The sequence below is a fragment of the Diuraphis noxia genome, unplaced genomic scaffold, assembly GCF_037042655.1.
Source record: "Diuraphis noxia isolate RWA-SAM2 unplaced genomic scaffold, SU_Dnox_SAM2 contig0001, whole genome shotgun sequence".
Taxonomy (NCBI): Eukaryota; Metazoa; Arthropoda; class Insecta; order Hemiptera; family Aphididae; genus Diuraphis; species Diuraphis noxia.
In genome coordinates this window covers 84,241,386-84,373,463 of record NW_028301711.1, presented here as the reverse complement: position 1 = coordinate 84,373,463, position 132,078 = coordinate 84,241,386, and the positions used below count along the sequence as shown (strand labels likewise).

Here is a 132,078-nt window from a genome sequence, read left to right as displayed (position 1 = left end):
CAAGTGTGTCTAAGTTCAGTCATGTTACAAGTGGTCTTTGGACATAAGTACACTATTATTATGTCCCGGAACTCTGTTATCCAGGGCATTGTCGGTGCAAAGAGGGTTAAGATGAGGTTGGTCCGAGGCACATAAGCCGGGTAAAGGTTATAAAATGGCTTACCCTAAGCAATTTGCTCATACAGTCTTATGCCAGATACCATGGTTTCTATCTAAAGATTTATAGGTGTAACACAATTCTACACCTATCATTATGTAACGTAAGTACTATCATGCGAAACGGATACTCAATTTTTATCCCATTTATATCGTTTAAAATGTACGATGAATTTTAAAAAAGGAATCAGTGGTGGGCAGTTATCTTAGCTAAAACATACCAATCTTTTGTCTACCATACTCATCGACCTAGTAATGTAATAATAGTATAATACTTATGTAAACCAATTTAAATTCTTAATTATATGTCTGCATGAATTCGGTCAGTCCACTTTTACCAATTCACGCCCCCCCCCCCCCTTACAACGGCTATAAATTTAGTTTAGAATTTAAATCAGAAATCTTAAAATGTGGACTGACTGATCTCAAGTAGACATTATAAAGAATTCACCTCATTTTGCTGAAATATTATCGCATTAATAGGTTGATTGGTAGGATTGACAAAAAGTACATACAAATGTACATACACGTAAGTTGTTTACCATTCACTCGCGCAACGCTGAGTTTGTGACGTGCAGAAGCACTACACTATTTCTTTTACTCACAGCCACACACACTAATGATTACTTACTACAACCCTACGTACACATTTACAAAACCCGGTGCGTTGAATTTGAAACTTGCCCATTTAAAACTCCTTAAAACCTGTCCACTACCGATCCCTTTAAGGTCTACCAATATAGACCCATGTTATGCCAGTCGTGCTGACTATCCTAGTCATCGGGTAAAACTTCTTTGACATTTTTATCATGAAGTTTACTCGAAAAAAACTCTTCCTTTTTTTTAAATTAAACTCCTAAAGACCTAAACCCTCTAATATTAACATGAAAATGAAAAAATTAATTTAAAATTTAATATGAGTCGTATTCGAATACATTTCATGAAAAATTCAAGCATGTTATCAAAATAATAGGTCAATTAATACGAATGACAAAAGATAGATAGGTTAGACTATTGGACTACTAGAATTTTTAATTTGAACGAAAAAAAAACAAAATAATTGTTCTTTGTTGATGGTTATTATAAAGGCGAGACGCACCGGAAACTGCAAAGTTTGAATTTGAAAGTCATGTCTGTTGGAATCATTGGGATGCATGGCAACAGTACATCTTCATCTTTAAAGTTTAAACTTTCCGTTTAAAATTGTAGCTTCGATAATGATGTTCATAAACGTTTGAACTGAAACCCCGATACCGTTTCAGAGTCGTGGTGGATTGATGTTTCATAGAAGAACTATGGACACTCCAAGTTTCAATGTTAAAACGTACAGTGGCATGCCTGGCAAATTAAGTGAATTTAAGAATTCAGTTGGATATTTGACAACTACGTTTTGATTCATTACGGTATCGATGGACAGCTACGTTGTCGTGTTAGGTGTTACCTAGAATTTAGTTTAGAATAGTGGTATTGATTGTACTTCTGTAATTTTGTGTGTGTTTTTTTTTTTAGAACTTTCAGTATATAACTATTATAGTTCGACCATTACAATATACAATAAATATATGATTTACAATATATTATAGCTTAGAAGTAAGATTATAGTATAAAATAGATAATTAGGTAATTAGATAAGAATATAAAATGAAATGATATAATAAATAATAATATAATATGTTGGACGCACAGCGGATTATGGAATTACAAATGACCTTTATTTAATAATGAAGTTAGAAGAGATAAGTGGGGTTTAATGATCGCAGTAAATTCGGTGGTTCGACATATGATAGTTTATTGGTATTAGAATTTACGGTGGATTTAGAAAAGATTATATGAGATTTGGGAGTAGAAATGTAAGGTTCACGACAAAATGGTCTATTATTAAGTTTTTTATAAGCAGAACAGCCTTTGTAATTAGACTACCTTGGCATAAAGCACACTTTGCCAGAGATTCAGGTGACATAGTACATTCATCAGATCTGTGTTCTTCGCCGCATCTAATGCATCCGTGGGACGTGATTGCAGTAACTGTAATTTTGTGTTACATTTGGGAAAACTGTCAATTAACTCTTTTGTCGTTACTGTTATTTTACAAATTGAAACGGATTTTGTGTTTTGGTGAAAAGTATCACAATTTTCCAATGGTATTCGCTAACTTATTTATTCGATACCATTTATAATTATAAATTTGTCATGAAATTTATTGGCAAATTACTTTGTTGCATTTTTAAATTAATTTTATCATTTCAATATTACCAAAAATTTTGAAATTCTTAACATTCAAAATTTAACTACCTAATATTGAAAGGTATAGAGTTTAAAGAGTTGAATTTCAAAGAAATAGAAAAGCCTTTTTCAAGTAAATAGCTTATGGAATTCAAATATGATTTAAGAAATGTTATCCGATGATTAGGATGTTGGTACAAATAGCATAATACAGGTTTATTTTGATAAATTTTCAGTAACTTTATAATTACTGATGCAGTGAAGTCCTGGCTTATAGCTTGAGTCTCATACCAATGACCCAGAAAACACTATATACTGTCAAGGGAGATCGTTGAATTTGTTGTATAAAAAAAATAGTGGAAGAAAATTAAATAAAACAAATAAAACAATTTTATTAATTTCGTATAACTGACAGGGAGGTTTATTATTTTTTGAGGAGAAAGCCAACTGGCGTTAAACTTCAATGGAAGTAAAAATGTACACAAAAAACTTAGGCTCATGAAAGCCTAGGTTACTCTGTAATTAATAACTAATAATTAATTATACATATTTACATAAAATAATTTCAAAAAGGGACATCGGCCCTGTGAACCCGATCGGACATCTGTCAAAAAACTGTGCACACACATGTTATATATTGTACTAATGTCAGGCAAGTCGTATGAATAAATAATAACATATTGTAACCAGTAAAATTCATCTTGCCACTCGACAATCATTACGATTGAAAAAAAGGGGCCCAAAAAACTATATTAGATTAATAAAAATCGAACGAAATTGAACGAATGATGGTGAAATTCGTGGGTATTGTCACAGACGTTAGCCACATACATATTATAACAATATACGGGTAGGTCGAATGGTCAACAACGACATCGGTATACGGAGTGGCCGGTGGTGGTATATTATATGATGGACTAATAATTGCACAACGTTGCTTTATAAAGAATTCATTAGAACATCTTTTTACGACAGTGGGATACCGTTTAAAAATATAATATAATTATATTTTGATGTGCTAAAAACACAATTCATGTTATGGCCCATCGCCGTCAAGGTGTCATCTCTCTTACGAGACACTAGAAAATATTGTTATTAACATTTCAAAAAGTTTTTAACGTATCCCGGGGTAGTCTATGAAAAAAATTGTATCCATAGATTATAATATTATTATAGGATCACATAATATTACAGTTTAATAAATAATATTATTCTATTTATAATATGTGGAACTCACAATTGCTATTCATTATTGACCCATATTTCGAAAACGCTCGTCTGTTTAATAAAAATGATAACATATTATATACATTTTAAACAGTCAAATCGAAATCAAAGAAGCTTACAAATCACGCACACGAGTTATGTGCGATTAATGTTATATATTATGTGCGATATCCGTAAAAATAAACAGATGCACAGTGCTGAGCAGCTAGCTATGAATCGGAAATAAATTTAATAACCGGAAGTATCATACAGCATAGGTACATAATACGACGTGTATAAACTCAACCCAAATTCTTTGTACGATAAAACCAATTAATCCGTAAATGTATTTGATTGTTTAAATTGTACACGATTAAGTATATTAACCAATTAGAACCAAACAGATCATCGGTGACATAAAAAATTCGATAATTTGTGTACGATTATTAATCGTTGATTAATAAGTGCAAGCATTTACAATTGATAAAATTTGTTTTTTGCGGTCCACCAAGGATTGTGTTTTAAATAAATAAAACGATATAGTAGGTACTTACTACTTATGATATATCCAAAAATACATTTGGAAATTATTTTTTTTGTTCTAATAACATTAAATACTACCTATTGAGGCACCTATAAATCATAAGGGAATCCAATCTACCACTTTTAGATTAAACTAGACTTTTACGCGTTCAAACGTACTAACTTGAGTTTTATTCCTATAATAATTTTGAAAACATATTTGAATTTTGAATTTATTATTATGAAGTCTATTTTGAATCCTTCGAATCAAAAAAATAAAAATAAATTTTTAAAACTATTGATGACCATTTAAATTTTTAAGAATTCAAGATTTTTTAATAAATTTCAAATGAGGTTTTTTTCTTTTTAAGAATAATAAATTAAAAATGTGGTTCGACGGATCCAAAGTTGATTGAAAAAAAAATATGTTTTTAAAATTACTATGACGGTAAACTTAAGACGGTATGTTGGAATTCGTTTAGTCTTATGCCCCATGATTTACAACATTTTTCCATTAAAAAAAATTCGTTGTTAGGCATGAATTGAAACGTGCATGCGAGTGTGCAACGTTTATCTAGCTCACCTTCAGATAATCGTATACGTTTGTACTGGGAAGTAACTCTACTAAAGATTATATTTTACTGCACGCACACATATACGCCACGCACGCACGTATTATACAAATTGTCTAAAAATTGCCTATACTCATCTCCTTAAAAACGGTCGGTATGTCCCTTAAGCAAACTTTTAAATTACAAATAAAAATTGGGATAAATTAATTTTAAAATAAAAAAATGTGGACATTTTGATGGATGTGTTAAATTTGAAACTAAAGTAAACTAACTTAAAAAGTTAAAACTAAATAGACTCGTAGCAAAAAGAAATATTCATGGTACGAGTATATGTATATCAACTGTAAAACCTATATAGGATTATCGGAATAATGTCAGTGGGTTGGTGGGTAAGCGAGATGTAATTTTTAAGCCCAACAACACCATTATTGTTAAATATAGACTCAAACCTGAAACTATAGTAGGCCAAGATTCGGGAACTATCCGAGAGCACTACGAGGTGTTGAACTTGAGAGTGTATCACGCGTGGAATTAGAAAAATTTATTAGGTAGAAAGATTTTTTATTTGTTTTCATTTCATTTTATATCAATTTATACAATTCAGTTCAATTATTGTTATACAATAATAAATATATTCTTTAAACATGAAGTCACAGTTTGAAATTAAATTTCTTTAAATCTTTTAAATGCCATACATTAATCGTTTATGGTTAACGGTTATCGGCATAAAAGAAACGAATAATTTAATTTGCAGATATATTATTACCCTAAACAATTTGACTGATAATATGTTTCGTCATAGGCAGTCGCATAAAGTTTTACAGGTATAAAATCTGGTTGAGAGAGTGTAAATTTCTAACGGTAAGTACCTAATGTGTCATGTGTGCTAAGGTAGCAGGTATTAATAAAAAGAGTGTAGTATAAAAAATATATAAAATCTGGCTTGTAGTGAAATTCAATCTACTTTTTATGTACGTATGGTATAACGTTTAAACTTCCGTTCATAAGAACAGCTGAAATTCTTATAAGTTATAACCAATTAGTGGGACAATTATTCAACAGGGCCTCATGCTTTTATGTTCATCAAAAAAATATTGAGAAATACATTTTTATTGTAAACATTTTATTGTACATCCAATAATATGTATGACCACAATTTTTTATGCATAATTTAATTTGTCAACACATGTCACATATTAATTACATAGAAGAGTTTTTTTATATTTGCAGATAAATTTTAGAATATTTATGTATATTTTTGAATTTGAAAGCTATTGAATTTTACGCAAAAACAATTTTGGGTCAAAAAAAAATTGATTTAATATAATATATTATTTATTACTTTATTTCCATATATAAATTCAACTTATTGGCTACAAGTACTGAAGTACTATTAAGTTTATTTGTGTGATTTTATTGAATTTAACCAATAATAGTATAGACACAATGTGCTTAAATAGTCGTCAAGGAATCCAAAATTTCACGCCACGCTATGTTATATTATTGAATTAATTTAAATATGTTCTATAACAATATCATGATTTTTATTCATGTGTTATTTTATCGTCTCATTTTGTAAGAACATGAATTTTAAATACGTTCACTGGCCGCAACGCTTAAAAGGAATTCTTTCTCGTTAGGTTTCAATTTAAAATGTTCAAGTTCACTATTAGCAGCGATGCGCTTATTCACTTATTTATAAGATTTTCACACGAACAATTCAGACATTTGTAATTTTTTCAATCCTCTCGCTTTTCACAATTTTTTTATTTTATTTTTTTACGTGTTCTTTCGGAATTTATTTTTGTGACGTGTTAATTTAATTATTTTTATCACGTGTCGAAACTTCTCAATATTTATGGTTTATCATAACTATTCCGGGATCAATGAAAAAAAAAATTATTTATATCAGTGATTCTACAATTTTTGTTTTATTGATTTCATGATTTTTGAAAATTCCTCAGAAATAATTACTATTACTTCATAGGCTTATTATTTATCAATGAAAAAAAGAACATAATTTCTCTTTTGATTAACTCCAGAATATAGTTTTTCATTCTAAAATAAAAATTGATATCCCATGTTTTAAATCAATTTAAGGTGACTATTCAATAAATACATTTTTGCACATTTCTACCGATTAAAAAGTCCTGATCATAATATCATATTAATATTTTATAAGCTTTGTATTATAACAGAGGTGCAAATAAAAATATTAGTTATTTTTAGGAAGTCGAAAAATTAATATTCAGGACAAGCTCACAAAAAATTGGTATGAATGAACAATAATTAAAAAACTGAATGAACCCAGATCGTCATTAGTGAAAGACGAATGTGGAAGGTCATTAAGGAGGAATTCTAGCTATCTTAAGAAACTAAGAATGAGTAAACAGAACAACACAGTGGATGAAAAAGAAGTCTTGCTCTGAGTCGAGTAGGTACTATAGAACATATTACAAAAAAACAAAATGTCTAAACAAACAAACCAAAAAGAATATATTAAGATCAGGATAGAAAGGAAGTCAAATATAAAACATTATACTTATAAGATTATGGCTACATTCTAATTAAAATATTAAAAATGTTCATATATATATAGGTAATTATCATAAACTACTAAGTAACTTAGTCTAAGTTATATAAATTATTTCTGTAAATTATTTCTGTAAACTATCTCAATATTAAGCTTTTACCATTTCGTGAATCAAATCATACACTTTTTCACGTATATAGTAATAGTATCAATCTGTCGATTGAAAAAGAAACTTGATGATTCCCGGTAATGTGCAATTATACCATTAATTTTAGACGTGTTATTACTATTAGGTATTGGTTTAGTAATACATATTAATACGTTATATATAATATTTAGTATGGTACTACGGTCAACCCAGTAAGTTTTAGTTGTAAATTAGTTATAAATCTGTTGGTAAAATATACGCTGTCCACTAACTTATTAAGACGATGTATGTTATATAACTATGATAAATTGCTATTTCGTAATTTTGCAGTCCTTTATTCGTTTACTCCTTGCCCGTTGTCCATGCTATAACCTTTGTGCATACTTATATATCCGTAAAAAGTCAAAGTGTATTAAGTAGGAATTCATCGTAAACATAACGTAACATTAGTCGAGTTATATGTTTTTTATTTTTTTATTCCGAGCTATAATAAATATAATAAATGTATTGATTTTGCAATGACGTGTATACACATGTGTGTTGTATAATATGTGTTTTTATGTATCTGTCATCACCTATTGGAGAAGTAAACATGCTTCGATTTTAAACTAACCTAAATTCTAAATTATTTAAAGGGTGTGTAGTTTAACACACACTCTCTAAAAAAAATTAAAAATTGAATTGAATCCTTTTGAACTTTATTCTGTGCCGTATTCCCAGACTCGTGATTCACTCATTTATTACTTCAGTGAGTTTTCCGTTTGGAGTGATGGTTCAATCGTTACAATTCAAAGAAACTTTAAGATCGAATCACAGTTAAATTAAATGTAAAAATGAAAAATCATATGTTTCACTAAACAAATTATTTATTTCAAGAAAATAACTGAAATTCTGATAAAGGTTGTATTATTTAGATATGTTTTTAATGTGCACCTTTTTTGGGTTTTATTTTTTATTTAAATATTTGGATTTTATACGATTGTACATGTACCTACAATTTGTACAATTCACAAAATTCAAATCACTTTATCATATTTTTTTATTAAATGCGTATTAAGTAATGAGTAAATAAATATATTATATTTATACAAAATTAAATTTATATTGGGATCTATGTACCCAAACGTGCTGCGCCCTTCTACAGCTGTGTCATATAATTGTGTGATATACACTAGTAAGATTCAGTCTGAAAGAGTTATAATAGGTAGATTTTAAATGTTTAAATACCAGCTATATCTACTAATCTTGAATTCAATTTTTATAAATTTTAATCCCCAGAAAAAAAAGGAATATAAAATCATCATTTCATCATTTAAAAAAGTGAAAAACACTCAAAAAATTATAACGATGAAAAAAATAATATTTACCTAGTAGCATATAATAATAATATACATTAAATATTAGTTTTACAATATTATAAACTCTATGCTAATGGCGACCCTCGAATTGCCTCCCATATTTAGGTAGAATAGGTAGATATCCTTTTTTCACTCGAATTGCCTCCGGGTGTTTTTGGAGGCAATTCGAGTATACCCAAACAATCAACTCGAATTGCCTCCCATAGCATACTTAGATTATCGATAGTTTTACGTGTTATCGATTATATCGATTTTTTTAATGTTCAAAAATATTATTTTAAGACATAGGTGCCTACAGTATTTCCCAGACAGATTAATTTTTCAATTGCAACAATCTTTTCGATCACTGATTATCAGTTAAAGATTAGTTCGTCACCACTGTCCAACACAGTCAGTTTTTTAAATAACAATTACATCCAGTTTTATAAAAACGATCATTATTAGTGTTATTAGCGAAAAAGTGTTTGATGGTTTTAAGTTTGGATTCAAAAGAAATCTATCCAATGACGTTAATTGATGAACGTTTAAAAAATAAATATGTTCAGCTTATTTAAAAACTAATAAATGTAATGAAATTCAGTTTAAAAATAGTAAACTTATTTACAATTCACGATTGTGTGAAAGACTCGGAGCAAAATCAATAGACAAATATTCAGTAACAATTTAAAACGAAAAGCTTTAGAACAGCTCTCTGAACGAATTGCGGAATTATTTCATGACGAGATGAAAAATTTTAATGTATAAGTACATTAACAAGCTCAAGCGTAAACTAACACTAAAAATAATATGAATCATGCTAAGAATTCTATACATCTAAAATTGCCACAAGATGTGAATGAAATCCATACAATTTTATCATCCATCGAGATTAAAACATTTATAGATGAGAACTTTTTAATCATTTAACTTTTTAAAAATCCATTCATAAAGCATTATTTGAAGTTTGGCCATAAATTGAAATTAATAGTTGTATATTTCATTTATGTCAATCTTGATGGCGTAAAATACAAAAAATTAGCTTAGCTATACAGAATATTCAAAAAACGACGAAATCGGAAAATATCTTACATATATATCTGGCCTTCCATTTCTGCAACTAGAAGAAGTAAAATTTTGAAGACATTAATTTATTCTAAAATGATTATAATTTTTAACAAACAATTTTTTATTTTCAGGTAGGTGACGTTTTTGATATAGATCTTGGTGAACTAAAACCTGATAATGACAAAATAACTTATTTTTCTGATTATTTGGTTGAAAATTATATATAGATGAAGATTCATCTTTTCTACCAAAAATATGGACTGAAGTAACATCTAGTACACTAAGGTCTTGTGAATCATTTCATAGTAAATATACTAATTTTTCATCAACTCACCTTCATATTTACAAATTATTAGATGTATCAAAATCAATGTAGTTAGATACGGTAATATTAATTAAATCATCAAAAATGAAACCAAAAATTATTAAAACAGCCACAAAAAATGAAACAAATTTTATCAATAATTTGATAAATTAAACACGAATGAAATTTAAAAATTGTAATATTTAAAAGCATTGGGAAATTAATTCAAGTCACGAAGCTAAGATATAATAATACAATATAATAAACTTAAATTTTTATTTTTATAATTTATTTTATATTGATTATTAATTATTATTTTTTGTTTTGACTTGTAATTTATTTTTTATTACTGTTAAGTCAGTCTATTTAATAAAATATTATAATTATAATCATTTATTTTATCAGTTTATTTAATATGTATTTAAGTCTATAATATTTAAGGCTATACCTAAATCGATTAATTATAGTTGTCGGAGGCGATTCCAGTACAAGAGGGTCATCACTACTTTTTCGACTACTTTTTTCTGGGGGAGGCAATTCGAGGGTTAGATGGAACTGATGGGAGGCAATTCGTGAGCGCTCGTGCTAATAGGTACCTAATTTTTTCTCTGAAATGTCTGTTAAAAGATAGACCGAAATTGCCTTGTATATTTCATAATAAATAACCATTATTAAAAAAATATGGAAACAAACTATACAATATGCAGTATATTTATTGGTGTTCAGTACAACCCTCTTCTTCCCGTCGTTCTTCTTTTTACGACCTCTGTACAAACTAACCGAACAATTTACATGCTGCGTGTAGGCATAAGTCATAACCAAATAAGCCCTATACTCGAATAGACCAAATAATATAGTAAAGTTCAATATAAACATAAATGCATAATACAATAATAATGTTATAATGTAGTCCATAGGACGCGTGTTAATGTTGTCGTGTCCTTTGCGCAGGTGAATATTCGTCAGACGACGGGTATCATCATGACAACAAACACGCGCTAGGTACGACAAGTAGCGTTGTGTACCTACCTACTTACATTTTAGTATTTCTTTCAATCCTTTTCGTAAATAATTTCTGCTCGAACACAACGTTCGTTTTAGTCGTTAGTACGTGTCTGGACTTCATATGGTAACGCACCGGTGTCGTGTCTGCAAACACTCGAAATGGCGGATTACGAGTCTGGTAATGATACATAATGACTAATATATACTGTATTAAATAATATCGTTATATCGTAAAATATGATTATGCACTACACTAGCTATACGTAATCTATTACCTACCGTTTCCAATATTAACACCATCAACGTAGTTATAGCTTATAGGTGCACACTCACACTACACAATAAAATACGATAATAATTATAAAAAAAAAAAAAAACGGAACTCGCTTCTGTTGTATTGTAGATTTTGATGATATAGGCACCTCGTTCACTGAACGAGTTGGGACATTGTAATGATAATTAATAGTTAGAATTTTCTATCCATTCAAGTCCCACTCCTTTAAAATTTCCAAAAAAAAAAAAAAAACTAAACATTCAGATTGAACACCTAACTCAGAACCATTCACAGTTTCGCTCTTAATAATGATGTAATATTATAATTATTGTAAGTTAAAAAATATTCATGAATTTTCTATTTCCATAAACGATTATAATCGGAAATCAGTTTAAAATACAACGTATTCCGGTCTCCTAAAGTACTAAATACTAGGATACTTTTTATTTTTAGTTTATCCATTTTATATCTTTAATGTAATGGCGTCAAATAAAATAAAATATTGATAATACTCTTGTACCTATATAATAATATTTGTATTTTATGTGAGCTTCATACCACATGGCACATGTTTAAACACGTAATTTTATTATAATAAATGTGATAAGATTAATTTTGATTTAAAGATAAATCATAGCTTAAGTTCGATCAATCATTGCATTTTATCTAATATTTTAATCGAAAATAAAATATTACATATAAAAAGTCATTAATAATATTAAAAAAAAATCATCTACATTACATTACATTTCATTAAATAAAGAATTAAAGTATTAATAATGTCTGTCGGTCAGCACTAATAGCACTATTATATATTATACTAATATACAGTTAATGTTGGTGATTGCAGGTACCTAACATATAGTACCTATTAAGAAAACTCATTACATAATGTCGTAGATTATTTTCTCTTCTTGTATAATATGTAGAGGTACCTGCCTATGTCTACGTGTTTGTATTTAAATTGTGTTAATTATATATAATAGACAGTGACGAAGGTGAAGCTGGACTAGGAAATGTTACAAGAGTAATCATGAGGCCGGTTGGTCATAGCGGCAAAGCAAAAAAAGGTCATTTATGTTTCGATGCGTCGTTTGAAACCGGTAAATTATTTTTATAACTAATAATATTATTAAATTTAAGCTAGATAATATACTGCAGTGGTGGCCAACATAACATACGTCCACGAGTCACTTGGATAAAATATACAATGGCATCAAGAGCCAAAATGTTTATAAATACATTATATAATTTTTATAATCTTATGGTATTTTATCTAAGTAAATATTGGTTTTTATAAGATACGAACCGCATCATACGACTATGACGCGAGCCGCAAGTTAGCCGTCCCTGATATAATGTTATATAACAATGTACCTATACACAAATAATGCTGAAATGCTTGTTTACCTAAATGTAAGTATACGCCAAGTCCTAATTAAAAATCCAGTCAACCCGACTAGGTCACACAAGTTGCAAAGCAGCAGTACTCTAAATTTCTAAATATATTACTTACTGAAATTTTACAATAATGATTATTGGATATAATATTATATTACTACAACTCAGATTTTGGTAAATAAATAATAAGAAGCCACAACACGTGGAATTGGATGATCACTTGTCGAGAGCTTTTCTAAATTTGGAAGCAGTGGAAAATTATGATACATATTTTGTAAAACTATCCTAGATTGCAGAGTTAAGTTTATCCGAAAATCCCACATCTTTTAACTAAAATTTCATATTTTTTTTTTTAAATATCCAATTAAAAATGTAATATGAATTGATTCGTGTATACCCATTCAATTTTCAAACATTTTTAGATATAACATATAAGAGATGAATATTTTATAAATTGTATACAACAAAATGATTTCCTAATGTTCTCGACTTTGGTGAATGTTATAAGAATTTTAACTTAAATATTCACATACATAAAATACAAATTTTTAATATTCTTCTGTAAGGAAAACTTATAGTCAAGATTGTAATACACTTTTAAGTGTTTTGAACAATAAACAAACATTTCATCAGCATAAAATGAAAAAATAAAATAAAAAATACACAAGTTTCAAATCTCTATAAATAGTAAAAAGAGTAAAAAGATCTCGAAAATACAAATATAAATGTTTAGTGCAAATTGTATATCTCTAGACATCATTGTAAAACGAATACATCGTTTGTTCTGTTCAAAAGATTGAAAAAAACGACACGACAACAAATTTTCGAGGACCGAAGTCTGGTACCAACATATTCCGTATATAACATAAATAAGAAGTTATGAAGAAGTGTTTGAGAAACGTTTCAATTACTAAAAAGTGAATCAAAAATTGATGGCTCTAAAAATAATGTTATCGTGTTTATTTGAACTATATCTATAAATATTATTTTTATAGACTAGACCTCATTGTGTTTGAAAGCTCTATAGGTATTTATACTCGTATAAACATATTTTTAAAACAAATTGTTTTTCTAAATTATACAAATATTTGAAATGTTCTGTTGGTATCTAAAATAGTTCTAATTCCTTACATACTAATCAAGAGATATTTAAGCTTTTTCATCTCATAATGTGGCTTCTTTGTTATTTCACAATATTTTGACGGATCCCTGCAAATTACTGATGGCTTTTTAATCAACGGTGACGGCCGACTGAAACAATACCATAATCATAACTACATTAGTACTATAGATAGAAAACTTCAAACTTTCATCATCTTTTTAATGACTAAAAATAATATTTCAATTTACATATTACATTAATTTTGGTATCCAATCCTTTGACGCATCTTTACGTGAATAGGAGATTTTAAGCACAATTTGAATACCTTTACCCAAACCACTTAACTAAATTATAAGAGGTTAATACATCAGCTGTGTATGGATCGCATGAACGATTTCCGAGAAAAAACATAACAATAGATAATATAAATATATTTTTCATTCGTTTGTGGTTTGCATGGGTGGAAATTATTCGATTTAATTCGTCATGCAGAATCGTATAATCGTTAGCCACTTCCACAAAATCCCGGTCGTGATGTTTTAATGCTAAATTAATTAACTGTTGCATCTTTTATAATTATTGTGTAGTAGATTTATATATAATTATAAAAAAAATTGCTTAATGATTTTAAGACAGACATTTAAAAAGACATAAATATCCAATACAACAGACACTTTTATAATTATTAAGATAGTCTTGGAACACTTTGTAATGCACATTTACAAGATAATAGGTATATATCCTGCTATTATACGAACTATATGCGCCATAAACATATCAAAAACGAATACTAAATTTCGTGGTAGGTACCTGTTTGATAGTACCTATTTATGTCTTCAACTAATATTTTGTTTTTGTACATTATGTCATTATGTATGGAAATAAACCAAAATAATAATATAGTAATTCCTATGAAATACTGTAAAATTGTTTGCTTTTTTTACTCCTGGCTTTCTAAATTATTGAATTCTAAAATGTGACGTACGTTACCCCAGCCCCTCACGTATAAATTTTGCGGTTTTTTTTTTCCAATAATTAGTACGTAATTTGTTTGACCCGAATCAAAAAGTTTGTTTGACATCGGATATCCCGGAAAATACGATTTTCTCATGGGTAGGCTAAGAAAGGAACTTTTCCCCAGAAAACACCCCCCCCCCCCCCCCCACTAAGAAATAATGGACTTTGGCAATTTTTTTTTGCCAATAATTGTGCGTAATTTGTTTGAATTTGTTTGACCCGAATCAGAATTTGTTCGACATCAGGCAGTTAGTTTAAATATAAAGGCAACCAAATTAAAATTTCATTTTATCAGAACTGCACTTTAAAATGTATTACTGTGAGAAGCGATGTAATTGTTTTATCACCTTGCAAATTATCTAAAAGTTGGCAAAAAATTATATTGTGAATCTGATTTATCTGCATGTTTGTTGATAACTGGTATAAATTAATTTAAATAATTAAATATGGGCAATATGGCCAATATTTATCACCATGAAACAATAAATTATAATTATAATTTTATATTATCAATGTTGATAACCATTTTACTATTTTTACTTGTATAAGTAAATATACAAAGTAATGTTAAGCACATAATTACATATTTAAATCAATATCTCTATATGCTTATTATATTATAAGTCACTTGGATTGAAAAAAAAACATTGAGCTGTAAGTGATAAATAATTTATTTGTAAGTACGCTAACCAAATTAAAAAAAAAAAAAAGGTTATCTACTGTCTTTTTTTGTATAGAATTAATCATTTTTATTTTTATTTTTTTAATAATATTGATATGAAGTCATTAGAGATGACTCTAATATCATTTATCAATATTCTGGATTATAATTTTAAATAACTAGCAATCCTAAAATGTTGACTTCTAACTTCTAATAGAAAGACATCCGTCAAAATAACATGATCAAAAAAAAAAATAATAATAATAATAATAAATAAATAAATATAAAATATAATATTATAGAAGGTAATATGCCAATACACAATTTTATTCAAACATTATACGAAACGGCAAATATCGATAATAACACGTAAGAAAAAATCAATTAGAATATGAGTAAGAAAACGGTTAAAAAATATCAAAAAATATATTTATATTAATTGGGTATACAGGAAATATGTATAATTTATAGTATATATAATATATTTATTATATTATCTCATAAGTTGATATAGAATATCAAATATATATTTATAATATTGCACTCTCTTCTATCTCCAGGTATTTGTGCAATATATCACGCACATATGGTTATTATAAATACTATTACAGATTGTATATATTCCAATAAATGTTAGTAAAAAAAATAATTTAATACTGATCTATTTATCTCATATTATATTAAATACTATTTTTTGGTATTGTATTAAAAAATTAAAATAATAATTAATTTTAGATATCTTCTAATATTTGTATTGATTGATTTATTATTATTATGTTTTTTTTACGTTCAAAACAGCCAAATCCAATCATCCAAATTCTAAGATGAGCCAACAGAATGTTGTTAAGCATGTTCTTCGTTTGCAACGAATATACAATATTTTTAATGTCGAACTGTACTCGATTGTGCCCTCTGTACCCATAAACTTATGTGTAAATAAAAAATATAAATAATTATTTTAACCAATAAACAACGTGACATTAATAAATAATTCATTATTTGTGTATCGTGTGTAATATAACTAGTATACATCTAATATTGTCTATACCTAACTGCCTACCAATACCATAATTATTTGAAGTTAAACAAACGGTATATTATATAAAACCGTCAAATATCTATCAGGATAAATATAAATAATATTATACTTATGAATACACACAATCGATAAAAAAAAAATGGTCTAAAGTCGAATTATATTCTTGCCAAATGTAACGAGCTATAATTTAACTAGCTATCGCTTAACTTAGTAGGCAGGACGCAGAAATACCGTGCAGGGTGATTATTTAAACAATGAACACAGCTCGTTATTTCAAAAAAGTAGGTAAAACTACTTATGCGTTTAAATATTTGTTTTGTGAAACAAATAAGCTGGTTCATAAAATCAAAATAATAATATCCTAATATTCCTATGACATAGGTACTAAAAAATTGTTTACTTCTTTTTTGTGTTAGCTATTTAAATTATTGTATTCTAAATTGTTTTAATCTTTGACACATAAATTATTATATTAAAACGACGCCATACCGGCATTTGTTTTCTCTGCGAACAAATAACTATAACGGCAACGTGTAACTTGGAAAATGTTACGTTTGCGATGGCCGATGAGACATTTCTCTATAATTTCTAAAGTTGAAGTTAATTTATTTCTTATACAATTTAAAAGCAAGAATATTATCTAGGCCTCTAGGGCATCTCGGAGGATTTTATTGATATTATTATTTTTAAATAAATTATGATGATTGTAATTATTATTATATGATTCACATAATTATGCGAAATGTTAAAATGTACAGTTTGAAAATGGTCATAACTTAATTAAAAATAAAAATACTAATTAAACCTGTATAACGTCCTCTTGCGAGTGCTACGCCATCATCAAAAACCTAACACTCTTTAACATTGTCCCAAACAAATATCTAATAGCATCTGACTCTATATGTCATGTCTTCAAGCCTTAAATTCCAACCCTTTATACTCTCAACTATCCCATTTGGTTCTTCGTATAAAATCACTTATTTTCAATCCTAATATTTTAAACTACACAATACACTTCATATGGATCCCCGGTCATACTGGCATTCGCGGCAATGAGTTTGTTGACAATCTTGCTAAATGAACATCTAACATTATTCTCCCATCTCTTACTCAACTACCGCACTCTGACTTTACTCCTTTTATAAAACGTTACATAATATTTAATCTATGGCCTTTGTTGGAATAATTCACCTGCAATCTTTACTTCAAGGTATAGGGACATTAAACCCCGATATTCTTAATAATATCTGGTTCAGCAAATTAGATCTGCACAGATCACATATTACACAATTTAACAGATTACGCTTAGGACACTCTAAACTCGGTTTAAACGACTCCCCTTTCTGTAGACTGCAGTATCTCCATGAATGTATTTGCGATCTATCTCATATATTATTTGATTGCCCTGCTCTGATATCCAAACGTCTTGACTTAATTAATTCTGTTAGATCTTTCAATTGTCCTTTTAATCTCCACTCCATTTTAAATTGCATCTTCACTATTAAAAGTATTATTAAGTTTATTTTGGATGCTGGCTTTATTATATAAAATCTGTATGCTTTAATTGAATTAAATTGTACTCTTCTATATTATATAATTGTTGAGCTATATTAGTTGTAACTTAAAGCTATAATAAAAAAAAAAAATAAAAAAAAACGTCCTATTGAATAAAAAAATGTGTAAAAAACAATATATCTTACAGACTTCTTTATATAATATTATGTATAGCTATTATTATATACATAAGACGCTGCACCTTTTAACCTTAAATAAAGTTTGTGAATAGTTATAAAGAAAAAAAAAACTAAAAAGATTAGCGTTTATTAAAAATATGTCTCCATAATATTATTACTATTTTTATTTTATTGATCTTAAAACCCAGCATTTGTGTACATTAGTTATAGATAAGTATTTTACAATTATTTACGAATATAACATATTATATGAATAATACCATAAATTAAAGGTAAACAGTAGGGTGATTTATTTATACGGCTAATTATACAAAACTATTAAACTGTCATATACTATAATATAACCAACTTGTAGGATAATCTTTCTGTAAACTTTGAATGTATAACATAATATTGAGTATTGAGTATTGGATAAAGTATAATATGAATTTACAGTGTCGTAATGAACGTCAATCGCTTCCGGCGTAGGTTTACGTCAAAGTAAATTAATAAACACACACAATCAAAACATCACAATTTATTACTGATTTTTTTCCAAGTGGGATAACCGCATTTTGCCCACTTCTATGTCTTATAAGTTATAATACGAGTATATTGTAACTTAACCTAGCTTATATTTTTCTACATCTTGTTTTTAGTCTCGTAAAACAAGACTCAATATTATATTTCGTTACACGAAGGTACATCAATATTTTCTTAAGTTAGTTTTGATTCTATAATAATGTTTATGCATAGCAACAGGTAACAACATTTATGTACTCAGACTTATTGTATACATGGAGTATATAAATAAATTATGTTACGCTCGATACAATAATATCTTTGATGTATAAATGGGCCATGGGCGTCACTATATGGTCAAAATTTCGGGGATAGTAAAGTTTATTTTTAGAAAGTAAAAAAATTATTTTTTACAGATTTAATTATTATTTTGTGTGATAAAAATGCACACGTATAGTTAAAATTTTAACTGAACTTATAAATATATTTATTAAGAAAACATTGATACCTATATTTATAACCTAACCTAGCCTACCCTAATTTATGAGTACTAAAATACTCATTATTTTAAATTAAGTCGGCGTTTGTTGTCAGCACAAAATTCGTCAATAACTGCATTTTTATTTACCTCTTTATCTTTGTGTAAAATATTTATCAGTTATGACCACGGACCAATATAGAATAGAAACTCGAAACCAACATGATGTCAGATCCTTGTTTACTCGTATTCGGAAAACGTTTATTGTTATTCTTACAGAATATCTTGCCATCTTGGTATGACCAATTATTGATTATACATATAGTATGGCGTATATTAATATCAATGGTATGACGTATTCATCACAAAATATAACTATTATAGTCACAAATCACAATCAAAATAATAGATAGTCTATTTTCGTACACATTTGAATAATAAAAATAAACATCAAATATATTTTTAAAATCTAAGACTTTTTTGGGGGTAGTTGAATGATACCCTTGCTACCACAAAACAATTTCTGGGGTAGCAAAAATATCCTTCGATACCCTTTAGTGACGCCTATGGATGTATGCGTGTACCTAATTGTTATCTTAACTGTCTTAGATGTCTTAGTAAACGTATTATAAACAAGTAAGCGAGTTTTATTATTATAGCTATTGTTGTTAATTATTATAATCAATAACCATACCCAAACCATTCTAAAGTAATATAAATTAAATATTTATTTTACTATAGCAACGGATTTTTTTCATAGGTTTTCTTATTTTGGTTGATGTGTAGACAGAATATCCTGGTAAATACAATAATATATTCGTTTCGCACAGACAAGAAGATCCTTACTTAAAAAGTTTTTGGGATAAATATATAATGTTGTTTTATAATTACAAAAGACATTATCGGTTTTCGGGTACAATTTTGATGCGTTTAAATGTTGAATACTTCTCTTTGAATTACAATAATCACATGTCACCAACAGCGCACAAAGTTTACAAATAAATTCAGGAATTATAAGATTGCACTATAAAAATAATGCCAATTATTCCTTAGTTATACCTTATACTACGTTTTTATCTTAGTCTTTGATCGTTAAAATAGTTAATTGTTTTCAATTTAGTAACTATTTTTCTAGTCTAATCAATAATAAATCTATTGGTAATTAATATTTTTTTATCACGTCTAATTAAATTTTCTTTAATGCGATGTATATATAGGTTATAAATGATACAACTTTATAAATAGTTACAAATTTTATCAATATGTTAACCTTTTGAAATAATCGTAATACTCTCGTTATTAACCAGTGATATTAGTGATATTAGTTAAGATAAATACAACATACGTGGGTTGAAACCTTCTTGATATATATTAGGCCAATAGGGTTTATAATAATTAATAAACCTTGCCTTGTTTTCTTTATACATTAAGTTGGTAAATAAAAAATTATAATAAAATGAGTTTTTTCTTTTTCAAAAGGACCTATAGAAATACCAAATATTAAAAAAAAAAAATTTGTTAAGACGTCTAATATTATATTATGTTTATGCTGTGTAGAATGATAATATCACCAGAAAAACAACTGTTGCTCTTTAACACAATATTTAATATTTAAATAATAAATAATAATGTGAATACTTACTCTAATAACCTACTCTTTTTTTTTTTAGTACATTAAATTATAAAAAATATAAAATACAATACAATACGAAATGTGTACCTAAGAAAAATAAATATAATGTAAAGTGTTACCACAAAACTTTAATTTAAAAAAGTAATTTTGCAACAAAGTTACAAATAACTTAGCTATATTTTATTACAAGTTACAATAGTTACATGAAAGTTCGTGGCCTGTTTCGCCCACATACCTATTACGACCAAAGCCATTATAGTCGGTTTAAAATTGAGTTGGCAATATTTTTTAAATATAATAAGTAAATTATCATTAACTTCTACTAAAATTGTTGTAAAGTATCGCAAAAGTTTTTTTTAAATTCTTATTAGATTAAAAGTCATTGCATTTATAATTAATATAAATACAAATTACAAATAAAAAATTTTATTCTTATTTTAATAAGAAATTTTAAATAAAAATTTGATATACATTTTTTTTTTTTTTGAACTCTCGCAATGGCTTTACAAAAATTGCAATAAAAAATAATGATATATATATTTTACATTATTTAAAAACCATAAAGCTAGCTTAATTTTAAAACTAAATTGGCTGTTGTCGAAACGGGTATCAGGGCACACGTAAAAAGTAATTTTGTTACCGTAACTGTTGTGGTTCGAGTCATGCAGTTAATATTATGCGTACGGACATATATTTTGAACAGACTACCGATAATTTTTCGGTAGATCACTGTCCCAATCAGGATCAGATCGTAGCAGTCAGCTTATCCGTCGTAATATTGCAATTATATATAAATTATAATATTTTTTACATGTACGTATGTCTCAGGTAATTTGGGGAGGATCGATTTGGTATGTGAATACGAATACGATCTGTTCATACGGCCGGACACTTGCAACCCGCGGCATAGACTGTGGTTCAATTTTGTCGTGGAAAACACGAGACAAGATCAAGTGCGTAACCCATATATGTATTTACCTTAACGCACCTCTCCCAAATACATAGTTATTATAATATATTGGACAATTAATCACGGATATATTTTCATTAATGCTTATTCAATTTTCATGGAAAATCAAATTGGTATTATAAGAACGAGTATGCAATAAATTGTTTTTCAAATTTGGATATTCACAATATTTCCTGATATTTTGTTAATTTATTTAAAAAAATATATATATGAAGTGTAGAAAATATATTATAATTCAAATGACAGAAAATCTGAATCGAACTAGAAATTAAATTTGTTGATTAATATACTTAATATTTTTATACGCATGTAAAATACTCGTAATATGTATAGGTATTTATTATAAGCCACTTACAAAAATATTAAATTAATAGATAAGTGTAGAGTAAATTTTGACAAACGTCACATCAATAAAGAAAAAATGAGAGAGCAAACAGCCCCTGCTCCTGAAAAAATAATTGGTTCCAGTTGCGCCTAGGGCTACATTCCGTTAGAAATTAATTCATTTAACGTCCATCTACGCTTTCAGAACGTTATATTCAACATCGTCAACATCAGCAATAAAAACAATCTTTTCAAAAACGGGATGACTCCCATAGTGAGGAGTACGAGCCGAAACACATGGTATGTACCAACATGTATGACAAGCGTCCGCAATCGGAGGGTGCGCACGTTTTATCGTCGATTATATTGACAGAGTGATTCACCAAGCTCACCCTCATTTTTTCCGTCAATACTAAATATATTTAAATTTGGATTTTTGTAATTATGTGATGTAAAAGTTCATTTTAGGACTACCTATATTTTAAAAAACTTGGATTTTTATACTATTTATGAAGTGTTTTTCATACAGTTTACTATTTTTCAAATGTGAACCACTCTTTTTGTGGTAAATTAATAAGGATACAATTACATTTTTAATTTTCATGAGCCTATTTAAATTACAAATCTAAATTTCAACTTGTGTTTTCTGGTGTTATAATCAATAGGCTTAAGTTTTGGGTTTACTTTTATATTACACCATATTTTAATCGTAGTTAATTTAAAAATAAGTGCCAGCAGAGATTGATTTTTACGTAAACAGAGACACATAGAGTTTTCCATTTTGTCTAGTTTTTACCAACTATAGGTACCTAATTTGCAAGTATAAAATATTAAAATCTTCAAAAAATGTCTGTCACAATGTATACATATACAATATCTCACATTCCCACTTCACGAAAAGGAAAATAGTCCAAATTAAAATCGAATGTTTAGGTATAATATTGTACAGAGTGATTTTTCCTCTTATAATGATATTATTCAAGTTTTGATTATTGAAACTCTCAATTGTAATATATTCAAAGGACACTACTTGAAGTTACTGAAAACAATCTCAAGAATTTTAAATGTGGTCTTTAAGAATACTTAAGAATTCCAAAAATCATATTCTGAATTACTACACTATTGATGAAAAAAGGGAAATGGCATGCTTAATAAATCATCCTGTATAGTGTGGTCTCGTAAAAATATTTAGGGACACCCAACTCTAAACTGTAACTGTATTAATGGAAAACTGTACAATATTATAATAACGATCATGGTTTGGAATATTATTTACTTGTCTTGGATTGTAATTTTAGTTTCTAATTTAATTTATTTCCACCCTACGAGGCACGATTAAATCGACAATTGTTGTATACACGTTATAATAATAATCGGAATAAACGTCGTGTGCGACGACCGCGGCTGGTTGTGAAGGAAGGACGGGGAAGGGGTTCGACTACATCTAAAATCCCGTCCGTATATAATATTATTATGATAATACCTTCGGTTTTTATTAGTTTAAAGTTTTCGTTGAAAATTTATGGACATATTTATCTACGCAGGTATACGATATTATTATACACCTAATATACAGGTATACGACTCGTACACAATAATATATTATTACATTATGTTTTGCGTTATACTGCAATTTTTCGCGTATGGGTTTCTACGTATTATGTATATATATTTCAATTATAATTTTCACGTCCGTTAGTTCGATACTACGTTGCACTATTTCATAATATATTATAATATCACAACACTGTGTTTATCGCTGAACAGCCGTCGCAAACCTTGCAGGTGGAATTACGGTGGTGGCTGAAAGTTCTAATCATTTTTTTTTTTTTTTTTTTTTTTTTTAGTGACGCACTTCAACATGAACCTCGTGACGAATATCAATTTAATATTATTATTATTATACTCGTGTACCACCGTTATTCGGGCTTAACCGGCAACGGCGTCACTGTTGCGTTACACGTGAATATTTGAGTTTAACGAACGAGTGAGTCCTGTGTCAGTCGTGGAAGAGGTGTGTGTGTGTGGGGGAGGGGGGGGTGAAAGCTATAAGAGTGATACTGTTGGAACGAGGTAGAGGGTGGAAGCTTCGTCCACTACACTTCAATTATTCGTATCCCTGCAAATTATTAATTAACAAACCATCAAATTATTATACATAGGTGTATGCACATATTATTATACTATTATATAGTTCAATTATAAATTTCACTGATAATACGGCTCCCAATTTAATATATAATAATAGCTAAACTACTTATTTATACAGTTGTACGAGTTGATAAATACAACGCTGAGCTGAATTGTGAGGTGTGTGTTCTTCACATAATATTATATGACCAAGTATCAATGTAGATACCAATCATATCGACATATAATTGCTCACCGAAGTCAAAAAGGATAATTTTTGTACATATTGTCTATACACAATATGTTGTTTTCCGAGCTACCTAAATGACAAAAAAAATTAAATGTATTTACGAAAAATTAAATATATCGATTAAATAATATCACACACATATTTGGTTATTAGGTTTTAATTTTTGATTCCTTTTAACGATCGATTCTAATCCAGTGATCACATAAGGCAGGATGGGTTAGACCAGCGGCTCGTGGTCGATTGTGATGAGGCGCTCGCTTAACTTTAAAAAATATTAATTAATTGTATATAGGTATAATATATTAATAAATAATATTACGAGAAAAAATGTGTATTTAAAAATATTTCTGCTTATTATTCGCTATTGTAAAATTATAAAAAAATGTATTGTTATATTATAGAATATAATTATTAAATTTGAATGTATTAACATTGATTAAATATACAATATTATTTTATATTTAATCAATGGTAGTATTGACAAAAAGTATGTGGCCCAAAACAACTTCTACCCATGTGTTGTGACCCAGTCTTCACAAAATGTTGGACACGCCTGGTCTAATCTTTTGCTGTCGAACAACTCACCAACTAATTTAAACATTTATTTAGACACTGAAGTCCTCGAAAAGGAAAAAAATATAGTTTTATATTTATTTTCATAGAAAACATATTTTAGCAAAGCTTTTATAATAATACACTAGTTATCACATTACAGATTAATATTAATTTATAATTACTTGAAGATAAGGTTAATTAAATATTACAATTAAAATTAATATTCTGGTGATTGGCACTGTTTTTTAAAAGCTAGTTTTTCAATATCAATAGAATATTCTGATATTCGGCAGTGATTAATCTGATGCATAATTATTATTTTTTATTAGTCGGTGATATGATCGACTGTCGCCGTCTCCTACATCCTTATTGATATTTTTTTATCACACTCATAGCACTATATACAATTTTATTATTAAATACCTATATTACTACATATCAAGTTTTCTGAGGGGTTCAAACAAAATGACTTTAGGAGCCTCATACTCCTATAAGATGGACTACCTTGACATAAGTAATCGAAACTTATTATATTTATTTTATTAACTAGCTACACGCAGACAACTATTTTTCAACGTGTGCATAGTATAGTTATAATCTTATATAACTTAAATAATTTAAATCTGTGTCTTTTAGTAATATTATTAACTATTATAAGACAAAAAATTATAATACGGATATTTTCAAGTTAACAATAGTCATAAAAACAATCATAGATAAGCATGATTTTACCCTCGCTTCCATTATAAGCACATAAATACAACAGCGTCATCACATTTAAAATAATGCTCAACTGTTCAATAAACATAATAAGAATTAAATAAATAATTTCCTAACCATCCTTAAGTAATACACATCTGAGATCTGCACCCGAACCTTAACTGCAGGAATATATAATGTTATGAATTTAGTAGTTAATTTATGCAGTTCAAAACTTTTTACTATTTACTATAATAACCGCGTGCAGCATATCTAAATAGGTATGGACTAGTACCTAGTAAAATATATTATTTCGACTTAAAACACGGGTCCAAGTTTTACTCAAATTTACAAATTAAAAATTTATGATTTATGAATGAAAATTTACTTACTTCGTTAGATTTTAAGTACATTTAATAAACTTATAAATCAACTGTCTTAATATTATTGTTGCTTATTTCAGGTATCGCATACCGGTATACAGGGTGCACTACCACAGATCGTTGTATCACGACAACAACTACGTTCTCAGCATATTATTTTCATTCGACAAGGACGACGATAGCTATCAATTTTCCTACTCGTTTCCGTACTCGTACACTCGGCAGCAAAACTATTTGTCTTTGATTGAAAAAAAAAAGCTGCCTTACTTCAAACGTGAACTACTAGGACAATCGATCGTAATACATTTTTAAAGTTTGATTTAAATTTTAAATAATAATACAATAGGTTTGTGTATGGCCTGTATGGGATATTGTAATAAACACGAGGACGACTTAAGAGAATGTCAGAGCACTATTTGTTTTCTTTATCTGACCCACGCTCAACATAGACAAACCACATTTACGCAGAAATGTTTATTCTATGTTTTAAGTAATCTTAAAGTAAAATCACCTATTAAAAAAAAAAAGATATAGAATAATAGTTTTGAGGGAATGACATATCGATATTATATTTAATATTTTTATTTTTATTCGATTTTGTATTTGACTTTCAAAATAAACAAAAAAATGTTGTAAATCTAAATGATATGTTAAAGATACTGCCTAAATAATCACAAACATTGTTTATGTGTGCAGATAGGTAAGTTTATAGGCTAGACTATAAATGTTTGGTAAGCAGGATTGGCAATTGGTTGGAGACCTGTGACGGAGAGCATTTCCGTACAGGTTGCGCTGAGGCCAGACCAAGATCTATTGAATGTATTTTTTATTATATTTGTTGTATTTAAACTCGTTGATAATAAGACCTTTTAAACATTTTGAGCGGTGAAATGTATTTATAGTATTTAGCGAGTTGCAATGCTAATTGTAGTTCCGGAGGAATTATAGTCAACAGATGTTTAAATTTTTTTGAGACAATATTTAGACAAATCGATATGTCATACACTCGAAAATAATATTCTCTATTTTTTTTGTAATGGTCAATGGGTGATTTTACTCTAAGATTACTTAAGATATAGAAAAAATAATTCTGCGTAATTGCGTTTTGTCTATGTCGAGCGTGGGCTAAAGAGAGAAAACAAATAGTGCGCTGACATTCTCTTATTCAAAATGAGTTAAATGCATTGAAAATTATATTAAAACATGATATAGGTATAATTTATAATATAGTTACGTAGTTTATTAACTAAAAGCAATCATTTTACGTTGTGTAGGTACCTACTAGTCATTTTATATCAATAATGTTATTATTTTTGGCACTATATGGCTGTGTTTTACATTAGTGCCTTAAATGTATGGTTTTAAAACTAATGTAATTATCCAATCTAAAAGCCAAGTTCAAATATTGTGTATTATAGATCACACCTTTTACACTACACTATAAATATCAAATTTAATTTCAACGAAAAGTAAATTCGTCAAAAAGTTAATACTTAGAGATTATATATATATATACAAAATCATACAAAATAATCCTACTAAAAATATACATCAAACTTAGATTTAAACTATCCTTATATTTCCCATTGAAAACTGTTATCAATAATTAGTTTTATTTGTAAATTTTTTTTATTACTTAATAGTATTTTGTCGATAATACTTTATAGTTGCAAAGAAGCTCTAATGATTACAAATTAATTAATTTTCTAGTAGTAAATATGATCATAGAAAATCAGTGGCGCGTAACCTAGGGTCCAAGTGTTGCTCAAGCAACACCTTAAATATGGGTGGGTGGATGGGTACTGGGTGGGTATTGCTAGAAGGACAATATTATTACAATAATAAACTAATTAAGTGTTTATAGAAAAATACAATATAAATATAAATTATAGTATTTTAGTAGTGAGTAGTGTCATAGTTAGTACCTACTATTATATATGGCTATAAAGGTACCTATAGTTTTATTATTAAGAGGACGTCTAACACTCTAACCCGCATGTGTTGTCTCCGTCTTACACACGTACGACATAGGAAATGTTCGTTCGCTAGTTTCAATAGGGTATTGTCAGTTTTGATATTAGAGTGAGTTATGGGTATATACTTAAATTATGAATATTTTAAAATGTTCATAACTCACTTAAAAATTAAAATATCGTAAAAAACCAACGAGAGAACACAGATAATGTTGCTACCTAAAAGTTTAATAATAGGTGGACTCACTCTAATATCAAAACTGACAATACCCTATTGAAACTAGCGAACGAACATTTCCTATGCCGTACGTGTGTAAGACGGAGACAACACATGCGGGTGCGACGTGCTCTTAAAACAAAACGATAGTAGGTAGGTATATTATAATTTATAAGTTATAACCAGGGTTCAGATTTCATAGCATTTGCTACTTATTATAGGATAGAGATAAAAATAGCAGAGTGGGCTGTAAATTTGTTTAATGCACCACGGACTCTAAATATGAAATTTTATTTTGCTATTTTTTGCATATTTGAAGAATTTTAGAATTTTAGTGCTATTTTTAGAGTTTTGGTGCTACGTTTTGCTAATATTCTTAATTCAACGCTTTATTTTATATTTTTCATAAATCTCGTGACAAATGGTAGGTAATCAATAATAATGATCATTAATGCGAATCAATAAGAATTGAAATTTTATTCTTATTTACTCAGATAATTTTGAATAGTTGCGTACAAACGATGTCATAATTCAAGGTATCAGTAGTTAATCAGTACATACACATTATTTTAAACTGCATACGGAGATTTTAGTTTTTTTGTTTTTAATAAATATATGATTTAATAAAGATATTTTGGATACACGCCACTGTAGAAAATTATTGAAAAAATCCTATACCTCTTTTTTTGATGCATCTGTTATTATTATATTATATTATACCATGATCAATAAATATTTATTCTTCCATTGACTTATTGACTATACCATTGATCATACTACATAGTACATAGCATATAGGTATAATAGAATTTTACAATCGATGGTCATACTTTAGATTCTAAAGCACAATGTCAATAAAAGCAATGACATTATAAAACAAAAATAGTGAATACGTGCATTAAAGGCACTATATACACAAATATAATCTTAAAAGCATTTGTTCAATGTTGGCACGGTTTCGACGAATGTATCACAATGTAACACGTCTGTATTATATTCTGCAGTGCGCTATGTTTTTTTTTGCAAAACAGCATGAATGGTTTAATGATGTTGCGGATTACAGTAAGTTATTGAACAGTAAAATAATACGTTTCCCGAAAAAATGAAAAATAGTTCAGACGTAAAATTGCGTCGTCAGTCGTAAAAATAATAATGCCACACAACACATTAACACGAGCGTAAAAATGTTCGATCAACCATGTATTTTGGTACATTGACTATATGTATTTATGGTATATATTATAGTGACTTTTGTATTCAATTTTCTTTACGTCAGCCTTAAATGGTGACGACGTTTTGTGTGCATTGGCGTAATCTAAAATAATATGACAAAGATGGGACAAGAAAGACACAGTTATAATGAATATAGTGATGAAAAAGTTATAGATAATTTTTCCACTCAATCCTTTGTTTTAAGTTTTAATTTATTAAACATATTACAGCATATTTTTAATCTTAATCTTTAATATTTATTTTCAATTCCATTTGTGTGCGTACGTTTTATGTAATTACTGATTTACAATTAAAATATTTATATTTTAAAAGCACTTGATGTTTTGGTAATTTTAATACGGATATAGTATAATAACTTAAATATTGTTATTAATTTTACAAGACTTCATAAACTGCTATATATAATGTTTGCATACTATAGTATATAGATTTTTCATTGAAAATATACTACATGGATTGATGGATTTATTTGAGGAGATGAAGGGTGTTACCTTTTCCACAATCATTATATTTTTAGATACAATAGATAATCATCATACTTCCCTTAACCTCCAAAAAAAAAATTAACTCCTAGTAAACCACGGGTCCAATGCGTTACTTCCCATTTCATATACGCATTTATACCAAATATATAGTTTTTGTCCATTTTCGTGACTTTGTGTGGATTTAGATATTTTTTTATCTCAAAAAACCTTATATTTTTTAAGCATGCATAGTAACTACTAACTAGTCATTATTATTTTCTACCCAGCTCATGAAGTACGACGAATATAATATAGAAGTGATTTGTCTACCCATTATGTTACTATAGGCATATCATACATATTATTGTATTACATAAATACTAAAAATAAATGTAGAGACTTGCAATTTAAAACAAACAAAAACAAAAATTGTTTTCAATTAGTTGCATGAAGTTCCCATCGTATGGTCTGTATGTCTTTGAATGGTCATATTAATATTGACAAATATTTCGAAATGTCTATAACTTCAATCTTCCGAGTATATAAACAGAAATCATATAAAAATAATTGTATTGTAACTTATAAGCCATTTTAAATCATTGTTGCATTAAAGTGTATTAAACATGTAATATAATAAGATGTATATTGTTTTAATATTAAAACTAGGTTATTTAATTTCGATGATTAAATTTATTTAATTTGTCTGTCATAATTATCTGAATGTTTGAATAATATTATTTTGCTATGTATATAATGAAGTTCTGAGTATTGGTTTTAGGGGGAGGGGGTGGAGGTGCAATGCAATGGGGCCTCAACATATGTGGATGTGTTTTAAAGCTAAAAAAAAATAATGAGACTTTGGCACGACCCTTCAATAGCGTTGGACCCTGTGAGTTTACTATCCTTATGAGTTATGATTATCAAAAAAATGTTTCTTATTCTGAGTTAAAGTAAAATTAAGTCGGTAAATACTTAATAAATTTTAACAAAATAAAAATATATTAAATAAATTGTTGAATTGAAGTTTAAAAATGAAATACCAAAGTATTTTAAATTAAATTCGAGCCGTATAATATGTAATATTAATGAACTGTATATTATTTTAATATAATATAAAATACACTGACCCTAAATGTAAAGTGTATTTTTTTTTATCTTTCATAATTAATATTCAATAAGAATACCTACTTATACAGTTTTAAATTTAAAATTTTTTTTTTCTATATTCCAGCAAAACAAAAGGTTGGACTTGGTTACTATTACTAATCCAATGAATATGAATCCAACCGAAAAAGTACATGTCGTTGTGATATTAGGAAGGGTGCACGGATGTGAGACGCCCAGTTCCTATGTCTGTCAAGGTAAAAGCTTAAAAAATAAACAACAACCAGAATGATTTAAATCATTAGTTTTATGCGACAGGGATCATTGAATTTTTGATTAGCAACCATCCAGTCGTAGTACGTCTTCGAAAAAAAGTCGTCTTTCAACTAATACCGATGATGAACCCCGATGGAGTCACTTTAGGAAATTCTAGGTAAGTAATTATTTCCCGACAACTGTATTACAATACGTTGTTCTAAATACGAACAGTTGTGGATATATTGATTTAATTGGATTTATGGATATTATGTGGAAGACGATTATTAATTCACATTTGTTTGCTATATATTATAATATAATAATTAACACAACAAACATAATAGACCATTTTATAGTCAACGATATTATGACATAATCATATGTAGTCAAAACTCAGAAGATAACATCATAGTAAAATATTAAATACTTTTTTGAGACATGTTTCATCCTTATCAGATGAAGAAGGCATAAGCGAATACTATAACTCGAGTATTGTTATTTCAGAACCAATTTGCTGGGAATCGACTTGAACAGAGCTTGGCACAAGATATCGCAATGGGTTCATCCGATATTGTACGCCGTTCAAAATCACTTGATAGAAATTGAAAAGCACGAGGTAAGCTACTCAGTGGCATACATAGCTAAACACACTAGTAGGTATGTCCACAACTTGGTACGTGTGCATTTATGCTATGTCAGGCTATCTGCTTTTTGGTATCGTCCATCGAAAAACACAGACATGCTTACGTAATCATTAAACATAGTATTATAGTAATAATAACAATTTGTTTCCGCCTGCTGTATAATATTTTGTCCAAGTTGAGATTATACCAGATTATTATGCCATGAGTAGTAATAGTAGTATAGTAACGTGGTAGAGGAGTGCTAAGATGGTGCATTAAATAATAAACTCAAATTTTGAATTCAAAATCCTATCAATTTATACATGAAAAGTTTAAACCATAAAACTATTTTAAATTTTTGCTATACAATAATAATCAATAAAATATTAAATCATTTAAGTTTAATATTTCCCACAATGGCAACAATCAAATATTCAAGTTTTATTTAAGTACAGATACTATTTATTCATTTATTCTTCAAGTAGATAATACAATATGGACTCCACTGAATAAATTCATGTGGGGTTACGTGAGTTAACAATTTTCAGTAAAATATTTAAAGTATATTTCATACGAATTATGAATTATTGAAAAAGTTTTTTGATATACAAACATAAAAATATGCACACATATACAGTGTATATTGTTAATTTCAACAACGTTTTTTTTTATATAGAAATATATAGCTGTAGGACTGAGTATGGGATGTCTTTTGAGCTCAATAAACCTTCAGTTTGTCTAAAGTTCAAAAATATTCTTAATATCATCTATATAAAATATATTCATTTTTTTTGTAATCTAAAAAGTTTGTGAAGGTGTGTTTGAAAATCTGAAAAATGTCTTACAATTTGTTTTAAATATCTATTTGGAATTGTATGACTTGAATTAGTTACAACGTTTGAAATTTCGAATTTTACCGAAGATATTCGATTTAATACTTATTTTTATTCTTATCTTAAATTTTCTATTGATATATAACTTAGGTATAAAATATAAATCAATAAAATAAAAATAATTTTTCCTACAATCATGATCTTTTGAGTGGCATTTTTCGTGTCAATTTATGTGGCACATAGTAAAATGCCATAAAAAGAATAAAAGTCAATGATATGCGAAACGCATCTGTTACAAAAAGAGCAAACATAATATTATGTTGCTTTAAAAACATAGTAAAGTCTTAAGTAGTTAAGTGCAATGAAATCCTTACCTTAAATATTATATTATAATAAACAAATTTAAAAAAATTGTTCTCCAGTACAACACATAGGATTTCTTGCACTATTAAATACATCCTTAGTAAATACACGGACAGTATGTATTACCTATGGGTATATTAATTTAATTAATAATATACTTGTTATGATGTGGCAAATTTTCGTTTATAATATTAATGTAGGTAATTACAAATATAATAATTTTTACACACATATTTTTATTTTATTGTTTATTTCAGAACATGGAACTTGACTTGGTAATCGACATGCATGCTCATTCGTCTCTTCACGGTGTGTTTACTTACGGGAACGCTTACGACGATGTGTACAGGTTAGATGGGGTCTTCTCTAAATTAAATTACACGCCCCGTAGGCCATAAGCTGTTTTAAAAACTTTCATCATGACAGTATATAAACTTTCGTGAATGTGGGTAAACCCGTATAGTTGAAGTTTTAAATTTATACAGGGTGCATTTTTAATGAATCCCCGAAACAACAAAGTTTAACGGGCGTTCTTTGGGCTCAAAGGCAAAACTTTATACCTATATACCGGAAAAATTTCGTTTTGCATCCATATAATGTTATCCCGACCTCGTGGAACTGTATAAGGCGATGATATGTATTGTTATACTTAAGCCTTAATGCAATAATTTCTCCTGAAAATCTCGTTGAATCCAAAAATCGTGCACTTTAGAGTTTAGATAAACTACATGACAATACCGCTCATTATTACACTTCTTTGTAAGGTAGTTGGTGTTTCAAATTTAAAATATATTATTTACCATTAAGGTACTCATATATTTATTTAAATAGAAAATATTTATGAAATTGCCGTCAGTTAAGTTCTGAACACAATAATTATATTAGAATTCAATATTTTTTATGTGTAACAATAAACATTTCTCCCCGTATGAACTTGCTTGTAAAGAAAAGTCATTTTTTGATAATTTTGAGTAGTTATAGATTATCATAGTAAGTTGCGTCCCATTGTATATTTTTGATGTAAATTGTGTCTTGAATGTTTTTTGGATATATGTACACGTGTATTTTTTATGCATTTGTAAATTGCGTCCTAGGTATATTTTTCCATTAAAATATATATTACCAATTTAAAGCCCATATTTTTCTCACCATTTTATCATACTTAGGAAGTCAGGACTGTCAATATTACTGTTATAATATTGATATGATTCAAAATATTGGTTTTATTTTTTTAATACTTTTGATTTAAACTATAAACAATAATAGGCAGTAAGAAATGTCTTTTGTATACGACACACGTTATGTTATTTTCTTCAGGCATATTTTTATTAACGTGTACACGAAAGAAACACTAGCCTCAACTTGCGTATGTATAGCTGAGAAATAGTGCGGGCCACAATTTACGTATGTTGTCATTGGGATGGAACTTACATTTACCGTTTAAAACGAATAATAAAGTGCTCCTAATAATCCTCTTGATAAACTTGGTAAATGGTTTCAACGTTTAGAATACATCATCAGGATCGGGTCAGTAGATCCTAAATAGAGTGCGTCATTTTGCTATATAATATAATTCGGTTTAAAGTATTTGGGTTCTATATCTATCAACCTTTTTGGTAAAAAAAATCATAAATATCCAATTATTTGAATACAACCGGAAATTTTTACCTGACAAGTCCGGTGGACGGAGAACACTACGATTGGGGCTTTTTACCATTTTAGGTAGGTAGTACACGGAGTCGAAATAACAGATAATATGATTTTGATCTTTCAAAGAAGTATATACCTACGCCTAAATGCAAAATTGTATGTGATGGTGTCAAATTTATTTTTATAAATATTTTATATTTTAAACAGTAAATGGTAAACAATTATTAACTGTACAATAATTTTCAATGTTATGCATTTCTAATAATATAATTTTATATTCAATTAATTTTTACTTGTTTAATCTAATAAAGACATCCCAAGAAAAGTAAATAATATAAAAAGTTAAGTTACATTTTAAACCTTGTACTGTAAAAATTGTTATTAGTTAAAACAATATACCAATTATTATTATTATTATTATTATTATTATTATTGATGTATATAGATTAACTCTGACTTCTACAGTCAGTCATAAAAAATGATAAAAATTATTGTAACTGTTGCATATAACTAGCCATATAATATATAAATAAATGAAGAGTAAATAATTCAAAAAAGTTATTTGATTTTAAAGCCCGTTACCTATATTTTTAATTATGGCTAAATACTTAAATATATGAGTACATTTACAAATATGATATAAAATAAAACAAATTATTTTTATTAATAGGAAGTTTGTTTGATATTGGCAATTATAACAATAATAATAAATAATATCTAATATTATAAACTATATAACAACGCATAGGTCGCAAAAGACGGATCCCACCACTAATACCCAAGATATCAATGATAGTTCGTAAAAATAAAAATTACAATGTATCATACAATATTTTATACTAATTATTGTTTTTAACACACATTTTTACTTTGAATTAATAACCACATATGTATACAACGAATTGTACAACCGTTAATGTTATAATATAGATAATATTCATAGGCAAATAGGGTGGACTTAGGAGATATTAGCATCCCCAATTTTAAAATAAGCACCTTCAAATAATGTTCGTATGTATGTCTCAAAAACTTCTTCTTCCAAAAGAAAAAACTAAATTAATTTAAATTACTAACTCAACTAAAAGCATTATACTGTGCGAGTGTTATGTCTATTTTAGAGTTTGCTATTGTTATTTTTGAGGCTCAGACCACAAGAGATATGCGCCAACTTAAACGGGTTCAGAAAAAGTTTTTGAGTTTTGCTGTCTATTTATTGAAAATTTTACATATAACTCATGATTATGAAACAGTATCAAATAGATTATGTTTACAGCACTTAGTTGATGATAGATCGCTAACTCGAGTTATCTAAACAGGGTTTCCTACGCAAACTTATCGATGGGTCGATTGATGGTCCAGAGTACGTTCCATATAGTTAACTTAGAATCTCCTATTGTGTTGAGGTCGGTTCTCATTAACCTTTCACTTAGCCACTTTGTACGACAAACTATTCTTGTAATCAGTCAATTTCTATAGGATGATACGTATTGCCGATGAAAATACATCTTTTAATATTTAATTATTTTAATTAAATATAGATAATGTGTTTTATATTTGCTTATAATATCTACTTTATTGTGTTAACTTAAATACGTTTTTGAATTCAGATTTTTTGTCTAATTTTTCTATCTTGAGATCGCAGTCTGTTTTGGCGTTTTGAAATTAAAATTAATTAAATTAGATTAAATAAACATTTAATATATTTTTATAAAAATAGGTATCATCTACAAAATATTTCTGGTAGTTTGGTGTATTTACTCGTATGTTACTAATAAATTCAATGTTTCGTTTAGTTAATGAATTTTGTTAATACAACAGAATGTACTCGATTTAAATGAGCAAACTGCACTTCGATAAAACTGTCGCGGTGCCAGAAATTTTTTTTCTCCATCTTTCTCCATGACTTTGTAGAAGCTGGATTAAAAAAATATAATAAATTATCCTTAAAAATATTGGCTGACAGGCTGGCTTCGATCCGAATAATTTTTCGTATGCAATGATTGTTATCATTTAAATAAAATTTAATAGATCCTTTATTACTTAAAATCAATATTACAAAGTAGGTAGGTACACTTAACACCTAATATAAAGCTGAGCGGCTACCCTGGTTTCTTAATACATTTATTATCCATTATTCAAAAGATGCTAAACACTTATTATTAATGTTCAATATTCGATTATAATTTTTTAAGTTATTTGATATTTATATATATATATATATTTGTTCAGTCGTTATTTAACATAAATTTTATCCCAGGAAACCTTTTAGAATTTTTTTTATACCAAAAATGACCTATAGGTACGCTAAAAAACCTTTCCATTCTTGGTTCCTAAAAAAAAATAATTTTTATAATAACTGATGAGGGTTCGGTTCCATTCCTTGAAGTTCACATACCATTATACTAGTCTAATTTTGAAGGATGTGTACAGATTTTCCTTGGACTTTATTGCTATGGTTAAAAATACGACTATCATCTCTATAGACGTCATGCAGGATGGGTAAAGCGCTCCTAGCGGACTATGAGTGAACTTTTATCGGGTCACACTTCAAGTACATTGTACATAAACCATAGTAGTATATTGTAGTATAACACACATGAATTCAGTGAAATTTATTTACAATTTGTTTTATTTTATTTCAATTTTCAATTATAATAATTAAAATGGCTCAGTCAAAATCAAAAAACATGTGCTGTGTAGTGAACTGTTCCAACACATACAAAACTTCAAAACACCTCAAATTCTTTTCATTTCCCAATAGACAGTATGAACAGGAATTGAAAAAAAAATGGATTAGAGCTGTAAACCGTTTAGAGTAAGTTACCAAATTTTTAGATAATAAGATAATAAGATAATAAATCATTAAACAAAATACAATTGTCATAACTCACACACTCATTCTTAAGTAGGTACAAAAATATAATCTATTTAAGCAACTAGGTATAGATAATAATTTATATTATTTATAATTTAAGATTTATACAATGTCTAATGTTTGTATAAAATCTAAAATTAAATTTGAATGATGAGAAATGACAAATATGTGTTGTGTATGTGGGTATCTACTCACAAATCTATTCATTAAAATTATTCTTAATTTAACAGGGAAAATGGAAAATTATGGATGCCGACTACTCGAAGTTTGATATGTTCAGATCATTTTGTAGGAAACATACGATCTAAAGATCCACAAAGTCCATCTTATATTCCATCTATTTTTCCAAAAATGTACAATAAACCTAAACCCAATACTGATCAACAAATTAATAGATACAACCGTTCTAGAAATCGGTCAGAATTAAGAAATAGTAAAGCTATGAATGATTCTACCATCAACACATTTGATGTTGATATTACTGATATTAATGTAAACCAACATTCTAATTTAAACACTAAATGTGATGTTAGTACCCAAGTTAGTTTAAATATTTCTGGTAATGATAACTTTATTTTTGAATGCATACAAAATAAAAACAATGTAAACACACAAGTTTCAGTTCCCAAAAGTTTTGATAATAATTTTTCTAAACCATGTTTACTTGACAAAATGTGTGGGCCAGATTCAAGTGAAATCTCATATTTATCACGTGAATCATTTAAAGGGTTTGAATCAATAACAAATGAAAAACGCCTAATAAGTTTAACTGGGACTTCATTTTGTGTATTTAATCTTTTACTTTCTTTTTTAAAACCTACTTTAAACATAAATTCTGTTAAAAAAGAGAATAGATTACTTATTTTCTTAATAAAAATAAAACTGGGTATTAGCTATTCAGCAATCAGTGTGTTATTTGGAATCAATCCTTCTACAGTTTCAAGAATATTTACTGAATGTCTTCATTTTTTAAGTTCAAAGACTAAAGACTTTATTTTTTGGCCCGATAAATATTCAGTAAAACAATGTTTACCTGAAGCTTTTAAAATAAATTATCCAGATTGCAGATGTATTATTGATTGTACTGAAGTTAAGGTCGAGCAACCAAATACTGTAGAACAACGGGTTTATTTATATTCAAGATATAAAAGTAGTTATACAATAAAATTTCTTGTGGCAATCAACCCAAATGGAATGATTTGTTTTGTTTCAAAATGTTATGGTGGTAGGTCAAGTGACTCATATATTACAAACGATTCAGGATTTTTAAAAAAATTAGAACCCGGTGATCAGGTACTTGCTGACAAAGGGTTTCCTGGCATACAAACTGAAATTGAAAATAGTAACAGTATTTTAATTATGCCCCCAATATTGCATAATGGCCGTTTTTCCGAGACAGAAATACTGGAAACATATAGTATAGCTAGTGTTCGTATACACATTGAAAGGGTCTTTGCACGAATGAAAATGTATGGTATCCTTAATAAATTAAAAATTAACCTTCTTCCCCATGTTGATGATATTGTACATATATGTTGCGTTTTAACCAATCTGCAATTACCTATAATTAAGTCTTAAGGTGTATTTTTTTTTGTTTAATAGTTAAAAATAAGTTATGATTTGTGTACCTACCTAATTAATACTTATAAACTGTATTAACACTGTATACTGTATATTAATAATTATTATGCCTAAAAATGTAATTTTATATTTATATAAACTTTATATAAATATAATAAATATTATATAAAAAAATATTAAAATTATTATAAACTAACATTGATTTATAAAATAAACTTTATTTCACAAATATGCATTACATGTTTATTTATAAAAATTATCAATTAGTATTGCACATTATAACAATTGCCTGGAAGCTAATTCTGGCAAGTAATAATTAAAAAAAAATGTTTCTATTTTTTTTACAGTATTTGTTAAAAATAATTCATCTCTTTGTATAGTCAATGCCACTGGTTCAATATTATTATAAATAAAAAATTCACATGTTAATAAACCAGTACAGTACATTAATATTTGACATTGTGTAAAATACATTGATGATTTTTTTAACTTGAGTATCCCATTTTCAACTAATAAATATTTTAAATTTGGAATTCCATTTTCTACTATGGGTTTGCTTCGGCAAGAAATTGGGCATTTTATCTCAAGAACTGCATCAATTTTACCGTTTTTTAAAACTAATCCATCTGGACTAGCACATAACCAAGGAATAAATTGACAAATAACTAATCCACTTTTAATAACTTCTTTGTCAAACATTTGCTTATAAGCATCAATTGCAACTCCTTCAGTATTTTTCCCATAAGTAACATTTATAGAACCTTTTTTCCCTAAATTTGTTTCTTTAAGAAAAGTATTAACTAAATGTAATTGCCCAACAGAAGTTAAATTCCTGCAAACTCTAATTTTATGTGCCTTGGTGCTAGCAGATATACGGTTTTTTCTATTTTCAAACCAAAGATCACTGTCAGACTGATTTAATGTTTCAATAAAAATGTTAAAACATGCATTTTGATTAACTTTTATATACCTATTATAAAAAATATGTTCATTCATTTTTAAGGGAAACATAGAAGCTAAAAACAAATTAATATCATTATATTTTTGATAAAATAAAATTAAGGAGAAATGTTTTTTATAGGAGCTAATTAAAAACTGATTTTCTAAACTGTCTAGAATATCATTTAAACATAGTTTACATTCCCTTTCAACTTCACTAAGTGATGTAACTTTCAACATATTGCTAAAACTACAGGGTATATCAAAAATATCATAACTATCAACAAGAGTTGAGTGACAAACAGGAGTAGTTACTATAGTGTTTGCTTTTAATTTTTTTCTTGGAAACAAATCTTCTATTCTTTTACCCTTCTTATATTTGTTTTGAGCAGAATTTGTAGGTGTACCCCACTCTTGTGGTAAACTTGTTTTTGATGTTCCATCTTCATTGTTTATGTACCAAATTACAGCAGCAATGTGCTTACATTTAGCACCCGCGCCAGCAGGACAACCACAAGAAGCACAAAATACCAACCTGGTTTCATCAATCTGTTTATAAATAACATTTAACTAGTAAAGTACTTAGATAATAATCAGGTAGTTGAAACGTTTTTAAATATTTCAATTTGGAATATACCTACATATTAAATACTATCTACAACACAGTTTTTGTTTGGGAACCGATGTTATAGAGTGTTTTATTTATTTTAATATTTGACATAATTATATTATAGCAAAAAATTAAATTTTCTTAAAAATGTATGAAGGAAAAATGAAATATATAAATATAAATTATTTACTTCAAGAGTTACTTTCCATGGTTCTAAAGTAACTGATGTTTGTCTTATAACTGAGCCTTTAATATAAGACCATCCATTGCTGCATTTTATCTCTACTACATTTTTTACATGATTGCTGTCATACAATTTCTTCCCTTTATTATTTGTGAATTCAACATTGTACGAAATTGACTGAAATCCGTGGCTCAAAGTTAAATCAGTCATATTGATTTATTTTAATTAATATGGATAAAAAAAAAAAATATAGTAGACAAACTTGCTAAATAGACGACAACTATCTACACAAGTCAGAACAACCAGGAACATTAGAATAATAATTAATAATATAATATAAAAATATAATAGATAATAGATCATAATAGATGATAGATGCATAATAGTAAATAGATCCCCGAAATTAGTTCATACTTTCACTACTACGGCGCGCTGCTATCAATCCTGTCCATACCGTCTATAGCTAAATTATATTGTGCTCATTGGTTTTTAATGTCTATAGCCAACTCGATTTAACTATACACCAAACACTAAAGAATCTGATAATAGTAACGTACCTACTAACTTCGTCATTTCGTCAACTTTGAAATACCCATTACCCACCTTTCATTATCAAACACTTACGTACAGTAACTTTATATATATATATATATATATATATATATATATGTTACGGTGAATGATGTAAACGCGGTAAATGTTGTGAACGTAGACATTCCCCGGTTATTGATGTCAATCCCCAGTTTAGTTGGAGATTGATGTTCGATACTATCATTTCGGTTTCGCAAACGATCAGTGATAAGTATATATAGGTATGCGACAAAGCGTCGCTAGTTAAAAATATCATAGCGATAAATTAGCGAAAACCCGACTAGCAATAACACCGATAACCAATAATAATATGAAATGGTCTCTTAGTTTATTAGTTAGTATCAACGCGTAGGTACCTATATTGTAGCGAGTTGTATTTTAAAGTATGGAGAATCAAAATAAGTTTAAAGCAGCAATTGAAAAAATTATCGACGGTAAAAAGAGAGATGGTAGTATATTTTATTTTAGTTCTGAAGAATACAATAACAAGATTCAAAAAGTAAAAGAATTGACAATTGGAACATAAAAATAAAATGGTAACATATAATAGAATTATGCATAAATATGATGTTGTAACAATTGGCAGAAAAGAAAAATTAATTAAACTTATAGTTGAAAATGACTCTGGCGTTTTATTTTACGTCACAATAGACGAGTTGTTCGAAGTAATTCACACGGCAAATTTGGCAGTAGGCTATGGTGGTAGAAATAGGATGATGGCCATGTTAAAAACAAAATATTGTAATGTGACAACGGAGGCAGTTATGGCATATTTAAGCTTATGTTGTTATTTTCAAGTAAAACAATCGAATCCAAAAAGAGGACAAAACCAATTCTACATTCCGCATTCAATTCATAGTTTATCATCATTTACCACCAGCTTTAGTAAATGAGGTCAATGATCGGTGAAAGATGTAAATATTAGTTTAAAATGTGTTTTTTTACATTTACCGACATAATCGAATCATTTTGGTAAATTACGTCATTTATCAATTTTCGACATTCACCGTATCATATATATACATATTATGGTAAAATAAACATATTATTTATAATCAATTGTAATATCTGTATAACATTATACTCAAACTCAAACAATTATCAACGCAAATATAGATTTACTGAACTCTGTTCAATTATTCATGCCATGGTACATATAATTCTATAGAATATGCGTATATTATGTAATACATATTAACTAAATTTTGATTTTTCGATGTATTTGTAGATAGATACCTAGAAACCTCGTTAGAATGTGCACAGTTTTCAGACAATCGTTTGTTAATTAGATTTAAAATATTTATTTTTTTATTTAAATAATATCATCTAATTAAAATATGCAATGACTAATGATATAATATTATAATAATTAATTAACTTCAAAGTTTTAACCTTAGTTTAATTATTATTCACACAAATTGTTAGATAACGTTAATTAAAAACGTTGTTCCCAATTAGGGAGAATAATTGACCCTATGCTATAACTTATATAGTTTATAGCCTATAAGTAATTAATGTTTGTTTTTATTTTTGATACCTAGTTTCGTTTATTCGCGATGAGATTTGAAATGTATTACAAGTTGAAACTGCTCGAAATCAAAATAAAGAATTATAAAAAATCAGGAAAAATCTCAACAAACTGTTATATATTTTCACCTATTACCTTATTGGCTAACTTTCATTCTGCTTCTGTATTATATGGTTCATTAATTTAGTACCTATAAAATTAGGTTCAATTTAAACTATATAATACTTAGGTTTTGTGTGGGATTAAGAAATTATTTAATTTACAATTATCATAGCGGTGTGTAGTGTGTTATCTGTTGTTATCATTATTTTTCTCGAGGAAAATGGTTCAATTTTTCATAGAATATATTCAAATATTCAAATATATCCTACTTATTTTTTATTAATCTCGCTTTCATCGTAAATATATGGTATAGATAGGTATTAACTATTGTATTAGCTGCGCATTTTCAGACGGGTCGTTTCCGCATATTTAGATTCATTTTAAATCAAAAACTTCTGTTGAAATCGGCGAGGTAAATAATTTATACTATTAATTTATAAACAAAGTATAAATTGTATTAATTGAATATTCAGAGAACAGTTAAGTTATATTGTCGTATTTTTCTTTAGTCCATTAATGAGAAAACTTTATAATAAGATTTTTTGGACGTACGCGTTAATTGGTTAATTACGAATTAATAATTTAATACCTACTCGATTTTAAAACAGTAAGTACTGAAAGACAGAATAATCGTTCGCATCAGCGCAAATTAGCATTTGATATAATACAATTATTTATTTAAAAGTTTGACTTGCTTGAAGTCCATTTTTAATCAACAAATGGTATTTATAGTTAAGTATTTTTGTTATAATTTCTCAAAGAATTGTAGAAAATTATAAAAAAAATGTTATCTTTACAATCTATTAGGGGAACCCGGAGCAGAATGTGGATGAGAGGTACAACGGGGTATCAGCTATTTTTAATACTTAACGTTTCGTATATCCCTCAGTCTCGCCTAAAATAATAATGTTATACCTACATGTTATTATAGATAACGTTATCACGATCAAAACGCGTATACTTTTTCAGTAATTGACAATTCATTGTTTTGTGTTGAATGCTTATAACGTTCTTCGATTTTTAACTGTAGGTAAGTGGCATTTAATATCATTGAATAACTTGAGTATTATTATAAACATACCACATAACACACTAATGTTATTCTTGTTTAAGTAAAATAATTGCATTTTTGGGAAAAACTCGTAGATAAGATATAATTAGCATATCGGGGCACAATGAAACGGGACAGAATGTATCCATATGTAATATCCCATTTCACATCCCATTTCACATCCCATTTTTTTACGGTTTTATATTATTTAAAGCAATAATTGTTGTACCAACCGAAAGTATGGATAAAGCCATTTCTGTTGTACACTTGTACTTAAAAAGAAATGGGTTTCAAAAAAGCTGCTCAGCAATTTGCAGTTCCAAAGACAACATTGGAGAGATATGTAAAATAGAAAAAAGAAAATCCCGATTTTGTAATTGATAAAACCAGCGGAAAATATAAATGTATTTTTAATGAACAGCAGGAACTAGAATATTTAGTTGATTATTTGAAATCTATGGAAAAAAGACTTTTGGGTTTACGATGTTAGATTTTCGTAAATTGGCTTTTCAGTTTGCCGAAATAATTGGTTGCTCTCACCGTTTTAATCAGGCTGATAGAATGGCTGGTCAGGATTGGATGAATAGTTTTTTATTAAGACACACCTGAAACCACATCTGGTGCTCGCGCTATACGTTTTAATAAAGTAGCTTATACTCAGTTCTTCAATTTATAAACTGGTTGCATTGATAGATATAAGCTGAATGCGAATAGAATATACAATTGCGATGGAACTGGTATCACAGTAAATCCAAAAGGACAGTCAAAATTATTAGCTACTAAAAGTAAACGACAGGTTGGCATTTCAACATCTGCTAAACGTGGAGAAACGGTTACTGCAGTAATATGCTTTTCAGCTAGTGGTGCATATGTCCCTCCAATGTTAATTTCAATTTTAATTTTCCTGAGAAAAAGAAATCAATCACATTTTTCTACGGGACTACCATCTGAATCGCCCACCTTCGAACAATAATGTTTTTAGTGATGAAGATTTTTCCTATCTACCGCCTTAGAGCCAAAATGTCTGAATTCATAAATATGATAGGTTCCTAATCTTTATACAGTGCAATATTTAAATATGAAAACAATAATAATATGATGTATGGTAACTTCTTAGTAAAACCAATACTTTTAATACTACAGTACTATTGATTAGCTCAAATCTATAAATTGCCAGTTAATACAGACAATTAATATAAAATATAAACATAAACATTCTTAGCTCTATGATTTATTACCTATATTTGAATTTAAAGCTCTTAGTTTATTTCCTTTTTTAAATCATGTCTAGCTTACGATGTCTTATACTCAGTGTGGCTTATATTTTTCCATATCATAATTAAATGTCAAGCTACCCATAGTTAAAGTACTCATAGGTATTTATGATTTTTGATTCAATTATTTCATCCAAAACATAAATATTATATGTGTCGGAATGTTGATTATTTGAAATACTTTTTTTGTTCAGTTGAAAAAAATAAAATATCTATACAATATAATTAACAAAGAGAACAGTATATTTACCGGTTCACGATTTGTCTTGAACACGAATAAAAAAATAATAATACAATTATGTTCATTAAAACTATAATGGCATTGTGATTTTTTTTCAGATACGAAAAACACATACTGTTTCCAAAACTGTTGTCCCAACACATTGAAGGTTATGAACAAACGCACTCGCTCTGTAACAGAGATTTTAAAAAATGTGGAACGTCACGAAGGTAAATATATTAAATACAATATAAGTATGGTTGTCTCAGTCAAACTGAAAGATAGGTGGTAATGAATTGTACAAATATTTGTTTTATATTTAAATATTTTTTTTTATTATTCCATTAGTTAAGTTAAACACAAAGTAAGTAATTACAGTCCTAGTTTGCATTACAAATAAATAAATTGCGGTAGTTGATATACTCAATGCTTTTTTAAAAATAAATTAACTTGTCTTTTTACTAACCAATACCAGAGTTAAGTAATTACGTTTTAAATATATGCTTACAACAATAAAGTAGGTATTGTTTGTTTAAAAGTATAAAGCAAATTTCGATAAACGTTTTTTCAAAATCACAGAAATTATAAAATAAAGTCATATCGTTATTGTTATATTGTGTTTAATATGATAGGTATAGTTATGCATCACAACAATATCGGTACACAGTGAAAAGAATCAGAGCTCTCGAATTTGTCAGCAGTACAGATTTTAAGTTAAAGTTTAATAACATAATTATTATTGTGATTGTTATTCCGGTCGTCTGTAATATTATCAAAACGATAATTTATTGTTCGGGACACTTTGAGTGTAACTTGAGAGCATTGATACGAATAGGTTTTGTGCAATAGAATGTATCATAATAATATTATGTGGCTTGGTGAGTCGCGCTGGTACGTTCAATCTGCGGAAACGTACTGAGCATACTGGTCGCAGTTGCAAGCTGCCGAATGGGTGACCACCTGGGATTTTTAGAAACATATCCTTGCCACACATCCACAAATACGTGTTACAAACTACTAAATACCGAACCATCTTACACCCAATGGTCTGTGTTGCCACGGGTTCCTCCCAGAAAAAAAAAATATATTTTATATTGCAATGGCCGCAGACATTCGATATGAGTAAAAATAGCTGAACATTTACATGCGATGTGATGAAAATTCGGGCTGAAAATTTATAAAAAAAAATTACCAGCGAGGTCACTCTGCTGTAATATATGTAGGTATCCCTTAATTGAGTAGGTCATTGTCAATTGTAACACATGCGATAAATTTAAATTCAACGATAAATAATAATTGTATACTTACAATGAAAAACAATACTACCTAATTGAAAGTGGAAACTAATGACTATACTACATTTATCATCTTATACTTCTATGGATATTTTATATTATTTTTATTTTTATTTTTAATTTATATTACTTAATTATAGAATTTTCTTTTCAATAAGTAATATACAGTAAGTTGAACTTATTTTAAGCAAAAAAAAAGAAAAGAATTTCGTACATTATTATAATGTAACGATTTTATTATTTTAACTTATGAGTGAATTGACACTTTACAAACGTTTTGGTTAGATTTGGTTTAGTACAAATATAACTTTAAATAAATCTAAATATTTAATTCTATTTTTTGGAAAATTTTAACATGTATATTAAATAACAATTTATTTAATAGTGGAATGTTTTAAGTTTGTCCGTTTATGAATTAATCATCATGAACAATAATATTGCCTTCAAACGCTGGTTAAGTTATGGCTATTATATATCTCTATAGAGAGTCTTCGAGTCGTGGAGTCAGACACCGATACAACGAATACTCATATTACAGATGTACCTAGGTATTTGCATAATTGTGCCCTAATTAATATCAGGTTCCTATATATATATATATATGTATGTGACCACTATTTGCCCATTTTCAGTACATAAAAGGAGCTTTAGTTTATCTAACCTCACCTGTTCAAATATATGTACTTGGGTATGTTTGTGTATGTGATGGCATGAATATTATTATGTCAATCTCATCATCGTTCACAGGACGCTGTACATATCTGTGGACTCTGAGCCGTGTGAAAGCAAAATTGTCGTCTCAATTTTACATATTAGGTAGGTATATATCTTACACCACGTGGAGTTTACTTGGCAAATACGGGTGAATAGTACATATTATATACTTTGTATTATAAAGGAAAAACACTTACGGTGGTCCATAATAATATGCATAGTTTGATGTTTTAAAAAAATCTCATTCTGTAAGTTTTAAAATAGTCTTACACATTATACTCACATTAAGTATCGTGTTATAAGAAGGGGATAGGCAAATTGAAAGTGGCAAGCTTAACCAACTTTTGAATGTAGAGACCTTGAAAATGAATCTTAGGATGTAGATATAGATATAATTCATATGTACATAGATACATATAAAATATAGGTAAGTTACCTATTTTGAAGTATTTTGTAATATTTCTGAAAAATATGATTTGAATTGGAAAGAACAATTACGAGATATGCTCAATCATATGACGGAGCAGCATCGATGCAAGGCGAATATTCAGGCCTCCGCACATTGATTCAACAAGAAAATCCAAGGGCTAAATACATATGGTGTTTTGCACACCGCTTAAATTTAGTTATCGTAGATACAGCTGATTCTAGTGTACACACTAGACAATTTCTTGGTGATCTTCAAGCATTAATTGGATTTATGAGAGCTAGAAAGAGAACATCTGAGTTTGTTAAGTACCAAAAACTCATTTATCCTACTGAAAGAATCCGTAGAATAAGATAATTTTCCACATCGAGTGGACTTCTCATGACCGTGTTATCATTGTTATTTTTGAAAAATATAAAGCATTATATGAAACTTTAGAATGTTTACTTAAGTCAACTGACAGAGTTACATCATCTGGTGCAAAAAATTTTTTGAATGTAATATCATCGTTTGATTTTGTTATAACAATGATATTATTAAGAAAAATATTTTCAGTTACAACACCACTATCAAACTACTTACAATCTAAATCAGTAGAAAGTGAAAGTTCTGAAGAAGAAGAAAAAAAATATAACTGAAGATGAACAAATTAATATGACAAAAATTGGTGTTAGTACTATTCTTTATACATATTTCTCGTACATTATCCAAGTATGATTTGTCAGCAGCGTTTCCCAATTTGTATATAGCATACAAAGTCTTAGGGACTATACCATTTACATCAGCATCTGCAGAAAGATCATTTTCCAAAGTAAGTTTGATTGTTGATTCTTATGCTTCTAAAATATACATTTTCTCAATCCCTAAGATTTTAATTAAAATCTATATATTTAATTGCCTTGCTTGGTATTATAAAGGTTTGGATTTTAGATTTTATTTTTTACTTCTATGGGGTGAAAGTTTAAAATTGAATATAGAGTCTAAGATTTTTGTGAAGGTCTCATAGTATTTATAATAACTTACCTTTTCAGAAATTTACAATTATATTATTTTAAACAGTAAATTTATCACTAATTACACTTATTATTATTTTCAGGTTAAACTTATTAAAACACGTTTACGTTCTACAATGGATCAGGGACGTTTGGAAAGCTTAATGTTTTTGAGCTGTGAAAGAGACATCAAAATTGATTATGAAGAGACTATAACATTATGGGGAAAATCATCCTATATGTTAAAAAAAATCATTATTATTTAAATAAATAAATATATTTTATCATTAAAATTTTTTTTATGTTTTTTGTGATGGGTGGTGGGTCTGACAATATAACTTGTGCCTCATAACTTAATGAAGTTCGCCACGCCACTGTAGGTAACCAATACACTGTCTATTGTAAACGCGTATATTATACGTATAAATATATAATACATATTTTATGCTGATGTAGGTAATGATTATAATATTAATCAACAGTATGATCATGATAAGCTAACAGATAACCATACAAGTATAAAATGGCACCTTATTACTTACAAGTGCTCATTTACTCTCTTGACAGTGTTCGTGTTCAATTTTAATGTAGGTAAGTTAGTATGTATTGTTAGTTATTACTTATTAATATAAATTTTATATTTTATACTTAGTATTTACGCTCTCGTTATTGTGCATCTATAACTTATGCATATATACTCATATTCGAAGTTAATTATTAATTTTTAACAATAATAATAATTATTATTACTATATCAACTTGGGTATTTTTTGATTCTTTGTTCGTTCATTACACGTTTTCTCGTCTCCAAAATATTTTATAAATGTTAATTACCTCAGTTTTAAACTTTTTGACAGATATAAGAGGGTATAATAAAGAGCTGCATCATGTAATTTGCTGTCGGGTGGAAAATTTCTCAACACAGCACTAGACTCTTACGCATAATAATTATTACGCTGGGATTTGCTGGAATATAAAAGTAACATCGCCGCAAGACTATCATAATTTATATTCTATGGGTTCTTATTATAGCAGTCTATTCTACAGTAGGTATTTTATTTTTCATATCTCAGGTAGAAACAGTGGCATAGCTAGAAGGGTATTTTGGGTATCCCTCTCTTCACCATATTTATATGCAAGAAATTACATGCGTTTCAGCCTTTCATAAAATATGTTGTCGTATGGTACCTACTATTTCATATTTGATATGGTTGATATGAAGATTAATGACTAAAAAAGTTGTGTAGAACTCCCACACATGGTTTGTATGTATACATTTTTTTAATCTACCCTCAGACGTATGGTGTCTTTATTTAAAGAATTAGAGGTCTTTATAAATATAATACATACATAACAAGTATATACTTGATAATCAGTATAGTATAGTATAGTATCAATATATTGTTAAAATAGTAGATAGTTATAAATATAAACATACAGTGTAATTCACCAAGCATGCTCAGTCCCATTTTCTTTAATAATCAAGTTTCAAAATCTGATTTTTGGAATCTTTAAATAAACTCAATAAAGACTTTATTTTCAAATTCTTGAGATTTAGTGATACAAACTTTTATTTTTCAAATGAGAACCCCCCTCCTCGTTTACTGTAAATTATTAAGAGGATAATTTTTTTGAAAATTTGTATGTGTAGAAATCAAAATTTCAGCGAGTTATTTTCTAGTTACTATATATTTTGTGAGAAGGATAATAGTTTATAATCTATAATAGGGAATAAAAATATGGGTATACAGTTATATACATAACATACAATATTATAAATTTTCATTAATAATCATTATTCATTATAATATTATTATAATAAATATAAATTATTACTGCCAAAATACTAATTAGTATTATCAATAAGATAAGAGTTTTAAAATATTGTAACCAAATTCAAAACTTGTTATTTTGTTTAAATAGTAGCAAATCCCAAATCGTAAGTGGAAAGTACATGTAGCTGGTAGGCACACACTCAGGTATACTTATAACGCAATATATTATTATAATTATTATTATTGAATGATTCAATTATTGTGATATATTATAAATTATAATAGTTAACAAATAAAAATAAAAGATATTAAATTGTGATTTTAATTATATAGGGTGTGATCATATTGAATACTAGATATTGTGAACTAAGGTAAATATTTTATCATTGCGATGCCAATGTAATAAAAACTTGTGCATCATAGGTACATTTACGAATTGCATATTACCAAATACCATTAGTATCTTACTATCTACTTTCAAGTTTCAACTTGAGTACTAAACTTACTGTTTTAGTATTTTATATTTATTATACTTAACATTCAACTAGTATTTTTTACTTATTGGGTTTTTCAAATTTAAAAAATTGGTTATTAAATATTCATTATTGATTTTCATTTTTTTTATATTATTAATTATTGGTGTTCTATATTCAATTTACTGTTATATAGTGTCTAATATGTATGCAGTATTCTTATTATTTTAGTAATTAAATAGATCTCAATCTACAATGATTATAAACACATTCTTGCTTGATAATTATTATATTAATTGTTGAGATGCAGTGTCGTAGCCAGGATTTCTAAAGGGGAGAGGGGGCAAACAAAAAAATATTATAAAAATTAAATTTGTACTGTTTTCATTGTAAAAAAAAAAAAAATAGAGATAATTCGTATACCTACTTATTATGTGACCACATATAATACTAAATACATCCAGCTAAAATGGATAAAATATCTACAAAATTTTTATTTATAATAATTTATTGCAAACCACAGCAAATATCAGATAAATATTTCTTATTATTTCTAATCTACAACTTTCATCTTCCTAGGAGATTTATTTATAAATGCAGTAATTATATATTTTTCTACGTTTTCATAATCTAATTCATCTTTATTTATTGTAGCTAAGGCTAAACCATTCAACCTTTCTCCGTTCATTGTAGCTCTTAAATTTTTCAGTTTTTTAAGAACCGAAAATTTAAGTTCTAAAGTAGCGGATGTTACTAGCAAAAATAGCGAATAATTGAAGAATCTTCTTTAAATTTTCTCTCAATTGCCATTGATTTCTTCATATGAATAACTTGGCTTTCAACATATATTCATACTAACTAAAAAGTAATCCTTGTAAATAGAAGCAGCAGCTAAGATTGCTTACTTATTATAATGTGACAAATTAGATGGTATGAGTCCTTCTAGTGAAATAATATTGTTTCTAGTCATTTATCAAATCTTGAATGCAACTGCGAGATTAAATTATTAAGAAATTGTATAAATATTACTATTTTATAATATTCCTCCTCTGCATCTTTGGCATTAACATTGTTTCGGGCAGTTTGTCTCCCACAGATTCGAGGCATGCGTATTTCAATTTCAAATTCAGAAGCTATAGATAATAAATAACATTTCTATTATTATTTTTTTTATTTTCTATGAACGTACTAGGTAATATATAAAAACACTACTGCTGATGGAGGAACATGGTCTCTGGCTGTTGAGTGTTGAGATATTATTATTATTATTCATAAACAAAATGGACGCACAGTTTTTTAAACATTCAATAGGTAGGTGTATTGTTATTCCATTGAATAAAATCGTCAAACATGTATTTGGTAAGTCAGTATTTTCATTAATTAATGTACATGAATATTTTTAATTAATATAAATGGTTTTAGAAAAGTTATAATTTTTGATGATTTTTCAATTATCAAAACATAATATGTGATGATTTCATAATATTTAAATTCGTATGTAAAATTAAATTCCAAACATCAAACCTTTTGATTTGAGAAATGCGTTAAAAGTACACGAATATATACAGGGTGATTTTATCAAACAACACTCATTATTTAAAAAAGTATTGGCTTTTTTCAAAATATTTTTTTACATAGTTTCAAGTTGTTAGAAAACCAACGCTTTTATTAAAAAATTATATTTTTAAATATTTTTATCTTTATCATTTTTTAAGTTTTTTACTTTTTTGAATGGCAACATAGTTTTTTAATTTCATATTCCAAAGCAGAATATTTTTCTAAAAATTTTGATACATAAAAATCGAATTTAGTATGAGTAGTTTATAAGTTATAAGTATTTAAAGTTTAGACAAGCGGAGTAGTGGACAAACATTTTGCGGGGTAACCCCGTACCACTCCACTCTGCCAATCTAAACTTTAAATACCTATAACTCATAAACTACTAGCGCTAAATTCGAAATTTTAACGTAATAATTAATTAAAAAAAATAGCTTTATTAATTTATGAAATTTTAAGTATAGGTTACCATTTGAAAATCAAAAGTTGATAGTGATTTATCTAATAAATATAAGGATGAAAAATAAAAAAAAATAATCAATTCAAGAAGAGTTGAAATCTACAATTTTGAAAATAAAAAAATTTGAAAAAAGTCAATACTTTTTAAATAATAAGTGTTGTTTGATAAAAGAATCACCCTGTATAATGTTCCTACAATAATAATTTACATGGCTAATTGTGATGGTTCTGGATGCTCTGGTACTATAATACCTTCTACCAGTTCCACTTGTATAAGTTACATCATTGATTTAAAGACTAGAAAAGAATTAATATAATGCAAAGCAATGTCACAAATCTTTTATGAAGATTAAATTATTATACTAAGGTAGTTTATAAACACAATTTAATTTAGATATTAAAATTATCATTTATTCTAATTGCTTATTGCAGGGTTTTATAAAATATATGTGAATCATTTAATGTTTATTGCATAAAGCCGTAAAATAATATTTTACTTCATTAAATATTATAGTACTACATTTTAAACATGCATAAATATTTTCAATTATATTGATTAATATTACAAATATTTTTATTGTAAATAAATAATAATTATTATTAATAATACATTTCAAAAATTCAAAATATCCTCCTTATTATAAGTTATTTAAAAAAAATAAGTTATGTCAATCATGAATACCACCTACTATATTCTTTAGTTATTTAATCAAATTATATCATCATACTTATATTCATTTTGTCATTACTTATGTTTATTAATACATTTTGTGGAATATTTTAAATAGGTAACTGCTTTCTGCCTTTCTAGTAAGATTTTTATTTAGATTATATTATTAAATTTTAAAAATATATATAAAAACATAATTTAATTTACCTAGTGATTTTATATGTAAATTCAAGTCCTGAAGTCAAACATCAAGCATTTCCATTTACTTACAAATAGTATCAAGTCAACCATTTATTTTGTTGATATTTGATATAATAGTGACTACCCCTATAATCTTTGAGAGATTTCTTAGTAGGTAATACATAAATACTTACTGTGGCTAATTTTGTGAGACTTTTACAATTCAATTTTAGTACATTTTATAACAGAATACCCAAATTCCTATTTTTTTTAAAATTGGTAATTTCAATTCTGACCATAATGCAACTTATCCCGACCGCAACCAGAAATTGTCTTACCACCAAAAACCAGCACAAGCTTCATTGTGCATGTCAAAGGCCGTTAGAACTTAGATCGTTTTGGAAGGTGTATTTAGGCCCAACATAATATTAAGGTATTCCAGGATAACTAAGTGATTAAATTTCTACTTTTTGTTTTATATAATACACAGTATAACATTACCATGTATAATATCCGAGTAAAATAACATGAAAATATAGCCTTCTAAAATAGACGTATATAGAAATTATTACTCTATTAGATAGCTAAATTTATCAATTCGTAAATTCTATTTTCGAAGATTTATCATCATACAAATTTAATAATATAAAATTGCAGACCTGTGCGCAGTATTAAATAATGGGGGATGTTTTGAAAAAAAAATTAATTAAAAAATTAGCAAATAGTATTATAACATATTTATATTTATTATTAATTTTGCAAGTACCTGTATTAAAACTATTTTAAGAATGTTTTTTAACAATACTACATTTTTTAAATAAATTTACTCGATGACGGACAGAAAAGAATTGATTCAATGCTTGATTGGCACTTTTGACAAAATGTATTTTATATAATATTTCGATAACAATATATTTCAAATCACGAACGAGACGACTATAATATTATGTTCTATAGCACACGTTCGCGCATGCACAAGTAGTCGAAAGCACGTTCGAAAATATTTTTGTACATACGTGACAATGAATAATGCTAAAAAGCCTGCGAAAAATTATCATACCTCTAACTCTATAATAGTAGTCCAATTTAATTTTGAAAAATGATTTGAATTATAATTATCAAATTAATATAGTAATTATAATTAATTTTAATGTACAAACTACCTTATCATTTTCTAGCCGTGGTTTTTTGAAAAACTTTCGAATGTTCATTTTAATGTTAATTCTAACGGTGTTTTTATAACGAACGTCTCGTGAACTTAAAATCGTGTATGATTATTAGGGTTATGATGTTTATGACTTTTGCATATTTTTTCTTTTAGTCGTGCACATTACAGACCAAGTTATAAATTCGTTTTGTGTGACATAGAATCAGATGTTCCTATTCAATTTTACTTTGCATATTTTTGCATATTTAGGGATTTTTATGAATAAATGCATATTGGTTCTCCAGGGATGGATAGTAACTTTTTAACATGAGGGTTAGTTTGATTATGAAGGCGATTTCTGAATTTTGAGTAAAATAGCTTGGCTGTTTCAGTGACTTTAAGAATATGGAGATCAGTATGAAGGGTTTGATTGGAGATGTAAGGAGAAGCATTAGTTATGAGTCTGAGGATTTTAGATTGGAACACTTGTATTTTTGGAATATTCGATTTTTTGGCAGTACCCCAGACATGAATACCGTATAACCATATTGGCTTAAGGAGGAGATTGTAGATATGAATTTTGGTTGTGAGAGATAGTTTTGAGAACTTACCAAGGATAGGTCTGAGAGAGTAGAGTTGTTTATTTAATTTTATTTTTGTTGTGTGAATGTGTTTAGTCCACGTTAGACGTTTGTCGAAAATTAGACCTAGATATTTGGCTGTGTCAGAATTTGGTATAGGTTTGTTGTTTATATGTACTGGGGGAGGTCGTCTGTGGTGGAGAGCAAAGGTAGTGTGTACAGATTTGCTTTCGTTTATTTTGACGTGCCAGAGAGAGTACCAGTGTTATAGGTCTTTCAGTTGATTTTGGAGAGAGGTTGAAACTAAGCCCGATCGGTGTGGGAGGAGTATATTATTACTCTGTCGTCAGCGTATTCGGCAATTTGAGTATTCGGATTTGTGGGCTGAGTACAAGTTAAATAGGGTTGGAGATGCAACTGCGCCTTGAGGAATGCCAGCTAAAATTGGAAAAATTCTGGATAATTTCAAATAATAAATAAATGCATATTTCAACAAAAAATAACTTAAATAGGTACAATATAAACCTCAATAAAAACCCATAGGTACCTAGGCACAGTCGATTTCACATTTAACGAAAATGAGAAAATATGAAATCCATAATATATAGGTAATTTACTTATCTTTATTACATACTTATCTTAACTTTGACTCTACGTTTATTAATCAAGTTTACGATCGATGATTGCGATAGTGTGTCGAATTTACTGTAAGTACCTATGTTTTTAATTTCAAAATATCATATTTTTATATATGTGTATTTAAGTTTAAAGTTATAAAAAAAGTATTATTGTCATTATATATTGTTAATTGTCATGCCAATGACCATTGACGCCGAGGCTTATCTATTAAAATATAGGTAATAGATCAAAAATGAATAACACGATTTTTTTGGTCATGGGGGATGGGGGTGAAATGGATGAAAAGATTTTTCAATGTTTCATAAGCAATAGAAATATAATTTACATGTGATAAAATAATGGTATATCGCATAAGTTTAAATAATAGATTTATCATATCGTATGAATAAAATGCACATTATAATATGAATATAAATAATAATTATTCGAAAACGAATTCACTTTACATCATCCACAAGAAGAATAATTAATTGTTTCGCACTAAACCGAAAACTAAACCTAATCCTATCAGAAAGCCTTATTGACACCTCTCTTGCTCCGAACCCGACAGACAACAAAACAATAGCGCTTACAATCTCTAAAAATTACAAAATTTAACTTCAAAAATATACAGGATGATTTACCAAGCATGTTAAACCTCTTTTTTCTTTAATAATGAAATTATTCAAAATTTGAAAATATGGTCATTGAGTATATTTAAAGATTCCAAAAGTCAGATTTTGAATAGCTTCATTATTAAAGGAAATAGGTGTGAGCATGTTTGGTGAATCACCCTATATATGTAAGTATGCATGAACATTTTAGAGGTTTACCTGTAATGAGGTAGTCCCTTACCTTGGACTAAGTCATCGTATGGTTCCAAGTGTTTCACCTATTCGTTCAAAACTAAAAACTTAAAATACTAACTAACATCAAACTTAAACTTAATTAGTAATTAATAATTACTTTTACAATAATTATTATTATAAAATACTCTTAGACCAAGGACTTGTAGCATTTTATATTTTTTTTCCTAATTAATAAAGTATTCTTTTGTGTATACAATTAACTCTAGCTTAGTTTTTATTGTTTGGGAATTAAATGATCTTATCATCATTATGAACAATGAAGTATAAATAGGTACTGTATGGATTTTTAGAGAGCATCAAAGTTCGATCTTTCTATAATATTTTAATATTTGAGACATTTTTATGACTTCAAAACTAACAAAATAAAAATATTTATTAATATTAAATTTATTAAAAATATATCAATATCAGAAAATAGGAAATTTGGAAAAATCCGAAGTAGGATATATACACCTCCACATTATTGTGTTACTTAGTTTATTATTACTCTTATAATTATTTACATTGCTGCCAACACGAAGAAATTGTTTGACTGTTGGCTATATTACTCAAACACGTGTTAATATTATATTTCCCATGGACAGAGACATCTCCGTGCAATTTACCATCGTTGGTACTCACTATTTCCTTCACTCGGTAATAATTGTGTTTATGACATCTTACATTGTAGGATTATTGTTCACAGAATTCTGTTCCCACTTATCGTTATTACACAGTTGAATCGATCATTCTAACCTATTTAATTTAATTTACTGACAGAACTCAGAAGTGTTCACTTACCTCACAGTCTATAAACTATAAAGGTGTCATAGGCATCCCAAAGCGTGCACAACGGGGCAATTTTCCTCTCCTTGGATTTTAAATGTGTTTTCCCAGAAATTGTTTAATGTTTATGTTATATTAACATAATAACGTAATAATTTAAAATAATTTGTACACTTTAAACCTATTATATTATATGATATAATACATTTCTTTATAAAAATCTCGTAATTAATTTATAAGCCACTATTTATTCCCTACCTGCGGACGTCCAGGATAGGTGTACCAGTTTATCAAATTGTCCGATTACCTACTTGTGATTTATCTACATAGTTATAAGACGCATTCGCTTTAATTCTATGACTATTATATATAACCATATAGGTACTTATTAAATATATTGATTATATTGTTGTAACCACTTGCTTCGAAGTAATTACCAGATCTTTGAACTATGTTAGCTTCAAAGCAATGGAACTTTTGGAGTACTCATAAAAATGTCCATGTAGATACTTACATATTTTTTTTAATGAATATAATACCTGCTGACTGCTGTAATATATATTTATACAATTTTAAATAAATCTGCAATGGTCCAAATAATCATTTTGTTTAAACTCCCGATACATTATTTAGTCATCTGCATATGAATATATGAGAATATAATATGTCTATGTGGTTATTACTGTATTTATGATACTATATTTTGATATCCAGTAATATCGGTGGCTCCTGCAGAGCTTGCACTGATGATTTATCCGGCACTGCTCGACGTTTGTTTCCACCATAAATCACTGAGAAATACATAAAACATTGCGCACAATATTATATTATATATAATATGCACATTCCATGACCTTGATCCTTTCTGCGACTATTATAAACAATCAATAATGTGATGACATGAACTGCAGGATTCCAACTCAAAGATTATATGTCGGCGTTACCGAAAAATATATTTTCGACATTCCGTTATTTTGACTGGATTAGACAGAAGGAACATAATATTTTCGTGGTTTTAGACGGTTTCTAATCATGATTACGCTTCTAGGCCGTAGTGATAATGAAATAAGTGGTGGATCGATCCTCAAGCGAATAGATAAGAGATTTTCCCTCGCTTGCTCATAAATTATATTATAAATCACGATTCGCCGACTATATTGCTATCAGTCATAGATTAGTATTCAATTTACAGTAACTCCGCAGTCTTGAGTGTAATCGAAAACCTCTCTATATTATTTTCGCCAGACTTAAATTGGTGTTTAAGCTTATAGAAAAATATTTTTATTTATATTTCCACCAATTTGAGCAAATAATAAATACGACCCATACGACAGTATAATACCTATTAGTTATAGCTTATAGACAGGTATTAGATATTGTTGTATTTATTACAAATTACAATACAACCAATTTTATTGTACGAAATAATATTATCGTATTTACAGGTATTATTATGATCAGTATAACTATTTATTTTTTATAGTGTTATTGTTATTGTGATCTTGATAATATGAATCTATCAGAATAGTTATTAAGATGACAACTTTACTCCCTCTGTCTATGTTGTAGGATTACCAAATTTACACGACGCATAGGGAAAAACTTTGTTCTCATTCTGTGTCATAGCGTTTTTATTATTTGGATAACATTAATAAAATGTAAGTTATCAGTTTAAGAAAATAAGATTTTTTTTTTTAATATCAAAAAAAATAAAAATACTACGACACAGATTAAGTCTTACATAGATAAAATTAACAATACATTAGTATAGCATAGGCTCATTTATAATATTATTAATCATAATTTATGAGTCAATGAACTTCCAAATAACGAACTTCCATTTAAAATTACGACACAAGCGCATTTGTTTTCTCCGTCTTACAATACATAATAGATACATTGAAGATACATTGAAGATACATATTAATATATTATGTATTTTTTATTTGTTTTATAACTTGAAAAACTTGAACACTAGTGCACTTTTCGCTTAACTTAATTTAAATTGAACTCAAATAAATAAGCACCTTATTTTCAAACTCTGAAACCTCTGTGACTAATTATATAATAAACTATATTCTTCACTGGTGTAGGCCGTAGGGTGACATTCGTGCGGTATAACATTTATCATTTTCAATTAAGGGAATCCAATCTACCACTTTTAGATTAAACTAGACTTTTACGCGTTCAAACGTACTAACTTGAGTTTTATTCCTATAATAATTTTGAAAACATATTTGAATTTTGAATTTATTATGAAGTCTATTTTGAATCCTTCGAATCAAAAAAATAAAAATAAATTTTTAAAACTATTAATGACCATTTAAATTTTTAAGAATTCAAGAATTTTTAATAAATTTCAAATGAGGTTTTTTCTTTTTTAGAATAATAAATTAAAAATGTGGCTCAAAGGATCCAAAGTTGATAGAACAACAAAACAAAACATGTTTGCAAAATTATTATGTGTGTAAAACTCAAGTCGGTATGTTGGAATTCGTTTAGGCCTATACTATATGATTTACAACATTTTGCCATTAAATAAATTCGTTGTTAAGCATGAAGTGAAACGTGAATGCGAGTGCGCAACGCTTATCTAGCTTCTAGCTCGCCGTCAGATAATGCCATACGTCGGTTCTGGGAAATCACTCACACTAACGATATTTACCTACTACACGCTCACATCACGCCAAGCGGCAAGCACTCAAGTATTATACAGATTGTCTAAAAATAGCCTATAATCAACTCTTTAAAAACGGTCGGTATGGAATTCGTTTTAAATAATAGTAACTTAATAGATTATTGGGCCTTCCTCGAGGGTATTCATTATACCCGACCAGTTGAAACATTGTCCGTGTACTTAACTTTGATATGTTATTTTATTTATTGTGATTATTTATAGTTTATACTGTCTAATATTACTTGCAAATCAATTTTAGTTAACACTTTAAATAAAAAAGAAGCTAATTTTATGAAAGTATGATTTACATATTATATTCTACTACACAAAATTATTTATTTTCTTCTACTTCTTTTAGATATCTTCTTTAAAAGATAACAGACATTTAAACATCTTTTATGACAAAGGTTAAACTATAGGTTCTCTAATAAAATATTACTTTTGTATGTACTCTATACAGCGCAACAACAGTTCTATACAATTAATTTTTAATTTTACGTACTTTTAAGTCAGACGACATAATTTTTGACTAAAAATGCATGCCTTCTCCCTGAATTTTCAATCTCTTTGGGGTAAAACGGACAAGTAGGTCGCATCGTATTGAAAACCAAAATCTCATTAAATTCATTACTATGATAATATGCATTATGCAACATGAAAATGATGTCAATGCCGTAGCAGGGGTCAAATCCCAAAGGGCGTTAATCGTTTCCGCTAAAAATCTTTTCGTTTGCGTCAAGTATCGTTTTCACCAAACAGAATAAGGTACGATTTTTGTTTCCGTCAAATTTGTCTCTACCTACCTGTATTGAATTATAGTTTGGAACCATTTAGATATCCTGGATCCACTACGAGGTGGTGGGTCTCATTGATCCCCAAAATATTTTTTGACTTAATTTTATGTTAAAATTTTCAAAAATTTTAATTTGTGTTAAATTGAGTTGATTATAATCAAATTAATGTACTTAATGATAGGTATCATTGTATACAAAAAACGATTCTGAACGGAGAAGATTTGTCAGTCTAGGATAATATTTAATTTAAATATTGTCATACATTCTATTTTGAAACAAATATTTTATTTTTCAATTAGGACGCATTTTGCATAAAGCATCATGGTTAATCAATTTTTCCAAAAACATTGCATGTAGTTATCATCATTCATAATACCTTATATTATCATGCATATTAAACATATATGTACATATACCTGGTTTGAGGATAAATCGTTTTTCATAATCGCGATTTCATAAAAATTTAAACTCAAATGCTCAAAACATTTTTCCTATAATAACAATTCAAATTTTCTCTATAGCTATTTGAAGCAAAACTTATGGAAAACTTAGTGTTGAATTTTATAACCTTAAATATAAATACAAACAATATTATGAATTTTGAACTACAAAATAATTCGCTAATATTCATGGTTTTGACGAATTTTTGTCAATATTTGAAATTCAAATGCTAATAAAAATTTAATTTGAATTTCCGGTGGACATTTTTTTGTGATAAAGATTGACAAATTTGTAAGGAATCTTGTATTACATTTTCAAATCTTAGATTTAAAAAGAAAATTTTTCATTAATTTCTAGCTTAAAACAATTTGCGAATTTTTGTGTATCACTAACGTGATGGCAGACACAAAAAAAAATATTCATGGTTTTGACGAATTTTTGTCAATATTTGAACTTCAAATAAAAATTTAAAACAATTGTATCTATGTATTCTTATAAATTTTCAATCATTATAAGAATAACTTATGAGGAACTCTGTATTAAATTTTTAAGTTTTTTGATAGGACCAAAACAATTTTATTGACACTTCAAAAAAAAAATTTCAGAAAAATTGAAAATTTCAGTTGTCATTAAATATCTAAAAAAATTCAAAATATTTCCAAATTTAAATCATGTAAAGAAAATGCTAATCTAAATAACTGGTGAAATTTTCAAGTATCTACGACTTATACTTTTTGAATAATAATAAATATTTAAAATCGTTTGAGGATAAATCGTTATCATTACGCTATTTCGTAAAAATTTAAAATTCAAACTCACTTAAAATGTTTCCTATAATGATGCTTCGAGTTTTCTCTAGAGCTACTTGAAGGAAAACTAATGGAAAACTTTGTGTTGTATTCTTAATCCTTAGTTATAAACACAAAAAATGTTATGATTTTTCAGCTTCAAAATTACTTGCAAATTTTCGCATTTTCGACAGATTTCGTAAAAATTTGAACTATAAACGCTTATAAAAATTTTTTAGCTACAATAAGAACAACTCATAAGGTATCTTATTTTAAATTTTCAAATTTTTTTACCGGCACTTCAAAAAAATTTCAGTGGTCTATAAATAACTCAAAAAAGTAAAAAATTAAACTGTATATAGATATCACTAACATAAACATTTGATGAAAATGTCAAGTATTTATAGTGATTAGTTTTTGAATTACAACTATATAAAAAAAATCGATTTGGTTGAAAATTGGTTTTGCCATTTTTTTTTTGTTTTTCTCGATTTTTTTGAAAACTGTTGGAAAATGTTTACTTTTGACCTCTATAATGCACCAAGGATATTCACTTTTACATCGGAAACCACCCCCAAAGTTTGAAATTGAAGCATTATTTCAACTAGTTATGCTGTACACAGACACAAAAACAAAAAAAAAAACACACATCATTGTAAAATCAATACATTCATCACTTCGTTCAGAATCTAAAAATAAAAATAAATATTATATTGATTTGATTGAAGCAAGCGTGGTGATACGACACACATACATATTTGAATAATATCACATATTTGAAAACTGTCAAATTTATTATAATATCAAAGTTATCACGTCAGGAAGTATTTTATATGCGCTGGACTAAATTATTGTATTGAATTGTTATTGTGTTAAGCATTCATTGTAACACATAATAATTTGTTTTTAAAACATTATTGCGGATGGAATGTAGTTATAATATTGAAAACAATCAATTTATATGCGGTTTAGTTCAATACTTGCAAAATAAATATAAATTTGAGTATATTGAACTCATAGCGTGTGGTACATAATATGTATATATCAAATTGTATGAACTAATTAACTAGGTATAGAGTTAGGAACGCAGATTTTTAGCGTACATAATTACTTTATCTCCGGTATACACATAAAATTTTTAAACAATATCCTGTTATCCAAAATTAATCATTATCAATTTAAAAAACGTGCTCTTATGGGATATAATACAGGAAAAAAAAATTGTATTATAATATCGATTCTTATTACTTAGTATAATATAATAATATTGTAGTGCTGCAACAACAGAATAAAACATTTTAGGCACTACGACAGACAACATCAGTACAATAGATCAGTGGTGGGTAGAACCGGTGGGTCGCGACCCATTTTTGGGTCGCGTAAGCTTTAAAATTGGGTCGCGATAAGTCTTCTTTTTAAAATAAAAATAAAATTTTTAATATTATAAAAGGTAAAAAAATAATTTTTTAATAATTAAATTTAGAAATTTAATAAATGAAAATATATTTTAAAAATAGTAGTGTATGTTGTGTATTATATTGTATCAACAATATTTTATAATTTATTGTTATTCTATATTCTATTCTATAATATTATAATGAATATTAAATCACGGTATAATGTTTCATATTAGACTGGTATGATTGTACGTAGTAAGATAGTAATTTATTGAGATAAGAATTAACGAATAAACTGTGTTATTAATAGAATTAATATACATTGTTATCGTTAGAGTCCCGTAATCTACGAATATCATCGATGTTGTTGCTGTGTTTAAGAACGAAGTATAATAAATGTTAATACATTTTTTGTATCATATTTTCATTTTATTTTATATTTTCATATGAAATCTATACATTTTCAATTAATAATAATATTCTACCTATTAAAATGTTATTTTTATTCATTCAAATTTAATAGTACTATTGCAAAGTATTAAGCAATTTTCGATTTTTTATAAAGCTTACGTGGGTCGCGAGTCCAAAAAGGTTGAAGACCACTGCAATAGATAATAACATTATTACGTATAAGCCACAGATCGACGGCTGTATAATTATATTAAATTATATCAAACACGTAGTAAGACCGTAAACTTTTTGTTGCAGGTTTCTGTGTCAATCGTTGAAGGAAAAAGTCAATTGTTATACGTTGTTCGTATCGCAGTACGGCTTCAGAGTTTCGCCAAATACGATGATTCCGTTCACGGAAGATTCTTGTATCCTTTGTATTTGTTTTGGGATGTGTTTCGATAATAACGATTATAATGATAATAATATCAGCACCTTGTGCCGTTTCCGGGAAAATTCTCGACACATGTTATTATTATATGCACGCTCTGTACATTATGATACCTAAATCACAATATTATATATTATTATTATGTTTAAACGTATCACCAAGTTTATATGTTTCCGTCAGTTAGGTTATTGCAAAACGTGACAATTTTAACACAAAGTCTGTACTAGGTACCGATTAATTCAATTTTGATTCTTTTAATTAGCATTTTTCAGCATTTTAAGACATTTTTCAAGTTGAAGGTCATTTTAATATGTATATTTTTCATTTTTCATTAGATCATTTTTTCGATGGAATTTTCTAAACAATTTCCATTGATTAAAACTTTTACACGTATTTATGAATTATTATTTATTTTTAATTTTCGTCTCGTGCAAAACAAATGAAAATTATTAAAAATTAAGTTTTTTTCTAATTAATAATTGAATTTGAAAGATTTATATAAGGTACGTATCATATTTTTTAAATGCATCTTTAAATGATTTTTAGCGTATTTTATATTGGACTTTTTGAGATTTTTAAATGCATTTTTTAAGGTCTTTGTTATATTAAATTCACTGCCATAATTATCGTTATGTCAAACATAGAATCACCAGCGATGTATCTGAGACGAAACATGAATACCATTTGGAATTTAGTTTTATTCTTGTTTTCGGCCATATCAGGTGACAAAATTAATGCCAAATTAGCATTAAATAAAATACAAACTACAAAGTTAATATAACTGAAAAATCTTCCAATCAATTAATTAATGTGTATCAGTATCAATATTATAGTTGTATTAAAAAATGTTCATTGTTAAAAAATGTATTATGTAAGTTTCTGTACGACATTCTTGGGTAGAAAAACAAAAACATTCGTATTATAACAAAACATTATGTTATGTACTTGAGTGGATTGGCAAAAAAATGTGATTGCATATTACTCTTACAATCTTACAAATTTATTTTTAGAGTAATTTTTTTATCAGTTTCTTTTTTTTACTTTTGTATTTCTGAAAATACTTCAAAAAATAATATAAAAATGTTAGACAATTAAATAATAATAACAAATCACTGGGAAATGTCTAAGATAATAATATTATTACCTTGGCCTAATATTAGTAACCTGCTATTCTTTGATAATTGATAGATGCTTTTAGTCTAAAGTAGTTAACTAACATCAACACTATAAGTTGATTCTATATAGTTAATATTTATATATAAGTATACTCAAGTAGTAAGTATTTTTTTGTTTATTTCAAATCAATTAATTAATATTTTGTATGTTTAAACATAGGTACAAAATATTTTATACCATACTAAATCCCAGTATTGACATTTTTATTATATTTGTAAACTATGAAATTAAATTAATTACAAGCATTAATCAGTGATTAAACGTACTAATATACACAATGGTGTAAGCAACTACAGCCAAAATACGATTTTTGAAGAAGTTACTCAAATTTTACAAAAAATTTGTTTTACCAATGATTTTGATATTTTAAATTATGTAAATTAGATAAAACAATTTGTACGATAAACCCTAATACCTACTATACATTAATATGACATTGATAGAATCCATAAATTTGATAAAATACGAAGGTTACAATTTAAATAATTTTAAAATACTAACATATCGTAGTTAAAAAAAACCTAATTCTATAACTATTATCAAGTTTCAAGTTTTTTAAACTTTTAACTGATTTATATTATAACAAGTTCTTTTTTTTTAAATTAGTAGTAAATTATATTTAATTACATTTTTCCATGATAATTATTAACAATCAATTGATTAATTTTTTAGTCTCGTTAAATTTATTTGTTTCCTTGTATAAAAATAAGAACTTAAATTTAAAACAAAATGGCTATATTCATTATAAATTATATTGTATCCATAGTCCATTGAGATAAAATATATTTTGTTTAATACAAGTACATATTTTATAGAAAAATGGGAAATAGGTATAATTTATAAATTTTAGTGTTATACCAATGTATTGTAAATACTAAATTATAGTCTCTCGAACTGTTGAATGCACTTTTCTGGATTTCAATAGGGATCAAAATAACGTTGCATAAAAATACATATATTTTCATAAAAAACTGCAATCTCTTATAAACATTTCAAATTTCACAACAACACTACCTACCAGATATCCCACTTCGATATTTAAATAGACGTAATTTGGTAATTGTGTTTTGGAGTATTATATTATATTATAAGTATTCAGTTTAAAAAATGTTTCAGATTATTAATAAAAATAAGTTAGTTTTTTAAATTTAATTAGTAAAAGTTAAAAGTTAAAAAACTTACTTTTAACCTACATTTTTTCTATATTATTTTATTTTAACGAGTGGTCCCTTGAAGTAGATACTGCATTAATGTATCATAGCGATCATTGTCGTCCCTTACAATAATTATACATACACCTATTTATTCTATATATTCAATTTTGTCAAGACAAAGAGAAATCATAACCGTTTTGATAGTTATTGATATAATTCCTTAATCAAGTAGTGATAGTTTAGGTATAATATATATGTAATTAGTTCGATTTACAAGGATCGGTTAGTGGTTGTTTGAATACGTAAATTATCTCAATAGGCCAGATTGTGATTGCACAAGAGTTAATACCTACCAGAAGTTGCGCTATAAACACCTCGTTCGTTTTGTAAAGTTTCGGAAATTTCAACAAATACCGCCACTTATGCTGTGTGAGCGGGATGGTATGGGAAGAAGGGTATACCCTACCTGAACGCGCTATTGAGCAGTATATCCATATTTCATTGTTATTCGTTTCGCTGCGAGGACGTGTGTAATTTGTGCCAAATACAAACCCCCCAAAAAATATATATATATTGCGCCACATTTAAAAATTAATTTTGGTAATTTGCGCCACTTTTTAATTTTATAATTTGTGCCACATAAAACAAAATAAAAGGATATTATGTAATCTGCACCATTTTATACCTTCAAAAATTGTAATTTTCACTACTTTAAAATAACTAAACAATTTTTTTTAAAAAATTAACATATTGTATTTTTATTCATTGATCAATCAAGTTCATTTTAATAGTTATATTAATAGAAAATTATCAAAAATATTAAATAGGTACAATTCTAGTTATTAAAAACATATAAAAATCAATCATATTACAACTATTACAAATACAAATATATCAGCATTATAGTACGTATACCTACTTTATGTAATTTATAAGTATAATTCCGGATATTAAAAACGCGATTATAGTATGGAACTAACTGTAAATATTACGTAAATGCTGTTGGCTGTTCAATATTATTCGATTTTTTTATATATCTAATATTAGACTTGGATTAGACGTGATCGATCCCATCTCTACTTATTAGTAGTAGAACATACCAATATTATATAGGCCATATAGGGTATGAGTTTGTATTATCGTATAGATAATGAGATGTCAATAAATTTACCAACAATTATCGAAGTTAAAGGTGTGATTATACACATTCCATTTCATTTTCTGTCGTGTTGCAAATTATTAAAATTAATTTTTATATTTTTGGGAAAATTACATACGCACGTCATACACATGAACTTATTGGTGGTGGTCGAAAATTATCTGTTAACAGCAATCCGAGCGTCATATAATATAATATTATAATGATGATGGATCGCAGTAATGCAGATGTTATGTTACTCGTATTAGGTACTATAATCAATAGTCGCACAAGAGACATAAGATGTGATTTACAAGATATTTAGATATTTATATAAATGTCACTCATATACATTTCAGACTCGTTTAATATTTTCGGTATTATATTTATGGTCGAAATGTGTATTATATGTGTTATAGCTATAGGAATCTCTAATATGAAACTTTCGTTTTACCGTGATTTCAAATCAACAAAAAAATCACAGTAGACAAGTTATCGATCGTAGGCGGCATGTTATATAATAAATTCTTTAAGACGCTTCACCCGCATGTGTTATCTTCATCTAAAAATGTACACCATATGAAAAACATTGTTTTGCGCGGGATAGAAGCACTCGGGCTGTAATGATAGCTAAGACTCCAAATTTATATACGATATGTTTGAGAACATTATCTATGAAATATCGTTTTCATTTTTTATGATATCACTTATACAAAAAAAGTTCTTATTGTTTCAAAATCCATTATTTTTTCGTTTTTCAAACTTGTAAAATTTTTTTTTGTGGCTCCGTTATAGAAAAAATAAAAACGATATTTCACAGCCAAAATTCTCATTTTTATATGATGGAAATTTCGTTTCTTATAGTTATGTCTGTAGCTTACTTGATTCTTCCCCGCACAAAACAGTTTTTGTTATGTTTTACGTTTATTAGACGAAGACAAAACGTGCGGGTGTAGCATTCTCTATAGTTTATACTAATAAGAATAATAATATGTTTTTTATATAATATTTTTTAAGTACCTGCACACTAAATTATTGAGCTTAACGCGACTAACAATCATTGTGAACGAATTAATCAATATAATATAATACACATAAAAAAGTTTATTTTGCTTATCAAATCATTTTATTTGGTGGTTAAGGGAATTTTACTCACATGATGCATACTTATTTTCCATGTCTGAGAAAATTTTGAAAAATCTACATAGATATAATACCATTTCAGCTATTTTTATTTTTGTTTGATGTTATCAGAGTAATGTTACTATCGTAAAAAAAACACCTTCTTATGGTATAAATACATATTTATCCATTGTTTTATTAAACTAATTGAGTACCTACCTATTCAATGGAATGTTCTATAGAGCTTATGATAAAACTCTTTAAATATTATATAATGATATTTTATAGGAGAAAATTGGAATATATTGATAAAAAAAAAAAAATAAATAAATAAAAAATGCGAAACAATTCTAACCAGTTATTTACAAGTACCTACTTTGCCCAATAAGTACCTTCCTTGCTATAATTTTTTCTATAGTTTATGAATTTTCAAAAGCATATTTAGTAAGTTATTTAAATATGGTATTTTAAGATAATTTAAGACGATCAAACAAATGGTTTTCGTAGACTTTCCTTACATACGAGTCCCACAGTTTATACCATCGGCCGGTGCGTGGTGCTTGCGTGTTTCGACTACTTCAAATCGACCGGCGTGCTGACGCCGCAAGACGCCGCCACCAAGTGCGTCAAGAAACGAGACAGAAAACGGAAAACTGTGTTGTGCCGACAACGTGAGACTCACCCGTTGTTTAAGAGGAAAATCAAAAAGAAATCGCTCGCGTTGAAACTGGTGGACATCAAAGACTCGTTTCGCAGCGCTCTGAAGGCTTCGTGGCCCCCATCCGACGACCCGAACAGGGCAAACGCCAACAAGCGTCACATGCGCTTCGTGGACCTGTCGAAGACCGTCGATAATCGGAGGTCGTCAATCCCTGCAGACCGAGAGAACGCCACCGCTCCACATTCGTTTTCGATTATAAACGTCAATGACATCATACGAGACACAGACGCGTTGCTCAAGTTCTGACGTGCTGGCCACTCGTGATAGAGTTGTATAATAGTCATAGACTTGTATAGAAATAAACAAAACATTTACCCAGAGAACTGCTGGGAGTCGTTGTCGTGCCAAACGTAGGTAGTAAGAAAGATTGCTGGAAATCATCATAAAAGTGATGAGAGAAATGGAAGTATATATTGTTTCGAAGATAGAAGATCAGATGTTCTATCAGATGTGATGGTCCTCGTCACAAGCTCCAAGATAGTAAAACGTGCACGCTTTTTCAAACCTAATCTTCCATCTATTTCTATAAGTCTATGATTATAATATGAGTACAGCCTGATGTAGTCAACATATATTATTGTTAAACAACATGTTATATAGGTACCTAAATCTGCGGTGTAGAAACTGTAGGAGGGTGTTGAGAGGGGTAGGAACTTATTTTAAATGTCCTTACCAAATTAATTTTCACTGACGTGAGCATTTTTCTTTTTTTTAAGAACACTTCAACGTTTTTTTTTTTTGTAATATCTCTGCATGATACCTGCGGCGACGTCGGTACATGTCTGAAGGGGTGTCGACGGGGTCTCTTTCGAAGTTTTTAAATAAATATTTAGTTTTAGATGGTTTGTAATAAATTAAACTGTTTCTTTTTTCAATATTTTCAGCATTTTCTCACATAAGAGTTGATTAATTTTGTCGTATATGTTAGGTAAATAATTAATGAAACAATTAAAAATAAATCATGTAATACTAAATACTTGTGCCTTGTACAACCTATAAAATCTACAAATACAAGTTAATTTGCAAATAATTATTAAACGTTATCACTATTTTATATTTTAACACATAACTTTTTCATAACTCGCCTCAATCAGGAACATTGATCCACCACTGACCTTAGGGCCAGTTGTACCGTCTACGGTTAAACTTCGATTACGCTTAATCAGCTGATAACAGATATTTAACCGTGCAAATTCAGCCGATTAAACTCCGGTTAACTTTAATCAGAGACGGTACAACTAGCCCTTAATGTAATAATATATCTATTTTGTACTATGATTATAATAACAATTTAAATTTGTAATTTGTAATGATTCTCCCTCCAACATCTCAACCCTTGTGGTCCTCTAGAGTCTTGATTAGGTATAATTTATAATTTATAGTATATGACATACACAAACACAAACACACACACACACACGTACTTAATGAAATCGATATTTTCAAGAAGTAGATATCCACTTGGTGAGATAGTCCCTACGTTTTAACTGGGAGTTGCAATTTTTTTTTATATAGGTAACTAGATATAATTAAATATTAAGCATTTTTTTTTTTACAAAATATACATACAAATTTTATCTGATTATAGTTTAATATTTATAATTTAATGTTTTACCTACATATTATTCATAGTTAGCTTAAACAAAAATTAAAATTAAATGTTTTCACAAGATACAATTTTCAATACTTTGTTAATTTTATAATAAAATATACATTATTAATTATTTTTTTATTTCTTCTTAACCTTTTCTCGGTGATCTCAGATTTGATTTGTGGCTTACATCCTTTAATTGATATCATGTATTGATATTATGTAAGTGTAATAGTTTTTAGGAAAAATATATTAGTAAATAAGATATCTGATAGATATGAAAAGAAAAAAATCAACGAAAAATTATTAATATATTTTATATTTTATAACGAGTGATGAAAACGTAACACCATACTAGTCAAACAACAATATAATGGTCACGTCGGTAGGACCCAAAATCTAGATGGTTTTTCGTGTTCTTGAAAGTCTTATATAACGAGTTATCACAACATACACTATTAATACTTTTTAGTTGTTATTAATTTACTTCACACATTAATATTTGATTAATAAGCTCACAAAGAAAAATGCATTTTCAGTTCCAAATCTTAGTGGAGGCATTAAGACCAATCATAAAAATATAAATTAATATTTAATTATAGTTTTATCGTTGTTTGATAAATTAATAATGTATTTAATGTGGTATTTATAGCCTATAGGACACAATTTATAGAATACTTACATAATTATTCATTTTTTAATTTAATTAGGAAGGTGTACACTTATTTACACATATGATATGAAAACAGTTATATTTTACGTTAAATATAACAAAATGTATAATTTTTTCTTTGTCTGAACATCTTAATACCCTCGGAAGTTAAATTTTTGTTTTTCTACTTGATTCTTATACTAGTCCCGAGGATTATAAATGGAAGAAGAGTGATAAAAGTCCACGTGAGTCTGTGAACTATGAGTGGAATCAAGATACGTAGACCAAAAAATATCGGCCCTCTTGGGAATACTTTCAAGATACGTGCTTGTGCTTTTAAATAAGTAAGGAACTGCAAGACCACAATTGTGGATATCAAAAATTCCACTTGTGATTCCTCGTGGTATAAAAATATAAAATAAAACAATAAAGGTTAGATACTTTCTTCTTGGCAAAAAAGTAGTGCTTTGTCTTTGAAATGTATATAAATCTAATCACCATCATAAAAAATATTATATAGGTACATCAATTATAGTATCAGTAGCCTGTACCAGTACATATAATGGTGCCTAAGTGAAATGGTTCCTAAAATTTAAGTAGGTACCTAATCAATATTTTACTCATAAAATATTACATAGAATTGGCTCTACTAATAATTTTATAATTAATTAAATAATACTATTAACCAAAACATTAAGAGGACGCTACACCCGCATACGTTGTCTCCGTCTTACAAGTGCGTAACATAGCAAATTTTATGCTCAGCAAATCACGTTTAGCTCCGTTAGTTTAAAATTTAGAGTAAATTGACCTCTTACAAAAATTAAAGGTAACATTATTATCGAGGGCATGACGTAGGCTTTTTATTATATTTTAATTTTAAAGTGAGTTATGTGTATTTTAAAATTTAAAATTGTTTGTATATCTTAAAATACACATAACTCACTTTAAAATTAAAATATAATAAAAAGCCTACGTCATGCCCTCGATAATAATGTTACCTTTAATTTTTGTAAGAAGTCAATTTACTCTAAATTTTAAACTAACGGAGCTAAACGTGATCTGCTGAGCATACAATTTGCTATGTTACGCACTTGTAAGACGGAGACAACATATGCGGGTGTAGCGTCCTCTTAATATTGTGAAATAAACAAAAATAATGTAGATAAAAGAAGTAATTCAAATTATCCTCGATAGTTAATGTGTTGATAAACGTCTTAATACATTTGAAACACATAACAATTGTGAAAATAATTCTAGATTTGAATAATTGATTTTATAAAAAAAGTGTTTTCTGATAAATCATATTAAAATAAATGTATAATATACAATTTCTTACAATCTACAATAATTGTAATATCGGTTTGAACATTATGTGATAAATAATAAAATAGGTATTTAAGACTAATATTTTTACCATTTTAAATCATTAATATTATTGGCAATTGATTGTACCGTGCTTTGATAATTAGTTATAAAATAATATTATATTATTGTTTTGGAATGAATAATGTGTGTATGCTTTTTTTTGGGGGGTGGGGGGGGGGGGGATTAAAAGTGACGCTGGTGCTGGTCTGGCACGAGTAGCGGATGACATCTCTATTTTAAACACGTATAGGAAATAGTTAGATAGCGTTCGAGATTTATTGCATATAGGTACAAACGGGTAGGTAGCTATAGTATATAATAGGTAATAGGTATACCAAATACCAATAGATAAAATGTTTTTGTCATCTAAACTAAGACGTGTTATAATATATTATACAAGTTATATTATCGTGTACCTATGCTTTAAAGTAGGTACATAGTATAATCATAGAAGTTACTGAAGTGAAACTAATAGCTAAATCGCCTAAATCCATACATCATAGTTCATATACTATAAGCGTCCTATTCTTATAAAATACTTGCGACCCTCAGGCCTCAAGTATAAAAGTCATTAACTATAAAGACCACTAATAGTTTACAGGCTTAATCCTAACTTATATTCTTCGTATTATCAACTAATTGAATACAGGTAATACAAAATGCAAATGACAATATTAATATTTAATAAAATTAGCGTTTATGTGGTGGGGGTTTCATCCTTTAAGCGGTTTCCATACTGAGTACTTACCGTTTTTAAGGAATTTTTAGACAATCTGTATAATACTAGAGTGCTTGGCATGATGTGTGCGTGGTAGTAAATGATCATTAGTGTGAGTGATTTCCCAGAACCGACGTATGGCATTATCTGACGGCGAGCTAGAAGCTAGATAAGCGTTGCGCACTCGCATTCACGTTTCACTTCATGCTTAACAACGAATTTATTTAATGGCAAAATGTTGTAAATCATATAGCATAGGCCTAAACGAATTCCAACATACCGACTTGAGTTTTACACACACAATAATTTTGCAAACATGTTTTGTTTTGTTGTTCTATCAACTTTGGATCCTTAGAGCCACATTTTTAATTTATTGTTCTGAAAAAGAAAAAACCTCATTTGAAATTTATAAAAAAAATTAAATGGACATCACTAATTTTAAAAATTTATTTTTATTGTTTTGATTCGAAGGATTCAAAATAGACTTCATAATAAATTCAAATATGTTTTCAAAATTATTATAGGAGTAAAACTCAAGTTAGTACGTTGGAACGCGTATATTGTCTATATAGTTTAATCTAAAAGTGGTAGTGTGGATTCCTCTTTAACTGAATATTAAGATAAACAATAGAATATAATATATTATATGTAAAATACAAATTATTTAAAAATAATATTAAACTTATGTAGGTACTATAAATACATTTGTCATAAGACGCACATATAATAACAACCAAAAAATAAATTAATTGATTACCTAGTAACCTACTGATTTAAATTAAATTTGCTATAATTAGGGGAGTATATATAGGTACATCGTACACTATAAATTAATACAATCAAGGTCTTCCTTGTTTACAATCATAATTAATTGTATACACTATCGTCTATCCTTTAATATTAGATTAATAAAAATCTAATAAATCACAATTTTCTGCATTTGGTATATGTCTAGGCAATTTGTTTTGTTTTTGTAATGGTTTTTTTATTTTTATAAATTTACAGATCCATTATTGAACATGATTAATAAAATTGACTACTGTACCTATATGCGTGTATATGTATAATTCAGCTCCCTGGCCAAAACAAAAAAAAATAATTAAATAAGTTTCAACTGTGTCTAACATACCTACTGGCTACTATAGGCCAGTAGGCCATATAACTACATAGGTACTATTTTTATTCTATTCGGTAATTTTATCGATTTAAATTTATAATAATAATACACCACTATATTTCTTATGGATACTTTTAGAAGCATTTTACTGTGGAAAAATATATCTTTACAAGCAGCTGACTCCCCAAGTATACCTACAATAATATTTCTATAAATCAAAACTGTTAATATTTCAATACTATTTTTAAAAAACTAATGTTAACCTTAACACTAAAACTATATGCAGTACAACGATTAATTTTTTTAATTGACAATTGATGATAACAGTATAATAGTTCTAGGTCTAGTACTTACTAAAAAAATATTATATTTTAGTAAATAAATATTTAAGTTTTTAAATCAATGGAAATAAGTGATAATGCTTTGAAAACAATTCAAGATATTAAAAATAGCCACATAGGTACCTAACATTTTTTTTTCTGTTCAAAAACCAGGAACGGCTGGGAACTGTTCAACACAATACTGCCACCTACATAGGTAGGTAGTAGGTACCTACTAACAATACTAAAACATAACAAAATTATTTATTAAATTAGTGTTATATGCATTTTCCTATAATTAAAAAACTTATTGTAAGCTTACGTCATAGTCTAGCTGTATTCAATCTTCATCCCTGTAATTATCCGCTCACTAACCAGGGTTGTCCTACATACCCGCTATAGCCTGCTGTTAGCAAAATACTTTAAGACTTATATAACTATTTGAATATTTAACAGAACTTAATAATTATTCAACTTTTAAATTATTAACATAAATTAGTCCTATAAGCCCTCAGATTTATAAGTCACACGAAATCAACGGTTTTATAATATTTTAATTTTTAATTTTTTCACTGAAAAATATTTTTAGTTACATAATACCCATATAAATAAAAGGAAGCGTTGCAGAGCGGTTTCGCTTCTAAAGTAATTTAAGCCAATGTCCTAGTTACGTTCATTCATTTTATTTACTTATGATGCTCATTTGTATACATTGTAAATTTACCAATTTACCAATAAAATAATAATAAAAAAAGCGGGTAAGTCGTGGATGTCGCTTTGCTGTACAGTAGGTTACAAGTGAGTTACTGACTTACTGTAATGGATGGAATTAAATTTGAATCCAATGATATTATATCATTGTATACGAAAAACGATTCTGAGCGGAGACGGTTTATCTGTCTAGGATATATAAGGTATAGATTATTAAAAATTTTCAAATCTTAGATTTAAAAAGAAAATTTTTTACGAATTTCTAGCTTAAAATAATTAGCGAATTTTCGTGATTTTTACGTATGTTGTCAAAATTTAAATTTGAATGCTTGCAAAAAAAAAATTGTGACTGTGCATTTATTTTATTTTTCAACTGCTATTGTAAAACTATTTTAGGAGCCTTGTATTAAATTTTCAAATTTTCAATATAAAATGAAAATTTTTTATGAATTTCTACCGTAAAATAATTTACAAATTTTCGTGATTTTTACGTATTTTGACAAAATTCAAACTTTGTATGCTTATAAAAAATTCTGACCATGAATTTCTTTTATTTTGCAACTGCTATTGTAACAATGTATTAAGAGCCTTGTATTACATTCTCAAGCTTTTCTGCCCAACAAATACATTTTTATCGATATTAATTTTAAAAAAAACTAATAATGATCGAAAATTGCATATACTTATGAATAGTTCAACTTAAGTCGACATTTTTTGAAAATTGCATAGTGGATAGAATATACTTATATAAACATTCGGTGAAAATTTCATGTATCTATGGTAATTTGTTTTAAAGTTACATCAAAAACCAAAATCGATTTTGTCGAAAACTGATTGTGCGTAAAATTTCCTGTTTTTCTCTTAATTTTTAGTTTGTTTATCCCGATTATTTAGAAAAATATTAAAATATTTTTTACTCTTGACCCCCAAAAGTACCAACTAGATTCACTTTCTGATCGAACGAGGTACTGAAGTCGAAAATCGAAGCACTTTTACTGCCCCAAAATGTGATGACAGACACAAAAAATAAAAACACACATCATGGTAAAATCAATAAATTCATCGCTCCGCTCAGAATCTAAAATATTAAATATTAAAATATACATATAGTATATTCTAGAAATTTTAAGTACCCGCGAATAATACTTTTAGATAACATCAATATCACTAAATTTGTTATTCATAGTTATTTAACATGCAATGACATTCAAATTTGAACTTAAAATAACTATAAAACAAATACTGGGTTTGTAGTATAGTTTTTAGATTTTTTTACCGCTAAATTATCTATTTATATTGAATCTTGTTCTAAAAATGTTCATCCTTAGCTATAAAAAGAATTTGTAAATTTTCAATTGAATAAATGTTGTCAAAATTTTAACTTTGAACAGCTATAAAAAAACGTGCTTATGTATTTTTAATATTTTTCCTACTGCTATTAGATCAATTTTTGAGAACCTTGCGATAAATTTTCAAATTGTCTTACCCAACGGATACAATTTTATTGACATTTATAGAATAAAAAACTAAAAAACGGAAAATTTCAAATGTCTATAAATACCTAACTTGAAATTGTTGAAATATTTTCAAAAATTTTCAAGTATTGAAATTAATAAAATAAACATTTGGTGTAAATTGAAGTTTCTACTATTATTTATTTCTGAATAACAACAAAATAAGAATATTGGTACAAGAGAAATTGAGTGAATAACGAATGTTGGAATTTAAATGCTCAGGTAGGTTACCCTGCCACCCTAATGTTCGAATTTTTTACCATTAATTGTACTATAATTTGTACTAATTTATACCAACAATTATAAAATGTATTCCTAAATATTTCCACAGAAATAAAAATTTTTTTCTATGGGGTACCAGGATAACGTTACCGTCGTTACCCCAGCACCACCAAAACTGAATAAAACATTTTCTTAAAAATTTTTTTGTTCAAATGCAAAATGTAATTTGACTTTCTGGTAGAAATTTTTTATTTGATAAACGTAGACCAACCCATCAAAATCTTGTATTCAAATCTTAGATTTATAAAGTTAAATTTTTATGGATATCTAATTAAAATAAATTGCAAATTATCGCGATTTTTAAGCATTTTGTTAAAATTTGAATTTTCAGTGCTTATTAATATAAATTGTGACTATGTATTTTTAATATTTTTAACTACCATTGTGACAATATATTATAGAAGCCTTGTATTAAATTTTGAAGCTTTTTACCTATTGAATACAATTTTATTGTAATTTATAAAAAAAAACTAAAAAGATTAAAAATTAAAAATGTCTATTATAATAAATTAAAAAGATTTTAAATATTTTGAAAATTTTATCAAATACAGAAAATGCCAGTCGTTTTTAATATTTTTTAAGTTTATAATAATATTATCTGATAATTTTTATCATGATATTTCACTATCTTATTTTTAATATATATGTCGCATCCATTTCGCGTTCTGACCCGTTTCGTGAAATGGATAGAAAATTTGTCCAGTTCGCGAAACGGAACTTATTTTTTTACGGTTCGCGTAATTACACAATGTGGATAACTTTTCACGAAAAGGACTCGGATTTTTAGTTATACGGAACTTGAATTCATTGAACAAGCCCTGGAGGAACTCCTCAAATCGTCAGCCACAACTAGTTTCAACTTCTCTCCATCCAAAACCCAAAGTATCATCTTTCATAAAAAAGCGCATTGAAAACGTACACTTCATCAACCTAAACAACAATACCCTAGCATATACAGACAAAATTAAAATACTAGGTATGACATTTTACCATAAATTAAATTGGAACCCACACCTTAAAAACCTCAAAATTATCACAAATAATAGCATGAAAATTATGAAAACCTTATCTTACCAATTTTGGGGCTCAGAAAAAAATAGTCTCATAACCATATACAAGGCAACTATTCTAGCAAAACTAAGATACGGTGCAGTCATATACAACACAGCCAAAAACAAAATCCTTAACATACTGAACCCCATACACAATCAAGGTATCAGATTAGCCACAGGTGCCTTCCGCACAAGCCCAACAGCAAGTATTATGTGCAATGCTGGAGAACTTCCTCTTGAATTTAGAAAGATCAAAGAGACACTAAAATTCGGGACTAAATTATCCAATAACGAAACTCAAGCCCCAATCAGGAGATTCCAGAATACACGGAACAGTCGAAATACACTTCGCACTACCGATGATATGTATAAAACCTTATCAGAGCTATTGAAGTTTAAACCACTCACGTTTAGCAAAATGTTTTTTCCATCATCTCCTCCCTAGATGTGGAATTTCAAACCCATTACTTAACTACTTGAACTCAAAAAAAAATTACCCCAACCTCAATTATTAAAAATAACTTTTCAGAAATTATTGAAGAAAAATACCCTCACCATACAAAAATCTTTAAAGACGCCTCAAAACCTTCCCATGGAACTGGATTCGCCTTCGTAGAAAATAACAAAAACTCTTTGTTCAAACCTCCGCCTTAAACCAGCATTTTCTCTGCTGAAAGCCAAGCCATCCATAAAGCAATTCAACACGCAACAAATTTAGTGTCCGAAGAAATACTCAGTATCAGCGATTCTCTTAGTGCACTTCTTGCTCTCGAAAACCCCTACTCCAAAAATGAAATTATACAAGCCATCCAATAAAAATTAACACACGCAAAAAAATAAATTGATCTCTTATGGGTTCACTCGCACACTGGTATAATCGGCAATGAACTGATAAAGCAGCCATTGAAGCAATAACATCTCGCAGCTCAATAATAATAAATCTACAACCTAACAAAAAACCATTGACAAGACTCTTGGAAAGCGACTCCAAACACAAATAAACTTAAGGAAATCAAGCCATCAATCAACCCATGGGAAACCCCCTCACCTTCATCTAGGCATAAAGAAATAGTCATCACAAGGTCTCGGATTGGACACTCCCGTCTAACGCACTTATACCTTATTACCAAAGAAGACTGCCCTACCTGTGAAGTATACGACAAACAATTGACAATCAAACATATTACTCCTGAATGCCCCTGTTCAACACCTCCAGACAAATCCTCGGAAATCCATCATCGATGAATCAAGCACTGGGAGAAGAGAACTACAAAAATATATATAATTTTTTCATAAATATAGGTTTATCAAAATTAATGTAAAAAATTTTACATAATATATTTTATATCCCCCCAATAAAAAAAATATATAATACAAAAAGCTTAGACTTCGGGAGTAGGTATTAAGTGTATTTAAAGTATTGTTCAAGATATAATTAAAATAAAAAAAAAAATAAACAAGTAAAATTTTCATAAACATGTTGAACTGTGATAGGTAATTTATTTTCATTTTCTTCATTAGACACAAATGGATCCTTTAATAAACTATCTTTGGTTTTTATGTTTGTATAAAATTAATGAAACCCTTCCGGGATTAAATCCTTGAAAATGTGACGGATTGATTTCAACAATTAAAATTTTTTTTTCTTGTAAAATTGATTAGTTTAATCCAATCATAAAGGTGATTAATTTCAGAAGAAATTTTTCTTTTTTGATTCGATCGTGATCTGTATCACACTATAAATTCTTATATGCCCTGGACTCATAAATTTTAATTGTTTCCTGTTAAAGTTTGGATATGCCTAGTTACTTTATTTTAATAGTTATAATAGAAGTAAAATACTATTAATTAAGGCATAAAACTATTAAATTCATTAATCAAATTTTAACGTATGAGCAAGTAAATGGCTTTTTAAATTTGATTCTTGAATTTAAAAAAAAAAATTTAATATCATAACAATTACCATACTATAATGTTTAGCCAAACAGTATAAAATATAATAATGTTCAGATTACTTGTTTTACTTTTAGCCATATTGCATGGTTCTTTAAAAGCCATTACAAATTATAATATACTTGACCACTAGAGTCCAAATATTGCTAATTTAATTATTAAAGAGACGTATTCAGACATTTGGCGCCCGGGTGCCAATGTTTTTCCGCCCTCCCCCCCACCAAAATTTTTTCTGACTTTTTCAACCTACCGAGCGCATTGGAGCTTACTTTCCGGTGACAACCCGTTATCGTTATCCTTTTTAGAACAAAAGTTAGAAAAAAAAGCAGATTTAAAATTTTAAACATTATGTTATCTTTATAAATTAGTCACATTTACATATTTAATATAAAATAGGTTTAGTTATTATCAACTAGAATTACAAAACAATAAATATTTAAAATTCACATTTTTTTTTCGAGCTTTAAAGGAACTAAACTCATTGATTATATCATCATAGTCTAAACCTTTTGTAATATCTGATTCGATGTTTAATATGGCGATACTGTTTAGTCGTTCATCAGTCATCCTCGACCGCAAATAACTTTTAATTCGTTTTAGTGCACTAAACGATCGCTCTGAAGAGCAGTTAGACACAGGGCAACATAGATACATTCTTAGAACAATATTTACGTACGGGTATACGTCTTCCAGTCCTTCATTTTTAAGTGTTACACACATATCTATAATCGATTTAGGTAATTGTTCCTTAGGTAAGGTAAGTAAATAGCTACGAAAATGTATACATTCGTTTGAAAATGATAAATCCAGATCCGTTGAATAGTGTTTTCTTAACCGTTCAGCTTTTTCTCTAACTTCACTAATGCTTAATTCGGTTATATTGAAGAATGTGTTGCCATATTATTGATAAAAATTTTAATTTTTTAATTATTATATTATTGATAAAAAAAACTAATTTATATTATTTTTCATTTTCATTTTCATTAACAGAAGATGGGTTATGTAAAAATCTAATGCCGCCCCTATAAAAATGCTGCCCGGGGCGATCGCCCCCACTAGCCCCCCCCCCCTAAATACGTCACTGATTTAATAGCATTACAAACGGTAAATTACCATAATATTATATCACAAATGATAAATGAATAACATTAATATTAAATTATGAATTTATAAATGGCTCACCTTGTTATCATTATTTCAATACAACTAATATGACAACAGTTCACAAAAGCAAAAGAATAATAATAATAACATAATATCTATTCGTTTATAATACAGTAGGCGTATATATTATGTTATAATGTAACATAAATTGCATTCATTTTTCCACAACTGATTTCTCATGCTTTTGACTTAAGTATGCCATAACAAACGAGCAAATTACACAATGTTAATAATGAAAAACATTCACTATCTCTTTAAGTATTAATATATTACATTTAAATAGGTACTGAACACACTAGTTATGTAGTTTTATTCTTAACTAGGATAGTCGTAATGTACGGTTGGAAAAATATGTAGGTTTATTTGAGTAGGAAGTTGCAAATACAGACGTGATCGAATCATCTAAAATATCGAATTTTAAGAAAGTTGTAGAGAATTTGTCGAAAATCAATGTCCTTTTATTGTTATTTCATATTTGATAATACAACTCGTATTAGTCGTATTAGCCTTAACATATACCATAAGCCCATCTCGCCAGTTACCATTGATCTGAGATAAAGTTGTATTACCAACCAGCGTAAATCTTATCCAATATATTATTAACCTATTCCGACTGCAGGCATCGAACAGATATTATTGGAAAGACTCGCCCGAAAGAGAGTATCAAGTGACTTTCGCTGATTACTTTTGGTTTATTACATTGTAAAATGATTGCAAATAAAAACACTTTAACAATATAGAAATGTAAATCAAAACTTGGCATAAGTCTTCAACATCCGTTAACTACAGCAACGGTGTTAAAGCATTTAACTATTTTAACTAAACATATATATTATAATAATAAATGTTACTAATTCACAAAGTTGTACAATTTTAATCACATAGCAAATTATTTAGATTTTTCTTTATTCTGCATTTTTAACACATTTTATTTTCCGCTACCCGAACTCGTTTGCGTTATTTTATCACAACGCAAATGTGCACCGAAAACAATGCTACGTCAAGTTTTCCGGAAACTGTAGTTCATAGTACCTACCAGGCATTCGAATTGTTCTCGTTGCTTTGTATACATGATAATGATATCTACTACTATTTGTATAAAATATTATCATAATGTAGTGGGATGTTCACTATTCATTTTAATTTATATTATGTACATTGGTCCGTGGTGTGCCCGCGACTATATAGAGCTTAATATATTGTTAGTTTATCATTAATGAAAATATACCAAATAATTTTTTCAATTGTATTTCCTAAGTTTATAACCAAAAATGTATAGTGTATATATGTATATAGGCACCCGTACAGAATAATAGAAAATAGCCTCTTTGAAATTTTTTTAGTTCCCCTCCCCTACCATTCCATACATTTTTTAAGAATATTCGTCTACCAAGGCACAACAGGCTATAGCCCCACTCCCCTATATAAATTCATCACGCTACGCCTTTGGTAGGCACTTAATTACCATAAAATGAATAGGTTATTCCTAAAAAAAAAAACCAGTTGATATAATACAGAAAATTACTGTTAAATTGCAGCGTTTATAGGTGAAAAACTAATTTAATTAAGCCACAATATTATTTTCTTAATATTTTATGATGACTTTATTAAGAAAGCCGATTTGGAAAAGAAACGAAAATGTATGTACCATTAACTCATAATATAAACTATACACAGTGAAAAAGATTTAATGTCCATATAACCCTTTTAAATTCCAAATAGGTATAACCACACAACTACCTGCTATATTCTAAAAATACATTTATGCTTAGTTCGTTTTATACTTCTATTAATCTGTTCATATATAGTTCAAGCACGGAGAGGAGAATAATATGATAAGGATCACACACAGCCTCAAAGCCCATGGGAGAAGAGTTGAAAGGCGTTCAAAACAATATTAAGAGGACGCCATACCTGCATATGTTGTCTCCGTCTTACAAACGTATAACATACCAAAATCTGTTTAGCGCGGCACAATTGTTCTCCCTCAATATTTATAATATAATTTTCAAAATTTCACAACGCATAGGTAAGAACTTTATCTGTGTCATAGCGTCGTTATTTTTTTTGATAACATAAATATAATTAAAGTTATAAGCTTAAGAAAATACATTTATTTTTTATTTTTTCATTAAATTACTTAAAATTATTGGTTTGTGATATCGAAAAAAAAAACGACACTATGAAACAGATAAAGTTCTTACCTATGCGTTGTGAAATTTTGAAAATTCTATTATAAATATTGAGCGAGAACAGTTGTCCCGCGCTAAACAGATTTTGCTATGTTACGCACTTGTAAGACGGAGACAACACCACGCGGGTGTAGCGTCCTCTTAAGAGAGAATAAATAGTGAAATTGTTTTATAATTCTACAAAAATACGTTATTTTAGTTCTAGGTATCCAATACCCTTGGAAAATTAAATAAAGTGCACTTATAGTTTATACAGTTGTGGCGTTATGATTTATAGCATACAAATATAAAATTATCTACTAATATATCATATAAATATTTCAAAAATACTGAAGAACATTTTATTAAGTATGTGCCGTGAATTTATATATATATTAAATATTATTTAAAACGGTATAGTCATGAAACTAAATTATAATATTATACCTATTTTAATGACCATTTAAAAAAATCTATAATCATTAATTATAGGTAGAGGGTTCTTAATGTTTCTATACAGAAATTATTTACTACAATAGGTACTAGAGTTCATGCTGCTGTGATATCATTTAAATCTAAAGAATATTTGAAGTGCATTCATAAAAAAATATCGAACTTTAGTCCAGGTGCGTATTTTAATACTATTGAGTTTGTAAAAGGTACATTTGTTGGTAGTTGTATTATTTAAGTTTTTAGCACGTCAATATTGAATTTTGAAAAAAGAAAAAAAAGCGTGTGCTTATCTATGATATTTATTCACTTATATAGGTAGTAGGTACATTTACATAATTATTTTTTTTATTGGTTTAGGAAAGTTTGGTAAAAAGTATTTAAAAAACCATGAGAGGATTTTAGGAAATTGTAGTAGAAGGCGACAATTGTTTCCTAAAAAAAAATAAAAATATAAAACCAATATCAAATGGTCCAGACGCAGACTATGGTATGGCAGAACCTTTTTCTGTAGATTTTATTCCAGAAGAAATTGAAGATAAAAAAAAATTTTCTTGCCAGACTTGAAAATATAAACTTTGTGCAAATTGAAATTGACACAAGAGAGCAGTCTGATAGTCAATTAAGGTATCAAGAACGTAAAATTCGTTTGACAGCTTCGTAATTTGGCCAAATACTCATATTATGTAAGACAAAACCCAATACAAGCTGCAAAAAATCTGTTTATAACATTCTATACACAAATAATGTTCAAGCAAAATCTCTTCAGTATGGAAAAGACATGGAGATTGCTGGACGTAAAAAGGCTAAGGAAACCTTGAATTTTACTATAAAACCTTGTGGGTTATTTATAGATACAGAGTTTCCCTATTTGGTAACAAGTCCAGGTATTGTATGTAAGATAATAATGAGTTAATTGTTATCAATATTTTATTAATTTTACTTATGTATTATACGGGGTGATTTTTTTATCATGAACCACTCATTATTTCAAAAAGCATCAATTTTTGAAAATATTTTTTTACAAAGTTTCATGTTGTTAAAAAAACAACGTTTTTATTAAAAAATTATGTTTTTTAATATTTTTCATACTTTTAATTTTTTAACTTTTTTGAATGACAACCTAGAGTTTTAATTTCATATTCCAAAGCAGAATATTTTTCTTAGTATTTTGATACGTAAAAATCGAATTTTGGACGAGTAGTTTATGAGTTATAAGTATTTAAAGTTTAGATTGGCGGAGTGGAGTGGTACGGGGTTACCCCGCAAAATGTTTGTCCACTATTCCGTTTGTCTAAACTTAAAATACTCGTCCAAAATTCGATTTTAACGTATCAAAATACTTAGAAAAATATTCTGCTTTGAAATATGAAATTAAAACTCTAGGTTGTCACTCAAAAAAGTAAAAAACTTAAAAAATTATAAGGATAAAAAATATTAAAAAACATAATTTTTTATTAAAAACGTTGTTTTTTAACAACATGAAACTTTGTAAAAAAATATTTTCAAAAACATTGATATTTTTTGAAATAATGAGTGGTTCATGATAAAAAAATGACCCTGTATATTATAATGTCTATAGATGGTTTGATTGGGGGAGATAGTGTCATAGAAATAAAATGTCCATTTAGTGCTAGAAATATAGCTAATGCAATAGATGCTGTAAATAAAAAATTAGTGAGGAAAAAATAATTAATATTTTTACTTTTATAACTAGCACTTAACATAATTTATAATATTAACTAAAATTATAATTTAATTATTTTAAATGATATTTTATATTTGCTAATAGTATATATTATGCAAATACACTTGCAAATATACGTATTTGTTTTTATTAACAGCTAAAATATTGTAATATCACAGAGAACTCCATTAAATTAAAGACGGGCAATATTTATTATAATCAAATTATAGGACAGATGCGTATTATACTAAAAGAAGTTTATGTTATTCTGAAATTTATATACCAAATTGGATATCGGTAGAAAAAATGAATTATGACGTAACGTTTTGAGAGAATAATATGATAAAAAATTAAAAACGTAATAATTAATAAATATTTTTAAATAAATGCAAATATGAATATACTTCTACCTTACACTTAGTTTTGAACTACATTTATAGGTATTGTTTGAAGTGCTTGTTTCCCGAAATATTCAACCCAGTGTATTCTAAAAGGATGTAGAAAACTGACATTCAAGATTCAGACAATATACTTGAAAGTATAAGTTCGTGCTGTGTGTTCATGCGTTATAGTCGTTATAGACGTCGTTTTGGTGTTTGTAAAAGTGCTCTCTTATCTTAATTATGTCTGGGACCTCATGCAATACTTGTTATAATGCTTTATCTCCTACAAAAATTGTTTTGTGTCGCTCTTGTTTAAAAGGTTTTCACCCATCATGTACGGAGTTGAAAAATATAGCTAACTTTAATAAACTGAAACATGAAAACAAGTCATGGAGTTGCTCTGATTGTCAAAGTAAAAATTTTACAGTAAGGAAAAAACATGATTTAAAAAAATTTTCGTCAAACTCAGACTCATACAGTGATTTAGTAAGTACTATTAATGATATGAAATCTACATTGGACGAAATCATATGCAAACTTAATTTACTTACTAAGTCTAATTCTGACCTAGAAAAGTTAGTCATTTACTGTTCAGAGAAAGTGGACAGTTTTGATAGTACATTTAAAAAATTATCCAAATCTATTAATGAACAAGAATGTAGAATATCTAAGACTGAATCAAGCTGCTTAAATTTAGAAGTGGAAATGGATAAACTTCACTCACATATTAATTCTTTGGAACAAGATAAATTAGTCAATAATATTGAAATATCCGGTATTCCAATGACGGATAACGAAAATTTTATCGAAATAATCAAAACCATATCTAATAAATTAAATGTTGAGTTTCATGATAAAAATGTGATTAAGGCCTATAGAATTCCATCAAATAAAAACAAGACAAGTTGCCCTAGCATTATCGTTCATTTTGATAATATTAGCACTAAATTGGAGTTAATTAAAACAACAAAATTACGAGCTAAAAACCATAATGGGCTTCTGGCTAATGAAATACATACATCTTTTGCTAAGAATAATGTGTACATAAATGATCAATATTAACGAAAGATAATAAACATCTTTTTTGGTTGGCTAGACTAGTTTCAAAAAATTATAATTATCGATTCTCATGGGCTAACCATAATGGTGTCTTCATCAAACGTGACGAGGGAAGCAGGTTCATAAAAATAGTATCCATCAACCAACTGAAAAAATTGGACATGGAGAAAAACGGTACGCAACTTTGGTAATTAAGTTTTATAATATATTCATTTGTCTCCTTTTTTTTTCTTTTCATTATTTAAATTATTTAAATTTTCTTTATTGTAAGAATTATATATTATCTGTATGTGGCTTCCATCCAATAATATTGTGAAAGAACTTACTAACGCTGTTAACATTTCTGAATGTATTGTTAATAATTTATCTGATATTAATTTCAACAAAAATGTTTTTTTCATTTTTTATTGTAATATTCGTAGTTTAGTTCTACACTTTGATGAACTTCTTGTATATTTGAAAACTACCTGCCATATATTTGACATAATAGTTCTGGCTGAAACTTGGCTACATGATGACTTAAATATATGTATTGATGGTTATAAATATTATCATTCTTTAGGCACTCTTAATAAAGCAGATGGTGTCTCAATTTTTGTAAAAGACAATATAATTATTAATGATATTAATTTTAATTTAATACCTGGCTGTAATGCTTTAAAACTAACTTTTAACTATAATCTAAAAGCATATAAAGTAATTGGTTTATATAGATCTCCCTCCTTATCTATAAATGAATTCTTGGGTGGTTTAGATCATTATTTATCTAATATTTCGGGTAATAAGAAAATTATTTTGTGTGGAGATATGAATATTAATATATTAGATAATACTTGCGATGTTTCTGAGTACCTAAATATCTTAGCCTCATCTAATTTTATATCGTGTATTAATAACTTTACAAGAGTAACTAATGTCTCAAAATCGTGTATAGACCATATTTTTATTAATGATATTTCGAATTTGTCCTCGTATATTATGAAAACTGATATAACTGATCATTATAGCTTAGCTATTGGCATCGATAATGATAACTTCATTGAAAAATGTATTATTGATAATAATACACCTATAGATACTATCGTACGTTTAAATTTTTCTAACCTAAATAATTTATTATTATCTTTTAATTGGTAGGTATAACTTTCTATTTGAAAGTGATGTTGATATCTTAATTGATAAATTCAATACTAAAATTAATGCATTTATGATCAGTGTCTCTAAAAAATACATTATATCAAAAAATAAATTTAAAAAATCACAGAAGTTTAAAGCTTGGATTACAAATGGACTACTAGTCTCAATAAACAACAGACACAAATTATACTTAAAAAAACATAAAGCGCCTTTTGATCTTACATTAAAAAATCACTACATTAAATATAGAAATTTACTAAATACATTAATTAGAAAATCTCGTAGTATATATTACAAAAATCAATTCTATTTATCTAAAAACAATATAAAAAATACATGAAAATTAATTAATGAAGCAACATATTCAACTAAAAAAGAGGAAACTCCTATAAATTGCATTTAAAGTAGTTCCACTAAATCTTTCTTAACTGATAAAATTGACATTTTAAATGAACTAAATAATTATTATGCTTATGTTGGTAAAAAAATTTCTGACAATATTCATTTTAATAATTTTGTAAAACTTGATTGGAATGATATACAAAAACTGTCATATTAATAATTTAATCTTCCTTGATCACATTGACCCTTCCGAAATTTCTAGGCTCTTAAAGAAAATACCAGATAAATCCTCATTTTATAATAATAATTTATCCAACTTTATTTTGAAAAAAATTTCTGACTCTATCTCAATTCCACTGTCAATTATTTTTAATAGATCAATTATTTCAGGAAAATATCCTTCCAGCTACAAAAAAACTATAATTATACCAATGTTTAAATCCGGTGATCGAAAACAATGTGGAAACTATAACTATTGCTTTAACTTAAACGGTCTCAAAGATATTTGAAAAATGCATAAAATCAAGATTAATGTCGTTTTTAGATAAACATAAATTTTTTTCACCTAATCAATTTGGTTTTCGCTCAAATATGTCCACTATCGATCCATTAACTATAACTTCTAATTTTATAGACAGTAACCTTGATAAAAAAAATGAAAGTTCTAGGGATTTTTCTCGATTTCAAAAAAGCCTTTGACTCAGTAAACCATGTTATGTTAATTAAAAAATTAGAATATAGTGGTATAAGAGGCAATGCTCTAAATTTAATTAAATCATTCATTTCTGACAGATCTCAACAAGTAAGAATAAATGGATTACTTAGTGATGTGCAGAAAAATGGTTTCTCAGTACCTCAAGGTACTGTTCTTGGTCCTGTCTTATTTATTATTTACATAAATGGACTTTTAAATCTAAAGCTTAATGCTGAAATTTTTTGTTATGCTGATGATACTGTAATTTTGATTAAAAGTCATAACTATGAACATTTAAATACAATAGCTAATAACTGTCTTTCTGCAGTAAATGACTGGTGCGAATGTGCGATAACAATAACTTACAACTAAATCTATCTAAATCTAAATATATTGTTTTCAATATCACGAATAGTTCAAGTTTTATTAACACTGATTTCTTCCTATGTGTGCACTCGTACAATTGTAAATATTTAAATAATCATTGTAAGTGTTTACCTTTGGATAGAGTTTATTGTATTAAATATCTGGGAATAAATTTTGACCATAGATTAAAATATAATGATCATATTTTTCATGTAAATAATCTTCTTAGAAAATTACTTTACAAATTCCGTTTGCTCAAAAATATGTTAGATATTAAAACTCTTAGAATAATCTATTTGGCTCTTGCGCAATCAGTTTTCTTGTATGGTATTTCAATATGGGGGTGTACTTACTCCACACATATTAATGTAATATTTTCTACTGTAAATTTATTGATTAAAATTATACTTGGAAAACCAAAATTGTATCCTACTAGTTTGATTTACTCTGAGTTAAAAGTTGGAACTATTATTCAAGTTTATGAACGAGCGTCTTTATTATATATGTATAAAGTAAACATAAGTCAATTTCAACCTTTACATTGTTACAACACTAGAATAAAAAATAACTATAATTTAATTGTACCACGTAATAATACTTTCTTTGGAACACAGAGTCCAATAATCAAAGGAATTAATTTACTGCGTAAATATAATATTAATTTAGCTATTTTTGATAATTTTAAGAAGTATAAGAAACATATTAACTGTATTTTAACCTAGACGTAATTCCACTACTTTGTCAATGATAATTCTATAAATACTATAAATGTATACATTTTTTTCTTTTTATATACATATAATTTACTCATAACACGAATCCAGCTCATTCGTCTTCAAGCATATCTATGCTTATAGGATGAGCTTGCAAACATGTTATTATTATCTTGTCTTAAACTATTACTTTTGTTGTTTGTTTGCTAAATAAATATATTATTATTATTATTATTATTATTATTATTATTATAAAAATAAAAAATAAATATTACCCAGGTATCCAACCAATTATTAGTTACTACAAATAAATTTTTAATAAATTACTTCTATCTATATTAATATTTCATTTGTATTTTAAAAAAGAAAGTAATTATAATATTATGATATAAATGTATATTAAGCTATAATATGTAAACGTTGTTGCGCTTTTAGACTTTAGTATTTGCGCACACATAATTTTTTATTTTCATTAAATAATGAAACAGAATCGTTGAGATTAATTATTATGCTTTTTAATATAGATATTTGATCACGAACGATATGCATAACATCTTTCTGATTGTTTTCTAATTTATTGATCGTACTATCATATTTTCGTACATCGTCAGCATCAGCTACTCGGTACCTACCCCATACATCCATTTTAATATCGTACCCCCAAACTCAATATATCGCTTAACCTCTTATTATGTCTACCCATTTGTACAATTAAACCTATCTCGTTTTCCAATTTAATTTCACTAATTATTTATATTCGAACATATTGGTTTGTACAAAAATAAATACATATTATGTATATTGATATTCTTACAAGCTCAATGTAAATCGTAAGTTATTGTACGTAAAATATTATTAACTCAAATACTTAAAACGTGTGTACAACAATTAAAGGTACGGTAGCCGGGATCCGTCATTACTCATTAATTACTATTTTAGACCGTTCTGTGACGTTTTATCGATTACTCGTTTCATGCACGATTTAATATACCTATCTTTTTATGCAGCGTGTAAGAAAACGTTTACAACTTCTTAATTATTGATTATTTGATTATCATGATGAACTATCGTAAAGTTATCAATTTTGTGTTTATAATTTTTTCAATTAATTTTGAATAACACCCCCCCCCCCCCCCCCCCCTTAGAAATTTCTAGCTACGCGCCTGTAGGTACCTACGTGAATAAGCGAAAATATTTAAAATATTACAGTGGAAATGTATTTACGTGTATGAATTTAATAATTTATGCGATCCGCCGCAGACGAAGGTCATGAAAATAATAAACATCGCTCCCGAATGAAAGCACAGTCGTCACGCGTCGGCCGGCAACCGACAATGAGTAGTAGGCGCGGCTTAAACAGTTAAACGTCACATGCTTGCGGATCGCAAAAATACCTAACAGCGCATTCTCTTGGTCATTGCTCAGTTCGTTTGTCCGTTTTTATAATTTAAAACATTTTTATTACATTTTCAAATCTTGTGCAGGTACAAATAAAAACATTTTTATGAACTTCCAACTCAAAACCATTTCCGAATTTATGTGATTTTAATGATTTTTGTCAAAAGAATTTTTTTTAAACTGCCTTTAGCATTTTTATTTAAACGGCCAATAGTCTTTATAAATACAATAACGTTGTTAGTGTGTACAATATGATAATTTATAAGTCATAATAATAATAACAATTACTTAAATATACATTGTATAAGAACATGTTTGGGGTTGTACCTATAATGATATAATGATAATATACCTTAAATCGTAATATGGCTTTAGATGTTTGAGGCGCCTTGCCTTGCAAAATGTCTAAAAGTTATTTAGTAGTTTCATTGGGATACAGCTTGAGTTTTTTCACATGTTTGATGGAAAACTTTTTGATTTCGTCCTAGATGGATGATATATTCAAATCTCGATGGATAATTTAATTCCTCTCCATATGCTGCAACAATAGTACGAAGGCAATATTCTGACAACGTTGAATGATTTTGATGTTGGATTTGCTGGCATAACCCCACAGTAGTATGCCATAAGTCTAAATTGGATTGATAATAGCAACATATTATAGAAGCTGTTTATTTGTCAGATCTAATTTGGAATGTCTTCCAACCAGCTAGTATAACTTGCAAAATTCTATATTTAGACATTTATAAAAAATTATTGTGAATTTACGATCAGCTTTTTTTTTTTAATTTCTATTAATAAAATTTTTTTTAAGTAATTAATAAAAGTTTTTACAAACAATAGTTAAAAGTTAACAAAGAACAATTGTATAATGTCATATTATCATGTTATGTTATATATAAGGTTATGTATACACGTCGTTTAAAGTGCCTTACGAGCGTCGGAAGCCCCCTTACCAGTTTTTTTGTGAATTATTATTATTAATTACCTATTGGCTATTACTATCATATTTTATACACTTTTTATAGTTTATAATGTATATTTTATATTATACTATACAATTACGTTTACAACCACGTTTATAATCTCAATCCTAGTTTTATATTGATTGGCTTTCTCGGCCATAACGTAAAAATATATTAAAATCATCTACCATTTAAATCGGTATGCATATAATTATTAATTTTCCAAATTCCTTTCTACTTAATAACAAATCCAGGGTGCTCCGGCTGAATAAGGTATCGTCTTATGGCTAGTGACTTCCTCAAAAGTTCTGGTCGGCCATTAGTATAGCTAATGAGCTACACGTACGGACAGCGTAGCGTCTCAACTATTTTTGTTCCTCTTTCGAATGGATACCACCAAAATTGTTTGACCACCGAGTTAGTGTCATCACAAACTTCCATATCCTCAAACTTCATGTATTATATAATTTATGATCCTATGTATAATTAAAAAAAAAAAATATTTTATTTAAATTATTTTACACGGGGCTCCACATTTTATAGCCCCACATCCACCCATTCCCATCACTCCTCAAAATATTGCAAACCGTTGGCCTTTAGATGCGATCTCAAAGGGCCGAAATCATTGGCATGGAAGAACGGAATGAATTGGCCGCGTCTCATCAGCGACCGTGCCTCAAGCACGTCACACCACTCTTGTCTGAGGCGTGCCAGTTTCGCGGACAACTGTTCGGCATGCGCTGAGGCCGAAACGCGTCGCGATGACGACGATTTGCGATTCCGAGGATCCCCGGGTGCGTACATCTTCCTCAATGCGTCCATGTCAGGGACGAACACGCGGACGCGTAATTTCCCGGGCAGGAAATCCACCGGAGTCGCATCCACTGAAACAATGTCTCGCAGCAGCGTAAGAGCTTCGATCACCGGACCGTAATCGACGTCGACCTTGTAGAACGAACGAGACATCAGTTGTGTTGTGGTCGGGACGCGTTCGTCGTCTAAGGCGGCAGCTTTGCCCGAAAACGGTCTCAGCCACGTGTAGTGTTTGCCGTTCGCTACCGCAGGGAGTCCGGTCCGCAATGGCTTTTCCACATCAACTTCATCCACCGCGAAAACGGTAATGGTCCTGACGCGTTGACTCTTGCGCACGACCGTATGTTGGCGACCACGCACATCATCAGCGAATCGCTCGTACTTGCGGCCATCCAGCATCCTGAATCCCGACATACCTCGTTTGACGACGAAACACTCAGATGTGGATGCCGCCTCCTCGGTCGTGTTCATCGTCGTACCGGTCATGCCAAGGATAAGGTCATCACCCGGCCGCCGATTCCTTGGTACCGTTACCACTCGGACGGCGTTTACGCGCTTTTCGAACAGAAACTCGGAATCATTCCAGCCAAAAGTGGCAGTCAACCGCTCTTCGCCATTGCCGTACGATCGGTATACGTACACTGCATCGGTGGTGGCATCGATCCTTACTGATCGATCGGTCAACCGTAATCCAACTGGTCCACCGGCTAAACCACGGGACATCGTGCAGAGACCGACAACGTTAAATGTCCCATCCCGTACTTCGGTCACAGTATGGTACGCGGGGTGGGAGTACTCGTACGGTGAGACGACCGTCGACGATCGACGAACGTTCGTCGCGCCTATGATGCATGTACCGTCCGCGAACTCCACCGTCCTTGTGGTGCCGTCTTCCGAGAACCGTTCCTCGTAGTCAGCGTAACGCCTGATCCGTCGATCTTTATGGGGATCGTTATTTTTTTTATTACTGCTCGTGTTGGAAGGAGAGATGGTTGACTTTTTCCGTTTCATTCTTGACGGACTTTTGTTCATCCCGATTACACTTTTGGTATTCTTCCGGGCCTGACTTTTCTTTACCCTAACGCTCTTGGAGTAGTCGATTTTAGCGGGAACACTATCGACGCTACCGCTGCTGATGGTCGAAGCCCTCGGTCTGCCTGTGCTAGTCTTTGAAGATTCCATGGGTGTTGTTTTAGCAGATCTCGACGATCTATTGATTTTTCCACTCGACCAGTATGTGACTTTCGTCCGGTCCGCATACTCAACGACTACTCGCCCGTTGCCGTAAAGCCGACACACTTCCACTTCCGCAGCGTTGACCTTAGCACTATCTACGTCATCTCGTCGCTGGTTCGACTGCTGCAGCATGCCATAGTCTTGGTCACTCCACGAAATCATCTCCACAGAGCATGTGCCTTTGCTACCCATCCATGACTTTCTACTGATACACCTGATGTCGTCCTTTGGAGACTTATCTACAAAGTACTCAAGACCTGCGTCGTTGTTATAAACTCTTAGCCAATCTTCGTTATCTTTTGCCTGATCATCGTTGTTTTCGTCGTCTTCGTCTCCACGTCGATAACGATCATTTTCATCCAATTTTACGTGTTTGACGAATTCGTAATAATCAGATTTATACATCAGACTAACCGTACTGGGTTCAAATCTCCATTTCCGTTTAGAGATTGTCAAGAAATCGTCGTCCTTAAAACGTATCTCTTCTGTTTCCTCTGTGTACGTCAAAGACAAATCTGATGTTGCAGCTGCAGCATTAGTGCCCATTGCGTAGAAACAGTTAGGCATTCTCTTACCGTAATGTAAATCGAAATAGTCTTTGGCGCAAACTGGTCTTTGAGGTACGGTGAACCTAAATGAGGATTTGCGAGTCTGTAGAACTTTTTGGCAATCGTAAAATCCCACCACAACCACGTCTATAGGTTCAAAATACGCGTAACTCATTCTCCTATAGTTTTCAGACTCTTTTTGCAACATCTGCACCATTGTCGCACAGCCAGCCGGCTCGATTAATTCCGGTCGAAAATTTACATTCATCTGTCCCAATCCTGACAACTCAATGGGTTCACCTCTATACACATCCAAGTTACATCGCAACCGGTTCAGAGCCAATGTACATAGTTGTACGTCTACATCGTCACTGCTAGTACGATGCTCGCATTTCTTTTTAACGTGTGCGATGACGCGATTGTGTTCGGCCTCCACGTCTGACGATGGCCACGAACGCGAACCCCACAATGATTTTCTCCATCTGAAGTTCAACACGTTCATGGCAGAATCAAAATAGTCCGTGTGGCGCAAGTCGTACTTCTTAACGATCAGACCGTATTCGTTTCCATACTGCATGCAGACCGGATACACCATACAGCCATCGTCACCATAATTTCTCAGCGCGCCGAAAAATTCATCAACCCATCGCTCCGTCGGTGGTTTTACAGGACCGGCAATCACAGATTTTACAATCGCGTCCAAGATTGTTGGCAATCCAATCGCATCTTCTGGATACCCTTTCAGATGTTTGGTGTATGATTCGTAATACTTCTGTACCGTCGAATCGATGTTGTCAACGGGCAAGGCGTATACGGGGTAGTCGTTTCGCGTGTACTTTTCGTATTCGGCTCTCACGTTGTACACGAATAAAAGTACTTTGTGCATTTCACGCATCACGTATCGCCTGGCTGCTAAGAGCATTTTTTCGACGTTTGGTGGCTCGTAGTCGGCGTTATATTTCGACTTATATTGATAGATCACGACGTTTTTGAACACAGTCGCTCCTTCAGCCGTGTTTAATCCGTCATGAAAATTCCTCCAAAATGATTGGATAACTTTATCCACCATGGACTGTTTGGCTCTGAACGCGCTTGAAACAAATTTTTCCCGGGTCTGAGCGATTTCCCCACAGACCAACTCAACAATCGCGTCAACTTTGATTTTAGTAGCAATGAATTCGATTATGAATTCCAAATTAATGAAATTGGTTAAGATTATATTCACTAAGGCAGGTTGAAATGTGTACGGTTCGGTGTCAAAATTCCCCTTTTGATGCATTGATTCCAGATTTATAATAATCAATTGACGCACTAAAAGTACCATCAGCTTAGTGGACACCTTATTGTTATTGTGAAAATACCTTTTAGCTCTATCGTGTAATACCCGATACTGTTCATCCTGCTCGACGCAACTGTTACCTATTGATTCTACAAGTCGATTATAGTCTATAACGACTACATTACAAATTTGGTCTTCAACATTATGCATACCGTCCACTGCATCTTTAAAGATGTTTATGTAATTGGTATTGTTTAATGTGCTTTGCAATAAAAATATTAGTTGATAAGGGCACAAAAACCCTGATTCCAAGTCATCGTTAGTTTTATTACTATCATTTGTTTTAACAGCGTTCTTACGAACGCCACGGCGGCGGAAAACAGATAGGGCTTGATCGGCCATCGAGAAACTATCTCAAATAAAAGTATTGTAACAAAATTAAATGATTAAATTAATACAATATATTATACTAAGTTATAATAACTATAGTTACTATTATACAAATTCAATTTTTTATATTTTATTGTTATTCAAAAACAAAAAACTGATTTAAAATTGTCTTCAAATGTTTATTTTCAAAATATTTTGAGTATTTTTATCTTTTGAACTTTTTATAGACATTAGATGTAAGAAAATTTCGATTTTTTTTTAAATATCGTCAAAAATGTTAAGCCAATCATAAGTTTAAAATTGAATACAAAATGCTTTGCTAATTTCAAGCTATTTATAAAATAATAGATATACATGAGCTCGATTTTTTTTTATATGGTAATTTTTACATTCAAATTTGTACTGAAAATAATTATATACATATATAAACAAAGTTACAATAACTATAGTTTCTTCAATTTACATAATATACAAATTATTAATTTACATATATAATTATATTATATTATTATATAATATAAACTAAAAGTCAATTTGCCAATTCTTATCATGATCAAGTGATTTAAAGAATTTTGTAATTTATGAAGGAATAGAGGTTTCCTATTTTAAGTTTATTTTGCTTCTTATATAGTTATGCATCTTATAATTTATAACTAGTGCTTGGATGTTAATGATCAAAATTTCATTAAAATATGCATTTAAAAAAAATCAAAATATGCAATTGTAATAATTGTAAGCCATTAACTTATACCTATTTTTTCAACAAATATATGCAAAAAAATGATATACTCTTGGCTCTTTTATGTGTATGTTTAAAATTACTTTATTACAAAATATACAGTTATTAAATATTAAAAAATGATTTATTAGTTTCCGATCGATTAAAATTAAATTTTACATAGGTTTAGTACTTTAATCTTATGAATTGATGAATGTGTTAATCATAAACACAATAATATTAGCGAAGATTTCTTTTTATATTATTGAAGTATAAAAAATTAACGATGATAATTAATAATAATAATAATATGGACAATTTTTAATATTATACGTATAATTTATTATAAGTTTTATCAGTGAGGCAAAGTAATCTTTTGATATTAATTTAAATAAAATAAAATGTATGCTAAATAATCTAGGAATAATCAATAGGTATATGCATTAATGCATTTATATTTTATATGCTCAAAAATGTGAATTAAAGGATTATCCAAGGTAAAAATAGACAAGAGCTAAATCGTTAGTATTTGTTATAATTAAAAATTGAGTATCGTTAAAAATATTTTCCGTTAGGTTAGGTTTATTTATTAGGTTTATCGGTTTTTGGTTGTGCGTGTTATAGCCACAAAGAAGCAAATAGGAACATTCATTTTTAGAGATTTTCTAAACGCGAAAAATTGTGTTGACGATAATGATTTAATTTCAAAACAATAACATTGACAACGACATTATACATTTTTGGGAAAATATTTTATGTTTGATTATTTACTGTCAAGAATATTATTTAACAAGAAATATATCTATAAAACATTATGTTCAAGGTACATTTTTGTCTGTATAACAACAGTTTGCGAAGAAGGCCATACAGTTCAATGAACATCTCAAAAAAAAACTGGAAAATGCACCAGAAGGAAATATTGTGATTGGAGCTGCTTTAATACTTTCGGGAAACTTATTCGCTCAAATGTCAGTTTTTGTCGAACAATAAATCTAGCTTTTTTCACGTACAACATACGATGATGTTATTACTAAATTACATACAGGTCCAGCAATAAATGATATGTGTCGTGAACACCAAAAAAACCATTTAAATGAAATTAAAAATTCTGAAAAAAAAATTTGGTTGGCTGGTGATGGGCAATTCGATTCCCCAGGTTTCTGCGCAAAATATTGCACTTACTCAGTAACGGACTTGCACAGCAGTAAAATTATTGATTTTAACTCGTTCACGGCCACGTGTCACATACTCACATATATGTGACATATGTGTCTGTTCTGAGAGACCGGTGTCACATATGTGTGACACGGTCAATATGATGTTTAAATGGGAGTTATTTACTCCGGTTTATCCTAACAAATATTATTTTGTCGTGGTTTAATAATATTATACATTATCTGAGGAATTGATTTATATAGTTGGTTTAAAAATTGGCCGATAGATGGAGTTGTTGTTCCTATTTTGTTATTGTCTGATATTTGTAATATTTCGGTTTGAAATGCACCATCTTAGCCTTAGATTATATACAATGGATGGAGTCATAATATACTACGCGTATAAAATGAGTTGATGCCAACATTACTATAGGACCTGTGACATCTGCGCATGCGCGACTGCTTATCATAATATATCAATCTGTTTTCTCGCATAAAATTGAATTTAGGTAATCTGAATTTTCAAAACATTGTTATTAAAAATGTTTATTAATTTATATTTGTTAATGTCTTTATATTTATAAACGTATAAATAATAAACCATTTGAATAAACAAATATTTAATTAATAATATTATAATAATGCCGACTAAAAATGCGTGTGTTTTATGTCTACGGTCTGTTCATAAAAATCCAGGATTATCTTTATTTGGGTAAGTCTAGTGTTTTTAGTTTTAAACAATGTACAATAACTATCATGATGTAATTAAATACATTTTAATTAGATTTCCTAAAGATCCAAAACGTCTTAAGATCTGGCTTATGAAATGCAGATTGTTCGAAGACGATGTTCAGCCAAACCGAAAGTTATGTTCATTTCACTTTGCAGAAACTGATTTTCGTAAATGTGTTAAGAAGAGGTTTTTAAAATATGATGCAATACCAACAATTTTTGATGAGGATCATCTTGTCATGAGACTCCATCAACATCTTTTGAAAAAAATGTATCTAAAGATTTAAATTTTATTTCATATAATTGTTTATCAAATATTACAAATGTAATTAATATAACAAGTATGTACTATGTATACTTTACAAATAGACTTACAACAGATTTACTTGCCTGAAATTTATTTAACAGAAGATAAAGAAATATCTATTATGTCAAAAGGTTAGTGGTTACTAACCATATTTTATAGTAATTTAACATAATATATGTTTAAAAAAAAAATTTATTGCAACCCAGATATGTAATAATTATTATTTAAATTAAATAGGTTCAACCAGTTTTTGATTTTGTCAAAACATATTGTAAAATATTTTTAATTTTTCAATAATTATTTATTTATTTATTTATTATAGAACCTTGTGAAGTAAATAATATCAATCAAGCTAATACACCAACAAAACTTGGAGAGAGTGATGTTATGTCAGTATTAGGTAACATTCAATTTCTATATGACTAATTTATTTTTATTCAGAAGATACTACACTACCTATGTTATGTAATATTATTTCAGAAACTCCAAAAAGTTTGAAAAGAAAATTTTATGTTGGAGATATTAAGTCACCTGATTTAGCAACTCCCAAGAGAGCAAAAAGATCTTTTAATAAAGCCAGATTACAAATTATTTCCCAAAGGAAAAAAATTATTAAACTTCATCAAACTGTTAGGAGATTAAGAAAAAAATTGACATCATCGGAAAAATTAATTGAACACCTTAAGAGTATTTTATCTGATTAGCGAACAGGCTCATGACGATATTTTGGTATTTATATGTGAAATATGATCATTGTTGTGCACGTATATATATTTATTTGTTAATTATAAACCAAAAGTTTTGAACATATTTTTGTAGAAAGTGGTTTATATAGTAATTGTATAATTATTTTTATAATATTTATAATATGTAATAGATTTTGTATAAGTGTATTTTTGTAACCCATAACAACAATAAATATTGTAACTAACAATTTAAGAAAGGTTACTCATTATTGATTAATATCATAGACAACAATTAAAAAGTGGTTTTCTGGTGTTGGCGGAGAACCAGGATTCACGTTTGAAACAATTAGGAAACAGGTCAATGAAACATAGGGTTCAGTAATTTGTAATATTACAATTGATGAAATGGCTATAAGAAAGCAGACTATTTTAATTAATGGTAAATTCTATGGAGGTATAGATTTGGGAACAGGCCAAGATTAAAATGACTCAGATAATTCTCAACAAGCAACAAATGCATTAGTGTTTCTTGCAGTTTGCATAAATGGGCATTGGAAGGTTCCATTAGGATATTTTTTAGTACACAGTTTTACAGGCAATGAAAGAGCAAATTTATTGACTAAGTGTCTTGAATTATTTGCTGATACAGGAGCCAAATGCTTTTCAATAACATTTGATGGGGCTCCAACAAACATTGCAATGTGTAAATCACTGTCAGCTAATTTTGATTACTCCTCTGAACATTTTCAACCTTGGTTTTATAACCCAGCATATCCAATTTCAGAGAAAAAGAAAATATTTATATTTTGGGATGCTTGCCACATGTTGAAGCTGGTTAGAAATACCATAGGTGATAAGAAATAGTTACTGAATAAAAACGGAGGGACTATTAAATGGGATCATTTAAAGAGCTTACAAAATATTCAAGAAACAAAAGAACTTCATGCAGCCAATAAATTAAAAAAAACTCATATCAATTTGAAAACCAAATTAATGTTAGATTGGCTGCACAGACTCTTAGTTCAAGTGTAAGCTCTGCTCTTGTGTTTTGTGAAGAATTAAGATTGATATCAGGATGTAAAGCTACAGCTGAGTTCTGTAAAATGTTTAATGATGCTTTTGATATCTTGAACTGCAGAAACAAATTAGCTAAAGGCGATTATAGTATACCTATAAATATCAATAATATTAATAAAATAAAAACATTTTTGGATGCATTCAAATTATATGTTGAGAACCTTAGATTTCAACCAACACAACAATATCCAGAAGGAGAACAAATATTAAAGAGTCAGAGAAAAACAGGTTTTCTTGGATTCATTATTTGTCTTACAAATTTGCTCGATAAATATATTTAACCTTTTTATTTACATAAAAACCGGATTACCCTCCAAAAATTGTATCTTCATGTTTTTATTTATATTTTGCATAATAAATGATAGTATGATACATCCATAAAATAAAATGTTATAGTTAGTAAATTAATTATTAATTATTCCTATTCTATTATTTTATCCTATTAACTATCCTTTGTAACTTAATTAAATATGGTACAGTTTTATTGTTTTCCCCATTGTGGGTCAAAAAAGGTACAAAACATTTCTTTGTAAGTAGTATTAAAATTATACATTTAATCATTAATAAGACAGTTGTAGGGAATATGTATGAGTACTATACCTATACAATTTTAATTATTAAATTGTAATTTGTTCAATTAATTGTAGATTTGGATTTCCAAAAGAAAAAATTGTTTTTGATAAATGGGTTATTACAGACCATTAATATAAATTATGTAAATAAAATTTCACATAGGCTATGTGAAAAACATTTCAAATCTAGCGATATTGTAGGAAATTGTATGACTACAGTAGGTTTATATTTATATTTTTTAATTTATTGAATAAGTAGATCACAACTTATTTTATTTTATTTTTCTTATTATTAAGCTACAGAGGGAACGTAAAAAATTGAAACCAGATGCTATACCACAGGTATAAAATTTCAGAGAAATAACTTAAATATATTGAGTAGGTAAATACTAGATTAATTATTTTATTTAAGATTGATATCATGGGGAATAATTTAGAACATTCTTTTAAAAACAATATTACATTCAATGAGGATATGTTACCATCAGCCGATATAAATAATTCTGAACCATGGCATTTAACACTTAAGAGAAGTTCTACTCCAATAACATATTCTGCACACAAGAATAAAATACATAAAAATGATTCAAATGATAAGGTTAGAACTTTAATATAGTAACAACAGGGAAGTACATGTGTATTGCATATGTGTGTGTGTTCAAACACCAATAATTTAACTACTTAATAATTTTGTTATTTATATAAAAAATAATTATAATTATGTTTTGCAGTTAAATACTTCTGTAGACATACCACAACATGCATCTTCGGGTACTATAATTCAAGATAATGTATTTTCATTAGACACTGATTCTGGGTATTATAATTCAATAATATCTCCAATAATCCATCAAAATCCAATGATTGAGACTGAAACAGATATTTTTCTTAAAATTTACAATAACCTTCATAGTTTTTCATTACCGACCAATTATAGTTATCAAAAAATGATTAATGGCAATATGAATGTTGTGGCATTTTCTTCTTTTATGTTTTCAGACCATTTGCAAATGGTTGTACCTTATAAACAAATCATACTATATAGTAATCTAAATATTGAAGTAATTGTTGTTGGGAAAAAATATGCTACCTACTCGTCTATTATAAAATCAACAGAAGTACTGTCCAAAACAATTATGAATATAGAAAAACAGCCAGTATGTAAAGGTTTTAATAATATTTTATTGTCCTCTGTAAATACAAGTCCTTACACTAAAGATATTTTTGGAACAGTTCGTCATACAAAATGTTCATTATTATTAGATAATGTATCTGAAACAGTAAATACATTATGTTCATTTTGTAAACGAATTAAAACCAACGAAAGGCAAAAATCTTATAGAAAATCAGTCTCTAGATCAGAAAACTTGATTAAATATAAGAAAAGAATAAACATGCAAGTTAGTCCACACAGTAAATCAAAGTTATTATCCCTTCGTAAATCCATGTATAATTGTCGTAAGAAACAAAATAGTGCAGAAAATTGTTTAAAATTATTAGAATATGAACTACATGATTGTAAAAATAAAATGAAAAATATTGATTCATTTAATGATCAGAACTTACCAGAGTCTTATAGAGTTGTTGTCCAAGAAATTTTTAAAGCAAGTACTATTGAAGATAAAGCTAACATGGCATTGGTTCTTATGTATCAACCATTATGTGATAATTACACCCAGCCAGTGGCTGTTTTTGCTTCAAGAGGACCCGTTCATGGAACTGTTCTTGCACAGCTGCTACTGAAGTGTATTATACTAGTAGAAAAAGCTGGGGCTAAAGTTCATGTGTTTGTGTGTGATGGGGCAACTACAAACAGAAAATTATGGTTAGAGCTTGGAATAAATGGAAAAATGAATGAACTCAATAATAGTTTTATTCATCAATTAGATACAACTAGACAAATTTTTGCATTTTCTGATACCCCACATCTTATAAAAAATATTAGAAACCGTTTGAACAATAAAAAACAGTTAAAGGCATTTATTATATTTTAAACAATAAAATTATTCTATTAATGGTTGTAACAATTTTTACCTCCGGTTTCAATTAGTTAAGTGGACAAAATGATCCAATAAAATGGCATTTCTTTGAAAAATTGTATCATTATGCACATAGTATGGCTATGATTTTATGTTTTAGTGTATAATTTATATCATAATTAATAATTCAATTTATCACTCATTACTATGTATAACATGATTCATTTTATTAGTTATAATAACTATGATATTACAATATCTTATAATTCTTGTACCTAATTAATAATATTTATTATCAAACAAGTAATTTCAGTTGAATCTTTTAAATATTTGTCTATGCGTTTTGTCTTACTCTCATATTCGTGTAGACCTTGTGTGTCAGAGTTATTTTTATAATTAATTTTTTTTTGTTCCGATTCACATTAAAAATGTGTACTTTCCAGTTTCTACTACCACCGTGTCCGGTAAAGGAGCTATTAGCCTTTAGGCACACTTGACCTTGTCGTTTGAGTTTAGATATATTCAACTTATTTAATATACCTATAGTCTGCACAAAACAACACGACACGATGAAGTGTAAAAGCCTCAACGTATTAACGAAGTTTGAGACTATACACGGAACACGGCGATAATATACGGTATTTATATGATCTAATAAAATACATGTAGTATTTACAGAATGTATACGGTATTTACCGAAGAGACGGTATAAACCAAAAATACGGTATTTATCGAATGTACGGTATTTACCGAAGAGACGGTAATTATCGAAGAGACGGTATATACCGAAGAAACGGTATTTACCGAAGAGACGGTATTTACCGAAAAATACCGAATTACCGGTATACCGATAGAAACCGGTATGTAAATACATAACAAATACCGGTGAGTGAATTTCACATACCGCCATCTCTAACATGTCCTTAATATCCGAAAATACTTTATAAATAATATTATAAAATATATTACTATGAGATACAATGAGTTAATGTTTAATTAAAAGCCATTTTATGACACGGTTTATATAAAGACCACTCAAATTTACCCCTTGATCGTGAACGTGTTAATTTAGCCCAAAAAGACATGGGTTCTAGGGATTTGCTTGCGAATCGTTAATCGATAAATTATAATTAAAGAAGAAAATTGTGATATTTAACTATTTCTAACGGACCGACATAGAGGTATTCGATATTGTTTGCATAAAAAATATCCTCAAATTGAACATGAAAAAAAAAAATTGTCGAAAAGTTTGTCGAAAAGATTGAAAGGACTTGAGAAATAATATCCAGATGTAAGGTTGGAAAATGAGCATAAATAACCATTTATGGTAGTCCTCTCAAACTCATAACGGCGACGGATCATTGCTTGTTGAAAAATTCACTTTAGCTCTTAACCACATTGGTAATGTCCATGAACGGGAAAATAATGAAAAACAACAAAATGTGAACACGAAAAGTTAAACGATGAAGACCTAAAAAACAAGCTTTGGATACAATCCTAAAAGTGAGTCTTACTTCGCGTTAAAAAAAATTATTATGGCTAAAGATTTTTTAAAAGATTTACAGCATGCAAAACATTTTGTAGGTACATACCGGTCGCTTGGAGTCCTATTAACGTTCGCTTGAAATATATGCCCAAACCTCAAGTTCAATGGAAATGTATTTACGTTCGATAATTGCCATTATCGATCACAATTATACCTAATGTAAACAAAGCACTCGTAGGAGATTAAGCCGTTACACACTAAAAAAACGTTACCTACATAAATCCATCAAACAATTGGCGACAAACTATAATAGAAAAAATCAAAATGAATGCAAAAAATGGTAACAATTTAAACTCAGAAACAAGTACAATCAATGCCAATTTATAAATTCCAACTAATATAGTTTCAAAAGCCAAATGAGATTGAAAAAGTATTCAAGGTTTCAAAAATAAATAAGTGTTATACAAAAAATTACTGATGATTTTGACACTTACATTTTTAATAGTTTATTATAATTGAAAATGTTATTACATTACTGACCTATGAATTATTATAGCACCAAAATGTTAATTTTACTTTCTTACTAATAAATATTTTTATATAAATTAATAAAATACTAAAATGGTTATACTGCCATAACTATAAGATAAATTTAAAATAGTCACCAACCCAAGCAATTGATGCATTGTATTATTTATTATTAGTCATTAATTTAATTATACATAAATATTAACACACCAAGACTCATTAAAATAAATAAAGTTGACTTATAGAAAATATTTACATTTCAAAAAAATATTCATAAAATATGAGTTATTAAGCAGTATTAAATGACCACTATTTCAGAACTAATTCTATATCCCCTTAAAACTAAAAATTGTACTGTCTTGTCATTATATATTATAAATAGTAAATCACTAAATAGTATTTACAAAAGAAAGAAAGCACACTGCATGAAATTTCCTTATTAAAAAGTGGCGAGAATTGATATTTAGTCTAGATTTATTTTATAAATTGTATTATTATAACAAGAAACACAATTTGATCAACATCATACACTAGTAAGTACTCTGAACACAGTGGATATATATATATATATATATATATATATATATATCAAGTGTAAAATATTAATATTACATAAATAACAAGGAGACAAAACAAAAATTTAACATTATTTCTTTTTCCCAGTATACCAAACATACACTCAATAACTTGACAGTTTTAAATTCTAATAAGAAAATATATAAAACATTTTTTAATACACATAACACAATTTACTATAAGATGACATATTAAAAAATAATCAATATTGACTTGTTATATTTTTTAATGTTACTAAATTTTAATAAAACAAAATAAAAATACACACAAATTGGGCATTAAAGTTATTACATTTTATTTGGATCATATATATATATAGTACCTACGGATATACCAAGGTAGACTTAAATAAAATAAAATAGCTGCTTGATACTGATGATAAATGAATAAATACACCGGAAACCAATACTTGAAATGACTTAGATTTATACTGTTATCAATGCTCGTATCATTCTGAAAAAAATAAATTCGTACATACATACAACATAGATTTTGATAACAAATACAAATCAATAATTTACCATAGATAATAAAGAAATGGATATTGTTGTTATTGTTAATTAATATTAATTAATTTATAAATTAATATAAATTAAATAAATAATTTTATAAATTTATAAATTTATATATTAATTAATTTAACTATTGTTCTCATCACAGGCATCTCGCGACAAGATAATTTCCGATACCAAAACTCAAAGCGCATGCGTGGGGGACTTGGATTTTTTTTCAGGAATCGCATGCTGATCACTATTATTGCTTATCGCTATTCTCATCACTATTGATCTTTTGAAATATATAAAAAATATTTTCATGTCTAAAAATAGAGTAAAATATAGACGCCCGAGTCAGATATATGGTACTTTAAAGTCTAATGTCTAAATAGTAAATATAATGGTATTAATGGTAGTCTAAATGTAGGCACTCGGTGCAATTATAGTATTATACAAATATTCATTAAAAATGTTTAATTGTGATTTTTGCTCACTCCAATATAAAAAAAAGATGTTCGTTGCTTCGGCATCAAAAATCCAAACACAATTTTTTTATATAACTGCAACTATTGTGGGTATGGTTGCAATATGAAAACGGTTCTAATTCAACACTTTCAAGAACAACACTCTTTTTCAAATTTCAAAATAAGTATGTTATTATAGTTTTAAGTTTATACTAAATACTTTTAGCTATTACGTCATTTCTGATTTAATGTGTAAAGAAGTGTAAAAAGGAAACTGTAACATAATACACTATATTTAAATAATAATAATAATAAAAAGTATATTTACGAAAAACGATTCTGATCGGAGATGATTTGTCAGCCTAGGATAATATAATATTTTCCACTGGGTGTTGTAAAAGGTTTATGTTTTATTTGTTTTAATGACCTGAATACCCCTAAATTAAATCGTAGGTATAGAAAATGGCAATTTAAACAACTGATGTATATTTCAAGTTTCTACGAGTTATAATTTTTAACTATAACAATACAAAATTATTTGATGGTAAATCACTATTTTACACTTGGATTTTGGATTTTGTAAAAATTTAAACTTATAATACAATTATTTTAAATGACCAACGCTCAACTTCTTTTATAACTATTGTAAGCCAAACTTATGGAAAATCTTGTTTTAAATTGTCAACATCAACATATTAAACAAAACATTTTAAATTTAAAACTTATTTTCCTTTTTTTGGTCATTTAAAATAATTGTATTATAAGTTTAAATTTTTACAAAATCCAAAATTCAAGTGTAAAATAGTGATTTACCATCAAATAATTTTGTATTGTTGTTATAGTTAAAAATTATAACTCGTAGAAATTTGAAATATACATCAGTTGTTTAAATTGCCATTTTCTATACCTATGATTTAATTTAGTGGTATTCAGGTCATTAAAACAAATAAAACATAAACCTTTTACAACACCCAGTGGAAAATATTATATTATCCTAGGCTGACAAATCATATCCGATTTATTTGAACTACCATTAGTACCATTATATTTACTATTTAGACATTAGACTTTAAAGTACCATATATCTGACTCGGGCGTCTATATTTTACTCTATTTTTAGACATGATAATATTTTTTATATATTTCAAAAGATCAATAGTGATGAGAATAGCGATAAGCAATAATAGTGATCAGCATGCGATTCCTGAAATATATTATATATATTATGTTTAAAGTTAATTTTTATTTTATTTCTAAATATTATTTATTTTATACATATTATCTTATAAAGGATAATGTTATTTAATGTATTTATAATTTGTTCTATTATTATATTTGACTAATCCTAAAAATTGCAACTAAAATAGTCTGAAAATAATTAATAAAATAATATAAAGTATGAACATAATTTGTTTTAATTTTAATTTTATACTACACTAAAGTCAAAAGTATATCTCATTAAACTGTAACCGGACATGATAAGAACGCTGAACGGCCCTAGTCTTATCTAGTATCTGAGTGACTGAGTTATTATTTTTTAAAGAATCATGTTGGTATAAAAAAAAGAAAAAATCGGAACTATCAATAATGATCATAATTAAATGATTTATTAATGTGATTGACCGCACGAAGACGATGACCGAGCGTAGCGAGTTCTGAGTCCGATAAAAAAATTTGATGAAATTTCATATATAATCAAAACTTTTTGACAATATTATCGAAAATTTTGAAATTTTGATCTGGCAACACTGGGCATGCGCAATAATTACATCGGGCCCGAACAGGTCTGCCGTCTGCTTCAAACACGGACTACGCGAGATATACGCTATAGCTCTATCCAGTGTATATGGTCTAAGATCACCATAAATATTAAATAATAATAAATCATTATATTACAATATTCGTATCTTGTCTTGAATAGAGAAATCAAATAATTAAAGTTTTAACTCTTAAGTTATAATATTGTGAATTACAACTAAAAATGATGTACTAATTTACATCAATTAAACATATATTTTAATAAAAACGATTGCAGCGAAAACATATCCATTTTAGATACTCACAAGGACCAATTGACGAATTTAATTATCTTCAAATATTTAGATATACGAATGTATCACGAATTAAAAAATAAAAATGATACCATAACAATAAGGTCTAATACACAAAACTTGTTTTATTTCAAAACCAATAACTTTAATATGTTTTTATATTTTATGTGATTTTTAATTTTAATTTTAATGTAACTAAACTTATTCATTAACCTATTATTTAACCTATGTTTATACTATATCATGACAAATAAATTAAATAAATCCTTATTTGTCATGTACTTTATTATTATTTATTGACAAAATGGCAACATAGACCTTATGCTAGACTTAACCTAAGTCTATGATTGACAATAACAAAATTGAAAATATCATTATTTATCATTATTAATATTAGTTATATCATATTTATTTATCTATTGAATGGATTCTATTCTGTGATATTATTATACATTATATTATTATAAGTTTTTGACATCTGCAGTTTTTTCAGATCACTCATTTTATATTGATTTGTATTTATACCGAACAATTATTATTTTCTTATATCAATATTATTGTCATAATTAAAAATTATTAATTATCTATAATTCTATGCCCTATCTGATTGTTGATTGTCGAATGGTAATTAATGGGCTGACATATTTTAAAATTTCTAGCGCCGTGACGTCATGCATTAAAATGTTGCTACCCGGCAACCACTATCTAACTACTGTGGTAACATAAGTTCTCTTCGATCACAGAACGCTACGTGTATAAGGTATAGGGATGGCCCATCCATTTATTTATTATCTATGTCATTTACCCATATAAGTAATAGAAAAATGAAAACAGATAAAATGATAGTTTTATCCAACCCTCGCGTTGATATTTATGCAATTTGTCAGCATTCATAATGCTGGTAGGATCATAAAGACCAAAGCCAGACATTACTGGTCTACTTTGATATCTGTTAAAAAAAATAAGACAAAATTAGGCTATAATTAAAAAATAAGTTCTTTTAAAAAGTAACAGTATAGATATAAAATAATGTGCTTTTACTACTATTTAATATATTATAGGTATACCTTTTAATGTGATAAGCCATTAATGGTATATTAATAGCAAATGAAATCCACTGGCCTCCAAACAAAAATAAAAGATTGAACAAAAAGTGAAGTATATACTCAGGAATCACCAACTAAAATTAAAAAATAAATATTTTGGATTACAATATTATGTTATATTATTGCAAAAAACAACAAATAAACAAAATGTATATAGTTTGCATATTTAATTTCTATTAAATTAAACAAAGTTATTTCCTATTTTTTCAAGTTATAAAATATGTCAACTTCTATTAAATTAAAATTAAATAATACTGTGATAATTAGCCTTGTAAAAAAATATTGTTTTTGAAGTAAAACTTCTTTCTTGAGGTATGGATGGAGAAAAAAATCGTCACGAAAAATGAAATGCCACGAAAGAATGAAACGGTGTATGACTGCGGCAGAAATCGCTTGAATGGTTAAATGTTATAAATCCGAGTGTGATAACGCGTCATTTGCTTAGTGTTTTTTCAATTCTACTCTTCTCTTTACTCTTTTTTACTCTCACTTATGATTCAACAGACCCAATACTTATGAAAGAAGTTTTACTTCCCCAGAGTGTAACTCATGCACTCTTTTTATTTTTATTTTTATTCAATCCACTACACTTCTAATGTTGAGGTGTAAAGTGTAAGCTAAAGTGCAAAGTTAAGTACTAACTAAAATATATCAAGTCCAAACAGGTCTTATTCTCTATTTTTTTAAAGTATTTGCAAAAAAACTTTTAGTAATTTTCAAGTTTAAAATTCAATCTATGTTTACATAAAATTACAATTGTTTATGATAAACTAGAAAAATCCTACCCAAGGTAATGTAAATACTAAATACAAAGCTGAAACTTATAATTTGATAACAGAATTATTCAGTTCAGAATTTGGAAGTCCATTAATATGCTATACATTTTATAGTTTAATTATAAATATAATACATTTAAATTCAATATAATAATATTTTGCTAAAAATGTGTAAATCCACGTACACAACAGTAACATTTTCTGTTACGCTGTAACGCTGTAACACCGTTCCACCAGTTGACAGTAAATTGAGTCGCATCAAAGGATGTTACGCGCTAATGTTACAAGTGTGTACGCGGCTTAAGAATGAAAACCAACTAGGTACTCTTAATACTTAAAAATATTTTTGATTTTCATACATTATAATAACATTAATTTAAAAACATTTATTTATTTTACTTGCAATAGGTACTTAAATATGCAAAGTCCAAATTAACATAAGTATTAATGCTAAATAAGCAATCAGCAAGACAAGTGTGTAACAAACCAAATTTACCCTCAGCAAATCACGTGTAGCTTTGTTATTTTAAAAGTTAGAGTGAATCGATATATTATGAAACTTGATAATATGAACATTATCTGTGCTTGTATATGGGTTTTTACGATAGTTCAGTTTTTAATGTGAGTTATGAGCATTCTAATTTATGCTATTTTATATATGCAAAACTTGCTAAAAAATTGTACTTTTGAAAAAAAAAAGCCCACATATAAACAAAGATAATGTTCTTGTCATAAAGTTTCATAAGTTAATTTACTCTATTTCTAAAACTAACAAAACTACATGTGATCTACTGAGCGAATAATTACTATGTTACGCACTTGTAGAAGAGAGACAACAAAATATGCAAGTGTTACGTCCTCTTAAAAACTAAATTATGAATCAATATTCTTTTATACATCTAGTTATGTTTATACTCACTGGATTTAGACTGTTACATTGGTCTATAGGATTTTTGCTATCAGTTTTAAGTTCATCGAATGCAATAACCTAGAAAAAAAATGTTATGGTATGTAGGTAATTATTTTGTATTTAATTCAATTTATAGGGTAAGTAACTTATGATAACATGAAATATATATATAAATTTTAAATATAATATCTAATATAATCACATATAATCAGGTCAAAACTAGTATTTAATAAGTAATTAATTTTAAGCAATGTTAATTTATTATAGTATGGAGAAATTTAATAACAATAAGCGAGGACATTTTGGAAAAAATTGTAAGGTCTACTAGAAGGGGAATAGTAGAGATATCTTTATTCAGTCACAGACAATGATTGATATGAGAAATGTAAATTTACAGCAACTGTAAAATTATATCTGTAAAACATTTCAACCACATAATAATATTATAATTTATATGCAACTAATGATTCCATATTTCTATTACATTACAGTAGGTACTTACATGAAATATTGAAAAAAATATTAAAAATGCATCTGATATCATGGCCACAATATAAGTGAACACTGTGAATGTAAACGACATTGTGGTGTTTGATGTACTCGGTTATTTAAATGATAAACCAAAAGAAGTCCCCGCACAAATCAATCTAAAATAATTTACCATAATATATGAATATAATAATAGAGAACACAGCATGGTAGTTTATTTGTTTGGAGACAATGATCATTACCGTCTAGACAAATGAAAACGAACTGTAATAATATTGGCAGACTAATTATTAAAACTTCGATCGAAAAATCTTTCGTTCGTCAAAATCATATCAAAATGTACGTAGTTACTAGTTACTACTAGACAGTCATAAAACGTAAGTTATATCACAACATTGGAGTTTAGATTAATAATTGAGTAAATTATTAAATTATGTATTTATGTGTAAGAATAATATGACGTGAAGATTAAATAATATTTAAAAAGATTATATTATTAATATTATTTAATATGGCTGGTCGAGGCGTTTATGATTTAATATTCTGAATTCTTTATCGTTTTACAAGATGATATCGTTTTACAATTATTGATAACAGTCGAGCACTAGCGATAACGGCTTTGGCGATTTGGCATGGATCGTGAGACTACAATACAATAAAATTATGACACTTTTTGTTTTTTTTATGCACAAATACACAATACGTCCAATGTTGGGATTTAGGACAATCGGTCCCCAGTGACTGCGAAAAAACACTGAATGCGGACAATATTGGTCCCCGTCATAATTTTATACACGGACAATTATTGGTCCCCAGCTTAAAAGTTAAATACAAAATATTTTTTTAGCATAAAACGTTCTCATATAATATAAATACGGTATTATTATGCCAACATATTATACAGAATGTCCCGCGAGGATTTACCCATTGCGATATCTCACGAAATAATGGAGATATCGAAATTCTGGTTTTATAATAAGATTCACAAGGACAAGGCTCTTCAAAATAGCTATCTTAAATTTTTTTGGAAATAATTAAATAAAAAAATATATTTTTTAACTTTTTTACTAAACATTAAAATCAATTAAAATATGAAATAATTGTAGTTCTTATCCCTGTGAGTCTTATAACAAAACCAGAATTTCGATATCACCATTATTTCGGGAGATATTGCAATGGGTAAATCCTCACGGGACACCCTGTATATTGGTATCCCAATTTTATTTTTCCGTGGCTGGTTTTAAAACATATTTCCATTATTAGTATTAGTATACTAGTACGAACTATACGGATGTACATCATCGATAACTGTGATTGATGAAGGTGGATCGGTCAGTCTGCAATAAAAGATTATTATTTATCAAGGGAAATATTTTATCACAATTTACTAAAAATAGTTAGTATTGTAAATTGTAATGCATGTATAGTGTTACACTTAAAAATTTATAAGCCATCAAAACAAACCTTATTGTGATATCTTTTTTGTTTAAAAATATTATTTTAACATTATAATTTATAATACCTAACGAATAAAATTAGTAAAAAGTTATTATAATAATATTATCATTACAAAATGCTGTCTGGGATTGTCGATTATACCTATTCGTATACCTAATATTGATCTTATATCATAAAATATTGACCGGACAGGCCAATAATTGTCCGTGTATAAAATTATGATAGGGACCGATTTTCCGCGTACAACATTTTTATACGGGAACCAATTATTGTTCGTTTAACCCAATGTTGTACTTGTACAAGTTAAGTAGCCACCTATCGTATTATAGACTATAATCTATAATTTACTGTATATTATAGTTGGGCCTCCACACGATTTTTTTCAGTGAGGCTCAGTAATCTTCTGATATTAATTTTAAAAAAGCGGGTAAGTCGTAGATGTCGCTCTGCTGTACAGTAGGTTACTGTAATGGATGGAATTAAATTTGAATCCAATGATATTATATCATTGTATACGAAAAGCGATTCTGAGCGGAGACGGTTTATCTGCGTCGAGGATATATTACCTATAGATTATTAAAAATTTTCAAATCTTAGATTTATATAATATATAAATATGTTGTAAAAATTAAAATTTTAATGCTTATAAAAAAAAAATTGTTTCTATGTATTTCTTTTATTTTTCAACTGCTATTGTAAAAACATGTTAGGCGCCTCGTATTAAATTTCAAATCTTAGATATAAAAGGAAAATTTTTTATGAATTTCGAGCATAAAATAATTTACGAATTTTCGTGATTTTTACGTATGTTGTCGAAATTCAAACTTTGAATCCATATAAAAAAATGTCTTCAATTAAATTTTCAAGCTTTTCTACCCAACAAATACATTTTTATCGATATTTATAGAAAAGAAACCAAAAAAGTTGAAAAATTAAAATGTCAGTTAACAACTCAAAATATTTTGAAAATTTTATCAAATATAGAAAATGCCTTTATAAACATTCAGTGAGAATTTGAAGTATCTGCGGTCATTTGTTATAGAGTTACACCAAAAATAAGAAAATCGCTAAATGAGAAATCCAGTGAACATCCAATATAGTAAAAATTTAAATTTCAAATGCTCATAAAAATTTAATTTGAATTTCCGGTGGACATTTTTTTTTTGTGATAAAAATTGACAAACTTGTAAAAGCCTTGTATTAAATTTTCAAGTTTTTCTACCCAACAAATACATTTTTATCGATATTAATTTTTAAAAAACTAATAATGATTGAAAATTGCATGTGCCTATATAATAGGTTCAACTTAAGTCGAAATTTTTTGAAAATTGCATGGTGGATAGAATATACTTTTATTAATACTATTAATTAAGATTTAAGATTATAAATAATAATTATTATTGATAAACATTCGGTGAAAATTGCATGTATCTATGGTCATTACTCATTAGTTTTAAAGTTACATCAAAAACCAAAATCGATTTTGTCGAAAATTGATTGTGCTTAAAATTTCCCGTTTCCCCTTAATTTTTAGTTTGTTTATCCCGATCATTTAGAAAAATATTGAGAATTTTTTATTTTTCTACTCACGATTTAAAAATGTGTTCACCAAAGTCTGAACACGCCTATGATTATTACATAATATATTATATATAGGTTCATAAATAAAATATATAAATATAATATAGGTAATCTTGATTTTTTTTTTATGCACACTGTGAAACCATAATGTACTTTAGTAATTCGATTATCATAAATTCGATTAAATATATATCGATTATAAAAAGGTCTTGGCCATTAAATTTATATAGTAATAATAATAACATAATAACACTATTATAATTTATAGTACCTACTTATTCATATTTTATACTTTTTAGTTTATTAGTATATTGCTGATTAGTCATTAATTACTAATCAACTGTGTGAATTAATTTTATTAAAAGTTTATTATTTTGTGTTAGTGATGGTTACTTCTTACTTACATAGATGCATGGTGTGGATATTTGAATGGATTTAAATGAACCAAAAACTAATGCTTATGTATTTTATATATCTACCTACCTATTATGAAATATAAATATTCGCATTATTTTTTTACGACAGGTCATAGGGTGTTGGAGTATATTACGACTGATGTTCGTGCTGTAAAAATTATAAAATCACTGACAGGTATAGTATAATAATATAATACGTAAAATATTCACTCATTTCAGTCATTTGTCGCAAAAGCTCGATCGTGCACACGCATTTACACTCAAGTCACGAACAGACTTCTTTACCGTTGGCTATAATTATTGTCATTATTATTATTTTAATAAAATTAATAATTATTATTCTATGTTCTATAAATTTTACTGACGATGAATAAGACATTCGTTTGAATTTGAACGTAGTTTGGAGTAATATATTGCACACACTAGTACACTACGCAGTACGCACATAGATATATAGGTAGGTACCCGAGCTATATTCACATCTATTACGATCTATACACCCCAATCACCAGTATAAGCAATCATCTCCGGTGATACAACATTGCATCATGCAAGACAAAATAAGAAAATCATGAGCTCTTTATACGCTCCACCAAACGTGCAGATTATCGCTTTTGGCTTTTAGTAACATTTGCATAACATATGTATGTAAACCTATCTATATATTATATTATTATTTGTGTATAAAGTTGCGTTATATAACCGCTATATAATAATATTGTAAAGGACGTTATATGTATATATTATTGTGTATTAAAAACTTTAATTAACTCCTCCACAATATATTATAACGATCATCAAATAATAAATTGTCACAGAATTTATCGACTTATAAGTTATATTAATGAACTTGAAGTTGTTTAATAGTATTAAATTAATACAAATTTTCGTAAAGAGTTGCATATATTAATAATATTCCTATAACTAGTCATCTAGGTCATCATTTGGTACAGTCCAGTTTTCAATTAGTCTAGATTCTATGTCTCTTAGAAAAAGCTGGCAGATGTATTATTTATAAATGACTTATTATGGAAATACCTATTGACTGTCATAATTTATTAGAAAAAATAAGCATTCGTGTACCGTACGATCATATTACGATAATATATAATTTACGCTTCAAGTATAATGATGCTTAGAATCATATTTTATATTATTAGGGCTGTGAATTTAATGCACTAAAAAACCTTAAAAAATGCATTAAAATTGCCAAAAAAATGCAATAAAATATGCACTTAAAATGCAAAAAAAACGAAATTTAAAATGCCAAAAATTATAGTATAAAATTCATTTAAAATGGTTTTTAATTTAATTTCTATATTTATATTAATATTAGGTACAGGATATTAAACATTAGTACAAAAAAGTATTAAATAATAAAAAAGTTGATTGAATCTGAATTAAGTTAATGCTATTCACCTGAAACATGAAAAAAATTTTTTTTTTTAGGTATTTATTTTGTTAAAATAATAAAACAAACTTAAAGATATTTGTTTCCGGGTACTTGACATAATATATACAGTATATATGTGAGTCGTGATAGGTCATAATGGACTCCCTTATATCTATGATCTTATCAATAATGTGGTCATGACTATCATGTTGGCTAACGAGATCTACTGATGACTGAGTTATTGGCTGTAGGATTTAGTAGTCTCACAACTGTGTTTGGTACCTATATGGGTGACCAGTGACCACAGACCCGTTTCCTTTTAATGAACATCCGAGTTCGACAATTTTCAATTGAGACGTGTCATTTTGGTTTAATCGGTTGATTAGTACAATGCAATGAGTATACTAGATTTTTTACACTGGCTGTAGCATGTTTGGATTGTTAATTGCTTGATAGTTGTTTCACAATACTTTTTGTTATGTGGATTAAAGTGTGTTAATTTTAAATATTTATTTTATTTTAATTTCTACTTAGTATGTATGTGTAGTTAATTTGACTTATCTTTAAATATTTTATTGCGATAAAGGTAATATACCTACGTATATATATATACCATATCATTATGTTTCTATATTACACGATACCTAATATCTATTTACGAATGACTTAATAGTTTGTTGGTATAGGTATATTAATAATTAATTTTTAATCAATAACACCTACTTTAGTAGTGTCATTCACTATCAAATAAACTCAATACCAAAGGTTAACTGTCTTATTCTTTGAATTCGAATAAAAATATGATAGGTAGGTACATTAGGCTAATGACCTTGGTAAGAAGTTGAAGCTATATCACAGATAACAACATTATAAATACTGTTATAAATATTTTTAATATTTTACAACTTGTGATTTATACGATCTATTTCAGAATTAAAATCGTATTATAGTTAATTATATTGAATCAAAACCATAAAGGTGTTTTAATGTTGTATGTATTTGTTCGGCGTATAGAGGTGAATATAATTTAGGCTTATATTTAAGTACCTACATATCTAATGAAAAATGTATTGTAAAAATGAGTCAACAAAATTATAAATTTCTAGTTGGTAGTATAAATGTATAATATAGCATTATAGATCTAAATAATAGTAATATTGCTACAATTAATTAGAAACAGTTTTTAATTTATATGGTAACCTGGTGACCATAATATTTTATTGAAATATTAGGTGCCTATAACATATTTACAATTTACTTACTTATTTAAAGTTGTATAGACATAATATATTGTATATCATTATCTATCTTAATTAAATAATATCATATCAAAGTATTAACTGTTATTTCGAACTATTTTAAAATATTATTGTACGAATATAATGCATATAAGTTATTATCTTGATATAAAATAAAAACACATTTTTAAATAAATGTTCACTTAACTATAATGGAATTTTATTTTGATAATTCTTAAGTAATTCGGTAGAAAATAAATTAGAAACTTATGTTGTTTAGTTATTTACTTATTTCGTTATGAGTGGAGATGGCTTGTCTGTTTCAAATTCTAAGTATAAATGTATAATATATTATGATATAAAATTAATTATAATTTTAAAGTAAGTTATGAGAATTGTAATAAAGTAAATTTTTTGTACTTTTTAAAATGACCATAACTCGTTATAAAATTGAAATATAAACAAAACCTCTACTTGATAATTTTGTGGTATATCAATTCAATCTAAAATTAAACATGGCAGAGGTAATTCAATTATTCAGAACATAAAATTAGCGATGTTATGCGTTTATTAGACGGAGACGATGTGTTCATTTTATACACACAGTCAAATTTTCAAAAATTATTTTTGGTTTTAGAGGTACCTACTTATTATAGATAAATATCATTAAAATATTTTCGATTAAGTCAACAAGTTTAAAAATGTAAGACAATTTATTGTACCCCCTATATATTATATATAGGTATAGTAAATTAAATAATTAACACAACAACATTAAAATATTTTATTTTAATTTTTATTTTTTATTTTTAATATTAAAATATTTTATTATTTTAGCGTTAAGTTAATATTATTTCTAAAGAATATTATTTACGTTTGGATGTCCAATTTTGTCAAGACTATAATTTCAAATATGAAAAAAAAAATGTGAGACCGATAAGTACATTGCTGGATAGTATATAAGCTCGAAATTTAAAATATTGACTATTTTGAGCACAATTATACAATGTTATTGTTGATACGATAATATTATATTTATAATTTGTAGTTATTATTTTTATACAATCTAAAATCGTTTAAACTGTTTCAAGTCCTGAAAACTTATGCAAATTCCTCATTTCCTCATAATAAGAATAGTAATAATCAATCATATTTATAAAAAAGATTACTTGATATTTTTAACAGTCATATCTATAATAATTAGTAGGGCAGAGGACTTGTAGCATTTGCATATTTTTTTTGCACAGTCACAAAAATAGCAGAGTGCGAAACAAATGCGTTTCATGCTACCACAAAACTAGTTTTGAAATTCTATTGTGCATATAAATGCATATTTTGCTTTTTTTTTGTTTTTAGGGCATATTTTGCTTTTTTTTGGTTTTAGGGCAAATTTTTTCCATTTTATACTTTTAGATGCATATTTTAAATAATTTATAGGTTTACCAATATTTTTTCTTCGACGTTTTTATTTATTTATTTATTCATCCAAAATAACGTTGATATTATCGACCATATTTCTCGAAATTTGCCGAACTAATGCCGCAATTTGTCGGGTTATTAATTTTCTTTAATTTTCTCCTAAGTCCTAACCCAAATAATTCAAATAATTAAATGTAAGTTGTTAAATAAAGTTGTAAATAACATTTTATCATAAAAATAATAAGTACCAACAGAAAAATTCTTAATTTTATTCAAAAATATCCACTTTAAAATGCATATTTTTTATACTTAAGTGCATATTTTTAATGCATATTTTGTATATTTAAATGCATATTTGGTGACTTTTTAGAGCTACAAGTCCTCTGCCCTAATAATTAGTAACTACTTTATAACTTAGTTAAGCAGCTCGCAAGGCGGTTGATGCTATGATTTATAATTCTTTTATACTTTTAAAATTTGATATACCTTTGAAAATGTAATAACTAATAACATTGGTATGAAGTATAATCTAGGTATATATAATTACATTATTACAGGTTGATAAAAAAATTATTGATATACATATTTAATATGATTATGGGTTTACATCGTAATAATTATTTTCTATTATTCGTCAATATACTCGTAGGTATATAGTAGGTACCTACTCTGTAACGAATCTAGGAAAAAAAAGCCCCAATATCAAAATACGGTAAAGAAAGCCACAATGTACACATTTTTATCATAGTGTACATTTTATAATTTAAAATTTTTAAACAATATAGGTATCTTTACTACCTATATTTTATACCTATTTTTACTTAACACTATTATTTAACAATATTATTTTTAAACAATATACCTATACCTAATATAATTATGTGACACTTTTTGCCAACGACGCACGTCAAATTTTTTCAAGTGCAATATTAAATGTTCCGGAGAGTGTATTAGCCGAATTACCAAGGGAAGATAATTTAAAAAGAACTTTTCGAAATCATAGAGGGTATAAAAATCCACCAAAACCGAGATGTCTGTCAGAAATAATTGTTGAAGGTAAATTAAAATTTTATAATATATGTTATAATATGATATTATATGAGTATTTTTAAATTTCAATATCTTACATACTCACATCTCGGTTAAAAATAACAATATTGTAAAATATATTAATTTGTATCACGAGTAACAAAGCTATAAAAAATGTACCTAAATTTCTATCTGTAACAATGTTACTCACTCATACATTATTAAAATATAAATTGATTTTTAAAACATATTGGTATACTTATTTAATTTAAAATTTAATAGGTGAATATAAAGAATATGGTCAAGAAAGATTTTTACTCTATGATAAATTGATAACGGCCCAAATACTAAATTATTTTATTGCAACTATACTTGTATATTTTATAAGTATTATAACATATTAAGAAATGTAATTTAACTCTTAATATTAATCTATAATATTATATGTTTTGATTTATGGTTTATATTTTATGATTTTTTAACTATTTTTTATACTAGATTTAATTTCTTTATAGTTACCTTTTAATACAATAAATATATTACCTACTATAATAAATTAGATACATAATACTATGGTAAAATAATTTAATAATTAGTGAAAAACAATAAATATTAAACATATTGATAAAAAACTAGTATTTTATTATATTATATTTATGGTTATAGAGTTCAAGAAGACGTGTTAAATAAAAATAGGTATAAAATATAGCTATTATAGGTACCTATTTTGTTTAAAAATTAAAAATTAAAAATTATAAAATGTACTGTGTACACTATGATAGAAATGTGTTATGAATTTAGTTGCTGCTTTTTTTCCTATAGCCGGGGATTTTTTTTTTATCGTATTTTGATATTGGGGCTTTTTTTTCCGGGGCTTTTTTTTCCGATTACCTCTGTAACTATACTCGTATTCGTTCACCTTCATTTAAGAAAATAATCAATTATATTGATGTGTAAGTGTTACGAAAAATAATTGATATATTATCATCGTTCTAATTTTCTGAGTTAAGTATACTTCCATAGAATCATGTATACAATTTAGGCCCACATTTAAGCTATGACCTGCAGAGAGATCACGGTTGGAACATATGGGGCCGTATTTGTTTATGAGTTTTTGTTGTTTTTAAATAAAATATAAAACATTATAAATTGTTATCTATACTTATTATATTGTATAACATTTAACTTAAATGAGTTACAAATTAAGATTTAATTTGGATAACTAATAACTTTATACTTTTTAAAGTATACCTACTTCTTTCAACTTAACTTACTTGATTAAAAATTATCATTAGCACAAGCTTGCTACACAGATACTGATTATTTTCTTATTCAGCGTTTTTATAAGTTATAACACAGAAGACATATATACCTGTATTTAATGATTTTTTTATGGGGGAGATAATGTTGAATTAATACACAACTAATAAAAGAGGGATCAAAACAAAAAAATCAGTTTCGTTTTATTAATATTAAATTTATAAGAAGAATTTCAGATGCTTATAAATAGCTCAAAGAGAGTTAAAAATGTTAAAATAAATATTTGTAGAAAATTCGAAGTATATACGAATATTTGTTTTGAATAAATTAATAAAAAATAAGATAATGGTTCCATGAGAAATTAGTTAGTTTACGGGTTATTCAATGTGAAAAAATATGTAATTCAAATGCTTGTAAAAATGAATGTCTCTTTAGTAAAATGTTTTCCTTTTTGAAAGGCAGAAAAATTTATAAAAAATCTTGTTTTAAATTTTTAAATCTTATATATAAAAAGGAAAATTCATATGTATTTCTAATTACAAAATGATTTGCAAATTTACGTGATTTTGATAAATTTTGTCAAAATCTAACTTTCAACGCTTATAAAATTTATCGAAACAATTGAATATCGATAGGTACTTACTCGTATTTATTAAATGCCATCTACACGAAAAACATATCATAAGGAATCTTGTATTAAATATTCAAGAATTTTAACCTTGCATAACATTTTTCATCGACATTTATAGAAAATAAATTTAAAAGTTAAAATGCTAAAATTCTTTTGAAATTTTTCATTAGATATGCTATTAAACATATTAATGAGATACTTATACATTTTAAGTATTGCGTACGGTTTTTCGTTTTAAAGTTACATTTTTTTGTCGGTGCTTTTTAGAATTACTATGAATTTTTATTTTTGAATTCTCTAATGAAATAACTAGTTTCAGTTGATCACTAACAAAGACACTGTGCAATGCTAACCAAGTTGAAAAATAAAAATAAAAGGGGTCACTATACTGCAGTATAGGTAGGCTATAGGCTACAAATGGCTACGATACTTGGTAGCTCAGTAACCGTAGCTAATACCTTGATACTTATTATAGCTGTAAATATATCAACAATTATATCTTGTCGAATTGTAGACCGACATGTACGGGCCTGTCGAACGAAAATAATATGTATCTAATATAAAAATATAAAAAAAAATAACATTATTGTATAGTCTGTGGACTGAATCTGTACCTATGTAGTATGCCAAAGATCAAGCCCCTTTCCGGAGTTCGAAATTCTAGATGTACGTTTATTATTCCTCCATGGTACCACCTCCAAGTATACGTATTATTATTATTTATCAGCCGAAAACAAAAGAATCATTCCGCCGTTGGAGGCGCTTCGTGTGGCCGGCGGCCCAAGAACATGTGCATTCCACAGGTGGGGCAGAGTTCGTTACGTATACGATACGCGTTACTCACTACAACAACAACAACAACAACGACGCTATTGTCACACTGCCGTCTGCCTGCTGCCGACACGACGTTCGCAATACTCGTCAGTTATTCGATCGTCAGCGCCCGTTGGCCGAGCGGTATCCATTTTTTATTTACGCCTTTACTTCGGTAAACGTTTGTTTTTTTTCAAAAGTATTTTTCTCTTTCGGTCGGCGTTCGATTAACGCCGTTCAGTCGCGGCATTTTATTCCGTCCTGTTCGGCCGCCCGTGCGCGGAGAATTAACGGGCTTTTCCCAAGATGAAGAATGTCTACAGCGTTCTCGTTGTGTTGTGCATCAACCTCGGTGAGTATCACTTACAATACATATCAACAATGATAACTGCTGTGGAGTTTTACGAAAGGTCCGAATGGACTTTCTTGTTGACCTACTCGGGTCAGATGGTCTCACGATTGACTACAGTCCGGGCGTTAACGCGTTTTTTTTTGTCCTGGTCGAATCGGGGAGTGGCCCTCCTGTCGATATGATAATTAATATGTTATGAAATTAGAACGGCGTGATCTATCGACCGATTTTGGCGATTTTAATAAGTGACAGTCAGCATTGATATTCTTGTATCTATTGGGTACAATTATATTTCAAAGTTTTTATATTATCTAGACTTAACAGTATAACATATTGCGTGTCCATTAAATTTAGTGTGGTACTCCAACGATGACATATATCTGTAGTCATTATAATTTAATTTATAGTCGTGCGCTCCAAGCATTTTTGTTTTTAAATTTTGGTAGTACGAAGCTGTTCTAAACGTATTGCATATAGAAAAAACTTTATTATCACAATCTCGGGATTAATAGTATCTACTTAAATTCTATGCTACTTAATTTCAATTTCTTTTTCACTATTGAAGCATAATATTTGTACTATTTTTTAAATGTAAATTAACTATCTATAAAAAGTGTATTTCTGTTCAGTTTTCGATTTTGGTACAAGCATACATTTGTCGGTACTTTTCTGTTATCCCTACTACCGCTCGATGCCGCGACTACCGCTTGACGTTTTATTGATAATTTTGATGACTTTTTGTTTTATATTATAATAACTTTCCACTGCTGTGATAATTTTAGAATTTGTAATTTGACGTTTTGTGATAATATTGATGATTTTATGTTTTATATACGATTTAAGTTAGTACTATTTTAAATCGTGGTTTTATACTATAACTCTTCACTACTGTGATAATTTATGTGATTGCTAATAAAAAACGTTATACTAATATACATTATTACATAAATTGCAATTCATGATGTGTATTATGTATTAAAATACGGAACTATCTGGAATTCTGGATAGTAATATAGTAGTTGAAATAACAGAATTGAGTAGTCGCGGTAGTAGGGATAACAGAAAAGTACCCATTTGTCAACCTTATTAATACATTTATATAATTCCCTCGTTCAATGATAAATTTTATGGTAATCTACAAAATAATTAAATTTAGTAATAATTTCAATCAAATAATTATTGATTATTTGTTTAGTATGTGATCTATCTAGGTACCATTTTGATAATTAATTTAAAACAGTCAAATTAAAATTATGTTATTTTTCTCTGTATTTTACTACTATTAATTTGTTACCTAGAAATATAAATATAAAATAATAGGTACAAGATTACATTTAACAATGTCAAAATAAGTCAAACAAAATATCAGTAAAAAAATTATAAATATGTATCGCATACAGGGGTGTTCCCATAGGGTATGCTACATTACGCCGTATACTCTCAAGAATTTTTTTCAATATTATGGGTATACTGCGTATGCTATCAATCATAATCGATATTATACCATTATTATACAATATTTATAAAGATTTAGGAAATATACATAATATTATAGGAATGTATAAAAAATTTGGTTAAACATTTTTTCCATATCATTGACACACTCTTTACTGGCTTTAATTCTATAAACCATAAGAAAAATATTTTTACTGTATTAAATATTTATATTTGATGGTAATATAGTATACTCTCAAAAAAATTAATGGGAACACTTCTGATCGCATACATGTTGTAGCAATACTGATATCAGTGTAGGTCAAAAATTGTTATCAACTTAACATTTTGGTATTACTTAAATACTTTAAAAAAAATGTATCTCACTTGTTAATAGATCAGTAGTACCTATATGTTTCCCGTGCATAATATAGACAATTGTCTTAATAGTTAACATAGTACACAAACACCATAAATTAGTAATTAAGTATTTTCTTTTAGAAAAGTATTCACCTATACAATGGGTATTAAATCTATCTTAGAACTGTATAAATAAGTGTATTAGAAAAATAACCACACAGCACTTAGGTATAATGATTATATTGATATAATGAAAACATAATAATTTTTTCCCTTTAAGTATTTATATGTTAAATATTAATGATTGAAATAGATATGCTTTTTTCAAAGCTAGAGTTATGGAATGATAGGTAATTTATAATTTATTTGGTTTAAGAATACAAAGATTTTTAATAAAAAAAACATACCTACTTCTAATATTCTAACTATTGATAACAATATTGTAAAAATTATTTCAACTTAATTTATATATTTATAAATGTAGCACAACTGTAATTGTATATATTATTTAATCAAATTGTCTAGAACATTTTTTTAATATAGAATATCTTATTAATATCCTATTATCTTGTACCTTCATCATAGAACAAAAAATTTCAAGTTTACGTCTGAGTATAATAGTACCTACTTTTAATATGCCTACATATATTGCAACATTTTGGGTAAAATGCATAAATATCAGAATTGTAATTGCTAATTTTAAGCAATCTTATTTGTAATTTTAGTAGTAAAAAAATTTTACAATTTAAATAATTAAAAATTGTTCTTTTAAGTTTTAGTATAGATTAGTACTTAACAGATTTTCATAATATATATTTTATTCAAATTGAAGAAATCAAAGTTATGATGATTATATTTCTTTTCAAAAATAATTTAATTGTTGACTTATATGAAGATACATTATTAGTAGCCAATTTTATTAAAGAAACGCTTTTTGGTAGGTTGTGCAATGATACGTTTATTATAGTATGTGGGTACATACAGATCATCCTCTCTAAATAGCAATTTTCCTCAGTTGAATAATATTCATATTATACCCATACGGCCATACATAAATCACTTAACAAATAAATTGTTCATTAGTAAGTGATATAATCATTAGCATTGATTATCATCTATAAATACTATATATTTACCCTTGATTTATCATTGTGGTACGAAAAAATGTTATGCTGAATTTACTAGTGATCCTAGTGTTTTTATCTAGAACTAACTAGGTTACAATGGTGAAATTGAATAACCAGAAAAGCTGATAAAGGATTGTAATTTTCATTGTATAGGTATATGCAATTCTCCATTAATAAGTAATCTCTTGGATAGACAAAATGTTTTCAAAATATAATAATATCAAATAATACTGAAGTAGAAGGTGTTCTTAAAATTGATACAACTGGACACTATTCAATTATTTCAAAAAATCCACACGTAAAATATCAAAAACAAGTAGGTAATAATACTATCTATTTATTGTATACATTTTCCATTTTTCAAATAAGTAAATTGAAATATATACTTTTAAAAGTATCTTATGTTTTCAAGAAACCACTGAAGAACCATATGCATTACTATTTGATGACTTTTACATAAAATCTGCTGATTTGAATGAAGTATCTATTAGAGATAGTAAATAATTTTAAAGATGAGTTTGCAGCAGGTTTTGATAAATAAGTTAATACACTTTTAAAAAAACATTGAGCCATCCAAGTTAACAAATTGTTAAACTTTTTTTATATAAAAACTAAAAAGGGAACAAAAAAGTAATATTATGGACTGATTTTAATGATCTATACTTTTTTTAAACATAAAAATTGTTAAATTCAGGACAATAATAAGTAACTGATTTCTAGAGTAAATTGGTAAAATATAGCAATGTACAACCTTAATTTATTACATTTAGTTAAAATCAACATAATATAGCCTATTTTGTAGTGAAAGCTTAATATAAAAATATCTTTACCCCCTTAAAAAATAACCTATCCATGTAGAAATGTTTGGGGCAATTGACACGAAAAATATGATTGTGATGCCATTGTTCTCAGATCTTGAAGGTTTAGCAGTAGGTATACAAATAAAAAATTAAATCTATAGTTCGTCTTGTAAGTCTTATAAGTAAAACTAAGCTAAACAATTTTTTATGATTCACTTGGATGATTTTTATTGGTAATTAAACAACCAATGATTCAAATATTTGTATTATTTTAGAATGACATATATATAATATAATAATAATATTATATACCTATTATATATTAAATGTTAATTTTTTTAAATTTTATTGAGGAAATGCCAGGCTGGCAAGTCAATGATATTTTTTAACTTTGTTAAATTACATTAATAGGAGTAATTATTAGTATTAATTAAATTTTTAATTAAGTTTCTTAGTAATATTAAGAATTAGAAAACTTAAATTATATACTAACTATTAACTTAAGTGAAGTTAATTTTTTATAAATAATCAATAGATAGTTACAAATATTAAATTAAGTTTATCATTTCACTATTAATACAGACAGGTTAAAAGTTAAGTTAATAAATAATATTCAAATTTAAATGAGTAGCTTTATCATGGAAATAAAATTTTCTTAACTTTGTGTTAGTATTAATTAATTTTATATTTATAAATTTGCTCTAAATTTTAATTTTATCAAAATTTGAATGAGTAAATATAATATTCTATTTACTTAAATAAATAATTATTATGAATTACATAATATTTAATTTGTAGTTGCATACATTTTTTCTTCACCTCACTTAAATTCCAAAAACATTTTTTTTTTACTTAACTGACCATTATAGACTTGTTTAATATAATATATATGATTTTAATTCACTAATATGTTGGTATAGCTTAAGTCTTTAAAGTTTAAAATTCAGATAGAAGTTTATTCTATAAAATCTTATAGGAAAATCTCAATTTAAATAATTTTCACATTCATTAATTTATAATATTCTGGAACTATTAAAAATATGTTCAAACTAAACCTTCGATTATAAAAATGTGTAGAGATTTTCTATTTTATGCATTTTTAAAATTGATATAATTATTCAAGAGTAATAGTTGTTGTATTAAATATTTAAGACATAGGCATGTGCAGATAAAATATGCTCCTCTCCCACAGATATTAATGAGCATAACATTTCATCTTACACTTTTGGTTACTAATTTGTTCATTTTCTCCCAAGTGTTTGCCCGTAGTGTAACAAAATCATACCTTGCATACTCTGTGCGCACGCCTTTGATTTAAGATATGTAGGTATAAATTAAATTAGGCAATAGCAATAAGAAATATTATTGTTTATAACTAGGTTAAAAAATCAATTATGTAATAAGTAATATTCAAAAACAAATGTACACGATGAGGTACATATAAATGATATCTTTGTCAAAAATTGGTTTAGATAACATTTCCGTACAAATATAAATATTTATTATCTATATTCAAAAGTAACTTGAATCTAATGTACAGAAATAATATTCAGAAACAATAATTTTTATAAATATTTTATGATAGGAAATCGTGCATTGGTATGCAATGCACAGCCACTGTATACCCAGCACAGATTCAAATGAATTAAAATCTGGTCAATTTTGTAACTCAAAGTGCCATAATAGTTTTGTATCGTATGTGATAATCAGGGCCTGAGATTTCCAACACTAAAAAAATATAAAATATGCTTTAAAAAATGGTAAAATATGCATTATAATATGCCAAATAAAAAAATTAAATATGCTCTAAAAAAAATTTAAAAAAAATTATTTTCATTAATTATAATAATATTTATTTATAATCTAATTCTAAAAAATATTCCAGTGTTCTTTTTGTAGACCATTGTAAATATATGATTTTTTCATTCTGCAAACATAATTGGTAAATTTAAATGAATCAGTA

The 132,078-nt window shown here is 27.8% G+C and overlaps 5 protein-coding genes and 3 pseudogenes across 6 annotated transcripts in view; 5 read left to right on the top strand and 3 right to left on the bottom strand.

Moving 5' to 3' along the window:
* Nucleotides 1–11,077: 11,077 nt before the first annotated feature.
* LOC107165618 (cytosolic carboxypeptidase 6-like) lies at nt 11,078–71,757 on the top strand. Its single transcript, XM_089217808.1, has 12 exons — nt 11,078–11,249; nt 12,332–12,448; nt 21,700–21,824; nt 22,371–22,465; nt 26,263–26,479; nt 31,301–31,430; nt 31,492–31,606; nt 31,936–32,047; nt 33,508–33,599; nt 45,975–46,085; nt 65,183–65,292; nt 70,439–71,757. Exons 1-12 carry the CDS (start codon nt 11,231–11,233, stop codon nt 70,870–70,872), a joined length of 1,677 nt encoding a protein of 558 aa, XP_089073934.1. The 5' UTR covers nt 11,078–11,230; the 3' UTR covers nt 70,873–71,757.
* LOC149062185 (uncharacterized) lies at nt 37,428–39,591 on the top strand. Its single transcript, XM_089217214.1, has 2 exons — nt 37,428–37,715; nt 38,006–39,591. Exons 1-2 carry the CDS (start codon nt 37,564–37,566, stop codon nt 39,351–39,353), a joined length of 1,500 nt encoding a protein of 499 aa, XP_089073340.1. The 5' UTR covers nt 37,428–37,563; the 3' UTR covers nt 39,354–39,591.
* Nucleotides 39,576–41,537, bottom strand: LOC149062184 (uncharacterized). The gene is made up of 2 exons (XM_089217215.1): nt 41,096–41,537; nt 39,576–40,844 (listed from the first exon to the last, which is right to left on the bottom strand). The coding sequence occupies exons 1-2, from the start codon at nt 41,297–41,299 to the stop codon at nt 39,633–39,635; spliced, it is 1,416 nt and encodes a 471-aa protein (XP_089073341.1). The 5' UTR covers nt 41,300–41,537; the 3' UTR covers nt 39,576–39,632.
* On the top strand, nt 48,946–49,549 carry LOC149062183 (uncharacterized; annotated as a pseudogene).
* LOC149062182 (uncharacterized) lies at nt 52,085–57,394 on the bottom strand (annotated as a pseudogene).
* A 29,409-nt stretch (nt 71,758–101,166) lies between the features above and the next one.
* On the top strand, nt 101,167–102,360 carry LOC149062181 (52 kDa repressor of the inhibitor of the protein kinase-like; annotated as a pseudogene). Its single transcript, XR_016189720.1, has 5 exons — nt 101,167–101,283; nt 101,356–101,590; nt 101,679–101,741; nt 101,933–102,010; nt 102,091–102,360. The product of XR_016189720.1 is annotated as a 52 kDa repressor of the inhibitor of the protein kinase-like (transcript).
* A 6,362-nt stretch (nt 102,361–108,722) lies between these two features.
* On the bottom strand, nt 108,723–115,345 carry LOC107165621 (protein cornichon-like). The gene is made up of 6 exons (XM_015513947.2): nt 115,047–115,345; nt 114,818–114,962; nt 114,325–114,393; nt 112,591–112,703; nt 112,329–112,472; nt 108,723–108,967 (listed from the first exon to the last, which is right to left on the bottom strand). Exons 2-6 carry the CDS (start codon nt 114,896–114,898, stop codon nt 108,940–108,942), a joined length of 435 nt encoding a protein of 144 aa, XP_015369433.1. The 5' UTR covers nt 114,899–114,962; nt 115,047–115,345; the 3' UTR covers nt 108,723–108,939.
* A 10,732-nt stretch (nt 115,346–126,077) lies between these two features.
* The window catches only part of Lac (septate junction protein lachesin), a 10,914-nt gene continuing 4,913 nt past the window's right edge, over nt 126,078–132,078 (top strand). Inside the window, exon 1 of the mRNA XM_015513946.2 lies at nt 126,078–126,394. Within this exon, the coding sequence (XP_015369432.2) occupies nt 126,349–126,394 (46 nt within the window). The 5' untranslated portion in view covers nt 126,078–126,348. The remainder of the gene's footprint in view (nt 126,395–132,078) is intronic.

Coding starts and splice junctions, on each gene's coding strand:
- LOC149062185 (XM_089217214.1), top strand. CDS start 37,564: ATGGCTCAGTCAAAATCAAAAAACATGTGCTGTGTAGTGAACTGTTCC. Junction 37,716..38,005: donor AGAGCTGTAAACCGTTTAGA/GTAAGTTACCAA, acceptor TTAATTTAACAG/GGAAAATGGAAAATTATGGA.
- LOC107165618 (XM_089217808.1), top strand. Junction 21,825..22,370: donor AAAACACGAGACAAGATCAA/GTGCGTAACCCA, acceptor CTACGCTTTCAG/AACGTTATATTCAACATCGT. Junction 31,607..31,935: donor GTCACTTTAGGAAATTCTAG/GTAAGTAATTAT, acceptor TTGTTATTTCAG/AACCAATTTGCTGGGAATCG.
- LOC107165621 (XM_015513947.2), bottom strand. CDS start 114,898: ATGTCGTTTACATTCACAGTGTTCACTTATATTGTGGCCATGATATCA. Junction 114,394..114,817: donor TATTTTTTTCAATATTTCAT/GTAAGTACCTAC, acceptor TTTTTTTTCTAG/GTTATTGCATTCGATGAACT. Junction 108,968..112,328: donor TTTTTCTATTACTTATATGG/GTAAATGACATA, acceptor TATTTTTTTCAG/AATGATACGAGCATTGATAA.
- LOC149062184 (XM_089217215.1), bottom strand. CDS start 41,299: ATGACTGATTTAACTTTGAGCCACGGATTTCAGTCAATTTCGTACAAT. Junction 40,845..41,095: donor CATGGAAAGTAACTCTTGAA/GTAAATAATTTA, acceptor ATTTATAAACAG/ATTGATGAAACCAGGTTGGT.